This window comes from Monodelphis domestica, chromosome 5, assembly GCF_027887165.1.
Source record: "Monodelphis domestica isolate mMonDom1 chromosome 5, mMonDom1.pri, whole genome shotgun sequence".
NCBI classification, from domain to species: Eukaryota; Metazoa; Chordata; class Mammalia; order Didelphimorphia; family Didelphidae; genus Monodelphis; species Monodelphis domestica.
Window position 1 is genome coordinate 235,412,672 of NC_077231.1, and position 129,108 is coordinate 235,541,779.

Below are 129,108 nucleotides of genomic sequence, written 5' to 3' on the forward strand. Positions count from 1 at the left end.
GGATTGAAAGCCAGTCCTAGAGACTTAGAAGTACTGGATTCCTCAGACAATTCCTAGCTGTGTGACCCTGGGCAAGTCGCTTAACCCCCATTGCCTAGCCTTTACCATGGGAAAGAAGAAAGAAAGAAAGCTGTTGACAGGTCATCATTGATGACTATAAAATTTGACCCAGAACCTAGAGAGGAAGAAGTGCTTATTGGTTAGTTTCAAAGTATATGTTCTTCTGACCCATGCATAAGCAGTTTCTCAAATAATGAAATAGGATCACAGATTTAGCATTAGATAAAACCTTGGAGGCCATCCAGTCCAATGCTCTAAGGACCAGAAAAATTATATGACTTGCCCAAGATTATACAGGTAATAATTGATGGAAGCCAGATCTGAACCCAAGTCTTCTGCTTTCAAAACCAATGCTTTTCCTACTGTAATATAGAAATGTCACCAAAGAAAATAGATATGGGAATAACAGCAAAATTTGACCTAACATTACATAGAAGAAATTTGTACTGGAGAATACACAATGTTCAGGACATCGAGGAATAGTCAAGGTATCTGAAAGAAGGAAAGATACAAAAAAGCACAGAAAAAATCTCTGACCCTATTATTACCTCTGTGAATCTTAAAACTGTTCAGACTATACCTTAGAAGATTTGGTTAAGTTTTTCCCCTATTTTTAACAATAGAAGAATTTTTACAATAGAACAATAGAGAATATTTTTAACAATAGATCAATACTTGATCAGGAATGTATTGGGAACTTTTAAAATTATTCCACCCTACTCAGAAAGTGCCTTAGGGGAAGATAAAGTTGAAAACTCCTGATTGAACAATGAAAAGTCCCTAATTCATAGTTATAGTGAAGCTAAAACCTTAAGCTAGGTCTATTTTTAGATCTAATACAAAAAAGGTGCTCAGTACCTATAAAGGTGAAATTAATCACTAAAAAGTCAAGCAACTTACAAAAAGGGAGCTTAACAAAAGAGGTGTGAATTACTCAGTAGATTTTATCTAACCAGAGAAGGTGAGAACAAAAGAAGATGTGAACTAAGAATGGGCAGTCCTGGGAAAAAGCATCTACTGTGATTGGTAGACGGGAACATTTAGAGGAGGTGACATAAGAGAAAATTTCTTTAAAAGGAAGGGACTTATTGAGTTGGAGTTAGTTTTTGGATTAGAAGTTAGTTGGAGTTCCAAGGTTTGGAGCTTGCTTGAAGACGATCTTGTGGTGAATAATAAAGACTGACTTGCTCTCCCTTAGGCGGGCCTAGGCCCTTTCTACTATTTTCTCTTTCTCTCTCTCTCTCTCCTTCCCTTAATTCCCTCATTTATATTAATTAAAATCTCCATAAATCCCAGCTTACTTGGGTATATTTTCATATTTGGGAATTTCCCATGGCAACCACTTATTTAGATTTTAAGTCAAAACACTAAAAATTATCTTTACAGTTTAGCAGAAACCTTTACAGTTTTGGCAATTCACAGTTTTGGCAAACTACATTTTCATGGTTACACCTCCTCCCTTAAAAAAAGCTGACCAAGAAAATATTAATAACTATCAACCTGCCTTTCTATCTTTAAAAAATGTAAATTGTAAAATTAGAAATCTGTTACCCTAAAAACTGCATTTCCCGGGAGTCCACTGACTTCCTGTTTTTACATACTTCCTGTAGATAGAGGGATAAATTCAGTGGGGGTTCCTGGTCCAGCTCTTTGCTTCCTGTCATAACCAGGGTGGTGGTAAGTGGGGATTTTGAACAGGCTAATTAGCCATGGGCACATGTTTTTTTATTTTGTTACCTTTTTATTCCTTTATTTCTAATGATCATTTAATAAATCTCTTAAAATATAACATATCTTATTATTTGAGATTAATTTTAATTTTTACAATGATGGAAACCACAAAGGGATGTGGGAAAATTGGGACACATACATTATTGGTGGGGCTATGAACTGATATAACCATTCTGGAGAGCAATCCAGAACCACACTCAAAGGGCCATGAAATTATGCATACCTTTTGACCTAGCAATATCACTCCCAATCACTCCTAGGTCTGTATCCCAAAGAGATCAAAGAAAAATAAAAAGGACATTATATACAAAAATATTTGTAGCAGCTTTTTTTGTAATGGCAAAGAAGTAGAAACTGACGGAATATTCATCATTTGGCAAATGGCTAAACAAGTTGTGGTATATGATGGTGATGAAATACTATTGTACCATAAGAAAGGATAAACAGGATGATTTCAGAAAAACCTGGACTTATATGAAGAAATAAAAAATGAAGGGTGTAAGAATTAAAATTAATCTCAAATAATAAAAATATAATATTTTAAGAGATTTATTAATGATCATTAGAAATAAAGGAATGAAAAGGTAAAAAAATAAAAAACCAAGTGCCCATAGCAAAGAGGTCAGACCAGGAATGCCTACCAAACTTATCCCTCTATCTACAGGAAGTATGTAATGGCAAAAAATCAGTGGGCTTCTTGGAAATGCAGTTTTTAAGGTTACAGAGATAATTCATACATATATTGATGGTATCTTTAATAAAGAAAAAAGCTACTTTTCTCAAGGATTATTTTGTAGCAGACAATTTACTGAAAGACGTAGAAAGTATAATGTTTCATAGTTCTTATTGTTTATCAACCATAAAAAGCATTGATTAAATAGTTAAAATATCATCTCAAAAGCCCTCTTCTAACAAGGTGTCTCCCATGTATGTGTCAAGATTATATATGATTCATTGAAAGATATAATGACAGAGACAATTTTGATAACTTTCAAATTGCTAATATTAAACAAGGTAATAAAGAATTCATTTGCCAAAGATGTGTGCCATTGATATGTAAGATATCCAGGAAAAAGAACAAATGGAAGAGAAATTCCCTACATCTGATAAAGTCCTCCAGTTTTTCATGTTTGTGGATGACATTGTATTGTTTGTTTCAAACCCCAGAATATTGCAGAGCCTCGTATGTGGGATCCATCATTCAAAAAAGTTTAGCCCAACAGAACAAACACAAAAAACAAAAACAAGTAGATGAAGGGAGCCAGGTCTGGAGATAGGAGGTCTAGGTTCAAATATGGCCTCAGACACGTCCTAGCTATGTATCTCTGGCTAAGTCACTTACCCCCAAATGCCTAGCCCTTACCAGTCTGGAACTTAGTATAAGTTCTAAGATGAAAAAATTAAGGGTTTTTATTTTTTTTTGTTTTGGGTTTTTTTTTTTAAGTTTATCTATGAGTCCAGTAGGTGGCATAACCCTGTAATCCAAGTTCCCAGGAAGAGTAAGGATAGATGGATCTCTTGAGGTCAAGAGTTCCAACTGCAATGGACTAAGCCAATCATGTCACAAAGTTTGACATTAATTATGTGTGCCCTTGGAATGGAACAGGAGAAATTTCAGGTTGTCTAAGAAAGAGAAACCTGGCCCAGGTTAGAAATGAAGCAAGTGGCCAGGCCTAGAGATAGGAAGTCCTAGGTTGAAAGCTGGTTCCAGACACTTCCCAGTTGTGTGACCCTGGGCAAGTTACTTAACCCACATTGCCTCTCTCTTTTTTTTTATTTTATTTTTAAACCCTTACCTTCTGTCTTGGAGTCAATACTGTGTATTGGCTCCAAGGCAGAAGAGTGGCAAGGGTAGGCAATGGGGGTCAAGTGACTTGCCCAGGGTCACACAGCTGGGAAGTGTCTGAGGCCAGATTTGAACCTAGGACCTCCCGTCTCTAGGGCTAGCTCTCAATTCACTGAGCTACCCAGCTGCCCCCCACATTGCCTCTCTCTTACCACTCTTCTGCTTTAGCACCAATGCACAGTATTGATTCTAAGACCAAAGGTAAGGGTTTAAAAAAAAAGAGAGCAAGAAAGAAATGAAGCAAGCCTAAACTCTAATTATAAACAGAGTGAATCTAACATGTGAGTAACCCCTGTACTTCCAACCTAGGCAAGTCAGAGAAACCCATTCTTTAAAAACAACATTTTTTAAAAGATAGACAAATGGATAGACAGACAGACAGATAGAGAGATAGAGAGATAGATACATACATACATACATACATAGATACATAGATAGATAGTCTATCTGCTCATGACATTCAAATAAGTCCTATTCAAAATTACCTAAGCAAAATATCTAGTTTGGTTAGGTTTTTTTTTTCCTCCCTCCCCTCTTCTTTCCCTCCTCAAGAAGTTGACAAACAATTGCACTGGTTTATACATTATCACTTGATACTCATTTCCAATATTATTCTTTTTTGTAATAGAGTAATCTTTTAAAAAACAAAATCCCAAATCCTATACCCATGGAACCACATGATAAATCATATATTTTTCATCTACATTTCTATTCCCACAATTTTTTCTCTTGGTGTGGATAGCATTCTTTCTCATAAGGCCCACAGAATTGTCCTGGATAATTGCATTGCTATTAGCAGCAAAGTCGATTACATCTGATCATTCCACAATGTTTCAGTTTCTATGTACAATGTCCTCCTGGTTCTGATCATTTCACTCTGCATCAGTTTGTGGAGATCTTTCCAGTTCATATAGAAATCAAGCCATTCATCATTCCTAATAGCACAATAGTATTCCATCATCAGCATATAACACAATTTGTTCAGCCATTCCCCAATCAAGACATCCCCTTGTTTTCCAATTTTTTGCCACCACAAAGAGTATAGCTATGAATCAAAATATCTGTTTTTTAAAAACTTATATCTGAAACAGAAAACATGGCATGCATATGACAAAATATTAATATCTAGTTGATTCATTATGAAAATATATTCAACTATATGTGTTAAAGTTCTTAAATCATAGCAAATAATCAGAAGCAGATTGAAAATATACTTAATAGACTTCTTCCTTTCCTGCCTAGGACCATCCTGAGTGATTTCTATGAGAATATGTGTTTGAAGAGGAACCAAAACAGTTTGAACAGGAACCAAAACAAAATAAACAAATATTTTTTGAGAGTGCCTTGATATGGAGGTCTCTCTTCAGGAAGCTTGCCTTAGCTTTGGGAAGATAATATGCCCACATTTAAGTCACTCACAATCCAGGGCACTTTGTGATGATCCCTAAATTTATTTCAACAAATATGTAGTAAGTGTATAGCTTGTTCCAGGTATTCCATGGCAAGGTGAGTAGTAATGATAGCTCATATTCATACTATTTTTTGTTTTTAAAATTGCTTTCCTTTCCCAAATCCCTGAGGTAAGTAGTAAAAGTAGCATTATCCCTATTTTATAGGTAACTAAGCAAGGCTCAAAGAATGCAAATTATTTACCCACACTCACAGAGCTGATACTTGTCATGGCCAAGACTCAAATCAACCAAGATCTTCTGATTACAAGACTAGTTTTGTTTCTATTACCATGCTCTAATTATCTGAGACAGAACAGACAACAAGAAGTATGACAATTGTAAGGAAGAAAAACTTCCTGTGTGCTAATAAGGAAAAATGCCAAAGAAGAGGTGGGACTTTGGAGGATTTAGATAGGTTTAAAGGAGATGGGTTGGTGAGGGCATTCCTGGAGGCAGAAGTATTATGAGCAAAAGCAGGGAGACAGTCTATGTTTGGGAGACAATGACTGGAATGCTGGAAAGTTGTAAGAGATAAGGTTAGAAAGATAGGTCAGGGCCAAATGGTAAAGAACCTTGAATACTCAAGAGACCTAAGGAATTTGGACTTTACCCTACAAGTAATTAGGAGTCATTTAAAGTTTTGATCAAGGGAGGTTAGAAGACAAAAATGGTGTCAATAAGTTTCACCTGGTTGTGATGTGTAGGACAACCTTTATGGTGAAAAGAGTGAAGATAGAGATGTTAGTGGGTGACCACAATAATTCCAGTGTGGAATAGTAAGGGCCTATACTAGATTTTTAATAGGAAATAAGAGGAAGGAACAGATGAGAAAGACATCACAGGTGTTTGCTGCTGACTGATATTTGTGTTTGACTAAATGAGAGTTACTAGAATAGTAGGAGATTAGAGAGTGGGGAAAGAGAATCATTAGTGATAGGATGAGAGCAAATGCTACAGGTCAGTTCTTAGAGACCTAATAACTTTCAAGAACTATCTTTGAGGCTGAATCCATTCTTATTTCTTTTCTGTCTTTGAGACTTTACTCCAGTGGCATAGCAGTTTTTCTTTGATTCTTTATTCCCCACTACCTGATTTTGTCACCTATTTCAACTCTTATTTCAATGTAAAAGTTAGCTCATTACCAAAGACTATGCCAAACCTGTAAGCCAATTTATAGATTTTATATATAACTTGATCAATACATGGCATTTTAATTGCTATAAAATCTATAGCCTTTTCATTATTATGAAAATACAACAGGCCAATACATACCAATTCTAAAGCCAGATCACAAAACTCTATTCAATCCTTAATAGCTACACATATTGCAAGAGATAATATATACTGCCCATAATTGTTCCTATATCGTCTTTCACTGTATTGTTACCTCCTCTATAATTGAAATTGTTAAAAAGTTAAACACAATAGACTTAGCATGTGATAGAGACAATTCAATGCATCTGGTAGGGGATTGAACCAGACAACTTCTGAAATTTATTCCAATTATTAAATTTTGTGAATCTATGATTCTAAGTATGTATGTCTTATTTCCTCAATTAGATAATAAACTCTGAAGTCAGGAGTCATGCCTAGCACAGTGCAACATGCATACTGAGCACTCAATAAAAATTAATTGAATGAATGAATCTGTATGTGTTGAAGGCATGACTATCCCTAAGGGATACAGGGCAGTAAGTTCATTCTTAGGGAAGTGTAAATTAATGTCAAACCAATACAACATGTGAAAATCAACAGGTAAAAACAAGTTAAGATGAACATAAAAGTAAACATAAAGGAGAAAAAAAATCCAAAAAAGCAACAGTCAGCCAGACAAGAAGCTAGTTATTATGTGTCAAGCCAGCAGGATACATAGAAAGGCAAAAATAGTCCCTACCCTCAAGAAGCTTATATTCTAAAAGAAGAGGTAATATATAAATAACTGGTACATGCAAGATATACACACAGTAGAAAGAAGATAATCTCAGAAGGAAAGCACTAGCTGGGGTAAGTACTGGAGTAATGGGGAGAGGGACCAGAAAAGATCTCCCAGATGACAGGATTCTTACTGATTCTTAAAGGAATTCGGAGAAACAACAAGGTAGAATAAATGAGGAAAACATTCCAGGCATGGGAGACAACCAATACAACGGTATAAAGACCAAAGACAGAATGTCACAAAGAGCATGGAGAGATATAATATGTTAGAAGACAGATAAGCTAGAAAGGAGATAGGTTTTTTTTAATGCTTTAAATGCTAAACAGAAGACTATATTTGGGCCTGGAAGGATAGGGAAGGATAGGAAGTGATAGGGAGCTCACTCCAATTTGTCTTCACATTGGCAACTTTGAGGTTCTCATAAACGGATCACCATCACAGAGTTACGCTCAAACTCTCTTAAAGTTCTAGAGACAACCCTATTGTAGAGGAGAAACTCTTCATCTACTTGCCATTTTACTTCTTAAACTCTCACTGAGATGTTTCCCATTTATACAATCAGTCACCATGACATGATTAACTCTTAAACACAATACATTAACTTCATGATAAGACAAATACTATTACCACATTTAACTATATATGGTTATATATAACTGTATTAAATATAACATTATTTCTATAATGTAATATGTTACATTATTATAATAATTATAATTACGTAATAATTATATTATTATATGTAAATTATAATGATCACAATATAACAGTACACACAGAAATCTGGGTCATGTTATCCCATGAATGCACATAGGGTATAGGGGAATAGTGGGCACACTCTTAGAGAACCTTAAAAGTGAGGAAAAATTGAGGGAAAACCTTTGCTTGAATCATCTCCTAAATGCAGGCTTTGATATTCTTGGTCCATTCAAAAACAATTTATATCACACAAAACTGTCTCTCTCCTAGCTGCTCCAATTTTGCTTCTCATCATTTTCTTGTGAGATAAATCCAATCTTGTTCTGCCCTTGAAGTTATGAAATAGTAACACATTCTTTTATCATCCTTAGAAAGGCACTGAAAAAAGGTAGGTATTATGTTATAGTAATAATCAGGCCTTTTGTACTTATAGATCATGGGATCTATAAGAACATTAAGTCCAACTCACATTTTACAAATGAGAAAACTACAGAAGAAAGTATTTAAATGACGTGCCCAGTGTTACTTAGCTAGTAAGTGTCTAAGGCAGAAATAGAACTCAAGTCTCTATGAGTCTAAACTTAACACTCAATACACTTGGTCCACCTAGGTGGCTTTAAGTCAGAGACATGAAAAGCTCCTCCAATTAACTCCTATAAAACCTCTTTTTCCTCTGTTTTCCCCTCTAAAACCAGAAGTGGAAGTTGAGAACAACTAGAGATATCTGAAAGGATCCACTTCTTTCAAACTATAAATGGTGCCAGAAAGCAATAGCTCAAATAGCAGCAGAGTTCAAGTCTCTTCCAGTGAATTTCCAGCCAATCAGCAAAACTCATATTTCCTATCTGCTGACTCTCCTTGTGGGGTTCTTAACTGCCTCCAATGGCTCAGATCAGAGCCTCCTAGTGGTCACTAACTAATCTTTCCCTTATGAGGCAAAACTCACATCAACTTTTGCCATTTCTGAAACTGTCAGTCCTTATTTAATCTTCTCTCTGTCTTCAAAGAGCTGATTTATCACCTTGTAAGTTTCAGCTTTTCAGATTCTTAAAACAATCACATATAAATGAACCAAGGGACAACACAATGCCCTGCAACCTCAGTCATTTCTTTGCCTTCAAACAGGTCTTCTCATTGCTTTGAAGAGCAATGAATTATGTAATTCTCCTAAAGTTCTCAGTCTCTCCTCACATTTTAAGAGGAAAACTGTGTTTCTTCATATATGAATTATATCCATTTTCCTTCACAAAGGTTTTTTTGCCCCTTTTCAATAAGCAAACTTATCCTAAAAAGAAAGGAGCAATACACAACATTGCATCCTTCACTTCTTAATTTGATCCTTTAAACAAAAGTTCTTTTAATGGCCTTCCAGAAACCAAACTACTCATATAATAAAGGAACAATTCCTTAGAAAACTGTGATCTTTCCCAGACAATTAGAGGGGTATTTGACATTCATAAATGAGCTAAACAAATATATTAAAAAGATAATAATGCTACTAAAATTGGTCTACAGATTTAATACTAGAATAGTATTTACACTAAAAGGATGCTTTTTAGAATTAAACAAAATAATAATACAAATTAATATAAAATTTCTTTTTCTATTGTTATAGTCTTATAATTTCATCAGTGAGGGTAACAGACTTCCACTGTGGAAACTCCTTCCAATACTGCAGATCAGCAACTTGTATCCTTGAAAATCATTCTTGCTTTTAAAGTGTTTGTTTGAATTATTTGGAATAGGCTAGTTTTTTTTCTTTAAAAACATAGGGCTACCTCACAATAAACTTTCTCCCTCCATATTAAATTAATTTGCCCATATAAAGTTTTCCACTTTCAAGAGACAGATTATTAGGTAAAATGGAAAGAATAACCACAGATATCTATTGAAGTTTAATAAAATCCTATCTAATAGAAGCTCTTTATCGTAGCATATGACTATAGCAAGGCAATTTTATGCTATCAAATATGCTATGTAATACCTATCAAATATGTTACATAGAAGGTAGGAAGAAATATAGCAAACTGTCAAAAAAATTAAGATATTTAACAAGATATTTGTTATAATACTAATTTAATGTTTTATTGTGATCATCCTTACAAATAGGATTAGACAGCTAGGTGGTACAGTGGATAGAATGCCAGGTATGAAATCAGGAAGACTTATCTTTCTGAGTTCAAACTCAACCCCAGACACTTATTAGCTATGTGACCCTGGGCAAGGCACTTAACCCTGTTTGCCTCAGCTCCTCATCTGTAGCATGAGCTAGACAAGGAAATAGCAAGCCAATCCAATGTCTTTGCCAAAAAAACAAAAAAAAAAAACAAATGGAGTCACAAAAAGTTGGGCATGACTAAAACAACTAAGCAATATCAGCATTATTTAGTTAGACCTTGAAAGCATCTTAGAGATCATCAAGTCCGGCTTCCTATTTGTCAGTAAAAGAAGCCATGGTCCTGAAAGTTGAAGTGACTTATTCAAAACTACACAAGTAATAAGTAACAGAGATAAGGAGCCATCCATAAGATGGTCACCCTCTCCAGAGCCAATGGTCTTTTATGCTACATCAATTTACAGGATTAAGAGTCACCATTATTTAAAATTATTATAGTTGCTCTGGTAGAAACAAAGAAACAAAATATATCCCTAGAGACATTTCAAAACCAACAGTCAACCTTTAAGGAAGATAGAAAATACCACCTAAAATTAGCCCAGAAACTGTCAAGAAAGCAAATGAATATCTGTGAATCATATGAAACTTCTCTAAGAACTCTTGCTGTTTTTCAATGCTATAAATAGATTGACCAATCTGCACTAAACAGCCAATGTCCTTGCTATTACTCAGAAGAACTACACAAGAAAACAAAACCACACACACACACACACACACACACACACACACACACACACACACTATAATTTTAAAATGTCAGAATAAGGCAAAATTACTAACTTTTATGAATTAGTGGGTATGCCAACAAATGTAATTGACAAATCAAGGCTACTACATCAGACAAATGTTCATTACTGTATAATGAAAATCACACTTGCAGAATAACTAGAGTATAATTTTGTAGCATAGAAAGTGCTTTATACTAGTTTCAGCTTTGGGGAATTTTTTTTGTAATTTGAAAACTTCTGTGTTTTGTGACTGAGTACAAGACATGAATCACAAAACCTAGTAGTTCACATGTAATAACATGCAATGAAAAGACCACTAATAGTGTAATATGAAGAAACATTTACTAAAAATTCTGTCTCACCGACATGGAAAGAGCTACCATATCAGATAGCAAGTTTCCTGTTCCTGAAAGTCTTCAAGATAATCACCAAGGGGGCAGCTGGGTAGCTCAGTGAATTGAAAGTCAGACCTAGAGATGGGAGGTCCTAGGTTCAAATCTGGCTTCAGATACTTCCCAGCTGTGTGACCCTGGGCAAGTCACTTGACCCCCATTGCCCTTACCACTCTTCTGCCTTGGAGCCAATACACAGTATTGACTCCAAGATGGAAGGTAAGGGTTTAAAAAAAAAAAAGATAATCACCAGCCTGGCTTCAGATAGGATTTAGACCAGGTGATCTAGGAGGTCCTTTCCAATTCTTGGATTCTAAGATCAATACTCTAAACCTGTCAGCCCAGATTCATCTCTCTCTTATGAGAATGCCTGTGAATTTATAGTTTGTATCATACCATGTGGTTTAGCATTTGTATGTCCTCTAATTCTTTCATAATCAAGAATCCATTGCTTAAAGTTGCTTTGTCCAATGCCTTTTGCTATAAAGTTGTCAATATGTTATAATTAAAACCCACTGTATTGCCAGAAAACCCCAATGTAACACCATTACATTTACACTATTTATAACATTTACTCAAAGAACAAACACAAATTCTTCCTAATGGCATTTAAAGCCAATTCAAAATCTGGCTTTAACCTATTTTTCCAGCTATTACACATTACTTCCCCAATGGTTTCTTGGCTAAAAACATTCTAAATCCTCTCTAAGGGCCTTTGGACAGACTGTTCTACATGCCTAGAATGTATTCCCTTTACCTTTGCCTCTTAAATTCTCTAGCTCAAGTCTTTCCTGATCTTCTTAACTATTAATACTTCCTCTCCTGCCTTGAAATTACCTTGTATTTGCTTCTTTACATTTTGTATCTCTTTAAAGGAGCATATGTTACATATACTCACATGCCACTTCAGGGAAACCCTCTAAGTACTGGGATTATTAGGGTTTTATAGTATCTCCAGGGTGTAGCACAGGATCTGGCACACAGAAGGCACACATCTCTTTTCTTGGCTAACTTTCCAAAGATCTCATGTGACATGGCACAGGTAGAATATCTTTACCTCTTTGCTTATCAATGTTCCTGCTGAAGGGTGATACCCAGACTAGGCATACTATTTTAGATATAGATGTAATCTAGTTATAATCAGATCAAAGTAGAGAGTTAACTATCACCTCCCTCCTTCTGGACATTATACTTTTTAATATGTAGCCTAAGGTTTCATTAGCTTTTTTGTCCATCATATATTTATAGCTTGTACTGAGCTTGCAGGACATTAAAAGGTTTTTTCTATATGAAATACATCTAGCTTCATGTTTCCATCCCTATTCTTATGTAGTTTGGGGGGTGGGGTGGGGAGCAGGGGTAGGGTTTTATATTTGTCTTTACGAAATTTTATCTTACATGATTTGGTTCTTTGTTTAAGCTTTTGGAAGTACTTTTTTATCATGATAATAGCATCTAGGATATTAGTTCTTCCTCCTAGTTTTGTGTCATCTGTAAATTGGATGATCATGCCATCTATGCTGTCATGTCATTGGCATAAATATTAACAAAAAAAAAGCAAAAGCAAAGATGACTGGGGTCCTGTGGACCTGCAGATCTTTCAAGATAATATTTATCTAATAACTGCTTCTTTTAGGTCAGGTTATCCAACCAATTTCAAATCTATCCATTTATGCTATCATCCAGCTAACATCAGTAATTAACTAGGTAGTACCATTTGTAGAACTCTGGCCCTGGAATCTAGAATACCTAAGTTCAAACCTGGCCTTAAACTCTAGCTGTGTGACCCCAGACAAGTCACTTAATCCTGTTTGCATCAGTGTCTTTGCCTGTAAAATTGGAATAATAATAGCACTTACCTCCCAGAGTTATTGTGAGGATCAAATAAGCTAATTGGAAAGTGCTTAGCATAGTATCTGGCGCATAGTGAGTACCATAGAAATGTTAGCTATTATTTTTATCAACCCATTTATCATCCCAACCTTCCCTGCACTTGAGTAAAATTCCACCTAAGCATGTTCCAAGTGGGTGAAAGATTGAAGCACTATATAAATAAAAGTACTAAACTTTCTAGTCTACTAGCCTACCATCTCCTGAGATGCCCCCATATAATTTCATTTAGTTTCTTAAGGAGAAAGGAAGACATCAGGATTTTTATCACTCAGCTGACAAAAAAACATTATTCATATTAGCTTAGTAATCAAGCCTCCAATTTGTAAGGCTTTTCTAAAATTCCCAATAGAATACTAACCACTATTTAAGGCCAAATTCTGGGCTAAAAGGTCTTAGGGAAAATACTAATACTGTGTTACTATGTCAGCATAACTCAAAATGGGGTGTGTGTGTGCATGCGTGTGTGTGTGTGTGTGTGTGTGTGTGTGTGTTTCTTTAGCCACTAATAAAAAAAAACACAAATACATTATGTTTGGCAAATGTTGCTTATGGTTAAATATTAGATAAACAGAGTTTCATGAAATAAATTTTCTTTGGCATAAATAATCCAAAGATTTTTCCTACTAGATTTGACTTAGAAGTGGACCCAACAATTTGGAACTATGCCCAAAGGGTGATAAAAGAATGTCTACCCTTTGATCCAGCCATAGCACTGCTGGGTCTGTACCCCAAAGAGATAATGGGGAAAAAGACTTGTACAAGAATATTCATAGCTGCGCTCTTTGTGGTGGCCAAAAATTGGAAAACGAGGGGATGCCCTTCAATTGGGGAATGGCTGAGCAAATTGTGGTATATGTTGGTGATGGAATACTATTGTGCTAAAAGGAATAATAAAGTGGAGGAATTCCATGGAAACTGGAACGACCTCCAGGAAGTGATGCAGAGCGAGAGAAGCAGAACCAGGAGAACATTGGTACACAGAGACTAATACATTGGTGTCATCGAACGTAATGGACTTCTCCATTAGGGGCAGTGTAATGTCCCTGAACAATCTGCAGGGATCTAGGAGAAAAAACACCATCCATAAGCAGAGGACAAACTGTGGGAGTAGAAATACCAAGGAAAAGCAACTGCCTGACTACAGCAGTTGAGGGGACATGACAGAGGAGAGACTCTAAACGAACACTCTAATGCAAATACTAACAACATGGCAATGGGTTCGAATCAAGAACACATGTGATACCCAGTGGAATCATGCGTCGGCTATGGGGGGTGGGGGGAGGAAAAGAAAATGATCTTTGTCTTTAATGAGCAATGCTTGGAAATGATCAAATAAAATATTATTTAAAAAAAAAAAGTAGACCCAAATCAACCAAAAGATGTACCCTTAATTTTATTAATTAATAAATGCATAAAAATAAATTCAGAAAATGTTCCAATGGTATCAGTAAAGTGATTGAGTTAGTTTTGATGATATCCCCAATTTTTGAACCTTGAATATATCATGTTTTCAAAATTATAAAGCACTTTATATATAACTATCATAAGAGTGAAAGGAAATAATGTGTTTAAAACATAAAAGACCTTATATCTATGACATATAAAAGAGATATTAAATAGCATTGTCATTGTGTTAAAAGAGAGAATAAAGTTCTATCAATTTCCTCATTACTTTACCTGACTAAAAAATGGTAGCTAAATTATATAACCTGATCCCCAAACTGATATACTTGAGTTAGAAGAGAAATGAGGAACAAGCCTACCCCCAAATCTTTTGGAGGTTTCCCAATTATAAAAGGAACTAAGTCCTTATGGCTGCTCCCCAATCTTTTCAAATCTGGAAGCTCCAGTATTCCAGAGTGTCTTACATACACAGGTTGAACCTAAGTTCTTTTGAAGTTTCAAAGAACCATAGAATTTGTTCTTTCTTTTTCTGAAAGGTCTTCAAGAACTTCAGTTTTCAAATTCAGAATGATGTGCACATCACAAAAATATAATTTTTGATGCCAATAGTGAATGAGAAATAAGGCAAGGAAAGGGTTTTTTTTCTCTTTTCCTTTTTTTTTTGTTGACTAAGGAGTGAAAAACCTAGAAAAAGTGGTATACTGCTGTAAAGAAGAGACAAATTGTAAAGCTGTTTTTAAACTTGTCTGAGTAGGGAAAACTATAGAATGGATTTCAATCCTCCTCATTTTAACATTGTGTCATTTATTTTGTTCACTTCTTTCTTCTCACTCTCATCCATCAGTTTCTCTCCTATCTGACAATCTCTTGGTAGGTCCTGCTGAAACAGAGCAGATCTGGACCTTCACTGCCAACCACCAGCAGTCCTTTGCTTTATCCAAATAATAAGTTGATAAAACACAATCTTGGACTCAACACTGCTTCCTGAAGAACATAAAATGAATTGTGCCGCACCTCTGAATTAGAGAGGCCTATTCTAGGAGACTTGGAGACTGTGCAGCTGGCAATTTGCCAGGTACACAAGTATAGACAGCTTCCCAACTTTTTCTGTAGGGAAATAAGAAGAACGATGCCAGAACAGGTGATTAAGAAATTAGAACACTTGACAACTAAATAGACCGCAGGGCCTAATATACTCACTCTTACACTGTCTCCACTGACAACCCAGGGCAGAGGGAGCCAAAATTGAATAGTGAAGGAGTCTACAAATAGGGGAATCATTCTTCTGGCATTTCTCTGAAGAGTCTGGAATCTATGATCTCCATCCAGACAGACCTTTACAGAATATCAGCTATGGAGAGCAATAGACATGTTGACTTCAGAGGTTCCAGGATATTTGAAGTCCTAGGTCATGCTGCCATGACCTCAACTACCTGTTCAAAGCTATGTCTGACCCCCTTCCTTAGGGATGAAAGTTGGGGGGTATCTACATACTATAAGGGGAGAACATAAAGAGTATTTTTGATATTTTTTTTCATATTTTGATGATCATTCTTCCAGATGTTATGGTGTCCCAGAGAGAAAAAATATGACAAATCTGAAAGTAATAGCACCAAATGGCCACTGCCTGATTATCTCCATTTCAACTATTGTGCTCTGGCTAAGTGAGAAATCTTACTCATATATTCATTAATTTAGCAATAAGACTTTTTTTTTGCTACTGACATGTATTTATTCTTTTTTCAAATTATAGCATTTTGTCTCATTGAATGTTTTTTAACCTTTACTTCCAGCTAACATTTATACTAAGGGATTTTTTTTTTTACTCCAACAGAGTTGGAAGTTGAAAGTTGAAAGTTTTCCAAAGGCCCCCAAAATTTCCTTCAATGAGTAATTATCAGTCTCCAAGAACCTAGATAACTATAACTAATGTGTAAAGAGTTTGGGTATTATAATTGATTAAAAGTAATTGAAAACTCCCTGTTAACAAAATACTTTTGAGTCATAGAGACAATAGACTTTTATAAAGAATCTACCTCATCATGCAAATAGAGAAATAACCTCAAAAAATAGAATAGTGTTAGTCACTACTGGAGAAACATTTAATAATAATATGTGAAAATTCTAAGATATTCAGGAAATAGTATAAATGTGACAAATTCAGGCAGGAAAATAAAGCCATTATAAAATTGATATTAAATGTCAGTAGAGGAAATGATTGCTAGAAAAAATCCATTGGAAAAAGACATATAACTAGAAAAAAACTGAAAAAGGAAGTACTGCCTGAAAAACTAATTTTTAAAATGTTCATAAGATGCCTTAAATGTGAAGAAGAAAGAATTTGAGATGATATCCCAAAGATAAAACCAATAACACATGGGACCCTCTTCTTGTTTGGATGACTTCAGTGTCAAAGATTTGAAAAGCCCTTATTCATAGAGGTGAGTTTTGATAGAATAAAGTAACTAATGGAGTGCTTCTAGGTCAAATTCACAGAACAATTTGCCTGACTTTAAGTGTAACTTAAATTGAAGTACAAGCACAAATAATGAAACAAAATGAAAGAGAAAAAGAAACATGATGAAGGGAAAGTATCATTTATTAGAGCTATCTTCCCAAAAGGGAAGGGAAGAGAAACTCCAGTGAATTTCATTATTTTCATCAATAATATGAAACTACTTGAAAATGTTTCAACTGGTCTTCATTTTAAAGATGCTAAATTTTGCAAAAGAAAAATACAAAGTAATTTATACCATAGAAGAGCAATATATCCTCTTCCTTACCCCTTAGTATTCTAGGGCAAGATATTACCAGCTTTTTAAAGATATAAGAACAAATCACTAAAATCTCATTTCTTTGAATCAAATGTTTAGTTCTCCTAGTAATCTTTGCAATACAGAAAGACCTTTTTCCTGCCTCACCTTCAACAAGAGTTGATAGTTAATATAATTCCATATTTTGCTTTGAAATTTGTCTACATTCTTATTCCTTGGATCTGAATGTTTGAATTTTTGAATCGTTTTAAGTTCAGAACAATGATCTCTTCTTTACATCTCATATAATACTGCTAGAAGTTGACATATTATCTAATAATAACTAAAGTATAAAATGCCAGTGTTTAATTCTAATAAAATTGTCATATATGGTAACAAGGAGAGACCTCATCAGAAGAAATTAGAACCAAGAGCCTAACAAGGAAGGAGTGGTCTTAATGGTACCAAAGATCAGACAGTGTCCAAAAGAGAAAGCAAAAAAAAAAAAAGGAATGGTCATGAAGATAGCATAAGTATAAGAAGACAGGCATGATCCAATTGAGGAAGTTAAATAAATAAGCTGTGGGCAACAGGTGTCCATGTTATCTCCTATTTTATAATATTTGTTGGATTAAATTGAACCTATATGTCCCACAGGCATTATAGTCAAGAGAAGGTAAGAGGACTACGAATGAAAGCTGTCTCCAAGTGGAATAGAAGAACAGGAAATGTATCACCAGGAGTTCCCTCTCAAACCAAAAGAGCAGTAATGTTAAATGTTTAAGTGTTCCATAATAAGAACATACCACTTGAACTGCATTTTACTTCTTATATCCCTCTGACTATCAATAAGCCTTCACATTCTGAAATAATACTCTCAAAATGATACTACAAATCCATCCCAAGCTTTTCACATCTCAACAATAATGAGAAATAGTCATCATCCCCATTGTATTAGGTATCCTCTGATTTGTTTTTCTGGAGACAGTATGCTACCTTTCTATGTATTCCCTGTAAATACATGACTGGAAATTTTCATTGATAAGGGGGAAACAGGAGATAGAAAATTGTGAGATGCTCTAGAAAAAAGAAACCAAGTATTTTCTACATACTAGAAATACATTTATGACATGAAAGCATATGCCAATTAAAATGAGTATCTATACAATATATATGCTTCAGCTGAATCCAGAAAGTCAGTAATTGCAATAATTATTTTGAATGTGGTTACAGTAAAAAGCAATATAATCAAGAGACAGAAAAACTACGACATACTTAAAGGCATCATGGATAATTAATTTATGCACACACATGAACACATGAAGGATCTGTGATTTCATCCATGTGAAGAACTACCCAAGTCAACCTGTCTATGACAGGTCCTAGAGAGTCCCATGAGATATACAGAGTTATCCAAAATGACTTGCCTGGGTATACAATAAGGAAATGTCATAGATAGGATATGAAACAAGATATTCCAGATTCCAAGCCCAATACTCTATGGTATGTTGCCTCAATGGAATATATATATATATATATATACATAATATATATCAACATTAGATGTTTTCTAAATAGCATAGAATTTAGTACTTGAAAAAACTTATAAATTGCAAATAAATCTAAATGAAAAATTAATTTAGGTGACTTCAGTATACATCTTTCAGACTTTGATAATTTTAAGAAAGATAAACAAGAAGAACACCATGGTTCTGAAGAGAATGTTAGATAAAGTTATAACCTAGCCCCTACCTATATTTCTTGCCTCATTTTATATTCATTCCCTCCCCATAAACAATAATCCAGACAAACTGGATTTCTCGCTGTTTCTCACATACAGTACTACAATCTCCCATCTCTGTGCCTTTGCATTAGCCAGCTCAGATGCCTGAAATGGATTCTTTCCTCATCTCTATCTTATAGACTTCTCTTATTTCAAGATACAACTCAAGCTCCACTACCACTGGCCTAATCCTTTCCCACTTCCACATTGTTGCCTTCTCAAAGTAGTTCCAAAGCTTTACTTCTCAACTGTTGGAAAACCTTCTCTGATATACATAAGCCCTAAAGTTTGTTCAATTCTTTCAACAAGTCCTAATAAATTTCCTATATAGTATTATCTGATTTCATTCAATCACTCAAAGAATTTCCTTTCTCCAATTATTAAGGACTGGTTCAAACCTAATTTATACCTTTGCCTGATTCTATAACTCAAACAAAGGTGCATTCTCACTTCATAAAGGTGTCAGATCATTGCACATATTTAGTTTAAAAGAGAGACTGGGACATGCTTCTTATGAGAGAGAGAGAGAGAGAGAGAGAGAGAGAGAGAGAGAGAGAGAGAGAGAGAGAGAGAGAGAGAGAGAGAGAGAATAAGTAAAGCAAGAAGGCAAAATTATTTCTATTTGCAAACAAAATTATGACTACTTAGAGAAACCTAGAGAATCAGCAACAAAAATAATTGAGATAATTAATAGCTTCAGAGAATTAGTTCAACACTTCTGCCAAATAGTTTGGAATTTTGCAAGGAAAGTTACTAAATTGTGCTAACACCTTTACCTAAAGGTCCCACTACTGGGATTATATCCCCAAGTAGGTTAATAACAATGTGAAAAAGAGCTATATTCACCTGGGTCATTGAAATATTCCGTCTCCATTCTCATCCTTTCACAAAACTACCAGGTTAATTTTCCTAATGCATAGATCTTATCCCATACTGTTCTGCTTAAAAACTTCCCTTGAAGGTACCACCTTATCACAATCAATTCCAAACCTTGGTCTTCAGGGTTATCTCATACTCTTCCCCTTCACATGTTCCAACAAGACTAGGCTACTAACCTACCATTCCCCAAACACACACTGTTTTCCAATTATTTTGCCCTGACTCATACAGTTACCCATGCCTAAATATTTTTATCATAAAATATGGGTACAAATATAGGCCATATTTCTATGCCCCTTTATCCCAATCCCATTAAATCTGACTCCTATAAAACCTAAATAAAGTTTATAATCAATGGCATTTCATTTTTCAGAATATGCCTATATTTTTTCCAGAGGGCTATAGCCTATAATAGGGGCTGCCTATATTTGAACCAATGAACTGTTGTTATTTCTATGGAGTTTATGTTGGGGTTATTTTTTTAATATTCCCTGATAGATAAATATTCTGAATGTAGATCTTATGTTTTTATTCATTTTATCTTTTTCATCCTTAACAAAGTGTTTTGTGCAAATCGTGGGTGTATAAAGCTTGATGAATTTTAATTGGTAATAAAATCCACTAGAAAAAAATGTTTTGAGCAGCATAATTCTATTGGTTGTGACTATACACTGGACCTTTGGTTTAAATGGCATAACTAGAATTCATAAGTAGCATATAAAGGCAAGCTGAATTTAAGTGATTACCAAAAGAGCTTCTATAATATTATTGAAATATACTGATATGTAATTTTTATCAATGTTGAATGATTGCAAAATAATAGAAAATATATTGTAAATAGACCTACTTGACTTATTGAAATCTGAGGGGGAAAAAAGGTTCTCTATTGTTCTCACAACACTGTGTTTGAACTATGTAATATAGGTACTGTTGCATTCATTTTACAGATGAAAAAACAGGCTTGAGATACTAAATAAGTTGCTATTGATCACAAAATTGGCATCAGAAACAGAGTTTGAAACCAGGTCTTCCCTCCTGACTCTGCTTTTCCTTTGATAACCACCCAAAGAGTCATAACTATATGTGAAGTCAGGAATGTATTAGTTCAAATCCTTCCTCAGGCACTTACTAACTATAAGATCCTGGACAAGTTATCTGATTTCTCTTAGCTTTAGTTTTCATATCTGTAAAATGGGGATAATAATGGCACTTGACTTACAGGGTTGTGTGAAGTGTTCTACAAACATTAAATGTCATATAAATCCTAGTTACTATTATTATATGCAGTTTGGAAAGACTACCACTCATAGGTAATTACATACTAGGCAGCTAGGTAGCATAATGGATAGAGTGTTGGACTTAGAGTCAGGAATACCTGTCACAGACACCAGTTGTGAGAATGTGGGCAAGTCATTTAATCTCTCTGTCTCAGTTTCTTCATCTGTAAAATGGGGATAACAATAGTACTTTACAACTAGTTTAAGAGTCAAATGAGATTACATAAAATACTTTACAAATCTTAAGGTGTTATTATTTATTTACTTTTTATTATGTTGGCTTTTTGGATAAGAGTAGTCAGCATCATTTTGAATATAACTTTCTCATGTTTTTTTTTTCTATTTACAAATTTTCTTTTTCTAAACTTAACATTTCCTAAAGGGGAAATGATAATTTGGTCTCTTCTCTTCCATTGATACCACCACAGAAAATAAGGGAATAAATAATAATGAGTAATGAACTATTTAGTGTGCTAATGAAATGCAAATATTTGTCAAACCAGAAAAAATACTCTCTCTTATTGAATTAGAAGGGGAGTCTAGCCATTGCCTGGGAAAGATTACCTGTGCCTGGATGACCCTTAAAAATGATGGAGCAGCAAGTAGAGAGTTTGAGGCCTTTGAGTTACTGCTCAAATGTTGGAATTGCTCCCTGCTGGTTATGATGTTTCCAACTGGGACAAAAACTCTGCTTCTAGAGGTTTTGGCCAATGACCCTTACTTTCTGTCATTATATCAAATGTGGGGAAAACCAAATACTGCTCCCCTTACAGACATACTTACTATACCATGAAACATAATTACTTTGAGAATAAATTCCCTTCAAACCAAAGTCAACTTAAAATTCAATGCAATAACAAAATTGCAATTTTTAATAGAAGAAAAATGCCAAAAGAATACATTCATCATCCATTAACATGATTAGTAATTTGAAAGTACCTACTATTGATATTTCCTTATCTCTTTTTTAAAGATGCTAATCAACTAAGGAAAAGATTTTCCATTAAATGTGGCTCTTTACACATCTTTTAAAGATGCAACTGACCTCTTTTGAAATTATTTGTCTTAATGAAAATCATTTGAACTGTACTAATAAACTAAATCTCCTCTCAAAGATACAAGAGAGGGGATTCCTGCCTTAAGACAGATGTCTATATAATAATAACATTCTTTCCCCCTTTTAGATTCTTGATTCTGTGAAAAGGCCTTGATAGAGCATGAAATTCTAATAGCACCTAAACATAGAATGGAATTAACAGCCAACTCTCCTCTTTCCATCCTCTTCAAACAGTCTATAAAGACTCCATCTCCAACTCTTTCACACAGACCAATAAGACAAGGATTTAAAAGAAAGAGAGTTTGCCTCAGATCTCATAAAAAGCTGCAGTAATGTGTGTCAAGATATATAGCCCCTAGATTTTCAACTTGTGTGGATTTAGAACCACAACATTAAAGTCAATGAAAATCTTATAAATATTTTACAATATAACCCTTCTAAAAGTATGCCTGCTGGGCTTCAAATAAGCCCTACAATACTTTTAGAGATATGTATACATATATACTTGTGAATGGGTCTTTATTATGGCTAAGTTGTATTAGCAGCAGTAGCACACTCTGTTAATATTTTGAGAGCACATTATAAAGATTGCACTATTTTATGCACAGCTGTTAGAGCATAGTGCTAATGTGGACAAGGGCATGGGTTTAAACCCTTTGCATGCCAGTTGATTTTGCTCTAATCTATATCCAAATATTCAGCATTTAATCAGAACCAGTTAAGAGATTTGGGATAGATCAGAACAAATCCGTGATCTTTCTTCACTTTTTTTAATCTTAAAGTGTATACTCTAATCTTGATGAGATCAGAATCTAGTTTGACTTAAATGCTTTTGGAGCAAATATCCAGATCACAGACTTTAAAAGGTGTAAATTATTGGAAGGGAGATGAGAAATGAACAATCATTACAAATCCCATTTCCTGGACAGGAAAATTGGATCATAGATAGGTGACATTATCAAGATTGCATAGCAAAGATAATGACAGAACTTAAAAGAACTCAGATTTCCCAGAGCTCCACTTTGCCTCTTACACAGGTGATAGACTGAACCCATTCCTAAGTAATCTGTCTTTAAAAGACTATTATGTGATGTCTACACATATTTTATAGAACAGGTTTGAATCAGTTCCGTTGTTAATAAGACAACAAGCATTTACTAAGTACTTACTTTGTTCCAGACACTGTGCCAACCAATGGGAATTCAAAGAAAGGCAAAAATGAAATTTGTCTTTGAGGAGCTCACATTCCATGTAGGAAAACAAAATGTAAATACCTAGATACCCACAAGACTAGATGGAATGTGATCTCTGAGGGGATGGGGATAGACAAGGAGATCAGGAAAGGTATCCAAAAGAAGATGGGATTTAATCTGAGACTTGAAGGAAGCCAGGGAAACTGAGAGACAAGGGTAAAGAGAAGCATTACAGCCACAGTGGACAGCTACTACAAAGGCAAGAATGGAAAATAGTGGCATGTGCAAGGAACACATTGACCATGCCAAGAGTCTAGAGAGAATTAAAGAATACAATATAAAACTACAAAATGGAGGAAACCTGGTAAAGAAGAGCTTTAAATTCCCTTCAAGACCCAATTCAACATTTCCCCTATGATTCTTTCCCTGACCTTCCTGAGATAAAACCACTATCTCCCTCCTCAGATTTATCATAGCCCTTTGCTTAAATAATTCCTTTATATCTATTTCAGTCTTCCTAGAATCCAAATTAATTGTGAATGCCTTTTGATATTGCATTGTAACTTCCTTGAGAGTAGGCTCTGTTGTATCTATTCTTGTATCTGAGGTATAAAACTTAATAAATGTTTGAAGGACTTAACTGAATACAACCCTTCAGCTTGTCCCTCCCATTCACCCAACCACTGACCCGGCTATATACAATTTTAGAACACCTCAAATAGATGGGAGGAAGCATGGTTAACTGTAGGACTGATTTAATAATTACTTGCATGTCACTAGGAATTATAGCCATTTCTCTGGTAATGCTTTTTCCCCTTGAGTTGTTAATAAATACAGTTGAGCAGGAGCAGCAGTCATTATAGTAATCTCTTGGGTAACCCTCTATTAACCTCTTCCTAGTCATAGTGTTATCTATATTTTTCATTGTATTCAATCCAGGTCAAGACAGAACTTTACCTCTCACCTCTAGTTTCTTTAATAACCTCAACTGGGAGGAGTTTATTGAGGGACATTTAAAAGTTCAAATATGTTATAAACACCCATAATTCTTTAAAGTATCCAAGAATTTTGTTAAAAGTTTCTATTAGAGATTTATCCTTACTAGTCACACTAAAAAGAATCATAGCACTGAAAGGAAATTCAGTAGGTCCATTCTCCTTTTTAGGCAAGCCCACACTTGAATTATCACAAACAGATGAGAATTTATACTATTTTTAATAGTTCTCAGGAAGAGAATTGCCATGTCCTTCATTAGTGTGTGCCCCTATAAACAGTTATGGCAGCATGTTATAATAAGCATTCCTTAGGCCTCAATTATCCTAATGGTATACAGCTTTAATTTTACTAGATTCAATTAATTTCTAATCATTTCACTTCAAACCAATAAATATTTATTGAGGGCTTATTATGTGACTAGCATTGTACAAGGTAGACCCATATGAGATTTCCAAAGTCGTATAAGGTAGAGCCTTTGCCCTCTAGGACCTTATAATGTTGAGAAATTTACAGTGTATTTGAGGAGTAATTTGTAGAAAGGGCAGAGATTTAGTTGTTGGGAACGGAATAGATGGAGCTGGAAACGTTTGCCCTACTTTCTCCCAGCAACCCAATCACTACATTCCCTACATATTTTTAGAGGCTTTTATCCCTGTCCCAGTTGGAAGGCACATTCTAGATTATTTAGTCTAACCTTACCTGAAGCATGACTCACATCAACATCCCTGATTATTTCCCAAGGCAGGCCTTTTGAGAGAGCTCCATTGAAAAGTTTCTCCTTTTATTGAATGAAATCTGTCTTCCTACAACTTCAAATCAGCCAACCAAATGGTATTTATTAAGTGCTTACTATGTTCTAGACAATGTCCTAAATGCTGAGGTACAAAAAAAAAATACAATAACAAGAGCAATCCCTGCCCTCAAGGAGCTAACATACTAACAGGGGAGACAACGTGAATCTAAGGATATACAAGCCATAAAGCAATCCATAATCAATAAACATTTATCCATCAATACCCATGAATTAAACAACTACTACATGCCAGGCCTTGCTAAGTACAGGAAATACAAAAAGATATGAAAAATGGTCCTGGCCCTCAAAGAGCTTACAATCTAAGAAGATCCTAAGTAGAGGGAAGGTAACGTAGGAGGGGAAGGCATTAGCAGCTGAAGGGCTGGGAAAGCACTCCTGCAAAAGGAGGGATATGAGCTGAGTAGTGAAGGAAGCCAGGGATTCTAAGAGACAGAGGTGAGGAGGAAGAGCACTGGGCATAAGGGATAATAGCTAATTCAAAGGCACAGATATGAGAAATGGAACCTAGTACAAGAACAGCAATTAGGCCAATATGACTGAACTGTAGAATACACCAAGAGAAAGGGAAGCGTGAGAGTGTGAATAGCTTCAAAGATGCTAAAAAAGGAGTTTATATTTCATTCTAAACTTTTTTTTAAGTATTTTGGTTTAGTGGATAGAGGGCTGAAAGTCAGCCCTAGCTGACCTTACCCTAGCTGAAAGAGCTAGGGGAAGATTCCACCTCTGACACTAGCTTGTAACTACAAGACCTGGGTTCAAATTTTGCCCCTGCCATTTATTATCTAACTGACATTTTCTTTAAGAAAAGCAAGGAACCAAATACAATGCAAAAAGAGAAGATCTTATTAGTGCCTAAGCTCTGAATATAACTAAAATAATTATTTCTAAATTGAATGCATAAAACCTTTACCTGGTTAGCATTTACATAGAACACTAGCCTTAAATTTATTTCTTTACAAGGAAATATGACTATATCCTTGGGAGTAAAGATACTTTCTGATCCTTTCCCTTCCTTAAAATAACCTATTTTAAACCCACATAAGTCATCAGCTTTTCTATATATCTCCAACACAGCTCAGCAGCAAAAACTAGAAAGAGAAATCCCATTCAAAATCACCTTAGACAAAATAAAACACCTAGGAATCTATCTCCCGAGACAAACACAGGAACTATATGAACACAACTACAAAACTCTCTCCACACAACTAAAACTAGACTTGAGCAATTGGAAAAGCATTAACTGCTCATGGATAGGATGAGCCAATATAATAAAAATGACCATCCTACCCAAACTTATTTATCTATTTAGTGCCATACCCATTGAACTCCCAAAATATTTCTTTACTGATTTAGAAAAAACCATAACAAAATTCATCTGGAATAACAAAAGATCAAGGATATCCAGGGAAATAATGAAAAAAAAAAACACATATGATGGGGGCCTTGCAGTCCCAGACCTTAAACTATATTACAAAGCAGCAGTCATCAAAACAATTTGGTACTGGCTAAGAGACAGAAAGGAAGATCAGTGGAATAGACTTGGGGAAAGCGACCTCAGCAAGACAGTATATGATAAACCCAAAGATCCTAGCTTTTGAGACAAAAATCCACTATTCGATAAAAACTGCTGGGAAAATTGGAAGACAGTGTGGGAGAGATTAGGTTTGGATCAACACCTCACACCCTACCCAAAGATAAATTCAAAATGGGTGAGTGACTTAAACATAAAGAAGGAAACCATAAGTAAATTGGGTAAACACAGAATAGTATATATGTCAGACCTTTGGGAGGGCAAAGACTTTAAAACCAAGCAAGACATAGAAAGAATCACAAAATGTAAAATAAATAATTTTGACTACATCAAATTAAAAAGCTTTAGTACAAAAAAAACCAATGTAACTAAAATCAGAAGGGAAACAACAAATTGGGAAAAAATCTTCATAGAAACCTCTGACAAAGGTTTAATTACTCATATTTATAAAGAGCTAAATCAATTGTACAAAAAATCAAGCCATTCTCCAATTGATAAATGGGCAAGGGACATGGATAGGCAGTTCTCAAATAAAGAAATCAAAACTATTAATAAGCACATGAAGAAGTGCTCTACATCTCTTATAATCAGAGAGATGCAAATCAAAACAACTCTGAGGTATCACCTCACACCAAGCAGATTGGCTAACATGACAGCAAAGGAAAGTAATGAATGCTGGAGGGGATGTGGCAAAGTAGGGACATTAATTCATTGCTGGTGGAGTTGTGAACTGATCCAACCATTCTGGAGGGCAATTTGGAACTATGCCCAAAGGGCAACAAAAGAATATCTGCCCTTTGATCCAGCCATAGCACTGCTGGGTCTATACCCCAAAGAGATAATGGACAAAAAGACTTGTATAAGAATATTCATAGCTGCGCTCTTTGTGGTGGCCAAAAACTGGAAAACGAGGGGATGCCCTTCAATTGGGGAATGGCTGAGCAAATTGTGGTATATGTTGGTGATGGAATACTATTGTGCTAAAAGGAATAATAAAGTGGAGGAATTCCATGGAGACTGGAACAACCTCCAGGAAGTGATGCAGAGCGAGAGGAGCAGAACCAGGAGAACATTGTACACAGAGACTAATACACTGTGGTATAATCGAACATAATGGACTTCTCCATTAGTGGTGGTGTAATGTCCCTGAACAATCTGTAGGGATCCAGCAGAAAAAAACACCATTCATAAGCAGAGGATAAACTGTGGGAGTAGAAACACCGAGGAAAAGCAACTGCCTGACTACAGCGGTTGAGGGGACATGACAGAGGAGAGACTCTAAAGGAAACCTTAATGCAAATATTAACAACATAGCAATGGGTTCAAATCAAGAACACATGTAATACCCAGTGGAATCACGCGTTGGCTATGGGGGGTGGGGGGGAGGAAAAGAAAATGATCTTTGTCTTTAATGAATAATACTTGGAAATGATCAAATAAAATATTATAAAATTTTTTAAAATAACCTATTTTATCTAGAATGGTCATAAAAATATTTTTGGCTTTGTCATACTTTACCATATTTCAAAAGTTCAACTTTTGGTACACTGCTCAGTAATCCTTTCAAAATAGCTTTGAATTCATGGCTAAAGGATAGCTTTCTGGTTTATAGATAGGAAGGCTAGAACAAATTATTAAGGAGTTTATAAACACTACACATATTGAAGCAAATTTTTAACAAACGCACATATTTTATATGCTATAGATTTGAATGAATTAATATTTCCATTAGCAGTGAAATCTTGAGATATTTTCTACTTTAAAACTTTAGTACTTAGTTTAGGCAGAACAGAATTTTTAATGACTTAACCTTCTATCTTAGCAATGTGAAATTAATAACATTTGTCTATATTAACTAAGCTAATAAGAATAAATCTCAATTTATTATTTAGGGGCCATTTATAATTCTCTTTTATTTCTACATTGGAATTACAGAGCCTATGTATAGTGGAACAAGTACTCATTTTGAAGTCATAAAACCTAGGTTCAAATCTGTTGTATATTATATGTGCATAAGTTTGGACAGGTTACTGCAATAGTCTTAGTTTCCTCATCTATAAAATGAAGGGTTCAGATAATGTTCATCTTAAAGTGTTCTTAAAGCTCTGAATCTATTATCTTATTAGTACTGAATAAGAACTATATTTTGATACAAAATAATTATGCCAGAATTTTAAATAACAATGGCAAAAAACTCCATATTAAAGTGTATACCTATTAAATAAAATATCTCTTCTTTACCTTATAGGAATTTTTTAAAAATCCTAGTCAGCTTGGAAAAATTTTAAAAATGTATCCCTTTAGAAACTAGTTGGGAAAAATTTAAACAAGCACTTGACACAGTATTTTATTATTATGCCTGATTTCTGCTAAAGTTCACAGGAAGTAATCAGCCAAAAGAGTGATCTTTATTTCCAAAGAAATACAAAAAGAAAAAAGCTCTTATAATCTCTCAAGAAGTAGTAATGTTAGTTCTCTTCAAATCTTTCAATATTTGGGTGCTCACATATTTTCTCACAGCCTCTTTTGATGTCCTCTTTTTTAGTGCAGTTAACAAGAACATGGTGTTAAAGAAGTAAAAATTATGTGTTCAGTCCTGTATGGACTAGTCAGCTTACTCTGAACCATGGTGTTGCAAATACATGTCATTGTTCAGAAGGAAGGCCAGGCAAAAGAAAGTGAATGGATCAGTGCAAATCCATCACCACTATAAAGAAAACAGCTACACTGATCATTGTATCATGATCTTCATGTGTTATTTTTAACTTTTAAAGTGAGATATGAACCCACATTGCAGATCCTAATTAATATATTAAATGTTTAATCCAAAACAATAAGCTTGTTTTCCTTAAAATATATATATATATATATTTATGTTTGTTTTTGCAGAACAAGAAGGTAGATTGTTGAGAAATGATTTATGAATTTGTCACATTTGACACTTGTGCCTCTTTTTCAATTGTTTTTTATTTCTTCCTTAATACCTTTCCTTCAGAATATTCATAATTTCTTAGTTATGAGACTTTGGTAGTAAAAGCCTTTTTCATATGTTATGCTTTCTATTAATATTAAATCCTATTATAATTGTTATCACTGTCTCTTTGTTCTTAAAATGAATCATAAAGAGTTTGAGTTAGAACAGATTTAAACACTAAGACATGACAGGTGTTTGCATTCTGTAAGCTATCGTCACATTTTGTGTATACTATGATGGAGGAAGATGAATGCTGAATGCTGCCTGCTGTCCCAAGTGATAGCCTCCTATTGTAAATGCCCTCACATGCCTTCTTACTCTTTAAAGTATTTCTTTAACTAAGAGAAAAACATCAAAACAAAACAAGTATAGTTCTTAAGAACTTTTATTAAGTTAATGATTCTGTTATAGTTTAAAATGCAGTATGAGATCAAAGAAATATGATCATTTGAAAAGCTACATAGTATTCATCCATTTATATAGGATGGGCCACTATAAACCCCCAATAAATTCTTACTCATCTTTAATGAAATTTCAATTTATTCCGACAAGCCTTTGCCAAGTGCTTATTCTATATGAAGAATTCTGCTAGACATTAGAGGTCACATAAAATTTAAATTATACATGATCCCTGGTCTCAAGGAATTTATAGTCTAGTAAGGAAATAAGCACAAATATATAAGTATAGCATAGTATACATAATAAAGTCTTAATAATACTTTTTTCATTCATTCATTTTTAAAACCAATTTGAATCATCAATGAAGCTTTCCAAGTTCCTCCATCAGATTTTATTTAACGTTTTTCTGTGCTTATTTTGTATACTTAGTATATATTTTGTTCCATATTTAATTGTGTCATAGTTCCTAATTAAAAGATAAATTCTTTAAGAGCAGGGATCATGGCTTTTCCAAATTGAATTTCTCTCAGATATCTCTAAGATAACTAAAACCAGCATTTTTTAATTTATGGTTGATAAGCTAAACTAAAGTTTAAAACTAGGATTTTAAACTTTCAGAACTTTCCCATGAAGAAATACTACATATTTATTGGTCTGATATTCTTCAGGTGAAATAAGAATAATTTTCCCTTTAAATCTGAAAGCATCCTATATTAAGAAGTTTGCCTGAATATTAACTTGTGTCATAATGACACATGTCGAATTAATTCCATTGTTTTGGGTAGAGAAATAGAAATCTGGAAGAAATTAATGTTCCTGCTGAAAACTTCTGCTGTTAAATAACATGACACTTTAATTGCCATTGCTTATTAAAAGTGGCACCTTGTAGTAAAAGCTTACACAGGAAATACAATAGGTAGCTATAGCTACTTTGAACAGTTTAACAAAATTAACATGTGCCCTGTTTAAGATGCAGCTAAGTGATTGTGATACCTAATTTTTATACTGTGGGGTGATTTTTCCATTTATGTGGAATTGTGATTTTTTCCATTTAATTTTCAGTGTTAATTCTAAGTTTTAAAGTTGCTGAATACAAGAATCAGTCTAGGATGGAAAAGTTTGATTCCATTTTTTAAGTGACTAATCAAAATCTTATTATAATTAATCACAAACTAGATACTGAAAGAGAAATAGTAAGTCACTTGATAATTGGTAGGCTATTTAACCAGGAGATGCAACTTGATTAACTCAAGAAAGCAATGTAAATTTACCTTTTCATTTCTTATATGGCCATTGCTAACATTTAACAAAAATAATACCTTTCATTTTAATAGGCTCTTATATGCTGTTTTGGAATTAAAAAGAAAATTCAAGTGTTCTAATTAAAATAAGAATCTCTGCATTGTCAAGCATAAATATTAAAATGATAATATCCAGAGCACTTGGGGGAAGGCAATTCTGTTAACTTTTAGTAGATAATGTATTTTAACATAATATAAATAGATGCTCAATTTGAAACAAATTAAAAGAAACTAAATAAAAATGTAAAACAGTATAATTAGTCAGACCTATCATTTATCTATATTCCAAGATTGCTATATCCTATTTTCATAGTCTTTAGTAAGCACAACAGCAGATATTTACTTTGGTTTACCACAGTAATGTTTTTCAGTTTAGATTATATTGTTTTAAGAACCAAGTCCAAAAAATTGCATTTCAATTCATTTATTTTTAAAAGTGGCATGCAATGTCTCAGGGTGGTATGAAAGTAACTGACTTTGGGTTCTCCAAGGCCATACAAGCAGAGTGCAAGCTTTGGCAGGTCTTTGCCATGTTGGAAAGGTTTAGAATATGGGTTCTGTGACAGACTGTGTGCCCATTGCATGGCTAACGTAGCTATGTATGTCTAAGTAGCTTAGCTAAGTTCAGAGAGGTTCATCACCCACCAGATGACAAGTGTTTTCTACCCACTCTAAATATCAAGGATCCTCCACTAATGCATAAAGCAGCTATAATTTGCTGCTAGGTTTGAAAGGAGGTCCCATACTAGATGAAATCATGCATCTCTGAAACACTAAAATAAGTAAAAATTGAATTTCTCAGTTTCTATCTGACACTGAATTTCTTTATGAAGTTAACCCTGGTTTGGAAAACCACTGGCTCTGACCCAGGTTAAAAAAAAAAACAAATTATTTTTCAACAGATATGTAAAGATATGCTTTATGATAAGTCATTTTGTTGAAGCTTTCAAATTCTTTTAGACAAGGGCAAAGGGAAACAACAATTCTGGAACCAATAAAATTCTTAATAACTTTAATGCACAGGTTTTGTTTATTCCTTTTCCTTGTTATTGAAAGCTACTCATTCTTTGAGAATGAAGTAAAGTTCTATCATTTCAGACCTCAGAATTAAGCATTGAAAACATGGGATTCCTTACCTGGGTTGATGAAAGTAATTTCTTGTTTGCTGTGTCAAACAAAGCATGCTATTTGTCACATTGTGGTTTGTGTATCTTTTTAGAAGCTTTCAACTTTGATCTGAGTCAAGGTATACTCAGTAGCACAGATGACAGAAGTAAAAAAAAAAAACAGTGATGCACATTGTCACTCACAGAAACTCTTTAAGTCAACAAATACAGAGACTTAGAAAAGAAAAAATCATATTACTTTGGAGGAGGCTTGTACATTCTTGTGAGAAAACACAGACCTTTGCCTTCCTTAGTTCAGACAAAGGTGTGGAACAATTTATTAGTTAAAGATTGAGTTCAATGTATGCAATCAAAAGGTGCCTCTTCAAGTCCAGATTCTGGCCCTTGCTTGTATTTTTAGGTACACAACTGCATTTAAAAGACATTGCAGAGCTGGGCTCAGGAGCACATAAAAGCTGCTTTCTTTAAACTGTCATCAGAGTAGATTTCAGAACATGCTTTTAATACTTCCAGGGTTGATGTTTGTCTTAAAAAAAAAAAAGAAGAAGAAGAAGAATGCTATTTGAAATGGCTTTTTTAAAAAAAATTAACTTTCACCTCTGCATGCCTTTCACCTGATTTGTAGTACTATTAGGAAAAAATCACCTTGTTGTGAGACCAGACAAAGGTTTAGAAAAATGTTTCACAATATGACCTTTTAAAAGTCAAGGCTTTAATAAAATCCTTGTTTAAACTCAATAAAATCTGAATGTAAAACAAAGACATACAATCCTAACCTGAACGTTTGGTTTCAGATTCTTTTTATTGCTCCTCCTTTGATTATTTTGCGAGATAAATTAATTGTTTGCTTGGATTGCTTTTGTTCCTTCCATTCCTTTCTGGTTTTAACAAACAATGGCTCAGAACAGTAAAAAGTTAGCGCTAAAAGGTTTGGGAACTAGCATCTTTATGCCTTTATGGGTAGACTCTTCTAGATTCATCAGCATAAAGAAACAGGACTTTAAAAATAATCCGTCTTGGAAATGTCAGGTTAGTTTTTTAGTGTCACAGACTAGACTGGGTAGGAAACAAGAGAAGGGCCTCCTTTCTGTTTATGTAGGAGGAAACCTTGGAAGAAGAATCAAGAGACCCACATCCCTCCACTTTCCACGTCTGTAAAATAGGGTTAATAAATTCTGCCCCTGCCTACTTTGTATCTGTTATAAGGACCAAAGGTGTATATGAAAGTTTTTGTTGGAAAAAAAAGATTTTAAGTGATAAGGCACTATAAAATGTATGGTGTTTATATGTGAATATCCTATTATTATAAGGTCATGACTTGTATAAAGTAGAAGGAAGGTTGCCTTGACATGGAGTAAAATCATACTTATGAAAACACTAGAACTGATATCATATCTATCTCCTGGTTTCTCCGGCTAATAGGCAGCCTTATGTTGTTATTATTGATCAGGTCTCTTATAAATCTCAAAATACATAAAAATATTTTTATTTTCTACAAACTGATTGGCTAAAATAATGTCTGTATTCAGAAATTTTTACCCTAAATTATTTCATTTTTGATAGCAACATGTCTATTTTATTGATGTCATTTATCATCAGTTATGTAGGTATACAAATAATTATTCATTCAAGGAAAGAAAGTGCACAATTATAGCAGCTAACAGTGCCTGTTATGTTGTAAATGAATTCACTAAAAACCTAGGAAGAGAGCTAAATGGTACCTAATTCACTCAGACTTGTCCCCAAAATATGATAGGACTTGTAATATCATAATTAAAAAAAAGCCTCCCTCTATTAATTCACCATGGGGGACCTTCTTGGCAACTTTTTGTGTTACAGAATAACCTAATGAAGTGATGTCACACAATTAGAAATGAAGACCACTAAATTATACATAAAGATACTTGCTTAGAAAAACCACATAGTAGCATTATTTATCTTTATTGTATTTTTACTTATTTTGCTAAATATTTCCCAATTATATTTTAATCTGATCATTGTAGGATTAGGTGTTCCCAGCCACAATGCAGATGTTTGACATCTCTGGCCTGCTTCTCTTAGAGAGAAGTTAAATGATTTGCCCAGCAACAAAGGATCAGTATGTATAAGGCTGAACTTAAACCCAGGTCTTCATGATTTTAAAGCTAGATCTCTGTCCTCGTGCCACTGTCTCTATATCTAAAAAAACGGTGTCCTTAAATTGACATGTTACACTGATTACTTAACAAAAAGGAGAGGAAACAGGTAACACTAAAAGGTCTTTTAAAAAGTCATGTATAATTAGAAACTCCCTTTTTTGTCTATGATTCCTCCTGTCACTAATCAACTAATTATAGCAGAATTGTATTTAAAGAGTAGAAAGTAAAATATGATTAATTTAGGAATGATTAGATATAGACATATAGGAAGGAACAAGCATAGAATTTGTACACAGGTTAATTTATTCCCATAAGAAACTTTTTTAACAGAAAAATAATTTGGAAATATATTTTTAAATTAAATCAGAATCTCCCTAATCTGAGTTCTATTTTTATGGAGCTTGATGATGTCCACTTACTTATCTGTGGTTCCTTTTCAATGTCGCATAAAGTGATCTGTAAATTATATCAAGAAAATATAATATAAAACATTTTATTATCCTTTTTTTAATATCATCTTCATGTCTCAGTACATCCTCATTCTTCACCAAGTGACCATCCCTTATAAGAAAAAAAGAAATGCAGAAAAATGAACCAACCCATCAACCAATACCAGAGTAATTGGAATATTCCATTCCCATAAAGCCCTAGCTCTATAAAAAAAGGGAGAGAGAGACATTAGGAGAATATAATTATCAGGCTATTCCTTCTAAGTACTGAATTTGACCATAAGCCCATAAAATAGAACCTAGTACTCTTATTTGTTGAAATTTGGATTAGATGGTCTCTATGGTCTCTTCCAGTTCTAAAATGTTGATCATCTAGGGGAGCCCAAGTAATTGGGGAGCAAGTACCATGATCAGACCCACATAAATGTAAATTCTTGTTAATGCTGCCTTGGGTCATTCTAAAAAGTAGTTCATGTTTGCAAACAGTTTAGAAACCCCTGAAGTTGAGGAGTCAGGAGGCCACTGTTCTTAAACAGAACTTTATGCAAGAGTTAAATTGACTCATAAACTACTTTTCATATATGCCACTGTTTTTCTAAATTCTGCATTTTTGGTTACACTATTCTCCATTCTTCTCTGCCAATCAAATTCTATGTAATCTTCAAATAATGCAAATGCCACATCATCTGGATGTAAAGAAACACAGAATTAAATATTGGAGGGGACCACAGTGACCATCTGATCAATAAACACAGAAAAGAAATCGTTTTTACCACAATACCTGTCATCTGGGCTCTGCTTCAAGACCTTTAAAGAAAAGGAACCTAGCACTTCTCAAGGCAAAACAATCCACTAATAGAAAGTGCTCATTGTTAAAAAGTTTTCCTCACCTCAAGCCTAAATATGACTCTTTCTGACTTGTACCCATTGCTGTTAGTTCGGTCCTTTCAGGCTAAATAGAAAAAGTCTAATACTTCTCTGTGACAGCCTTTCAAATATCTGAAGGCAGTTATTATATCCTAGCCCAAGCCTGCTTTAGCTTTTTTCACTAACACATCACATTGCTGGTCCATATTGAGCTTAAAGACCACCAAAACCCCCAGATCTTTTTCATAAAAACTGCAATGCCTCCCCATTTTATACTTGTGAAACTGATTTCTCATGCTTGAGTGCAAAACGTTAAATCTATCTCCTTTGAATTTCACCTTATTAGATTTAGTCCAATGCTTTAGTCTGGCAAAATCCTTTTGAATTCTGACTCTAATATCCAGATAGCCCTCCTAGTTTTGTGCCATCTGCAAATTTGATGAACATAGTGTCTATTCTTTTATCAAAGTCACTGACAAAAATGTTAAATAACATAGTCAAGCATAGATCCTTGAGATAGTCCACTAGAAACCTCTGCCTTATTGGCATCAAAGCCTTTTTGAGTTTGGCCAAAGAGTTCTGAATGTGACTGTATGACCATCTGATCCATATCTCTTTATCATCTCCATAAGAATAGGATATGATATTGTAGGAAATGCTTTTGTTAAACTCTAGGTAAACTATCTCCCAACATTCTCCTTATCTACTAGTTTAGTGATCCTACAAAAAAAGTAAATAAAATTATTCTGGCATGATCTGGTCTTGATGAAACCAAACTAGTTCTTTGTAATCAGCACTTCATTTACCAAGCATATGCCAACAATTTCTTTAATGATCGATTCTAGAAGCCTTCTAGTATTTTCCATCAAGTTCACTTGCCTATGTGAGCTCCTTGATGATAGGATAGTTGGAAAGATACAGTTAAAATCATCTCAGTCCACTTAGTTCAATCACATTTATGAAGTGAGAATGCAGCTTGATTGCTCATTAGATATAAACAAGGCCTGTACCTTTCCTTAGATATAAAAGGAAATCTGTTTGGATTGACTAAGGGACCTAAACCTGCCCTTGAGGGCCTGTATAAAACCATTGAGCTTTTAAAACTTGGAGATTGGAGTCAATTGAGCATCTTTATGGCCAAATCCCCAAAAAGGAGTTGATTGGTGAATAGGAGAACATAGTTTGGCCTCAGCCTGTTTCTCCCCCACCCCTTCACTAATAAAGGATCTCAAAATTTTTCAAGGACTTATGGATTTAGATTTTCCCATTGATATTCTACTCTTAGCAGTAGTCCCTGAAAAAAAAAAAACTAATGAATTCTCTTTACTGGTTTCTGAGGACAAACTAGATACCCTGGAAAAAGGCAGTTTCAAAACTCTGCAAGTCCCCCAGCAGAAAGTAACACCATACCTAAGGGGAACTTTTTTTTTTAACCCCTACCTTCTGTCTTGGAGTCAATACTGTGTATTGGTTCCAAGGCAGAAGAGTGGTAAGGGCTAGGCAATGGGGGTCAAGTGACTTGCCCAGGGTCACACAGCTGGGAAGTGTCTGAGGCCAGATTTGAACCTAGGACTTCCTGTCTCTAGGCTTGGCTCTCAATACACTGAGCTACCCAGCTGCCCCCCTTAAGGAGAACTTCTTAAGGAGTCCAAACAAAGAACTGTGTGCAGCGTGTATGTTCTAAGCTTGAAACCACTTTCCCCTAAACTCTGTAGATAGTGAAAGCAGAATATGCCACAAACATTTGGGGTGATGTTTCATATCAAATATACTACTTGTAATAATTAAAATAGTTGGAGCCATAAACTGTGGCTGTTAAAAGAGTGATTGTTTAAATTGTGACAGCAGAAAATATGGTTTCAAGACAGTGTCTTGTTTTAAATCAAATATAAGGTGGTAGCCAGAGGAAAATTCCCAAATATTAAATATACCCAAGTCAGCTGGGTTTTATAGAGATTTTAATTAATACAAATGAGGAATTAATGAAAGGGAGAGAGAGAGAGAGAAAGGAAATAATGAGAAAAGGGCTATACCAGCCTAGGCCAGCATGAGCCAGCCTAGGCTGAAAACCCTAAAAGAGAGATCAGTCAGTCTTTTATCAACTCACCATAAGATTTGTCCAAACAAGATTCTAATGTTTAGAGAGACACCAGTTCAGCTTTGGCCAGCTCAATCTCCAGAGAGAGTTCTCTGAGACAGGCCTGAGAGAGTCCTTCAAGGCAGCTTTTGCCAGCTGCCTCCTCCAATTCAGCTTTTCCCAGCTGAATCTCCAGAGACCTCTTTTTGACCTCCTTTTAAAGGGAATTTTCTCCTATGTCACCTCCCCTAAATTCTCACATCTACCAATCACAGTAGATGTTTTCCAAAGGACAGGCCATTCTTAATTCACACCTGGGTAGACTAAACTTTTGAGTAATTCACACCTGAGTAGACTAAAATCTCTGAGTAAGTTCTCACTTCTTTGCTCTTTGCAAGTTCACAAGTTGCCTGACCTTTATAGGTACTTAGTACCTTCCTAAAAATAGACTTAGCTTAAGGCTTTTGCTTTACTACAAGTATGAGTTAAGTACTTTTTAATTGTTCAGTAAAGAGTTTACAACTTTATCTTCCCCTAAAGTACGCTTAAGTATGGGTGGAGTAGAGTTCTCACATTCCTGACTAAATCCCTTCATTGTTTAAAATGGGGAATGGTCTTAACCTTATGAAGTAGGGTCTGAGAATTTTTAAGATTCACATACTGAAGTAAACAAACATTTCTAAAAGCTATTTAAATCTTCTGATTGGTTCATATCAGTTCATAATCAGTGGGAAAGCACTCCAATGCTTATGAACTATATTATAGTGGAAAAACACTACCTAAACCCTCAGAGCTACACCTAAGGTACTGAGCGGAGTTGTTAGTACTATAATCTTGAGACCTGTCAATGAAAGTAAGAGTCAAAACAGTAACTCCAGAACATTACTATAGTTATTTCTACCTTTCCTTGTATCACTAATACTTAACACAGTGCCTAAGACATAAAAAATGATTAATAGATGGTTTTTAATTGATTGGTTGACTCTGATCTCTTAAAAAAAAAAAATAAGTGGCATTTGCCCTTGTATGGTTAACTCTCCTGTTTTCCATGATCTTTCAAATACTGCTGACAAGACAGTGACCAAACACAATTCCTAATATCATGTTGTTTAAAAAAAAAAAAAACTCTTTTCTTTATTGGATTTTTGTGCCTCTTTTTCCTATTGACCAAATTTGCTTTTTAAGCTATTAGTTTCTTTTTGCATTACTTTTATTTCTTTTTCCCATTTTTCTTTGAACTGTCTCATTTGATTTTTTTTAATTCCTTTTTCAATTTTTCCAGTGTTTGAGACAAATTTCCATTTTTCTTTGAAGTTTTGATTGGATCTCACCTTCCCCTGTTGATTCAGTGCTTTACTCTTTGTCACCATAGAAGTTTTCCAGGGTTGGGATTTCTTTTGCTATTTGCTCATTTTCCTAGTCTTTTTTTGCCTGTGGACTGGGAATTCTGAAAGCTACTGATTCTGTCTCCTCTGCTGCTGGCTTTTGGGGCTTGGTACTGTGAGCTATTTTGCTCTGGAGGTAGGTCTTCACCACAGCAGTGCAGGCTTGAAGGGCCCAGTGCTATGGACTTCTGGGTCTCACTGTGGGCTGGTGCCAGGGTCTGGGACCTAAAGGGGTAGATCTGAGGTACTCTTTTGGTGGTGTAGTACAGGTCCCAAGATCCCAAAGTTAGCCTATGTCCAGGTTCAGAATCTGGCACAGTAGGGAGTTGGGGCGGGGGGGGGGGGGATAGGCAGCACCCCTCTGTGTGCAGTTTTACTTCCCTTTCCCACTTATCCCATGAAAATCAACTCTTTCTGCCTACCTTTCAAGTTGTACTTAGTGGGAGAGCCCCTTCACTCTGTCTTGTTGTTGGTTTTTAACCCCTATCACTTTGAAGCACATTATAAACATTGGTTTAGAAGGATTATCAGAGTGGTTTCAGCTTTTGCTATTACTAAGCTGACATTTTGGCCCTGCAAACCACCACCACCCCCCCGAAAAGAATCATGTTGAAACATGTTACCTACCTTCAGATGGAAAGGTGATGGACTCTGTAAAAATTAAAGCAGACTGTTTTTGGTTTTCCTTGACTATACATATTTGTTATTGTATAATTCGAATTTTGAACCCCAGGACTCTCTTTCCTGGCTTCCCATGTTCCTTCTCACATTATATGCTAATGTAGGGAGGATATAAGTTTTGTGTAACTCTACCCTCACTCTCTTCTCCTAAAAACATGGCTGTGGAAGTGGGGTGAGGTGAGAGGTAGGAGAATTTTACTTGAGTGTTTTTTTACTCAGGTTTCTACTTTTGTTCTTTTTATTTCTTCTACTTCAAGTGATTATTAAACATTATAAAATATAATACATGGAATTATTGGATATTAATTTAAATTTTATATTGTGGGTTTTGTTTTTCTTGCTTTCTCACTGAGGAAAGGAGAAGGAGGGAGAGAACTAATAACTAAAAATAAAATAAAATTGAATTAAAACAAATATTATAGACAATCACCAAACAAAGATTCTGGTCTTTCTTTAAGCCTAATATAGTTTTAAGAAGAAAAAATGTGTACCATTGTCCTTTCCTAACTAGATGATTCTAAATTTTGGAGTCCCTGACACTATTTCTACAGGACTGTGCCATGCTCCTACATTCATCTTCTAAACCTGGCCTGGCTTCCATTGTCAATACTTTTTTTTCCTAAGTTGGTTTGTGAGTTTTTTATGCATTCACATTGGTCTCTAGACAAGCCCAACTTTCTTACTCAATGGAATTATTTCCCATTGCATCTTCAGAATTTCATTCTTGAGCATTTTCCTGTCCTCTTGGACTGACTTACCTTGAAGCATGTTAGTCCATCAGATCCTAAACCCTTTGAAACCTACTGGTTATACATATTATTTTTTGCCTGTGACTTATTGTTTTGTGTTACTGATAAACTTTTCACAAGTATATGTTGGATCTCCCTCTCAACATAAGCTCCTCCAGGGCTAGGGTTGTGTCTCATAGCTCTTTGTGTTGCTTTCATTGGCTAGCATAAGTGCCTTGCATATGACAGATGATCAATAAATATTTATTCGTTACAAGAGTTGCTGATAATGAACCAAGATTAGATGGAAAGGAGAAGGAAGAGAATTCAAATTACTGCATGCACTTGTAATCGATTAAATAACTGGCCATGGGGTACAAAGGAAGATGAACAAAACCTAGGAGTGTGGAAATTAGAAGGGACAAAACTGGAAGGTGGTGATCCTAATGAGAAATTAACCAAAGCCCAATTAGTTAGAAGAAGGGAAAGAAGGTATCTTGAAGCTAGAGGGCAAAGGAAAACATTAACCATTCTCATAGAACCACATAGGGGGATGTCAGAAAATCAAGAGCCAGTCTCTGTACCCTTACTAATAGTTGCAGAGCAGCATGAGCCAACTTTCAGAGGAATTCAGCTGCAACTGTGTAATAGGTATAGACAGGTCTGAATTTGCCAGGTCATTTGGGGTATGTCATGGTAATCTGGCACTTGTAATTCTTTTACATAGCTGCCAAAACTCTGGATTTGTGGAGGTCATAAATATCTCAATAAGGTTCATGTTACCTAAATCAAATTCAATGGATCGAAAGAACTTTTGGATATTCAGTTTTGGTGACATTTTTAAAGTATATGGTATGAGACTGTGGTGATTTGTAGTACTGAACACCATCATGTCCAATGTGGAATCATCCTGGTGCACAGAATATAGTACATATCATGGTACAGTTTGCCAAAGCCAATTTTACTGCATAGCATCTTGGATTCAAATAACAAAAAGTGGATACTTTCTTTTTCCCCCCTTAAGAGCATACTTTAAAAGTGCTTCTTGTCTTTACATTCAAGATTTCAAAACAGAAGAGAGGTTTTCTGACACCTTTCTTTCTATGATACTCTAGTATCTAGTAGATAAATTTTTCTGAAGGAAACAATTTGTTGATAATATCTTATTTCCACCAGAAAAAAAAAAGTATTCTAGCAGAGGAGTAGAAACATCCCGCCATCATTTACTGAGTCATCTCCTTAAAAAACAGCTACAAGGGAACTTGTGAGAAAGAAAACATTTTAGGAAGCTCCCTCTGGAGTATCCACCCTAGGCTTTTAAAGAGACTGCTGCTACTAGAGCCCTGGAGAGACTGGCAAATTTCCAAGCAGCTGCTGAGCCCCACAGCTGTGACAAGATACAGGTAGGGACACTGAACTCTTTGAAATACAAGGACTTTGCTGGGAGTGGGATTAGGGGTGGAGATTGAGTATGATTCTGTATATAATATGATAGAGTTAGGATAATACCATGGATTCAAGGGAAATAGCAAATTGTGGGAAAGATCTTAATGGACTATAAGTGAGAATTAAGTAAGAGGGAAGATTGCAATACTGATTTTTACTTTTTAGATTTATTCTCAGCATCAAGGTTAGAGGTGAAACAGGAAGGAGAACAAAGAAATGAAATGTGAATTAATAAAACTGGCAATAGTATTTTGTGGGTGAGAAAAGTATAGGAGAAATGAGAGTTTAAATGATTTTTATAATTATATTCCATCAAATTAATGTTTTATTAATCACCTAGACAATTTTTGTTAAATGCTAATAATGAAATTTTTTTATTTGTACACTATGCATGAGATTCATTTTGGTGTATTTTCATTTTCAAAGGTCCCCTTTTAACACTTTCAGATATTCAACTTATTGCCACCTTAAACTTCAGGCTGTTCAAAAATGAGGATATTGATGTTTTTGAAACTATATTCCAGCTGGTTTGACAGTAAAAGAGAGTTCTTGCTATTTATTATTTTTTTAATTGTTCTTATAAACAAAAAGCTAGAATGTCTCCCATACAATCAAAATACTTCAGAATAAATAAGGAACATCACATGAGTTTGAATTTAGTCATTCTGGCTAAAAGAAAAGTCATGGGTTATATTTTTTTTTTAGTTTGGGAGAGATTTCAAATGCATTTTTAAAATTAATATTCATTTTATTTTCATTTTTCCAAGATGATTAGAAAGACAAATAATGAGATTCCAGAAAGATTTGTAGTTATGTTTTATTTCTTATTAACACTGTCTGAAATAAAACTGTTTCTTACCCCTTCTACCAAGGAATAAAATGTTGCATATGGTTTTTATGTTATATATTGTTTATAAATATACTAAAATTAGTTTACTGTTGTTTGACATTTATTTATTTTACCACACTGCCATATTTTTAATGTAGAAAATGTAGGCACAATAGCTTTGCATTTTAAAAGCTGATATTCTAGAATATGATACAAAATTGAGGAACTGGAGAGTGGTAATGGAAGAGAACTGTGATTCTAATAGTATGATCCCAGTGTGGAAACTTCCCTACCAATAATAATATAGATAAGTAGATCCTCGGCAATTTTTGTATTAGAGACTTGCCTGGGGGCTATAAATGATGGCTGTAAAGAGAATCTCTCTATATTTAATTTTGCCATTAAATGCTGCAAAATCAAATATAGATCACTAAGTTTAACATTTATATATATTTTTTTCATTTTCCTGTTGTAAAGCTTTGGTTTTGTTTGAAATTTTAAGATCAAGAGGATGAGCAACTACTAAACAGGAGCTTAAAAGTATTCCTGAGAACAGTGATGTAGTTACATTTTTCTCCATCAATAGAATATAAACCATCAGTTTTGTTAAAAACGAATTCCATTTCTCAGTTGCTTTGGACAAGTTATTCTCCTTAACTTGCCTGTTGGTAAAATGAGGAAAAACTGTCATTTACTTAGCTCTCTGGGACATAATGATATGAAACAATGAAAGTGGATTATTCACATTTTCTTTAATAAATGGTTCCCAACCACAAGGTCCATGACCACCCAAGGGAGATTGGATTGTTAATTCACAAAAAATATAAACTGCCACACTGTCTACTTATTTACTTGTCTCTCCTCCATTAGAATGAGCTCTTTGAAGCTGAGTATTTTTTTTCCCTTTCTTTGTATGCACTTAGCACATACTAAATGTTTAATAAATACTTGTTGACCAACTTGTAGAAAGCAGGTACATTTGACAAATAAGTAAATAAGTAAAGTGAGATTGAGAGAGATTGTGACTTGTTCAGATTCAAACAGCGAATATATGTCATTGTTGATAAGATGCCCCAGCATACTGGCTTCCATTGGGCTTCTTTCCAGCTAAGTGTCCTCACCTATACCAGTCTATTATTATCGCTCTAGTCAATCTAGCCTTCAGTACTTTGCAATTATTTTCCATACATGTTATATTTACCTTTCTGTGTACACATTATTTTCTTTTTCAATGGAATATATAAGAATTTGGAAGGCAAACACTCTCACTGAGCATAGTCTGACTTTTTTTTTTGGTCTGGACATGGGATTTCATTAGTGTAGGGAGCTCTAGGTGAGGAAACTTCCTCTACCATGTGGATGTGCAATTATTTTGCACTTATAGTCATACAGAGATTCCCAGGACATTCAGAGTAGAAGTGATTTGCCCAGAATCACATGAACAGCAAATATCAAGGAAACCTTTTTATCCAATTTGATGGCCAAACAGAAATCAAAGTATGCATAAGAGCATAACACCTGACAATATAATATGAAGGAGCTCTCCTATTGGTAGTGAGATAACTCAGCTCAAACAAGAAAGAGAATGCCCTACATGTCTCCAAAGGAGGTTTCCTAAAGTCTCTAACATAGCAAGTTGGGAATAGGAACATGATGGAGATTGCCAGTTCCTCTCATGTCAGCTTTTTCCTAGAGTCTTTTTCCTTCATTGGTTTTGTATCATCTGTATCTCTTTTAAAGTTAGAAGCCAGAAATGCCCAAAGCCCAAAATGGTTCAAGACGCCTTGGAGCAGGTCCAAAACTTTGAAGAAACTGAAGACCTCTCTGTTCTGATCTTATCAACTCCTCTCCACCTGTCAAGCAGGTATAGAGGCAGTAATCTCCACCAATGAGAGAGCTCTATATCAATAAACTTTTTAAAGATATAGATAGAATACATGGAAGATAATCTAAGATGGGAAGGTACTAGCAATTTAGGGAATCATTAAGGTCATTGTAGATGGTGGAATTTAATCTGAGTTTTGAAGGAGAGCAGAGAAGTTAAGAGACAGAGGTGAAGGGGCAGAGCATTCCAGGCATGTTGGAGAACAAAGTAAAGGGAATGACAGATGAAGTGCCTTCTTTATTCAAGTAAATAGTCCAGAGTGGCTTAAATACAGAATATGTGGAGGGCAGTAAAGGTGCAAGAAGTCAGCAAGGGTAGGAAGGAACCAGGTTATGAGGAGCTTTAAATGTCAGAGGAATTTATAGGTGGTTCTGGGGGAGTGGGGTTTACAAGACTATGCTTTAGAAAAATCACCTTAGCAGCAGTGTTAAAAATGGATTGGAGAAAGACTTGTGACAGGTGGATTAGTGTTTTTGTTTTTTTATTTAGAGTAGACTCTTTAAAAGGCTATTCTAGTAGCCCAATCTAAAGGAACTGAAGTAGGGTGACAGTTGCTGTATGAATGGAGATGTAGGGAAGTGGAGGAGAAAAGTTTTCAAAGTAGAAAGACAAGATATGACAACTGGTTACCTGTACAGCCTGAGAATGAGTAGAGGATAACATCTTTAAGTCAAGAAGTCCCCCTTTCAGGGGACAACTAGGTGATTTAGTGGATTGAGAGCCAGGCCTAGGACAGAAGTTCCTGCATTCAAATGTGACCTCAGACACTTCCTAGCTGTGTGACCCTGGGCAAGTCATCTAACCCCCATTGTCTAGTCCTAAACTCTCTTCTGCCTTCGAACCAGTACTCAATATTGATTCTCAGATGGAAAGTAAAGGTTTAAAACAACAACAAAAGTCCTCTTTTCTGATCCACACTGACTACAAGAATTGTCTAAGATACTGACCTACCGAGGTATGGGGAGTTTTCTCACTGGTGAGATCCTTGTATGAAAACATGAGTCCAGCAAAAGACCAAAAAAAAAAAAAAGCTTGCACTATCTACCCCACAAGATTGTGAGGTTCAAAAGAAAAGGATTTAAACTTTGAAGAGCTTTGAAAACCTTAAAAGCTCTATATAAAGTCAGTCAGGACTGTTATTGATGATGAACATAGATTTCGCCAGGATTTATCCCACCCTTCCCCAACCATCCCCCTTAATTCTGCAGAGTTTATTCTAAGGAAAGAAACGTTCCTGAAAATGTTAGAATGTTAGAATGTCTCCCATAAAATCAAAATGTCTCACCACTGATGACGACCATCACCTGCGTTTGAATGTAGTCATTCCAGCTAAAAAGAAGCTGTCATCTGTTAGAGCTTTTTTTTTTAGTTTGAGAGGAAAGTATTTTAAGATTTCAAATGCATTTTAAAAAGTAACATCATTTTCATTTTTCCAAGATGACTTAAATGGCAAATAGTGAGATTGCTGTTTCTGGGAGGATCTGGACTCGAGGTAGAAGGGAGCCTTGCCCTGTCAACTCTCAGCCTCTCTCTTCCCTCAAGATTCCCCAGCCAAGCTTCTCTAAAGCTGCCACGTGCTCGCGCGCATGCGCGCTCGAGCGTACACGAGCGTCCCGCCCAGCCCTTGTCAGGACCCCGCCCTCCGACCAGGTCTAAACCTGAGTGCGCAAGCAAGGTACGGGAAAAAAAAAAATGGCTCAGTGGCTGAGTGCGCACGCGTCTTGGGTGAGGCAGGACGTCATTGAGCTTTCCGGGCGGGTTGCCACAGTAACGGCGCAGCTTTCCGGGCGGGGCCTGGGAATCGGATATCGGTATGAAACCTGAGGGATTACACGGTATCTAGCCCAGATTCCCAGGGGTTGAGGAGAGGAGGCTAATAGCTGGACGCTGGATAAACAAGAAAGAAAAGAAAGGCCGCGGGGAGAGGAAGCTGCGGAGATGAGTGACTGGGGGGATCGAGGACCCTATTAGGTGCTGATGCTGCGGGTGTTCGGAGAAAGGGAGGGGAGCTTCGATAGAGAGAAAAAGGGATCCAGATTTTGGAATAATTGAGGAGGAGACCTTACTGGAGCTCTGTAGTGTATCTCAAAAATCCTAGGGCCGTTTTTAATTTTTTAAAGCTTAAAACTTCCCTAATGTGTTTTCTCATTTGGCCTCCAATACAACCGGGTAAAATGGGTGCAATTATCCCAGTTTAACAGATGAAGAAACTGAGGCTTAGGGAGGAAAAGTGACTTAGCTAAAGCCAGGACAATAGCTAGCTATTAAGTATATGAATTGGGTGTTAAACACGAGTCTTCTGTATCAGAGACCCGGCACTCTTTCTGTTACGCCAAAGGGCTTCTCAAGTTTATTTTTTTAGATGGGGAAGTGCTTCAAATGGGTCATGTCCCAACAAATTTCAGGTTCAGGATTTTAGATACTTAGTAAATCAAGTCCTTTGCTGCTGAGCCTTGATTTCCTTGAAAGAGCAGTAGATTTAAAATCAAAGGACCTGACTCTATTCTAATTTTTTTAAGACCTAGTCTCTATTAAGAACTTTTGTCCTAAGGAAGAATGCAGGGGAACAACTAGATGGCTCAGTGGATTAAGAACCAGACCTAGAGAAGGAAGGCCCGGGGTTCAAATGTGGTCTCAAACACTTCCTAGCTGTGACTGTGGACAAGTCACTTAACCCCCCATTGTCTAACCCTTAACTATTCTTCTGCCCTAGAACCAATATTGGTTCTAAGATGGAAGGTAAGGATTTTAAAAAGAAGAATGCAGAGTCAAATTCCAAGTTACAAAAAACTGCCAAAACTCTTCTGGTGGGCAGGTCAAATTCCTTTACTATAAACCATCTATATAAAAGATTTTTGGTCCTTCCTTTTAAGTAACATTTTGATACAGTAAGAATGGTTTATTCTTGGAGAAGAAAGACAATTGTATACTGCTACTATTGTTCAATTAGCTCATGAGAAACTATCTTATTTAATGTAATATAACATGCTTACCCGTTGTTTTTTAGCAATATTTAAATATTAATGTTTTTCAATTTAGTGATTTCAAGATTTTTACAAGAGTGTTGAATCTTACTTTTACAAATTAACCTCTAGGAAGAAAAAATTAAGTGGGCTTTTTTATTCCTGAAATCTTTGGATTTTTTGTGTTTTGTTTTGTTTTTTTAAAAAAGTCATTGAGAGAACTTTTTAGTTCATTATGAACCTTCAACTGATGCCCCTTATGGTGGAGTGATGACCTTGAATTCTCAAAAGTTATGATTCCAGAGTGTAAGTGATTCCAAGCTGGTAAAGTTTTTGATAAAGTTCTGAGGACAGTCTCCCTGGTAAAGTTTTTGATAAAGTTCTGAGGACAGTCTCCCTGGTGTCTGAGAACCAGCCTACTTTCTTTCAATGAATGTTATCAACATCAAGTTGGGCACTAATGGTAAATTCAGCTACCATGAAATTTACCTTCTCTTGCTCTAGAAATAGTAATCAAATCAATACTGCCATTACTACTGGAAAGAGCATGATAGTCAAATGTGCTATGTTTCCATTCAGTAATCCCGATAAGTCCCCAAACCAAAATGATCTCCCCTTACCCACCATTCCTCCATAAATATTTTATCTACCTAATAGGACGCGAGTTCCTTGAGGGCAGAGAACTGGGTCACTTCTGTATTTATATTCTCAATGTCCAGCGTCCAATAAGTACTTAAATGCTTTTTATTCATTCATTAAATTAAGAAAAATACAAAATGGCCTTTTCCTTTTGTTTCCACAGGATTGGTAGTGCATAATAGACAGTTTAGACCAACTATAAGTGATAAGATCTTTGCCTAATGACCAGTGAGTATAAATTCACTACTAGAGAACCTGAACCACATTAATATTGACAATTCACTGCAAATGCAACCAAAAAAATTGAAAGTTATGCTTTGTGCATTGAAATTAATTCAAATGTAAATAATTGCAAAATAAATATAGTTGTTCATTTTTTTTTGGTGTTGTTCCTAATAAAACATTTAATTTGTTAAAATGAAACCAAAGACATGAAGAAATAGCAACTAATTAGGACATCTCACAATTCTCAACAGATAAGCAACTAAAGGAGTTGAAGTTGGTCTTATCAAGCCAAGTAAATAAGCATTTATTAAGTGCCACCTGTGTGACATACTCAAAGGAAATAAAAATGCAATTTCTTGGTTGACCATAAGCAAAAAAGTCACTATGGAGATAATTATAGTTCATGGGCTAGTATCTATTTAGAACAGGAAGGAAAAGGAAACTGTAAGTGGTACAAAGGAAAGAGTGCTAGATTTAAACTCAGAAGACCCAAGTTCAAATCCCACCCACTTTGTGTAACAGGTCATTTAACCTGACATATGTTCCCTCATTTGCAAAATGAGGCTAAACTAGATGGCCATCAATTCCAGATCCAACTCTTTTCTTTCTCAGGTCATTTAACCTGACATATGTTCCCTCGTTTGTAAAACGAAGAGGCTAAACTAGATGGCCATCAATTCCAGATCCAACTCTTTTCTTTCTCAGTGAAGACAGAGAAAAAAGAGAAAGAAGGATTTGTTGGAAAACATATTCAAAGTCAAGAAATTAAGAGGTCAAAATTGTAGACTATTCCAAAGTTTCATGAGTGTGCCTCAAGAAGGGCGTTATAGAAGATGCTAGATGAAGAGGTTTGGCAATGTAAAGCAAAGGTGATTTATAGTTAAAACTGATTTCCTAAACAGCAAAGAAGACAATTGGAGATTAGGACCTATACCACCTTAGAAAATGTTGCAAAGCAGTAAATGGAGAAAGAAATGGACTTTCTATAGAAATTTGGTATGAAATTCAACTAAGCCAGATCATGCCAAATAATGTTTATAAATGTTAATCATCTTAGTCCATGAGATAGGGGAATTGCTGAAGAATTCACAGATCAGAGAAGTTTGAACTCTAGCTAGGTGCTGTGTGGTTTTAAACAAGAGACTGTAAAGATGGGATTAACTCTACCCTGCCCATTTTTAGATTTAATCAACCAGAAACATATAGTATACACCCACTTTTGCACACTTAAGTCACAGATTTCTCCCACTCAAGTTTAAGTGGGGTGTATAACTTTTGGTAATTAAATCTAAAAATGGGCAGGGGAGAGTTAATCCCATCTTCAAAGGAGCAAGGTTAAGAGGATAAACAAATGCAAAATGGTCAAACATTTGCTAATTTTGCTATAATAATCTCATCAGCAATAGTACTGGAACCACCAAATTTGGACTCAACACTTCAGTGCTAGATGAGGAATTTGAAATAGTACCTAAAAAGTTGAGTTGACAGAAGAAATCCATATCAAAAGCAAAATCTGGCAAATTGATATTCAATACCAAAAGTGGGGAGGTGGGGGGAATCATGGACAGTGTTAATATCTCTACCCCTCAAAAGAGGTGATTAAGATATAAATTGCTATCAACCTGCATACCTGAATTTTGTGACCCTATCAAAACTTTCAGCAATACACATCTCAAAATGATCTTTAATAGGGAACAATCTTTTGCAGACAACTTTCTGCCAGATCCATCTGTACAGTTTTCTATACATCCACAATCATACTTGGCTGAAAGTTGAAGAAAATACAAGATCTTGCTTTGTTTATTATTCATCAATTATTTTAAAACCTTTTGACATAGAACAAAATAATTTCCTCATCTGCAAAAGAGAAATAATAATATATGCTGTACTCATAACACAGAGCCATTGTGAATCTTGAATTAGATAATGCATGTAAAATTTTATAATCTTTAAAATCATATATAAATGTTAGTTATTATTAGTATTATTAAAGACTTCGATCAAATAAGGAGTTTTCCAGGAATAGATTTAAATAACACATAAGTGCCATCATAGAAGAGATAATTTTGTTCAACAGCCTTCTAATTACAAATATCAAGGCACAAAATGAACAAATAATTCTTACAAAAGATGTTTGCCACTATTAGGAAAAATCTCTTGCTCAGAATTGAAATAAAAGAGAGGTCCTATAAAAATGATCATCTTCCAGGTGCTCATTTTTGTGGATCATTGTGCAAAATACATCAAATTTCCAAAGTAATACAAGGATCCCTCAGAGAGATCTATAGCCACTCAAAGAAGAATGACACTGAAAATATATATATTCTCTGGATTATGGCATATATCCTAGTCTGCAGGAAGATAATAGATGGACCTAGAAATTACTGGAGTGGCTTGGATTTTATTTGTGAAATTATTCAGCATTTTCAATGACTTCTAAGCCACTACATAAAAGAAAAATCATTTTTAGCAGCAATATTTGAATTATTTATTACTAATCATAGCTGACCACAATCTCTAAGGAATCAAAGCTGCAGGTGACCCAAAGGGAGATGAAGAGATAAATGATGAACAGACTTTTATTAAGAATCTAGCTAAAGACCCAAGCACTGTTAGGCATTTGAATACAGAAGTGAGACAGTCCTTGCACACAGAGAGCTTATATTCATTCTAATAGGGGATACAACACAAAAGAGAGATGGCTAAGGTTTGTATGATGGTTATCCTAAAATCCAGAGTTTGAAATCTTTTGGAGGAATTTTAGGACAAAAGACTTGCCAGCTCCTCAAATTAAGAAAGCAAATCTTTGGAAAAAAGTGACATGGAGATGCCTGCAGAAACCACCCACTGCATCAAGAGATCCAGAATGAACTGAACTGAAGGGGGTTGAACATATTTATAACGAATGTAAATTCTTATGTCAGAGGGGAATGCCCCCTAATTGGCTTTTTGTCAGTGTGTCTATTTTGCTTTTGTTTTCTTTCTCTTTTATTTCTCTCTTGTTCCTAGGTTGCTGTAATTTCCCCTTTTAAAAAAGTGCAATGTTTTATACACTTTTACCCAGAGAATTCTTAGAGGTATAGGTTGGTTATTTGAAATGATTCATCGGGGAAACTAGACATGTTAATCTTCCAAGACCCCCAATTGGGGAAATTTCAACATGCTCCCACAACAGCAACCACAAAATTGATCCCACAGGCACTGCCCCCATGAGTGGTGCCAGGATGATTGAGGGGCTGTGATTGATGGGGGTGGGGGGATTTATGTAGGAGAGAGCTTATGGGTGTAGTGAGGACTTGTAGAAGAGACCCAGAAGGAAGCTATTAGGGGGGACATGTTTACAAGTCATAAATGGAGCTGCTGTTTGGAAGTTTTACATACTCTTTCCTGTAGTGATGGTAATATTGACTTGATTTTCATTCTTAGAGCAAGAGTATCAGCAAGGTAGGTAGCAAAATTTAGTATAAATATAGGAAAATTTTAAGTTGAATAATCTTTTAAAAGTCTTACTTTAAATTTTGATGCCCTCCAAATTTCAGTGCTCTGCTTTGAGTCCTTCTATATTCTGCTATTGTCATCTCACTTCTAAATGATTAAGTTCTAGTAGCCACATTTTTGAAAGAACATTGACAAATCTAGAAGAGAGCAAACAGAAATTGGGGATGGGAGGACAATACCTAAAATTATGTTACTCAAGGAGCAGATGAAGAAAAAGAGATTAAATCTAGAAAAGAGAAGTCTTAGGAATAGATGATATGATAGCTGCCTTTCAGGTATTTGAAGACTTATCAGATAGAAAATGAATCTGATTTGTTTTACTTGACAGAATTAGTGACAATAGGTGTTGAAAGATCAATAGAAACTGGCAGGCTTAATATCAGAACAAACTTCCAATAATTGGAAATCTTCAGAAATAGAACGAGCAGATTTGGGAGGTAGTTATTTCTTCTTCACTAGAAAACTTCCAGAAAAAGGCTTTCTAGAACTGGTGAGGCGACATAATATAGGGAAATTCTTAGGCAGGTATATGTTGGACTGGATAACTTATAGCAACTCTTCTCACTAAGGTTCTGTGATTTAGGGCAACTTATTTTTGAAGAACATCTAAAGTTCCATAGGGAAATAATCTTTTTTTTTACTCAAAGTGATATTTAATAGTAATGGTTTCATTTACATTTCACTGTATAATCAAAAATTCTTTAGGTAGTATCTACAATAGAAAAAACTATCATTGAAACTATTAACACGTTTTAGTCATTTTAAAATTTCACCATAAATTTAAAGCTAGAATTTACCTTGGAAGTCATTTGGCCCAACACTATAGCTTTACTAAAAAAAAAAAAGGAAATTAGAGTAAATTTACAGAGAAGTTACTTGACTATACAAAATAATGCTTTACTAAAAAAAAAAGGAAATTAGAGTAAATTTACAGAGAAGTTACTTGACTATACAAAATAACACATAGACAAAAATGAATAGCTGGTCTGTCGACTGGGAATTCTAAAGCTACTGACTCTGTTTCCTCTGCTACTGTCTTGCAGGGCTTGGCATTGTGAGCTATTTTTCCTTGGGCTAGGTCTATGGTGAACATAGTAGCACAGGCTTGAAAGGGCTTAAAGTCATGGATTTCTGAGCCTCACTACAGGCTGACACGAGAGCCTGGGACTTCAAGGGATGGGTCTGAGGTGCTCTTTTGTTGATGTAGCCCAAATCCCAGGATCCTGAAGTTGACCTATGCCTAGTTGTGGAACCTGGCACTGTAGGTGGAGGGAGTGGTTGGCCAGCACTCCTCTGTGTACTGTTTTGCTTCCAGTTCCCCCTTGTCTCATGTAAATCAGCTCTCTCTGCTTATCTTCCAAGGTGTGTTCAGCAGCAAAGTCCCCTCACTCCATCTTGTTGGTTTTTTACTTCTGTCATTTTGAGGTACTTTTTGAAGATTAGTTTTGGAAAGATTGTCAGATCAGTTTCAGCTTTCACTGCTACTAAGCTGCCACCTTAGCCAGATCTGCCCCCTACTTTTCATCTTCTGCAACAGGTATTCATCCATAAACCCAAATTGTTTTAGTAATAATCAGATTGCTTACTTTGTATGAATTTCAAGATGAAATAATCATGTGTTTCATGAGATAGTACAAAGTAGTGGACAAAGAGATGGCATTGGAGTCAAGAAGACCTTGTTTATATTCCACCTCTGACATGTGACATATGGCCCTGGACAAATTACTTAACTTCTCTTTACCTCAGTTTACTCATCTATAAAATTAAAGGAATGGGAATTGATGGCCTCTAAAATCCCTTCCCACTCTAAATTTATGATCCTATGGCATTTCAGATTACCTTTGGGTCCATGATATGACTAACTATACTAACTCTTTAATTTCCTTTCTAGGGAGAATGTCTTCCCATTTGGCAGCAACTACTTTATGTCTTATTTGAAGTTTAATGAGAATGCTAATATAAATAAGGTACAATTCTTCTAGTAGCCTATTTATTCATTGGTTACTAGATAAAACTCACAAATTAAAAGTATCAATTGTTAAATGTTTATAGATGGTTTAAGAATTATGTGATTCTTGGTATCCCCTTGTCATTTTTAAAGAGTAGTCATTCTTCCTTAGGACTGCACTTGAAAACTTTCTGGCTTGGTAGAAAGTATTCTCTTTTGGTATAGCTTTAAATAATCTTGCAGGTACCTCCATAACATAATGAAGCATTGGAGTAGGAATTTTGTGGCAGTTACTATTCTTTGTGAAAAACTATCAGAAATTACTAATTCTCCCTTTAACATTGTTAGTCAGCATGAGCACCTCTATGTAGTAGGGATATGTGCTAAGCACCTTAGACTGCTAAGGAATTATATAAATTGCAGGCCTTACCTTTTAGGAGCTGTAATCTAGGGCAGTGAGACCATTCAAAAGTGAATAACAATGAAGAAACTCTCTAGAAGCTCCAGAAGCTCCCTAAACCCATAAGATCAGAGGTTGTTTAAAAAAAAAGAATCCAGTGCCACCTTCATGCTATTGTGAGTCTTTGGAATAGAACTTTAAAGGAGAAATAACAATTATTGCCAGAATCAATATAATGCTTTATGTGTAATGCTGTAAACTCAGTGGAATTAAAAGAATTTAATAGCCTGTAATAATGCCTTTTTTTCTATATCCCCCATAATGTCCTCATACTTCTCAGCAAATAGTAGTTGTTGAAGAAAATATTTTCTCAATCAAATTAAATTCAGTTTGTGGCCTTATAAGAGAGGCTCTTGAGTAGCTCTATCCATTTATGACTGCCTAAAAACCTTTCGGCAATAAGATATGAACTGAATTCCAATATAGATTGTTTGTGATCAAAAAGAACTTCAAGGCAATTCAATTCATTCAATAAATATTTGTTGTGCACATACTATATGCAAGGAATGTTGCTAGTTTCTAGGGACATGATTAGAATGGTCTATGCCTTGGAGCTTCTATACTACAAATAAGTAAATATAGAGTGATTTTAAGAGCAAGAGATCATGAACAACTGGGGATGAAGATAGATTTAGAAAAAGCAATAGTTTCCTGAGTGCTCTTTTGTTATATTCTCAATGGATCTTTACTTCATGGTGGCACCTGACTGGGATTTTGAAGGAAAATACGGTTTTAAAAGGCAGAGGTGTGAGATAGAGAGCCCTGCAGGAATACGGAATGGCCTGCACAAATGACCAGAAGCAGGATGTATCCTACAAGTTTGGTTGAAGGGATAGGACCAGTTGGAGAGATGTTGTAGAGACAGACTTGACCAGATTTGTAACTGATTGGACATACACCAGGAAGAAGGAGAAAGGGGGAGGAGTCAAAGATTACTGAATTTATTAACCCAAGTGTCTAGAGGATGGTGTTGCATATTCCCCTTCCCCCTCCTCCCCATAGCAATAGGGAAGTTGGAAGAAGGAGTAATAGGATGAGGGGAGAAGATAATCAGTTACAGTTCATTATGAGTTGTGTTTGAGTGTTCATGGAGATAGCTAGTAGAGTAAGAGGGGCAATGGAGCAGGGGCTCCAGCTCTATCTAAACTTGCTGTCTATGACACCTGGTTGTTGTAGTTGTTCACAAATTTCAGTCATGTCCAGCTCTTTGTGACCCCTTTTGGGGTTTTCTTGGCAAAGATACTAAAACAGTTTGCCATTTCTATCTCCAGTTCATCCTACAGATGAGGAAACTAAGGTAAACAGGGCAAAGTGACTTTCCCAGGATCACACAGCTACTACATGTCCAAGGTCAGATTTTACACACAGGAAGAGGTCTCCTGATTGGTGCTCCATCCACTGTATAACTTAGTTGACACCTTAGGACAGTTAAATGTAGCTTTCTTTTCTGTTAGATTAAAAAGAGAATCCTAAGATCACTTTTTAAGTCTAGGATTTTGTAAATTGCTTTCCTCAAAAATTCAAGTTAAGAATATTTTGAATGAACTGAAGTGTACAGCAAAATATCAATGTCCTTTAACTTAAAAACATTTCCATTTTTTGGTGCCTCTCTTTTGCATGCTATTTTAATTAGCATAGGTTTAGTAATTAGAGAATGCAATCCCCTAGACAAATTGGTCACTAATTATGTTAGCATTGAGATTAGGCAAAGAAACTGGTGTTGAAAATGAATAGTACCCTATCATCAGTTGCTCCTCCTACATAGCATCTCAGGTCCCATCGCTGTATTCTTAACAGCAGATCATACCTCCTTCTCCCCGTACTTCTTAGAGTCTCTAGGTTTCCTCAGAGCTTAATTAGCTCAAGTGCCACCTCATGATCCCTCAAGTGCCTCCCTGCTCCTTAAAACTGGTCTGTATTTACTTTACATGTATTTTATACATAACTTTTATGTGTATATATCCCCTCCAATGGACTATAAGCTACTTACACTTCAAGACTAGTTTATTCATCTTTATAACCCCTAGTGCCAGGCAGCATCTGACATATGGCCAGTGTTTTATGAATAAAATGCCCATTGAATGAATGCTAAATGATGTTGCTTCCCTGAATGATACAGCCTCTTTTCTTCATGTTTCCGAAAGAACAAACTGAAGTCATCCTCCATTATCACAAGACTCTTGAAGGTGGGAGCGCCCATCAAATACATCAAAATTTAGCAAAGGCTTGTTGACTGAACTTGGTGAATGTCTGCTTCTCTTTTCTCTCTTTCCCAGTGATCCTGACCTTTGAGCTACCCAAGACAGAACCCCTTTCCCTGTAACTACTTCCTGCCCTCTCAGCCCTATCCCTGTCAGACTGACCCCTCTAAGTTTCTAGTCTGCCCTTCTGTTGTGTCCTTTCCTTCATCCTAGGCCTAATCCTTCCCTACTCTTCTCATTTCCCACTCAGGGAAACCTGGCAACTTCCAGAAGCTACTAAATCCTTGGTGACTCTCCTCAGCCCTGGAACACCTTTTCCTATCACAGTCGGCCAAGAAGAAAAGAAGTCAGTCCCCTCTCTGCTGCCATCCCTTAGGAACTTCTCTTCCTTAGAGATCCACTCCTTCTGTTGCCTGTTATCTGCCAGCCCTCAATGACCTCCTCCCTCAGGTTCAGTGTTTGGTTCATCATCGTCTTCTCCATCCCTGCTCTTGCACTTATATCTTGCACTTATACTAAGCACAGTGCCCTACCAGTTCATCAAGCCTCTCAGGTCCCAGCATCTATATCTCCATTCCATCTCAGCCTACATAGGGAAAGCCATATTCTTGATCTCACCATCATTATAACTATTTTATCTCAGTGACTATGATCAAGAACACTTACATGTTGATGTGGTCTCCCATCCTGTCATCTCTCCCTTTAGCTTCTTTCTTCCTATCCCCATTTTTCATCTTCATAATGACTTCATTCTCATCACAACTTCCGGTCAATCCCATCCCTTACTGCTTTCCCAATTCATCACCCACTCTGGCCTCATATTCCTCTGTTAGCAGTCTTGACCTTATAATAAGTCAATTAAATTGTAACACTCATCCTCTCACCTCAAATCCCTTGTTCCTTCTCATCACCTCTTATTCCTGGCTAAATCCAAACCTCTGCCTGATAGGCATACCACTGAATGCTGTGGAGGTCATCTAATCATGCATATGGGATCTACTACATATTTGTTTTATTTAATCCCTGCTGTATAGTGCCTCCCCACAACTGTTTCACCTTTTTTTTTCTCTTCAGAATTATCTGCTTTATAATACCAAGATCAGCTAATAAAACATCTTCAATTCTGGATATACACTGACCCATGGGCTGATGGCTGACAGAAAGACCTAGCTAAAAGTTCAGTTCCCTCAGTCTTATGCAAGTTTCTTAGGGACAAGAGCTCCTTTTCATTTGTTTTTGTATCCCAAGTGCCTTACTCAAAATACATACTTAATAAAAGTTTGTTAGCTGAACTGAATGAACTACTTCTTCCATACTTTAATAGATCTGTAACCCGTCATGAGGTGTGTGATGAATTGGCAATAGCATTGGCCTGGAAGTCAGAAGAGCCTGGATATGAATCCTGCTTCCAGAAAATAATGGATGTACAGGGGGAAGCTGGGTGGTTCAGTGGATTGAGAACCAGGCCTGGAGATGGGAGGTCCTAAATTCAAATCTGACCTCAGACACCTCCTAGCTGTGTGACCCTGGGCAAGTCTCTTCACCCCCATTGCCTAGCCCTTACTGCTCTTCTACCTGGGAACCAATACATAGTATTGATTCTAAGACGGAAGGTAAGGGTTAAAAAAAAATAATGGATGTACTACCCTTAGCACATCTCTTAATCTCTCTGATGCTGTTTCTTTGTTTATAAATTGGGAATAATAACAGCACCTACCTCACCATTATTTTGAGGGTCAAACGAGATACTGTATATGAAGTCCTTTGCAAACCTGAAAGTACTTTATAAAATTAGCTATCTAAATTATCATCCTCCAGTGATGCATCCTTCTATACCTGCCCAGGTAAGATGGCCTTGGCCATATCTTCCTATCCTCCTCTATGGGGAGTCCACAGATGTGGTGAGGGCCTTAGATTGTTTGACATTTCATAAATATTAATAAGGAATTCAATCTGCCAAAAAGGAAATCACAGATCTGGTGGGGGGAAAAAAGAGACAGTATGAGTAGTGGAAGGAATTGGCCTGGAAGTCAGAAACACCTGGATTGTATCTTCTCCTTCTGACACCTACTAGCTGTGTGACTCAGAGCCAAGCACTCCCCCTCTCAATAAAAAGGAGGCGCCTATCTGCACTGGTAGAGAGAATTTCCTCAATGAGAATTCCCTCTACCAATGAAATAAAAAGTAAAAGAATCCTTCTATCACTGCATGATAGGTCAGTCTTTTTTTTTCTGCTTCTATATCTCTGTGATGAACAGATCTGTGATCCCCTTTTTTGCAGTAGCTTTTCTGTTGGTAAAAATGCTGTAGCTGACTCTCACCAACCTCGCATTTTTCATCATGAATCCTTGGAGATTGTCTTGGATCACTGAATTGCTAAGAATAGCTGTTATTCACAATTGTCCATTATACAATATTGCTGTTACTGTGTACAATGTTTTCCTGGTTCTGCTTACTCCACTTTGCATCAGTTCATGTAAGTCATTTCAGAAAGAACATAGGGAACATTAAGAGAACTGTGCAATTTCCCACAGACAACTCAACTCATTTTCCTCCTCCTTAGAGTCTAGATGATTGTCTATTTAAGTATTTGCATTGCCCTACTATATAGTAAGAGAATCTATTAAGCTTTTTTGAATATATGTGCATATATGTGTATATATACACATAAATATATCTATAATCCACATATATACACACACTCACATAGCCATGACCAAGGTCTTTATCATTGGTATGGAGTTTTGCTCAGGCTTATGTAATTGGTTAGCCCGCTTATGGTACAGGCATAGAGGTGCCAATTAGCATGGTTGTTTGGGACATAGATAAACAGATAATCATACACTCACAGACAAGATCTACAAATGTCCATTTAATTTATCATATCCTGGTATCCTTTTTCCATCTGGTTTTTACTATGTGAATTGATAGTCCAAATTCTTAAGTGGCTATGGATCTTATCCAGGAAGTTCTATAGTGTTCCAGGCATTGGGTCAGGAGTATCTTAAAGACTTCAGTATCCATAGGAAACACCTTTTGAGTCTGTACTCTATCTGGACATCTTTCATGATAGTGGTAAATCATTTTGGCAAGAGTATATAACCCTTTTTATGACTTGCTTGATATTAGTGATCAAAAGATTATTAAATATTAATAAACTGATAGTTATGGAGTACAATGATCCCTCATCTATCAGGAGTTATATTCAGAGACCCCCACAAAAGGTGAAAATCTACAGTGTTACATGTTTTATTATTTATATATATTTTAAGGCTTTATAAACCCTTCCCACTCTCCTATAAACCTTTTCCACACTCTTATTACCCTACAGTCACTGAGCCAATCAGCTCCCAGGATACAGAACATAGCACTGTAGTTGGTTGCCTTTCATTCCATCAATTAATGGTATGCCATGATAAGTGTAATTCTGCAATACAGAACTAGTTTAAAAAAAAAAACCAAACACCACAATACAGTAAAGCCACAATACGTGATATAGTGAGGGACGACTGTACTTTAAAACTTACCAAGCATTTTACATATATTATTTTACTTGAGTCTCGTGATAGCCCTCTGAGTCAGGCACTTTTTAGTTATTATTGTCCCTTACAGATAAGGAAACAGTCTCATGGAAGATAAATGACCATTCCTGATGATTCCCTCCCCTAGCAGCTAGTTCTATTTCCTTCTACCCTCAAAAAACTTTTGTTTGATCATTTTTCAGTTGTGCCTAACCCTTAATGACTCTTTTTAGGGGTTTTCTTGCCAAAAATACTTCTATTGTTTGCCTTTCCCTTCTCTAGCTCACTTTACAGATGAGGAATCTGAGCAAATAGGGTTAGGTGACTTCTCCAGAGTGACACAACTAGTAAATTGTCTGAGATCAGATTTGAATTCAAGTCTTTCTGACACTAGGTCTGAGACACTAACCATTGTGGTACCTAGGTGCTCCAAGCACACAAAAAATGTATTTGTGTTTATTTTATACAAATTTTATATGCACACATTTCCAAGCCCCTCCCCAGTAGAATGTAAACGTCTTGAGAGCCAAAACTGTTCCATTTTTGTCTTTATATCCTTGAGATAATGGCACATAGTTGGTACTTCATAAATGCTTGCTTTAATTTCTGCTTGTTTGATTTTGATTAATTGATCAATTGTTTATAGAGCTAATAAATGTCAAAGGCAGAATTTGAGTCTAGGTCTTTCAGATTCCAAATACTTCTCTTTGTCCAAATATTCCACTTTGTCCACCTCAGTACAATGCCCCTATACAAAAATATCTTTGTTGTTATCTCTCTCAAAGAATGTTGAAAATAATTGTTACTTCTTTTGAATATTTAAGGGCTTGTGGAGAAATTACTTGTTTCTGATTATTAAGGTTCTTAGTGCAATAATTAAAATTGTAGACTTTCTGGCATATCTCACTTTGAGAAAGCCCAGGACTTTAGTCCATTTGGAGGACTTGGGAGGCATTTGTAAGAGTCTGACTAGCTAATACAACAAAAGTAAGATGTGTTTTACCTTTCACAGAAGAAGACTGGTGGTTTAGGGGGACAACCAAGAGTGGGAACACAATAGGAAAGAGGACACCAGAATGATCACTGGGTCTCTTCAGGTCATGAAAGGGAGGGTGAGTGATGGTTCTCTGGAGAAAATATACTATTGGCCTTAATATTCCCAGATTTTACTCTGATCATTCCTGTGTCCTCTGGACCCCCTAGTCCCCTATGCTAGTACCAAGAGTTGACATCACCACAATCAGGTATGTAGCCTGACGCCTTCTTTTCCCTTGCCTCTCCCCCAACCATGAGAAAGCTACTTCTGCTTCGTGGAACAACTCATCTACTGGTGCTGCCTAGGGCAACTCATTGCCTAGAGAAGCAATGAAACAGGCCAGAACCAGAGTCTTTATAGGTTGAAGTAGGGTCTTGTTCAGGCTTATCTAATTGGTTTCCCTGCTCAGATATTAGAGGCATTGAGATGCCAATTAGCCAGGTTACATGGGACATGGAAGTTTCTAGCCTAGAAAATTCCAGGTATAAAAGACTACAGAAAAGAGGGTGCCATCCAGGAGGAGGGAGCTGTTAAATATCCCTTCTATTCTTTGTATGTAGAGAGCTAAGTATAGCTATTAAACAGTTTCAAATATGAAAATTGCTAAAGTATTGTCACTCTAATTAATTAGGGACGTAGGTCATTGCATGGAGGTAATCATGCATTGGAAATTAATATTGCATATTAATATCCCACAGGGATCTAAAACAGATAAAGGTACTGGCCCCTTACTTGGGAGATTGGGAAAGGAACCTTTCCTCTACCTGACACACCTCACCTCCACCTCCCTCATAACACAATTAATTCTGCTAGTGTCAGGGCAATGAAGGAGTTCCTGTAATAAAAGGGTAGCCTTTATTGTGAATATCCACCAAATCTGTTCTCAACCCCCTGCTAAGAGGAGCCTGCCTATATTTATTTCCTTGGTGCATTTAATAGCTTTAATTATTGACCCTTATAAATGACATTGACATATATGTGTGTGTTTTCCCATATTTCTAACTGCCTAAGGTCATCTCTGCTTGATATTAAGGGGGGACATCTTCCACCCTCACCTCAAACTTAACACAATTCAGTACATCTCTGTCTCCTCAAAACTCTTACCTTCTTCTGACTCCTCCATTTTTGTTAACTGTATTACCATTCTTCAGTCTTCTATACCTCTAAGTGACCGTGGATTTAATTTTGATTCATCTGTTTCCACTACCTCCGTGTCTACCCTTTCACTAAACCTTATATAGGAAGATTATTTGTTTGTTTGACAAATGACAGCCAGGAAATCATTGTATCCTTTTTATAACACTGAAAATAGATTACTAATTTAGAATTATCTCTCAGATGAGATTTACTATTTCTATTTATGAAGAAATTTTTACATCAAACTGCTGCTATAGTTCAGGCTTCATTATCTGATTCTTAGATCATTACAACTGGTCTGGTCTCTCTGCTGCCTCTGGTCCCTTCTCACAGAAGCCATGATGAATTCCATTGCAGATTAATCTTTCTAAACTTTCACTGTCATCAGAGTACATCATAGTCCCCTGTTCAAGAACCCATAGTATATTTTTCCTACTGCATCAATTTAATAATAACAATAGCTAACATTTATAGAGTACTTAATATGGACCAGACATTGGGCTAAGTAATTTTTTTTACCTCATTTGATTCTCCCAACAATGCTATGATTATCTATGTTTCACAGAGTAAGAAATTGTGGCAAAAAGGTTAAGTGACTTGCCCAGGATTATATAACTATTAAATGTTTAAGGTCAAATCTGAACTGAAGTTTTCCTGCCTCCAGGCTCAGCATTTGATTCACTGTGACCTAGCTGCTTCCAGTTCTTTCAAACTCTTCTGTATATCTTTAGGGGACCCAGGTGGCTCAGTGAATTGAATGCTGGTTCTGGAGTCAGGAAACCCAGCCTCAGACACTTACTATGTGACCCTGGGCAAGTCACTTACTCTTTGCCTCAGTTTCTCATCTGTAAAATGAACTGAAGAAAGAAATGGCAAGCCATGCCAAGAAAACCTCAAATGGGGTCAGAAAGGATCTGATATGTAGAACAATGGTCTAACTCTTATCTACCTACAGATTCTCCTGATAAGTACCTTCCATTCTAGTCTTTTCACTACCTCTGAGTCCTAGCCCTCTCCACACTGTCTTCTTTCCTCTCTTTATTCAAGTCCTACCTAATTAGGTAGAACAATTAGGAGAATTGTTCCTGGCCCAGCCATTTCATTGATTTGGGGAATATAGTGAACTCCTGGATGAAGAAACTCCTGCCATCATTTCAAGTTAACACTTCTCCATAGCTTATGATTTTAGAGAATTACCTAGAGCACTAAGTGGTTGGTTTAGTTTTAATTCCACATTCTCCATGAAGCTTTCTTTGAACACTTCAATCAATCCACACTGGTTTTTTCCTTTTACAAAATCCTACTAAACTTAAAGATAGTTTCCCACATAGCTTATTTTCCAAGTGTTACTTCTAACCAACTAGATTGTAAATTCCTTAAAGGCAAAGATCATAATTTATATTTCCCTTGTATTTTAAGAGTATTTAGTAAAGTATTCAACAGGTATTTTCTGATTCATTTGAAACACCGGTTTGAAACTTAATGCCATTTTCTCCAGAAATATAAACTTGGGATAAAATTTTCCTGCTCTTCAAGACTTTATTTTGGTCAGTTTGATATAGTAATATAATTCTGCTTTTCATTATAGGAATTTAAGGAATATAAATGAAGACTCCTGTTATAAAGAAGCAGCATTATTCTGTTTGAGAAAAAAAGATCATTTCTGATTCAACATGATAAGAAATTATCCTAAGGTGCATCTCTTGATCTTTTTTAAAAATAAAACAATAAGATGGCCCATAATTCTTTATTTTATTCAAAAATGAAAAAAAGCAACTTGCTTCCCTGGAAGCATCCAAGAGATGTTGGCAGTCATGGAAAGGGACAGAATAATCCAAGGGTGTGACATAGGGGCTGGGGGGCAATTTATACTCTAGAATTTCCTTCAAATGCCTCTTAAGTACATGGGAGTTTTATCTTGTGTAGGAAACCTAGTTAATTTATCAAAAATTCATACTTACATGTACATTTCTTTTTGGTATACTAGAAGGCAAGATTACCCTGAGGTATAATTTAATTATAGTACAGCAACATGTGTTTAGGCATGTAAAAGTTTTATAATTCATAATGACTTTATTGCATATTATAATTATGGCTTTAGCAATTAAGTGAAAAATTACTACTATGTAGTTAAAATAAATGATGAAGCTAAGTTCTGACTTTAAAAGTTAAGGTAACAATGGGTCAAACATTCTTCAGTGTAGTACACTAAACATAAAGTACTGTCAAAAGTGACAGTACAAAAGCCTTAGTTTTCTGTTAATTGATCATTTATGTGCAGCAAGTATATGAATTTTTGTTCCTGTTTTTCCAAACCCTTCAGGGCCGAGCTAAAAATCTAGCTGTTACTGCAGTTGCTTTACAAGACCACATTTTACATGATCTTCAACTGGAACCACGTTCAATAGATCTTTATAAAACAAAGAAACAGAAAAAGGATAATAAATACAAATCTCCAAAAAAAGATATAAAAGCAGTGGTAGATACTGGACTGAAAAAGCGAGCTCCACCAACCCATAAAGAAGAAGAGTCAGAAAAAGAATATGTTCTCGATCCAGCTCCTCCGCCACTCACTCTAGGTAAGATGAGTTGGGTGGGCTTCTCCATACTGCTTAATCAAATCTTTTGTCTTCTATAACTGTATAATCCTCATTTAGGAACATGTAGACATCAACATTGTAAATGACTTTCAACAGAACTTTCTGCCAGAGCTACTAGCACATGTTGTTGTTGCCCAAGTCCCAGTTAGACTTGGAATACTTTCATATAATATTTGAGGGAAAGTTTGCTCTGTATTGTGGCTGCTCACTCTGCTTATAGAGGCAGGAAGCATTTGGATTAGAAGTCAGGATAATCGAGTTTTGAGAGTTTTATGTGTGAAGTAAAAGAAAACTAGTGTGTGCATAGAGCCCACCATGATGCTCAGCTTATACAATTCACCATGTAGAAGAGGCCGAGGAGCCTGCCTCTAGAAGAACCTTAGACAACATGTTTCCCAACTGGTTTGGGAGAGAGAGTCCAGAGTCAGCCAGCTGGGCCAGCTGTGTCTCTCCCTCGGGTTCTCTGGATAACCTTGAGGCAGTAGCGATACTCTTTTCTAGCATTATTACCAGTTGTATTCCACACTCTTAGATTCCAGTGACCACCACCTCTGCTCCATTACACATCTATTAGCTATTACAAAGGCACTTAAACTTTGAAGATATAATGAGAACAAAAGTACAAACATCTTTTCCCAGCATCTCCGAGGTACTCTTTAAACTTTATCACTTTAGTCTCTGGGGACAGTGTGTTCTAACTTAACACAGTTTCTACAAAATCTTGGTCCCTCAGATTCACATTCAAATACATGGGTCCTTCCTCTTTCCTCAGACACTGATGCTGGGCTGCCTCCAAAGTTCAGCGATCTCAGATGGCTCTCTCCCCTAACCTTCTGAAATTCAGAAAGTCATAACTTCCAACTTCTTCTACCTAAAATGAAAAAAAAAAACACCAAGGCAGCAGAGAACTGAAGCCCATAATCATGGACCAAATGCTGATCTTGGGTGTTCCCCTCCTCCCTCTTCTAGCACTGCCTCTCACTAGCGAAAGAATCAAACCAGGAACAAAGAGCCACCAAGAGAATAGCCTGATGCTGATGAAGACTTCTGGAAGATGCCTCCAGCTCTTATACAGACACTAGTTTAGCTGATCAGAAACGGTGCCATGGTTGACCACATGGTAAACAGACTGGGACTAGCTACAGAACATCTCTGGGTACTCCCAAACCCCTCCATGACACTTCAGTTAGAGGCCATCCCAGCTCCCCTGCCCTTCTATACAGGGAATTGCACCAGCAGAGCATGCTAGCATATTCTGCACATGTGCCAGGCTCTCATGACACCAAGTATAGAAAGTATATATAAAGTACTTCCTGTAAAGTAAAGTAAACATATTTCTGGGAAAACTTATCAAACAGGATATATGCCATTATAAGGCTAAACATATATATATATATATATATACATACATGTATATATATATATATATATATATATATATAATATAAAGCTAAAGCTAAAGCTCCAAGGAAGACTTTAGAGCTATCTTCTACAGATCTTTACCAGCTCTAATGTTCCATTAAAAAATGCTTGGGATTTTAGCAAAAAATACCTTTTAAACCATGTAAATACTATCTAAAAAGGCACTATTTGGCATAAAGGAAAACTATATGCCAAGGTCTGACTGTGGGTTGTACTATAATGATGTGAAATAACACTATGAAATTTTATAAAGAAAATTCTTGCTATGTTTTCAATTCTGTACAGTGGAAATAGTTTAATGGATTATATAATTTTTTCAGTTTATTTAGCAAAAAATAACTGATACCTTGGGCATAAAAAAAAAAACTATACTTCAATAACATTTACCCACACTTAAACTTAAAAGGTTTGTTCTCAAATTGATCCTGGGGCAAAAGACATCAGGAATTAACACCTGTACTTGGACACCTAATTGAACAGAAGAAAGAAACATACAACAATAAGATAAAAGTCAGAGATGTGGAAACAGAGAGATATTTCTGGCAAGCAAACTTTCAGAAAATATATTTTTATTAATTATAATATTAATAGTAGCAACTTAAAATTACAGTGGCTTTTCTTAAATTTTCTTTGGGGAAAGATGAAAATATCCTGTTTTACTACAAATGAGATAAATTTATAGGAAATTTTTAACTTAAATTCTTTTTAAAAATTTTTCACTTATCTGGAAGAAAAATCCATCTTTATCTTTACAAATAATAAAAAAAAACATATCCTTCATTAAATTCTAATTCTAAAAGCGTTGACGTGGATTAGATAGGATCCTGGTATACCAAGAGGAATACAAGCTTTAGAAGGAACCACCAAGCTGTTGAGGTCTGTGTCTGTCAAGATATGAACTATCCAGGGAAGCTTATAACCACAAGGCTGCCCAACAAATGGTAACTTATTGTTGACTGTAGCAAGTCATAAAGGCTGTTTATTAAGCATGGAAAGTTTTAATCTATGAATGGATATACAGAGAATGCACACTGAGAAAATCACTGATCTTTTCAATTATAAAGCACAAAATATCCAAGTATCCTTGACTTTTATGAACTATATAAACTAATTTTAAAAATCAAAATATGCTTGAAATTCAATAAAAGCTTTTAAGTTAAAGAAGAGCTATCACATCCCTTTTCTGAAAAGAAAAAAATTGTTTTACTCATGGAACTAATCCTAATCAGAAGGACAGCATGGCACAGTGTAAAGAACATTACTTTGGAATCAGAGGACCTAGATTAAAATTCTGTAACCATCACTCATTTACCTGTATGATCATGGAGTAGGATCTCTCAGATTCAGTTTTCTTAGTGATAAATAAAAGAGGTTGTACTAGAAATCTGTGATCCAATTTTTCAGGTTTTTGAAAGTGAGTCTTTCTTTAAAAGATTTAGCTCAACTTAAAACTACCAAACAACAAAAAGATATCATTTTAAAACCATGTTTATATCAAAGTTAAGTTTAAAATCTATAAGTATTACCGCAACTTTTTTGTTGTCCTTGCCTGTCTGTGTCTCACTCTTAGTTTCTATGACTTTTGCTCTCTCCCATCTAATCCCCCACCAAGTCTCTTTGTACATTTCCAAAATGGAACTCATGGTTTCTGTAAATCTGTCCCTCCTACAAGCTACCCCATTTCTATTGAGGGCAACCTTATCCTTTCTGTCACCCAGGTTCACAAATTATAAGTCATGTTCCTAGTTAACTGTGTTTCCAGGTTAACAGTTAACCCAATTATTCAGTGAAATGTCCCTGCATATAAAATGAGGAATTTACCTCTAGTACTCCTATCCCAATGTGAAGTTATATTCTTTGAACTTTCAATTAAGGATCTATATATACATATTTGTAGAGAGGGAGAAATATAACATGTGTGCTATATTTATTATATATGTGTGTGTGTTGTGTATCTACATATATTTCAAAATATAACACTTTTCTAAGTATAAATCTTTATTAGATTAACCAGAGCATCAGTGTCAACATACTTTTTTCTTTTCTTTTTATCTTCTAAGAGTCCCTCTCTTATCCTCTTCCCTTGCCCTCCTAGTTCTAAATCAACCAGCCCTTAAAAACAAAAAAACAAAAAAAAACCCTTATCTTCAGTCTTAGTATGAATTCTAATTCTCCTCCCCTCCTTCCTATTTCTTGATATGAATTCCCTTCCCTTATCCCCTTGCCCTCCTTTCTCTTAACCTAGTCACCCTTCTCTTAGTCCTCTCTCTTATCTTATCCCCTCACCCTCTTGTTTCTCTGTAAGTTAAGAAGACGTTTTACCCTTTTAGTTGTAGATATTGTTTCCTTTTTAACTCAGAGCTGATAAGAATAGGGTTCTAGCTCTACCAACACTCTACCCTTCCTCCCCTTCACTTTGACAGGTCTTCTACTCCTACCTCTTTCATATGAGATAATTGTTCCATTTTACATCTTCCTACCCTATTTTATTATTTTTTGCTCATTCCCATATCCAATTCAATATCAACCCATATGTGTGTGTGTGTGTGTGTGTGTGTGTGTGTGTGTGTGTTTTAAACAAGTAGTGATATCCTTGTTAAGGGTTAGGCAATGGAAGTTAAGGGACTTGCCCAAGATCCCACAATTAGAAAGTATCTGAGGTCAGGTTTGAACCCAGGACCTCCTATCTGTAGGCCTGGCTATCAATCCACTCACCTTGCTTCCACCTAGCAATATCATTCTTAAGGATTGCAGATAACATTTTCCCATTAAAGAAGTAAACAGTTGGACTTTATTAAATCCTTTATAATTGGTCTTTCATGTTTCCTTTCTTGTGATTCTTGTAGATCAAATTTTCTATTCGGTTCTGGTCTTTCCCCCAAGAACAGTTGATGGTCCTTTAGTTTGTTAAATATCCATTTTTTACTTTGTATAATTATACCCAGTGTTACTGAGTATCTTACTCTTGGTTGCAAATCCAGCTCTCTTTAAAAGATTGTATTGTATGCGCTTTGATCTTTTAATACTGAAATTGATTAGACTTGTGTTATCCTGACTGTAGCTCCACAGTAATTGGCTTTTTTCTGGTTGCTTATGGTATTTTCTTCTTTAACTGGGAGCTATGAAACTTAGCAATTATGTTCTTGTGAGTTTTCATCTTGGGGTGTCTTTCTGGTGGTGATCAGTGGATTCTTCCAGTTTCTTTTTTATCCTGTACTTCTAAAACTTCCAGGTAATTTTCCTTAATAATTTGGGGTGGGGGCATTGTGTCTAAACTCTTTTTTTGCTCTTAACTTTCCAATAGTCTGACAATCCTTATATCACCTCTCCTGAGTCTTTTTTCCAGGTCAGTTGTTTTTGTGCTAAAGTGTTTCATATTCTCTTCTATTTTTTTCATCCTTTTAATGTTACTTTGTTATTTCTTATTGATTCAAGCAGTCGTTAGCTTCCCTTTGCCCAATTCTAATTCTTAATGAAATATTTTCTTCATTGAGTTTTTAGATCTTTCCAAATGAGTGAATTTTCATAATTTTCTTGCTTTTCTTGCATTACTCTTACTTTTTTCCTAAATTTTCCTCAATATCTCTCATTTTGTTTTAAAAAAAATTTTTTAACTCTTCTAAAAACTCTTTTTTGGAGTTGTGGCTATTTGAAGTTTTCCATTGATGCTTTTAGAAGTAGGTTTTTTAACTTCACTGTCCTCTGAATTTTAATCCTGGCCATTACTACCCCCATAGTAACCATCTGCAGTTAGATAATTTCTCTTTTGTTTACTCGTTATTTAAAAAAAATTAGCAGCCAATAGCCTTAATTATTAGCTTTATGCTAGAATTGGGCTCTTTTTCCAGGTTGTGTGAAATGATATCTTGGGTTTTTTGTTCTATTATTTCCTAAGCCCTACTTATTTCTTCTAATTTCTACAATCCAGGGTCAGATGTGGTCCCTACTTCCTCAGGTTCACACCACAATTTGTGATTGACCTGAGGTGGTCCAACCTGAGCCTCCTGGCAGTTCTGACACTGCAAGCAGACACTTTTTCTCCCTGCATTCCACACTTATCTAAGCACCAGTTCATCTCCCTGCCCTGGAACCTGAAACCTGGAATCTAGGTTCTTCACTCTCCTCGGAATGATCATAGCCATCTGGGCCCTTGCTCCTTAACAAAGCATTCACAAGGCATAATCTCTCACTCTTCTTCTCCTGAAGCCACCTGGGGCAGAGTGGTGTCAAGTCAGCATGCATGGGCCCCTAAATCTTCTCCCATCCAACCCCTAAACTGTAAGTGGGTAGGAATCACTAGAGCTGAGGTAAGCTCATTCTCCATAGCTACTCCTAAGATTTGTTCTTTGTTATTTGTTGACTCCACTGATTTGCTCAGCTGCTCCTAGTGCTTGCTGCTTGTTGATTCTGTAGTATTTTCTTCATTCAGGTAAGACCACTGCCTAGGAAGTCAGAGATCTTCTTCCCAAGTTGCTCTGCTTCACTCCCAGCTCTCATCTATTTCTGCCACTTTAGAGTTGACTCTAGGTTTTGGGGTTTTTTTTTGGGGGGGGGGGATTTGGAGAGTAATGTAATCTCATGTTCCATTCTCCCATCCTCAACATATTTTCAAAGAAACTCCTAATAAAAGCATAAACTCAAAATTTCATCTTATTTTAGCTAAGTAGAATAGCTTGATAGAAAATTTTAATCTTTCCCTAGAGTTCACAAGAATTAACAGTAAGAAGCTTTAGAATTCCATAACTATTTCAAAAGTAAAGTTTAATAAGATATATATATGGATCAAAGAATGAGTTTGAAAACACTGGATTAGTAGAAAAATACTTGTGGATCAGTAGTAAAATTAAAAATCTTAAATTGCTTCTAGATGTTTCACATAGTAAAGTAAACTCAGATTAAATCTAGGTTAAATCATTCTTTCTCCTTCAGATACAAATTACAGGTTTAGAAATATTAAGCAAATGGACCAAGTATAATTTTGTACAATATACAATTTATGAGTAAGATATAAAATTTTCATTGATATTTCTCAGCAAATTTCTAGAATTAATTGAATATAACATTCATAATAGCTTCTCAGAAGTGATTATTATGTTTATTAACAATGTATTATACTTAATAGATTGAGAACTAATGCATTTATTTAAGTATATATTTCATTAATTTAAAAAAGATCAGTGAGACACTTCCCTAAAAGTTGTCATTTGAAAGACAATATAGCCATACTTAAAAAGTTAAATAATAGCATGTACAACAATCCTAGGAATAACAATCACTATATGATTAAATGTCCAAGGAATGACATAAATAAGAGGTGACTGTTGCTTGAAGTCATTAGGGAAGGCTTTATAGAAGATTTTGAATTTAAACCAGCCCTAGAAACCTAAATAGAGTTTGAAGAGAAGGGAGAAGTGCAAGGTAGAGGAAAGATCTAAGGAGAGAAAGATAAGTGATTTTGAAGGACGTTAAATAGGCTAAATTGTCTTTCAATGAAAGGTTCTTGTGAGAATATAGTAAGAATAAAGTTGTAATATAAGTTTCAATTCAATAGGCCCATATCAAGCAACCATTTTTTTCTATGCCAAGGACTATTATTAGACATTAAAAATCCAAAGACAGAAATGAAAATCGTTCTTCAGGGAGCTTTTATGTTGTCCAGGACTACATGTGGTGGTGATTGTTGTCCTTTCTACTTGAAAAGGACCAAAATGTCATCACTGGTGATACCTTTTGACTTGAGCATAAATTGGATTTAAGTGAGACAGAGTTGCTCAAAGTCCTCAGCTTCACTCTCTCTTCCTGAGTCATCCAAGTCCAGTGGCACCAAAAGTCAGGACAGTCAGTGATGAGTCTAGCTTCTCTGATGCTTAACCAAACTTTAAGTGCTCCCCAGTGCCTCTTCACTACCTTTATGGCCATTAGAACAAAGTGTTCCTATTGCCCCTTCCACCAGGGGGGTCTTGGGACAGACACCAATGGGTTTGAGGCCCATCAATTATTCTCTGCCTGGTTTAGTCTCTTGCCAAATTGGTTTACTGGAGTATGAGTACTGAGCAGGGAAACAGGTAGGTAAATATAATATATAAGAGGGAGGGAGCATTATTAACCACTAGGGAGATAGGGAAATGTTTCCCATAGGAGATGGTGCAGAAGTTAAAGTCTTGAAAGGAGTTAAGGATTCTAAGATAAAGAGTAAGCCTATTCCAGGCGAGAGGAATGGACAACCCATGCCAAAGCAGTAAGAGGTAAGAGTCAAAGCTGAGTTGAAGGAGCAATGAGCAGACCAGATACCTGGAACAGAGTGTATTAACTTGGGGTGTAATATGAGATGTAATACGAAATAAGGCTACAGACCAAATTGTGAAGGATTTGAAACATCAAGCTGAGAAGTTTGTTTTTACCTTAGAGGCACCAGGGAGCTACTGAAGATTGTTGAGCAGAGAATAATATCATCAGGCCTGTGATTTAGGAAAGATTATTTTGGCATCTTTGTTGAGAATGTAGGGAGAAATGACTGAAAACAAGGAAACCAATTATGAGGTAATTACAGTGTTCTAGAAAATAAATGATTAGGGTGAGAATTAGGGTGTTACCCATGTAATTGGAGAGAAAGGATCCTTTGGAAGAGATGTTATAGGAATAGAATAGATAAAACATGGTAACCTAGCAAATCTGGGAGGGGTTCGGGTGGTGAGTAAAGGAAACTGAACAGTCACAGATGACTCATAGTTTTGCAAATCTGGATGACTGGAACAAGAGGGGTGCCCTCAATAGAAAAAAAACAGTAGTTTGGAGGACAGGTTTATAGGACCATGAGTTATACTTTGGAACTTTATAGAGGGACTTAAGAGCCAAGCAAAAGTGCTGAGATTTTATCCCATTTGTCATGGGAAGTAGTTGAATTATTTTGATGAGGGCACAATACAATAGTAGATGATTGTCACAATTGTCACAGGATTGTCACAAGCAGAGGAAACAGAAAGGAAGGGATAAATTTGAGTGTCAAAAAAATTATAAAGTGGGAAAATGGAGAAGCAAAGATGACTTGGTAGACTGATAGCAACTTTAACAGAAATAATCCAGTGTCTGCAGGGAGAATTGATTTGGGGGACAATGGAAAATTTTTGTTTTAATCATGTTGATTTTGAGGTAATTATGTATCTTCCAAGTGGCAGTTCATTCTAAGGAAGAGAAATAGGGAAGATAACTCAGAAGAGACAGAGAAGAAGTTTAGAGAAGCAGGAAGAGAACCAAGATATTATAGTTTCACAAAGGCTATAAGGAGGAGGAACTTTAAGGGAAAAGCTGAGATCAGATGCTACAAAAACTAAGGAAAGACTATTAAATTTATCAATGAGGAGATCATTTGTGATAGTTAAGAATTTAGTTTCAATACAGTTGTGCAAGGTATAAAGGGACTATTTTCCCTTTATAAAAGGGAAACTTTTACTTGGCTAAAACTTGGCAATTATAAAGGAAGAAATAGAACTATAATTTTATTAGGGTCACAGAGCCAAGTAAAAGTATTTTTTTTTGGATGGAGAGATTTATTTATCCAGAGGAAAGAATCAGGAGAAAGAAAAGATATCAGAAAAAGGAGAATAACTAACTCACATATCATAGTTCTAGAAGTGGGAGAAGATGGAATCAAGAACACAGTTATAAATGTTAGCTTTTAAATAATAGAGGGCTAAATAAGGAGGTAGATACTGGAATGATTTCCTTGGGAGAGGTGGTAAAAGGAAGCAGTTCATCAGTAGCTTTTGTTTTTAAAGTAAATTTCAAGGTGACCTGATATGTCAATGGTATGCAGAGTAGAGGGCATTATTTGAGGACTTAAAAAAAATTGAAGAAGATATAAAATAGTCACTGTGGGAGGCACCCTGGAAAATGTTATAAAGAAGAGGATCAAGGACTAAATTGAAGTTAGATTACACTTATTTGTAGCTCACCAAGTCTACTAAAAATGAGCTATGACTCTGGAACTGAACTGGAGAGAGTAGGCAGTATAAATGATCTAGAATTGAAGGTTAATCATGATAGAAATTCAAAGGGACAAGAAGTATTCATGTGAGTGAAAGCAACTATGAATGACTGACTATAAAATCTTTTTTGTCATGTTTAATTTTTCTCCAATTACTTATAAAAACAATTTTTAACATTAACTTTTTAAAACTTTTGAGATCCAAATTCCCTCCCTCCTTCCCACCCTCCTTTCTTCCTTCCCACTCACTAAAAGACTGCTCTACACATGGGTCTCACCAGATGGTGATTATTAAAATCAAATTATTTGCTTTGCAGCAAAAGGTGGAGAAACTCTAGTCAGTTAAAGCAAAACCTGGAGTTGACCATAGCTCATGATATGAGAATTATTTATTACAAAATTCAGACTTAAAGAAAATAGGGGAAACCATCAGACCATATAAGTATGATTTCAATTATATCCCTTATGGATAGGAAGTAGAAGTGACAAGTAGATTTAAGTGATTAGGTCTGGTAGACACAGTGCCTGAAGAACTATGACCAGAGGTTCATAATATTGTACAGTAGGCAGCAGCAAAAAAAATTTCCAAAGAAGGAAAAAAGCAAGAAAGCAAAATGGCTGTCTGGTGAGGCTTTACAAATAGCTGAGAAAAGAAGGAAAGCAAAAGGGAAAGGCTTCAACATTGTGTGAATTGAGAATTACAAGCAGTGCAGGCTGGTTTGTTAAGAAACAGAGGAACTAGAGACCAAATTGCCAACATTTGCTTGATTATGGAGAAAGCTAGGGAGTTCACAGAAAAAAAAATCCACTTCTACTTCATTGACTACACTAAAGCCTTTTGACCCTGTGGATCACAACAAAATGTGTCCAGTCTTCAAAAGAGATGGAATTACTATCTACTAAATGGGGGTACTAGTCTCTTCAGAAACCTATACGTAAGCTAAGAGGCAATAGTTGAAACTGAACAAGGAACAACTGATTAGTTTTAAATCAGAAAAGGAGTACAAGGCTGTATAGTATCACCTTTTTTATTTTATATAGGGTACATCATCTGAAATGCCAGGTCAAATAAATCAAAAGTCAGAATTAAAGTATCCAGGAGAAATATCAACAGTTTCAGATATGCAGATGAAATCAACCTGATGGCAGAAAAGGAAGAATTAAGAAACCTCTTGATTAAGGCAAAAGAGGAAAATGTAAAAGCTAGCCTAAACTTTAACATAAACAAACAAACAAAAAAACCTTAAGATTTTGACAGCTGGTCCCATCCCTTCCTGAGGAGGAAAGAGAAATGGAAGCAATGTCAGATTTTACATTCTTGGGCTCAAGGATCACTACAGACAGCCACAAAATTAAAAAGATGTTTGTTTTTTTTTTGGAAGAAAAACTATGGCAAATCAGAACAACATACTAAGAACCAGAAACATCTTCTTTCTGACAAAGGTCTCTATAGTTAAAGCTATGGTTTGTCCAATAGAAATGCATGGATATGAGTTGAACTATAAGGAAAGCAGAGGGTTGCAGAATCAACAGTTTCAAATTGTAGTGCTGGAGGCAACTTTTGAGAGTCCCTCAGAAGCAAAGAGATCAAATCAGCCAATACCTAAAGAAATTAATTCAGACTATTCATGGAATAGTCAAATACTGAAGCTAAAGTTTAAATACTTTGCCCACATAGTGAGAAGACAGGATTCATTGGAAAAGACCCTGATGTTGGGAAAGATTGAAGGCAAAAGGAAAAAGCAGAAGGCATGGAGTGTCATGGAAGCAACAAACATGAACTTGGCCAGACTTTGAAAGATAGTGGATGACAGAAGGACCTGGCATGCTATAGACCAAGGGGTCATAAAGAGTTAGACACAACTGAACAACAGCACAATAAATGTGCCAGGCACTGTGTTAAGCACTGGGGATAGAAAATAAGGAAGAAGGGTTAGTGTTCCTGTTTGCTGGTACCTTCAGAAGACTGAACAAAAAGAAAAAGTATTCAATTAAAGCTGTAGAATTAACAGTTTCAAAAAAAGAAAAAGAAAGTTAAAAGCAAAAAAGTAATCCCTTTCCTCAAAGAGACTACACAGGATGGGAGAGATAACATGTCATAAATGGGAATATATAAGATACAGAATCAAAAGGAGACATTTAAGTTGATGAGCTCATTAGAAAAGGTCTTCTTTTCTTAAGGATACATTGTACTGAATCTTAAAGGCAGCCAGGAATATCAAAAGCTGGAGTGGAGGAGGGGTGAGCATTTTAGGCTTGAGGGGAAGTCTGGGCAAAAGCTTAGAGATATGTAATGGAGGGTTGTATATGAAGAACAAGAAGTAATCTGGTATCCCTACATTATAGAGTTAGTTACATAGAAGGAATTAATAATGGGTAAGAAGACTGAAAAGGTTGGGAAGTGCCATGTTTTGAATAAACCTAGACGTTGAATGAAGAACTTTATCTTTGATCTTGTAAATAATAGGGAACACTGGAGTTTATTGAGAAGGTATTGACATGGTCATATCTATACTTTAGGAAAATCTTAGCAGTTGTGTGAAGAATGAGTTAGAGCTGCAAGAGGCTTAAAGCAGAGAGACCCAACTAGAAGGCAACAGGAAGAGCCCTACTGACAGGTAGCAAGAACTTGGACTAATGTGATGATTGTATGAGTAAAGAGAATTGGTTAGATCCAAGAGATATTTTAGAGGTAGAAACAGAAAGATTTATTTAGCAACTCATTGGATATGTAGTATAAGTGAGAGTAAGGAGTTAAGGATGACACTGAGATTGCAAAACTGAATGACTGGAAAGATAATGATACCCTCTGACAGCAATAGGGAAGTTCAAAAGAAAAGAAAGTTTGGAGAAAAAATAATGAGATCTGTTGTGGGCATCCAGATGGAGAAGTTCAAGAAGCAGCCCCAGAGCAAGGAATAATGATGAAAACACTGACAACCACCTAATATCCAGAGATGACAAAGAGGCACACTGTAATCAACTGGTTCACCAACCTGACGGAAAAGAACAGTCTCATGGGCTGGCAATGGTTATGAAAACTAAACTGCTTGCAAAAAGGTAAAAATGTAAAAATGACAAGGAAAGATCATAGAAGAAAGGGGAAAGTTATAGTTACCAGAAAGCTTCAAACAAAATATAGATAAGAATCAGACAAGAGTTAGAAAGAGTTATAACAACAAGCTTTACAATCTTAGGAGACAAAAATACATTTAAATCAATGATCCTTGTTGAGGGAATTGCATAATATTTGGTGGATAACTATACTATTGAACCCTATTTTATTTCTTATATGCATTTCCATGATAAACTCTGGAAGCTAATTCATTTCATATTGAATAGTGAATACAGTGGCCAAAGGTTGGGAAGCCTTGATTTAGAACTCAATATCCCCTAAAGGTATACCAGCATCACATTACAGACTCGGGACAACTCCTCAGTTGGGAAGATAACCCACCAATTGGTTCTGAGGAGCCCATTCTATTTTTATTGTGACCCAGCTAAAGGTACATTAGCTTTAAGAGGATGTTGTGTGTGTCTTTGGAAGGAAGGAAATGAGTAAAGGTGAGGCAGTGGTACACATTTGGACTGGTGTCAAGAGCACCAACTTCTTGATCCAAATCTGCAGCTCATTCACTATGGTCTTTTCAGCTGATTCATGAAGATAAGATTATTTAAATAAAAAGGACTTGCTTTCAAGTCTCAAATATTTAAGCTTCAAAGTGCCGTAGAGATGATATATGGAGAACCCAGTATTTGGAATCAAGGACTTGAACTGGAATCTTGGTTTTCCCAATTACTATCTGCATTGTAAAAGGAAATGTTACATTCTACTCCCTTCAATAATGTCTGAGACCATCACTTTATGCTAATGTTAAACCATGACAAGCTAACCTAGTGATGATGAGCCTATGACATGGGTGCCCAAGATGGCACACAGAGTGCTCTCTGTGGACAAGGCAGAGGGACTTGGGCAGAGCTACTCCCCTCCCCCTCTCCACCTGCCTAATTACATTGTTTCACATCCCCCACCCCTCTGCCCAGCAGCCCAATGAGAGCACCCAGGGGGTAAGGTGGGGGACTCATAAGCAATAGAGCTGGGAGTAGAGCTTTCAGGGAACTCCCCTCCCCCTTTCTACACTAGCTAAGGACATTCCTCACTTCACTCATCCAGCAGCCCAATGGGAGCACTTTCTGCCTCACTTGTGTGGAGTAAGGAGGGAGGGGCAAGGCACGTGGTCTGGGGGTGGGAGGTGGGGACAGGGTGCAGCACTCCATCTCTAAAAGGTCATCATCACTGGTGAACCAGGCTATACGATAATGAATGCACAAGCAGCAAGATGGAAGCTGGGCAAATGTCAGAATGTATTTTCATTTCTGGCCTAATTTGATTGAAAAAAAAAATTACAATGAACAACTGTAGTTGAATGAGCTCTGTTTATTCCTGGTGGAGGTGCCTGTTGAAGTTCTAATTGAGATAGAATTAGGGAAAAAAGAACTAGTAAGCATAATTCTACAGAACATTTTTGTAGCTTTTCAAGCCACAGACATTATACAGGGCTTAAAATCTTTTATAAATTTAATGATGTAATTCTTCATGTTGTACCTAGAATGCAAGTCAGACAATGGGGAGGAAATTGTGGACTACCGTGTCATCTTTTTAGTCTGGTCATGAAAAATGTTTAGTGTTTGGAATAAGGGCCATCCAAAGTATTCTAGCACAATTCCTGAAATGTTAAAAAAAAACTATGCCATCATACCCTTAAAACAAACATCATGTAGAGGCAGCTAGGTGGCTCAGTGGATTGAAAGCTAGGCCTAGAACCTGGAGGTCCTGGGTTCAAAAGTGGTCTCAGACACTTTCTAAATGTATGACCCTGGGCAAGTCACTTAACTCTATTTGCCTAGCCCTTACTGATCTTCTGCCTTGAAACAATAAACTTGAAAAGGTAAGGGTTTAAAAAAAAAAGAAAAGAAAAAACATCATGCAAGTGAATTAGAAGCACTTTGCCTATAGCAGTAGTTCAATAAATATTCACTTAGTAATTGAATAAAATGATTAATTTAAAGTTGACTCATGGCTCACTGTGTTATTTAGAAGTTTTAAATGCTGTTGACAAGTCAAAGGACATTGATAGAAATTGTGAATATTTAATATTTCCTAAAAGACAAAAAAATTATGTGGAAGATGGCGTCTTTGGCCTTTAATTCAATAGGAATAAAGCAGCTAGTCTTCTCATACACAATTTCCCCAAAGTCCTAGAGCAGTTCTAAGTCATTGAAACTTATAACTGCCACAGGACTTTGGGGACACCCTATATATTACCCTGGATGTCATATGACTATATATATCCTTCACTTTGTCTTTATAAGAAAGATGCAAATGAGTTTTCAAAATATGGAAGTTTCTAGGATCAGACTATTTAGACCTATGTATTTGAATGAACTACATAAAATAATAACTAATATTTGATACGATGATCCAGAGTCATCAAGAAGGTAGAAAAAGCATGTACCACATTGGTCTGAATATAAGACCATGCTTCCCTCTCACCCACTCCCATACCAAATGTAACATATAATTACATTCTTAATATAGACCTCTTCCCCTTGTCAAGTCTGAGCATAACTGCCCATATCCCTTAGAAATAGAGATCAACTCTCTCCTTTCTCCAACATCCTCAAGCTGGAGAAGATGCTGAGAGAGGCTGGTGGGAGATGAGCCACAGTCTGTTCCTGGTCCCTTGAAGCTTTCCTCTCCACCACTCCTCCCCACCCCACCCCCCAGGCTGATTATAGATGCAGAGGAGTCAGTGGAGCTCAAAGGCATGGCAGAAGAGTGCGGAAGGGGCAGTCAGGAAGAGTGAACTCCCAATCTTTTTACTTTAGGGAAGAATAAAGTGAGAGAGATGAGGGATGGGGAAGAATAGCCAAGTGAGAGGTGAGAGGATTAGTCCTCTTCTCAAAAAGCTCCTTATTTACCTGATTTTTCTAAATGTTCCAATTTACCTATGTTCCATACCAAGCTGCCTGATATTTTTGTGTGGCAAAAAAAATTACTTTTAGGAAAAAAATATTTCTTCTCTGAAATATTTCTTCTCGTGATCAATGTTTTTTTAATTCAATATTTTGGGCAATTATTTTTCACTGCAGGTGAATATATTTCCTTTCAAAGATCTAATTTTAGGATATATGGCTTCTTTTTGGATCAACATGGTGATCCTATTAAAGGGATGACCAATTAATTTTTCAATATTTATAGAGTTAAATATAAATGTTAATTGTTTTGAGATTGGGTCTCATTATCTCATCTAGACTGGAAATGCACTTTTGGTCTATATCCCTAATAATGACAGGCAGAGTAGTTTGAATCTTCTCCATTTTTCTTACTTACCTGAACTGGTTCACCCTTCCTTAGGAAAGCTGATAGCCCTTCATTCCCAGCAATATTGGTGCCAAACTGCGAACTTACTTACTGCGAACATCCAATAAGTTTCAGCCTTACTGCCGTTCAGTAAGGCTGGACTCAAGCAGTCCACCAGATTTAGAGTCTACACATGTGCACTTCCAGGCTTAGTTTTAAATCATTTTAAATCTTCATCTATAGGGCATTATAAAATGTAACTTTACAGTAAAATGGACTATCCAAAACTCTCAGGAAATGTCATCTTAGAAAGCCACATTTTCTAAACAACCAAGAGTTTACGTAGTAGCTATACCTATTATTTTTTTTAATTTTTTGAATAGAAATCTTATTATATACTTCCTTGCCTTCTTAAACATAACATCAACTTTCTCTAACATCATAGAGATAACATAACATAAATATAATAAACATTATATTTAGTATAAACACCAATTAACTGTATTGTGCTTAAAGGCATGGTTGTATCCTCAAAGCCAATTGAAGTAATGACCCAAGGCTAATTAATGTGTTTTTTTTTAATTCATGTTTTCTTTTTATAATTTCTCTATCTCCAACTTCTTATTATTACCTATGGCTGTCAGAGTACCCATACCTATATTGTCTACTTTACCTAATTTGCTATTCCAATCTCTGTAAACTAGATAATCTTACTTGTTAGGATTGTGTTCCAACTAAGAGTAAATTATCTTTGGGTAAAGGCCTGAGTGTCTCTTTTGTGCATAACATGCATATTTTTCAGTCTGTTTGTTCCTAGAATTTATAACATCTGTTTCGTTTTTTAAAACCCTTACTTTCTGTCTTAAAGTCAATACTAAGTATTGGTTCCAAGGCAGAAGAACAGCAAAGGCTGGGCATTTGAGGTTAAGCAAATTGCCCAGGGTCACACAGCAAGGAAGTTTCCTAGGCCACATTTGAATCCAGGACTTCCTATGTCCAGGCCTGGCTCTTCGTCTACTGAGCCACCTTCCTTTAGTAGTAGAATTCTTTTTTTGCTTGCTGCTTGGTCTTTGCTTATCTAACCAAAGTTGCTGAATAAAAAGCTGAATTGAAGATAGGTAAGTTATGCTCACAACACTTTTCCTGTGCAAAGCAAATTTATCTGTCTCCTAAATTTTAACTAGTTGCCAGAGACAGAGTTAAGAATTGATAACTGAATGAAAAAGTTATTCTTGAATCTAATTCATAAGCCAGAGATTTCACATTTTTAACAGTCAAATTTCTTAGTGAATCTATTTAGACAAGTATTGTTCCACTTCAAGCAAGCTGGATAGAGGAGAATTCAAGTGACAAAAAAAAAATTTTAGGGAAAAGCTTCTTTTTAACAAAAGGAGTCTGCAAGGGATTGGCTTCACTGTTTGACTGGGGTCAGTAGCAAGCTTTTTAAATTATGTTGAATATATTTTGATATTTCAAAGATCTGTCATTTCTTCAGTGTAATTACTCCTACAGGAGATGGTCTTCATGAGTTGCTAGTGCCAAAACAATGCAAAATCTAATGAATCATTACAGTTACAAAGAAGTTTCTATTAAGGATGAGACAAAAAGGGAAGGAGGGAGCATCTCTGCTCTCAGAGAGGCAGACACAATCCATTGTGACTCCTGTTATGGGGAGGGTTCAAGGAAGGGTTCAAACTATATATAAATATAAAATAAAAGTTTATTTAACTAAAGGGAGAAAGGAAGGGAAAGGGAATCAGGGAATAACTTACTTCTAACCCCACCCAGATATTAAAACTTTAAACTTTCTAAATTATCTTAACCTAACCAATTAAAGGAGTAATTAAAGATAAAGAGGGATTTGTAAAGTCAATAGGGCGCAAGATTCTTATACCAGAGTCCTCCTTTGGGTCAAACCACCTCAGGATGAAGAGTCCTTCACAGGATTCAAGGCGGAATGAGGATTAACACACATACACTATCCACCAATGTGGGGTAATCACTCACTCAACCCATCCTTGAAGATGGTCCAATTCCCTGGCAGCTCCAAAGTTGTTTTTCTTCAGAGAGAGATACCTCCACACCTTCTCTGTCTTCTTCCAGAGAGACACTCCCAGTTCTCAACTGTCAGTCCCCAACTGTCTCTCAGCTACCCAGTGCTTAGAATGTTGATCCAGTCCTTGCTCTCTGGAATCTTGTTTTGCAGCATCCCATGCTGTCAGCCTGTCTTGTTATGCCCTGCTAGAAATCCCTTACTGTGGTCCCCCCTTTGAACAAAGCCAAAATCATATTAAAAACATTATTTTGGCCTTTGTGCACTTAACAAACTTACATATTCCTTAAACTAAAATTTCTATCCAAAATAATAAACAACCTACATTCAATTATCTTATCCTATCTAATACTATCCTATTCTAGGGATTTAATCAAGGAAAGGAAAAAGGAAGTTATACAAGGAACAATTACAAAGTTAAAAATACAGATCAAACATGCAAAAGCAAAACGAGCAAATAACATCAAAATCAAAATATAAACACAAATTCATGCAAAACATTAAAATCATAAAATACTATTATCAACTAATACAGAAAATTCTACTATTGCAATGCATAAACAGCAAATAAACAGCAAACTTACACAATTTTTTTGAAAAATACAATAAACACAACATTGTATAAGTTTTACCAAAAAAAAATTAAACCAAACCATCAAACTTACTTATGCAAAATACATTTAACAATAGGTAAAATTAAACATAAATGATCTATATAAAATTTACATATATAAATATAATACATCCAATATATACGTGTATGCTGTACACATACACATGTATACTGTCACATATAAATATACTGTAATACAGTTAATTTCATAATCCTAACTATAATACACACTATTTATATATATTTACATTTTTGTGTGATATGTGATGTTATATGTCATGTGCTATGTAATGTATGTTGCTATGTATATTGCAAGTATTTTGTAGTGTAATTCAGTATCTTACCTTATCTTATCAATCTTAAACTCTAATCTATCTAACTAAAGCCCTTTCTTAATAAAATCTCCTATCTACCTATATTCCTATACTAAACTAAGTGGCTAACTATTTTTTGTTAGTAACTAACTTCTTTATAACTAACTATAACATCGTTAGTATCTAGCTATGCATTGTTTCACTCATTCACCTAGTGAATCAATGTACCCTAACTATGTGTATGTTTTTGTGTGTTTTTGTTATGCTGTTATTCATGATGCTATGTTATGTTGCTTTGTTAGTGTTATGTTATTGTTACTGTTGTGTTATTGTTGTGTTACTGTTACATGCAATAATCTTACCAACACTTCTGATTATTCCTTCTCTTCTCAACTTGTTTGAAGAATTCTTCCTCTCCAGAATCCATGGTAGTAAAATGTATTTATGAATGCCTGTGAATATATGTTATATTATGTTATATTACATTCCCCAAATTCCTTAAAACCATTAGTCCATTAATCACTTTATTCTCTTCATTGAAAATTCCCTTCAAAGTCTTTATCTTCTTAATATTTATATTAATATATCCAATTATATTAATATATTTAATATTTATAAATTTCTAAATCTTTCAGTCTTTTTACAATGTCCATCAATTTTCTGAATCTTCTTCATCCACAATGTCCTCTTCCAACTGAATGTCCTCTTCCACTGGAATGGTCCTCTCTTTACTGATCTTTCTGACTGTAGACTCTATTTGACTGATGAATCTTGGCTCCTCGTGATTTTTTCTTCTTCATTCTTCATTTTCTTCTACAATTGCTACATTTTCATTATAGGAATTATATTCATTTCATTATAGGAACTAATTTAATATGTAAGCAATGATGCCATGAATCTCTTTCTAATACTTTCACTGAAGAAGGTGAAACTAATACAACTTTTTAAGGATCTACCCAACTCTTTTGGTTGCTGATGTTTTTGCAAAAATTTTCACATATACCATATCATCTGGTTGAAAATTATGAAAAGAATAATCCAATGAACCAGATTGGATCAATTACTCCCATATCATGCAGTTCTGTAAGCTGTTGTTGTAATGCACTTAAATATGAAGCAAGTTGACCATCTCCTCCTAAGAGAAATGTATAAACAGTCTTACAAGTTTTTGCCTGCAATGGAACATGTGCGAAGAACATTTCATAAGATGATATATGTAAGTCTACTCTTGGTCTTGTACATAGGTAAAACAAAGCTATGGGAAGAATATCTGGCCATTTTAGATGAGTTTCAACACAAATTTTCCCTACCGTAGTCTTGAGTTCCCTATTCACACGCTCCAGTTGACCTGAACTTTGTGGATAATAAGGAATGTGATATTTAGGTGTTATTCTAGCACTAAGGGATATTTTGTGTGAAATGAGATCCTTTATCAGAATCTATGGTAAGTGGTACACCAAACCTAGGAACAATTTCCTTAAGCAACATTTTCACCACAAAGCTAGCTGTATTAGTATTAGATGGGAAAGCTTCAGGTCTTTTTGTTAATCTATCAACAATTACAAGATAAAACTTGTATCTTCCAGATCTAGCTTCCCCTCTAAGCCATGATGAAACTTCGGAATAAGGCATTGTTGGAGGCTATCTATATAGGATGGTATTTGCAAAATTTGATTTGCACAGAATTTTTAACCACCTTGGGAAAGAAGACTTAACAATCCATAATAACATAATGAAACTAGGGGAAGCTAGATGATTCAGTAGATTGAGAGTCAGGCCTGGAGACCGGGAGGTTCTGGGTTCAAAAATGTCCTCAGACATTGCCTAGCTGTCTAAGCAAATCACTTAACCCCAATTGCCTAGCACTTGTTCTTCTCTGCCTTGGAAGTCAGATACATTATAGTTTCTAAGACAGAAGGAAAGGTTTTTAAAAAATAAAATAACATAATATGACATAAGGGAACCTAGCTATTTAACAAAGGGTATTTTTAAAAATTTGGGATGTCCTCCATGTTGCCATCATTTGGGTGCAACAATGCCTAAAAATAGCATTTTGATATATCTAAAGATCTAGAAGTCAACTTTGTTGGTAAATTCATAGCCATGATTTTTTTTCACATTGGTGCCTCTTTGGCTTTTATTTTCTCCAACCCTTCCACCTATTAAGTCTTAACAATGAAAAGATTAATTCATTTTTCTAATTGCTTCTCCTTTAAATCTTAATTTTCCAAACAGATTTGATAGCCCCTGCCTGTCAGCAATTGTCTTACACTTAATCTGTTTTTCCTCTGATGCCTAGTCTAGTTCTGGGCAAACAGTACATTTTCATTAAATTGGTTAGTTGGCTGACTATCATATAAGAAAAAATATAAGAGTTAATATGCTTTTTTTCATGATATTACTTTCTCCTACCTTAGAGAAAAAGGTAAGCTATATAACTGTGTATAAACATAAGGGTAATACTAAGATATATTAAAATTGATTTTAATGTGCTTAGAAAAATACTTCTTACAATTATCTTATGTAAGTTCAATATTGTAAAATATATTTTAAATTGAGATTTTTTTCTTTTTTTTTTAACTTTAGCACAAAAGTTGGGCTTGACTGAATGTCCTCCATTGCCACTATCAACAGAAGAATGGGAAAAAGTGAAGGAGAGGTCCATAAAACAAGGGGATTCTATGCATCCATGTTCAATATGTAGAGAAGAATTTGAACTCCAGGCACAAGTAATATGCAGAAAGGCCATTTGACGTTAGTGACACAGGGTCTAGGAATAATATGTCTATATCAAAATTAGTATAGATTGCTCTGTAACTTTAAGCTATTTAATTTACCTGTTTTTAATATCTTCCATAACCCCCTTCACTATCTTATATATCAGAGTAAATGTAATACAATGGTGGATTTCCCTTCTACCTAACTTCCTTTGGTATAGTTTCATATTTGATATTAACTTCTTTTAATTCCCTTGCTATGGATTTCTCTTTGGGGAATTGTTTTCCAGTCCTCTGGAATCTGCTTAAGAATAACATGAGGAGATATTTCACCCTGACCCCTGACTGTAGCCAAAAAGTGTTCCTTGCCCTTCCCCTCCCAGGATTTACTAAAAGAGAGGAGGACTCTTTCCTGTCTGGGCTCCAAAGCTACCTCTCCCAATGTTGGGGCCTTGGTCTCTCCTTGGTCTGTTATCTGGAAATCTCTGGTCTTGAAAAACTGTTCTCTCTTGTTTTTTCCTATCTTTCTCTTGGCTAGTTCTGACATAAATTCTACTAGCCATTTCACTTAGGCCTTCATGATAGTCACCTCTTCTAACTATATTGTACAAACTACTAGCCTAAATCTGAATCTTTATACCTTTATTGCCTGATTCTTTCACCTAGAGCAATTTTCTAGCTAATTTTAAACTCCAGATCCCAGCTGGGCCTGTCCTTTGATCACTATTATTGGCCAAGCCAAACTGAAAGACATTCTAAAGAATAATGGAAATTTAATAGAGGTTCACTTTCCCATCTCAGAGTGACAAGTCCCTGGCCTTGCTCAGGCTCTTCCCTCTGAATAGATCTTGGGGGATTCTGTGGTGGTTCAACAATAACAATAACCAAATGGACATAGTAGAGTGTTAACAATATATTGTCAAGCCAGTGTTAAGTTCAATTCAACAAACACTTATTGACTGTGCAAGGCACTTTTAAGAGATTTGAGGATGAGTGAGACAGATGCCCTCTAGAAGTCTAATGGGGTTTTCTCATAAGGGATTTCAATGTTTAAAGAAATAAACAACCTTATGAATCATGACCAAATAAGAAGAAATTATATTTAGAGTGACTACCTCCATAGTACATGGAGAAAATCTCTCTGGATTATAGAAACTAAATATTCTTAATAATCATTCATTAAGCTTCCAACACCACAGAGAGATATATGATTTAGTACTGTGTTTATAAATATTATATGATACCTTTTACTGCATTTTTTCATGTCTTATTCCTGCCACATCTCCCTCCCACCACCACCATTTAGATTATAAACTCCTGGGGGACACAGGAGTGATGTTGGTCTTCTCTGTATCCTCCCATGTGCACTAAAACCTTAGACTACATGCTTATTTAATGAACAAATTGACTAACTGAACTGAGTTCACTTCTTGTGTGTCACACTTTAAGAACCTATACGGTTTCCTCAGGCATAGTCAATGGCCTTAAGATCATGGGGTCTAGTTGTTCACTTCTCTTCATTCTTTACATTTTCAGTCAGTCAATCAGCAAATATTTGTTAAGGTCCTACTACATGCCAAGAACTGTACTAGGTCTTGGGGATACAAGTACAAAGAACAAATCTCTACTTATAAGTTAACATTCTAAGAGAGACAAATATATATAAAAACACATACAGTAGAAATATAAAGTTAATAAACACAAATATATTCAAAGTAAATACAAGGTAGCTGGGGAAAGAGGGCCACTAGTATATGAGAGAATCAGAAAAGGCTGCATGTAGAAGAAGGTGCTTGAGCTGTATTTTGGAGGAAGAGAGAGAGAGTCTGTGATGCAGAGGTAAGGAAAGAGTATGCTATTCTAGTATGCTAATAGGCCAGGGCTAGGGTGCTAAAATGGGTTATCAAGTACACTAGGTAAGGAACAGAGAAAAAGCCAGTTTGGCCCATCTTCAGAGTCCAAGAGGAAATTATTTACAAGGATACTGGAAAGGTAGGTTGGGGCCAGTTTGTGAGTGGTTTTAAAAGCTAAACAGAGGGGTTTAAATGTGGTTCTAAGAGGCGATAGGAAGCCACTGGAGTTGGTCAATGATCAGATTTGTGCTTACAGAAAATGACTTTGATAGCAATGGGAGATGGACCAAAGTGGGGATAGGCTTGAGACAAGGAAACCAATTAGGAGGAGGGTGTAGCAATTATCTAATTGAGAGATGGTGAGTGCCTGAATTAAATTGGTAGCTGTGTAAATGAAGAGAAGGAATACATGAGAGAGATGTTAAAAAAAAAAAGAAACAATAAGATTTGGCCACTGATTGGGTATGTCTGATATGGGAGAGTGAAAAATTCAGAATGATGCTGAAGTTAACAAAACTGGGACTCTGGAAGGATATTGGTGTCTTCCTCAGAAATGAGGAAGTTGGAAAGAAGGAAGGATTTAGGGGAAAGGATAAAAAGTTCAATATCAGACTTGTTGAGTTTGAGATGTCTCTAAGGCTTCCAGTCTGAAATCCAAAAGGCAGCTAGTAATACAGAAACTTAGGAGAGACTGATGCTGGATCTGTAATCTGGGAGCCACCTGAATAGAGATGAAAACTGAGAGTTGATGAAGTTATCAAGAAAGAAAGGAGAACAGGAGATCCTAGATGGTCACAAAAACTCTGAGGAAGGAAGGGCAGGAAAGTGTCTGTCTAATGCAGGATATGAGTAGAGAAGCTATTTGCATATTTGTCTATTTCTGCATATTCTATTTATGTAGTTATCTATAAATTCATTATTAACTTCATTTGTCTAGTTACTTTTTAAATTTTTCTTACATTTTGTATCCACCCAAACATTAAAGTAGCAGATTCTCTCTTCATGAGAGATTATGAAATAAGAGATTAAATCAACCCCACATAGCTCTCTGTGAGACAGGCACATTATTCCCATTTTACAGGTGAGGAAACAGATTAAATAGTTCAAGGAATGCATTTGAGGCCACCCAAGAAGTTATAGCACAACCAGATTAGAATTTAGTTCTCATTAGCATCTCTGTTGCTACAACCTTTTTGGGAGCACATTAACTGCCATTACTGATTTATTTTAGTTATCTAAGAGAATATTTGCCCTGTAGCAAATATTTACAAAGATTTTACTTTGTTTTATCATGTTCTTATATATACAGAATTCTGACTGTATTAAAATATATCTTCAAGCATCTGTTGATGAAATACTTTAAAAGATCCTTTTAATAAAGGATGAGTAATTGTCTACATATATGATAGTTATTGGACAGATTAAATGGTAATTATTCAGAAAGGACCTAGATTGCTGGGTTCATGCATTTTTAACTTTTGTGGGGGAGGGAAGACTGAAGGGAAACACTGTATTTTTTCCCATATTTTCCTCCTTTAAGGGAAAAGTATAGATTGCTCAAAGGCAGGTAGGATAATTCTTGTGAAAACAGGACAGTACTTCTAAATTCAGGCTGTCTGGCTATGCTGAGGTTTAAGTCTTAACCAGGGAGTGTTAAAGAATGTGCTCATTAAAGGTTACTTCAGATTCTGCACAAAAAAAGGGAAATGCCTTTGGCTTTTTTCTTTCTTTCTTTTTTTTTTTGTCCTACATGTTTCCTTAACTTTCTTCCCTGAAGGGGGGAAAAAAGCCACTGAATCTGAAAGCTTTCCCTTCAGCTGGCTGTTAGCCACTAATCCTTTTGTGTTTGCCAGCTCAATAGTGCATACTCGTTGTTCTAGTTTCACCCCTTTGCCAGTTCTTCCTTCCACATAATAACCAACTGCCTTTTTTTATTCTTTTTTTTTTGGGGGGGGGGGGCTTAATGCTCTATCTTTTGTCATGGCACAGATGACCACCATTTGGTGGGAATTTGGGTCAGAGAAAGGTGAAGTTTTCATGAAGCTTGTGAGCATACTTTCTCAGCATTTTTTTTTTGAAAAATAGAGTCATTCATATGTCTTCATGATATATTGCTTCTTAAATTTGAGTGTCATTTGGTGGAACAAAGCACCCAAAAAAAGTATTTACTTAACATTTCTCTGCTTCCTTCCCTCACCATCCCCCACACCTCTATTCCTATCTCTACCACTACCCTTTACCCACATACAATCACTCTTATTATCTGCCTGAGAAATATACCTTCTCCTTAATTGCTTTACTTTTGCTATCTGAATAACTCCGTTTAAAATGAGTGGAGAATGGTAAATGCAGCTTATTCAGTCTGACTTCATATTTATGCCTTCAAACTAAACTGTTACAGATTATTTTTTCTTCTCTTTTGTGTTCTAGATTAAACTTTAACATTATAATTTTCAAACTTAAAAAGCAGAGGTCAGATGTGTTTTGGGGTTTTTTCCCTAAAAGCAGCAACAACATGGTTAACCTTTACTGCATTCAGAAGTTTTCTTTTAATTAATATGTTTGTGGTGTATCTCTTTTAAACTAATTTAAACTTCAAACATTTTTTTGTTTTCCTGTGAACAACAGGTGCTGCTTTCATGTTCCCATGTATTTCACAAAGTAAGTAAATCCTGTTTTAACTCTTACAATAAAGTATGCAATACATCATTCTTGTAACTTAAAGAATCTAGCCTAACCTTACTCAATTTAAAGCCTTCCCAAAAGAGCCATTTATTTTATCCTTAATCACCATTTATAGTTGGAAACATGACTTAAGGCTACAATACAATTCATCCTGTTTTTTAAATGGTGAATTTTATGTGACAAAAGAACCACAAATGTTTGTATAACAGATTGTTATTAATAATGTACATCAAAGTGAATGATAGCTTAATTCACATGATTTAACTTCATGTTAGTTAGCTTTACACACAACAATATACCTTTACAGCAGTTGATTTCCAGAAGTTTTTGATGTCTTCATGTTTATTCCTGTAAAATACGATTTTTGGAACAGGATTCGTGAGGGTGTTAATAGCTGATGAAACTTTTTCACATCATAATCTAAATTAGACATTCTCATAATTATGGGAGAAAGAACACTGTAATTACATTAGAAGTAAATGTGTTGTTTATAAGTAATTACTCACAAAATCTTAAGCGAACTTTTTCCTCAGGCATGTCTCCAGGCTTTTGAGAAGTTCACAGGTAAAAAAACTTGCCCTCTGTGTAGAAAGCAGCAGTATCAGACTAGAGTGATACATGATGGAGCTCGACTTTTTAAAATAAAATGTGCAACAAGGTAAGAACTATTTCAGATCAATCAGAACATGAATCATTCCAATACCCAATTAAAAATAAAACCATTGAGAACTATGTAATTAGAAATAATGTAATAGGGGCAGCTGGGTGGCTCAGTGGATTGAGAGCCAGTTCCTGAGATCCTAGGTTCAAATCTGCCTTCAGACACTTCCTAGCTATGTGACCCTGGGTAAGTCATTTAGCTCCCATTGCCTAGCCTTTACTTCTCTTCTGCCTTGGAACCAATACATAGTATTGACTCTAAGATGGAAGGTAAGGGTATAAATACATATACATATATATATATGTATATATATATATGCATTGTCTCACAAAATGGAGTGTGATTAGGTGAAAGAGTGATTGTATATTTTCCAAGGACCAGCTTAATTAAATTCAGAGAACCGTATCACTAGCTGGGCCTCTGAGGGATGAATTTTTTCTTCATATCTACTCTAAAAGATCATATAGCATGATACAGAAAGGTCTGCAGTATGTATCAGCAGCTGTGTCTGCAGTAAAAAGATTTCCTGATGTATAACTTAAGTATATGCTCTGACAGTACTTATTTGGTAATAATTTTCTTCAATCAAATATGTATCCTTAGAATACAGGCCTATTGGAGAGGATATATTGTTCGAAAGTGGTACAGAAAGCTGAGGCGAACTAAACCTCCCAGAAATCCCAAATTAAGAAGAAAATTCTATGAAGAAAAGGTACGTATGATTTTTTAAAATATAGTTTCTACATTTTCTTAAGGATTTGTCCTTAGACAAAAGCAGGATTTGAAATGAACTGCTTAAATCATCCATAAATTTTCCTTTCTTTAAAGTTTTCTTAACCGTTAAAATGAGATTAAATGTAGCCCAATTTAAACAAACTACAGTTGATTCAGTAAATTGAAATTCATTGTTTGAATTGATTGACCAATTCATCTGAATTAGTTGAACCAATAATCTTGTATTTAAAGAACTTAAATTTATACTATTACTCCAAGCTGTCTATAGCAGTTGACATTTTTTATCACTGTCTCCCTCTTCCCTTGGCTTTTTTGATACTAAACTATCCTGATGATCCCCCTTATACATTTCTAACTAATCATTGCTTCTCTATTTATACCTTTTCTTACTCTACCCCCTAAATGGGAACATCGGCTAAGGTTCTGTCCTCTTCCCCTTCTATACTTTATCTTGCATAGCAGTCTCATTCTCAGTGTGTAGCATGATTATCATGTCCTATTTTGTGCTGTAGTTATCACACTGTACATATTTTATCTCCCTTACTAAAACAGAAGTTCCTTGCAGCAGAAACTATGTTTTATTTAGTTTTGGGCAGCAACAAATATTTGTGTAAAACGCTGTGGAGGGACTTAAGGGAGATACATGGGTTAGCTTTGTCTGGAACAGTGTTTTCTACAAATGCCTTTTGAATTTAATTTACCCTGAAATTGTTCAGATATCTCACAATGATTTCTTTAGGCAAGTAATGTTCTTTGGGGGGGGGGGGAAGGGTAGTATTCTAGTTTTTGTACATCATATAGTAAAAAGAGAAAGAGAAAGCAGAGAATCACAACTCTAAGCTTCATCCCAATACTCCTCCTTAACAGTAAATACTGAAGGTCTAAAATGTATACAGCACAATACTAGAAATTCCTGGCCTCACTTGTATGCAATTGATTTAACAGTAATAAAGGAAGGAAGGAAGGAAGGAAGGAAGGAAGGAAGGAAGGAAGGAAGGAAGGAAGGAAGGAAGGAAGGAAGGAAGGAAGGAAGGAAGGAAGGAAGGAAGGAAGGAAGGAAGGAAGGAAGGAAGGAGGGAAGGAGGGAAGGAGGGAGAGAAGAAGGGAAATAGGGAAGGAAGGATGGATGGATTTATTCAGTGCCAACTGTATGCCAGCCACTACACTAAGCACTTTACAAATATCTTATTTGATCCTCACTGTAAACCAGAGAGCCAAGTATTGCTATTAACTTCATTTTATAAATGAGGAAACTGAGGCAAACAAGTTAAGTGTTACTGCTGTTGTTCAGGATCTGAGGTCAAGTTTAAACTCCAGTCTACATGATTCCTATCCAGCTCTCCAATTACTGTGCCACCTAGCTGCCTCAAGGAAATAATTGAAATTCTTTCCTTTTGAAAACTAGCGCTTACTCTCTATTTTGAATTATTGTTATATTTTAGACTACTTTAACTAATGACATTAAATGTCTCCTTTTTCATGATAAATTAATGAACTCTTCATTTAAGTATATAATAATCATTAACAGTATTTGCTGTCAGATTCATGATTCACCTAGCCCAGTATTAGTTCTCTTAAAATAGCACTAAGGACATGAATGGTTGTCCTTCATGATACCAATTTCAAAAATTGTGGGTGCTCCTAAAATTTTTTCTGAATCTATTAATTCTTATTCTTAGAATAAATTGTTCCATAAGTTTACTTCCCATTGTGTAAAGTCATCTATTTTATTTCTCTTAAATTTATCTTTTTGGCTTCATAAAAAGAACTGAAGTCCATGATTTAGTGAACAATTCATTTTCGTCATTTTATAGACATTGACTTCAGTTTTCATTAAGTCACATTTATAGTTTGTCTATAGTAGTTTCCTTTAACTTTGGCAACTTAATTTTTTTAAAACAAATTTTATTGATGTCTTTTGTTTTAAATCATTTGTTTTCCTTTGCATCTCTTTCAAAACCATCTCAGAGATGGCCCCTGATACAAAAAATTTTCAAAGATAAAAGAGCAAAAGAAAAAAAAAATGAAACCAAAAATACAATGAGAAAATCTAACAGTATGTTTAATTAAACATTCCATGCCAGTAGACCACCCTCACCTTTGGACAGGAATAAAGAAAAGCATCTTTTTATATTTTTCAAGAGACCACATTTACTCTTTGTAGTTTTGCAGCCATTGTTTTAAATGGTCTAGAGTATTTGTTATTCCTTCCATTTGTATTGTTGTAGTTAATTTTGCAAATTGTTTCTTTCCTTGGCTCTGCTTACTTTACTCTCTGTAAAAGTCCAGGCCTTTCAGTATTCATCAAACTTGTTTTCTTATAGCACAGTAATATTCTTTTACATTCATGTACTACAATTCATTTAGGCATTCTCTGATCAATGGGCATATGTTTTGTTTAGAGTGCTCTGTTACCACAAAATGCTCCAAGTATTTTAATTTCTACTGGTCCTTTCTTTTTATCAATGACCTTCTTGGAGTATATTCTTAACAGGAACATTTCAAGATTAAAAAGAATGAACATTTTTGATATCTTATTTGCATAATTTCACATTCTTTCCTAGAATGATTATATAATAATTTTGTTTTCTGTACTACCTATATCATCCACAATCATATATATAATTCAAGGTAGGCAAAAATGAATCATGACTTGTATAAGCCATATACAGTTTTAAATATTCATGTCATTTTTGCAGAAAAAGAATTTTACCTACATAAAGAAAATACAGTGTCAGATTTTAATGATCTTAAGGTGAATTCATTTTGGCAAACATTTGGGTAAAACACTAGGCACTGAGGTAGTCACATAAACACATGTCTTCTACTCTCATAAACTTACCTTTTTCTAGAGGAAATAAGATGTGTATGCAAATAACTAAAATACATGATAAATGTGATCTTATTTTCTTTTTTTCTACCTAATGCTTGTTTTAATCATTTAATCAGTAATTTTTCCCAAGTGTTATAATCATTTATTAGATACAGAACATAATCAAAATCTTGGGTTACTGTGATCATGTTAACAGTACAATTATAATCAAGAATTTATATCCTAAAAATGTGTAATAGTGAAATTAGCATATAGGGAAGTAGCAAAAATACTTTTGAATCCTTGAGATAAATAAGTTGGTTTGGGTTTAATTTAGCTTTACAGACACAATTAGCACAAGTGATGATCAATAGTCTGATTTCTATACCACTGAGATGCAAACATAAGGCCAGGAGTAAAAAAGCCAGGAATATTGGGCCATGCCCATCAAGCAGTGGGACACTGAATGAGCTCAAAATAATCAGTCCTGGAGCACTAATTCCTCAGACAGAATAGCTGATGAACCCTTTTCTATATAAGGTAATCTGATCTTCAGCCCCTTGATCTTGTTGACACAATTTAATTCACTGTAAGCAGCTTTATGATTTTGCAGGGAGAAAGCTTTGGCAGGGCGAAATGATAGAGGGAATTTTCTGTCTCTGTGTTTTGACATAATGCCTCATATTGTCATGTTTTATACATTTTTATGCCTCCCCCAGAACCAATTCAACCAATTTTGGCTCAAGGTAAGTGTGTTGTGTGTGTTCCCAGGAGAATGAAGACCCTTGTCTAGGGCTTTTGCCAGGCCTTAGGTAGTAGGACCCAACTGGTCTTGCCATAAGGACTAGAACCTCTGATAAGAAGAGACCTAGATTAGGATAACAGAGCTCCTGTCAAAGAGTAAATTCTACAGTTTTGGGCCACAAAAAGCTATTAAGAACTCAAGAACCCCTTAAGGGCACCATAGGGCCACCTTGCAGGGATAGGTTATCTCCTCACACTGGGAACATAAAGAACCATTTGGTTTTTAATAGCCCCCAAAAGTGTTCCTGGGACTTGCTTAAAAGGCCCCTCGGCTCTAAGAAAGCTCCATGCCTGGGAAAGGAGGAGGAAACTGCCAAAGGAAGTCAGCAGGGCAACAGATCTGAGAATGGAACCCTAGATTTAGAGCTGGAAGATCTTTTGAAGCCCACTCCTCATTTTACAAGGAAAGCCCTGAGAAGCTGAGTAACTTGCCTGACATTTCACAGGGAAAGAGCAGGATCTGAACCCAGTTCCTTGGATTTCAAATGCAGCTGCTCCCAGTGTTGTATTATTTCTATATAGCTGTGTAACCTTGAACCAGTTACCTTTCTGAACCCATTTGCTAGTTTATGAAATTAATATGTTGGACGAGGTCACAGGCTCATGAGACTCAGAGCCAGAAGCTGTCTAATAGGTTATTTGACCAAAAGCCTATCTTTTAGAGGCAGCAAATTGGCTCCATAGATAGAGAGCCAGACTTAGTGATGGGGAGGTCCTGAGTTCAAATCTCAGACACTTCCTAGCTGTGTGACCCAGGGCAAGTCATTCAATTCTGATTGCCTAGCCCTTTCCTCTCTTCTGCCTTGGAACTGATACTTAATATTGATTCTAAGACAAGAAAGTAAGAATTTAAAAGAAAATGCCCATCATTTTACAGTTTAGGAAACTGAGACCTCAGAGGTTGTGACTTACCCATGATCACACAAGTATTATCATTAACTCTCTTAGTATTTATGCACTGTGCCAGGCACAGTTCTTAACCATTGAGATATAAAACCAAAGCCAGAAGAGCCCCTGCCCTCACAAGAGCTTGCATTCTAAAGGAGAGATTACACATATATGAATAGGTACCTAAAAGAGGCATACAGAGTACTCAGAAGGTGACTAAACTTCTTGTGGACAATGTTCATTCCTAGTCCCATAGCCTGATCATTCAGAATCAGGAGTTTACATTTTGGGGAACAGCCTGTAGCTAAAAGCAGATCGTTCCAAATCAGTTTCCAAACACATACATTAATTTTCCTAAACAAAAAGTAATTGGGTTTTTTCTCATTCTCCTAATGCCTATAAATCTTCCCTGATTGGAAAGAAAATAATATATTATTTCTCAAAGGCCACTTTTAATTCTCAAATCTTTTCGATTTATTTTTCCAGTAAAAAGAAACTCTATTGACCCTCTACCAGCCTGACTCTTACTCTCTAAAGCTCTATACTCTCTCCTCATTACATTCATAATACTCTTGGCTAATTTATCACTTTTTTAATAATATCTTTCACCTTTCCCTGGAAGTAATTAATCTCTATCCATCTTAGTTTATTCGGTTTTCAAGAAATGACTGTCTACTAAAGAGACAATGTTTTTCATACTTTTGTTTCTTGATAAATTCTCTCATTTAGTCTTGTCCTCTGAACCACTCTCACTAACTTCTAATTATGCTTCCTCTCACATTAAAAATATACCGTATTATTATTCCTTTTAAATAATGTTATTACCTTTTTCAAAATAGCTTTACTTTCTGAGTCTCAGAGTATATTTTTTATCTATACTATAGCAAACTTCTGAAAATAAGATACTTAAATTAGAACTTATATATAGTACTATAAAAACTAGATATCAGAATTCTGGTCTTAGCTCGATCACTAACTAGCTATGTGATTTCAAAGCACAGACTGGGTAAGGGACTTGCTCAGTTCTCTCATCTATAAATGGAAATAATGTAGGTTACTCTACTTAATCCTGAGTTCATAATTTTTGTTTTACCTACTTCTCTGTCTCTAATCTGACTCCTCCCACTCCTAAATATGGGCATTCTCCTAAGATAAAGTTCTCATTTTTCTCTATGCTTTTTAACATTGGAAGCCTCATCCAATATTTTCAGCTGTTTACTAAATATTGTCAATTAGATATTTTGCCACCATCTCAGACCCAAATTGTCTAAATTAAGCTAAATTAAAATTAAATTAAAAACTAAAGCCTATCAGAAAGGCAGTGATGCTTGGGGGAAAGAGCACCAAGTCAGAAATCTCTAAGTTTAAGTCCTGGATCTTTACAAAGTGTGTGCTCCTTGCAAGTAATGTCTTTTTATGTTTCCATTTTATCTTCAGTAAAGGAATATGACGATGAGAATATTTTCACTACCCATCTCAGAAGGTTTCATGAATAAAGCACTTTTTAACCTTAATGCATGTAAAGGTAAATTGTTATTACTTTTTCTCAGTCCCCCTCCCTTAAAAAAAAAAATTAGCTCCCCTTCTGCCTTCACTGTTTTAATGTTACCATCATCCTACCAGCCACTAATATTTGAAACCTCTAGGTCATCTTTGATTTGTGCTACTCCTTCACCTATTATATCCACTCATAAAGTCCTATAGATTTTTATTCTTTGTTTCTCTTTCTTCCTTTCCATTCTCACTACAACCACCACAGCTCAGACTCTATTCCCATAAGTTACCATTAATGGCTCCCCATTAATGACAGAATAAAGTTCAAAACCCTTCATGTTAGAATAAAAATCCTTCAGTTCTGTCTTCAATTCATCTTTGCAGCCTGATCTTCTACTCTCATACACAAAATCTCTGCCTCTGCCAAACTGGTCTACATCCTGTTCCCTGTATGCCTAATACTTTCTCACATCCATGTTATTTTATGCTATTCATGCTATTTCCTCACCCTGAAATGCCTTCTCTGCTTCTCTGTGGTTACCCAGACCCAACAAGCCTTCAAAGACCTTCTCAAGTCCCTCTACAGGGAAGCCTCAGAACTTTAAGTACTTTATTGTCTTTACATTCATTTGTCAATTCATTATGTACAGTCTTTTTTAAATTTTAATTTATACCTTTTGTTTTTTATATCCCAATCATTCCCAAATATATTCCCTTCCCAACAAGCCATCTATTGTAAAGAAAAAAAATTAGAGGAAAAAGTTCAATAAAACCAATACATCCACCATGTCTGACAGTATATTTATTATTCTGACACCATATGGCCTCTGATCTTCATTGAAGAGAAGATGTATTTTCTCAGCTTTTCTGTGACCACACTTAGGCATGATTATACAGTTTAGCTTGTTGTTCTTTCATTTTATATTGCTATAGTTTTTCTCATGAAGTCAGTTATGAAAAAATAGCAAAGTCTGTCCCTTTCTTCCTCCTTCTTATGCTAGTGTACAGTATTCCATTTACCCTCTCTCTCAGAAGAGAACCAATCCACCTCCAAGACCTTTGTTTTTCTTATTTACTCCCCTAATTCTTTCTGAAGAGATACCTGTTTCTATTCTATTAGAATCTTATCACTATAGCATCATATAGCTTCTTCCATTTGCTCAAATACATTTACCTGTCCTGGTTCCTCTAGATTTTCATATTTGAATTTCAAGGTTCCTATTCAGTTCTAGTCTAGAGATGGGAGGGCCTGGATTCAAATGTGACCTTAGCCATTTACTACCTGTGTGATCCTGGGCAAGTCACTTCTCCATATTTGCCTTAATCTCCCAGAAGAGGAAATGGCAAATCACTCGAGTATCTTTGCCAAGAAAACTTCATGGACACTATAGTCCAAGGGATCATCCAGAGTTGGACACAACTGAATGATTGAATGATACCCTTGCCAACATCGTTATAATTGTACATTTAAATAAGATTTTGAAGACCTGGATTTCATGTCTTTGTATTACTTCACTCTGCTGCTACAGTTGGATGAAATCTTTTCTTCCCATTCTAATAAAGTTCATGTGCTAAGTATGACAAGCTCATAAACAAATGGCTTTCAGTTCTGACCCATTCACATGCATCTCCAGTCTTGATCAAAAGTCTTATAATTAAAAAGGCCACAGAACAGTCTTAGTACAGTGAGATTCTTGAAATGGTCTTAAGTTTTATAAATCTGTCACATTTTCAAATATATATAAAGAAAAAATAAGAATAAAGCTCTAAAAATGTTCTCTTGGCTACAGTTTCAGAAGAAAGCATGCCAGTAAACTATTGCTCACACTTTCATTTGTATCCATGTATAGCCCATTCTTCAAATGACTTCCCAGGAACTCCAGGCAGACCAACAAAGATTAGCATGCCTGTAGCAACTTATTGAAAAGAAATGCAGAAAAAAAGAAATTAAGAAATTTTAATATTAAAATCAAGGAATCCAAAGACATTAAATCTTGTTACTCCCAAATGTCTTTTATCTACGCTCCCTCTTTGTTTTCTCCCAGAACATTTCACAATATCAATATCCTAAATAATTCAAAGATGAGCAACTGACCAGCCCTTCTATCTTTGGGCCTGGCTCTCTATCCACTGAGCCACCTAATTATCCCCATAAATCTTATTTTTAACTATATTCATTTAGATCTAATATATAGGCAATATACTAACCAAACTCATGGTAAAAGTAACCTGAAGCCTTTTTTAAAAAATAGGATTTACTGTCCTGTATGATTTTTCAAACTTAATAAGCATCAGAGCATAGATTTAGAACCAAAAGGGACCTCAGTCGTCATCTAGTTGAATCCTTCTACTTACAAAGCTCAAGCCTGAAGAGGCTAAGTGATCTGCCCAAGATGGTGTCACCTTAGTGACCACACCATTAAGGAGAAATATAATTTGAAAACTTTATAGGTGGTAGAAAGGTGACCTATGTTAATGAGTTCTCCTTAAAACTACATTACTCTGCACAGGCCATTCTGAATCTTATATTATTATATAATTTAGAATTTAAAATTCTTTTAGCAAATAATACATGCTAAAATATAATTCAGTGAATCCCAAAGTTCCTTTAAGACAAAAAAATAATAAAAAAAAACAACCCTTTCTCCTCTAGCTAAAAGTAAATTGCAAGACCCTTCAAGCCCAGTAGGTGTCAATAGAGCCATTATTTAAGTAAAGATTGTGTGCCTGTGTTTATGTGTTTATGGACTATGGAATAAATGACAATCAGAAGAGGGAAGATGGTTTTGTACCTTCATCATGAGAATCCCAAGAAGTGGCATTAAACTTAGAAAGTACATAGCCAACTGTCAGCTCCAATTCAGTGTGGTGAAAATGAAACTCCTTTTGCAATGACTTCCTTTGCTTAGTACTTTACAATTACTGTGGGCAAGTCATCAATTCTACCTGCTCCTTTTATAGACAGGCACCTGATCTGCTCTAGGTCACCCAAGGAGGAAGTGTGTCCTAGCCGAACATTCTTGCCTCCAAAGTCATTACTCTTCCCAGGACCCCACTCCAGGCAATAAAACCTCATGGTAAAGAGAAGTGCTAGCTGCTACATTATTCTTGTTATCTCCCCTTTCATTTTTGTCTTCTCTGTTATCTCATAAGTTAACTCTTATTATCTTCCTGTAGATTTCCCACTCACTCACTCCTCTAGACCACTGTCACCAAAAGATAGCCACTGTGGACACGTCACTCCCCTTGCTCCCTCAAAACATGTAACCTCATCTATCTGTATACATGCCACTTTCCAGTTGTTAACAGCCTTTATCTCTAAAAATGGCTTTGGTTATCTTTGTATATATTTATTTGTCTGAGTTTTCTAACCAATAGGAAAGCATCATTAGCTTCTTGAGTATAGAGATGGTTTTATATTTTTTGTCTTTTTGTCATTATTCCTTGTACACAGGAGGCATTTAATAAATATTTCTTGAATTATCCAGTTTCCACTGAAACTTGCCATCTTGCTGACTCCTCTCCTTGGAAACTTCTCTATCTCGGGGCCTTTGCTGAAACCATAGTCTTAGAAATAAGTTCTTTCTCCCATCCATCAAATAAGCCTTCACATCTTTAAAATTGAGGTTTAGGGCGACTGCTTCCATAACTTCTAACCACACTATTTCCAAACTCAGGATATCATTTCTGACTTACTCTTGAATTCCTATCACATGCTTGACATTTATTAGTGATAGTTTTCATCCCCCATTAATTAGTTAATCTTCTTAAGGGCAGAGAGCCAGTTCAGTCTTTACTTTGTACCTCTTTAGTGCCTACAGTAGTACTATTCACCTTATGTGTACTAAATAACCCATGTTTGATATTATACAAAATATAGCATAGGAAATAGGTTGTTATATGGAAGGTGGTGAAAGCTACCATTGGCTTAAACCACCCCATATGTTAGACCTTGTAAATACAACTAAGTCCTGATTGGTGCGAATAATCAATGTCCTGAAGTGGTTGCATTATTCTAATGGCATTCATATTTCCATGGAATATTTCCAATTGCAATATTTTATATAATTATAACTTCAAATCTCAGGAATTCTAACGCATACAACCACTTCAGGAGATTTTTTATTCACACAACTCAGGACCTAGCTATATTGGGTAGGATTCAATTAATGGCTTTGATTGTAGTGTAATTTATAGGGTTTGTTTTTTAGAGAAAAGAAAGTAAATGTTATATTATCTTTGTTGATAAGGCAAAGAGGTATTCTAAATTTCTGTTCATAATAGCCAATGGCAAGTATGTTTGCTAATATATATATACATATATATATATTGAAATTTTCAGGTAATGATGATACATTTTCTTGCATTCAATTTAAAGAAAGGGCAAAATTATTTCAGTTTAGTCAACAGATATTTAAAAATTAGATCAGCCTACAAAAACCATTAAATTAATAATAGTAATAATAATAATAATAGCTAATATTTATGAAGCACTTACCATGTGATACCAGGCTTTACAATTTTTAATCTTATTTGATTGTCACAACAACCTCGAGATATAGCTGCTATTACTATTTCCATTTTACAGATGGGGAAACTAAGATAAAAAGTAGTTAAGTGACTTGCACAGGATCACAGAGCACATGTTCAAGGTCACATTGCCACCTGTCTGCCTTATAACAAAGATGACCAAGTACTATGGCTTGTTCTACAAAATAAAGGAATTGAACAGCATCCACAAATGGAATCATCTATAAAAGTCTTAACTTTTTACTTTAGCTTAAAATTATAAATTTATAAAACACTTATAGGATAATTATTCTAAGGATATCTATAGTGCTTTAATTAACATTATTACCAAACTAAGGCATATTTGAATTAAATGTTTACCTTTAATTGTCAATAGAGATCTATTTTTTTTTATTTTTAGAGTTAGCAATTTTTTAATCAAATAATGTCTAATTGGCACCTTAAGTTCAATATGCCCAAAGTGGAACTTAGCTTATTTCTGTCCTGAAAATCTGCCCTTCTCTCCTCATTTCCCTATATCTATTCATAAAGGTCTGCTTTGGGGGGCCCAAAACTTTAGAATCATTTTCAACTTCTCTTACTCTCTTCAGTCACATCCATTAAATCCCTTCATTATTTTTCTAACTTGTCTTCCCACAATATTCCTCAAATCTTTTCTCTTCCTTCCTACTGTCACTAGCACCACCCAAATCTATCCTTTGGCTATAATGGCATTTTTCTCACTGGTTTTTTACCTGTCCTATACATTTCTCACAAAGGATTTCAAGTACATTTATTCCCATCTTGCTTGGAGCCAGGAAGATAAAGCATCTATTAAACATTTGACTTTGTGTCAGGCACTAAGATAAGAGCTCAGAATGCAAATATAAGGAAGCAAAAAGTCCCTGCCCTGCAGAGCTTACATTTAAGGAGGGGAAGGTGATTCATAAAGAGGAGCTAGAAAGGGTTAAGCAAAATGAACCATACAGTGAACTCCTATGAAAGTGCATGCAACATTCCACCTCTAGAGCACTCTATACCTCTTTTTTTTTTAATGTTTAATAGAAATCTATTTTCTCTTCCTACCACTCTCCACTCAAATTCAAATTCCTTTATTGGCTGTATACAAAAATGTATGATACAATACAAAAATGTATGATACATTCTGCATCCTAAATCTATCAGCTCTTTGTCAGGAGGCAGACAGTATATTTCATCATCCTCTATTATTATGGATGGTCATTATATTGATCATAATTCTTATAGCCTTTCAAAGTTATTTGTCTTTACAGGTTCTTGTTATCAAATAAATTGTTCTCTTGGCTCTGTTCATTTCATTCTTCATCAGTTTTTATAAGTTTTCAAAATTGTTCCTTTTTTCAATATGGATGTTCTGGTATTAATTCCTTTGGTTCTGTTTATGTTAACCTGTATCATTTCATATAAATCTCATCATGTCTCTTTGAAATCATCTATTTGCTCATTTTTATAGTATAATAATATTCCATCACATTCATGTACCACAACTTATTCAGCCATTCCTCAGTTGATGGGTATCTCTTTAGTTCCCAGTTATTTGTTTGGTTTTTTGCTACCATGAAAACAGTTGCTATAAATATTATTATATATCTAGTACCTTTCCCTACTTTTATTTTTTGGGGGGTATAGGTCTAGTAGTAGTATAGATGCGTATGTTCTGTATATATGACTCTAAGTTGCTTTTCCAGAATGGTTGTATCCACCAATAAACATGTAAAGGAAAATGGTAAGGGAGAGGAAAGATACAGTAGGAAAGAATGGAAGGAAAGATGGAGAAACTTCTTAACACATCATAGAACTATATACAAAAATAGAAAGGAGTAGAAGAAGCAGGCATCATTGGAATTTCACCTCCAAAAGAAGGCAGAACATACATACATGCATACATACATACATACATACATACATACACACACAAGTTTAGTATAAGAATACATTTCACCTCATGAGGGGTCTAGATAGGAATAGAAAGAGAGGGAAAGTGGGGGCATTAAAAAGAAGGGGTAGGTTCAGGATGTGATCAGTCATAAGCAAAACACACTCAGCTTAGAGAAGGGAATAGTGAAGGGAAGGTTAAAAGGAAAGGGGAACAACTTGAAACAAACAGGTAGTGAACAGTATAGAAAAGAAAATGGGATAATGAGAGAAAATAATTATGTATTATTACATCCTAGTGAAAGTAAACTATTATAATTATAATATTAATATATATATATATATATAAAATTATGAATGTAAATTGTATTAGTTCACCCACACAAAAGAGAAGAGGTTTGGAGAAGAATTGGAAAACAAAATCCAAAAAAATTATGTTCATAAGAAACAGACTTGAAATAACTTCTGTATACTTAAAAGAAAAACTTAATAAATTATGAGGGAAAATAAATAGTAAAACTATAATCATGGGGGAACTTCACTTTACCTCTGATAGGCAGGCCTAGAAAAACCTAACCAAAATACAAGCAAAATGGAAGTTATAGGAACCTGAATAGAACTTCAGGAAAATTATATATGCTACAGCTCTGGCAATTATTTAATAGAAATGAAGAATATCCATATTTCTCAGCTTTCAATAGCACCTTTATAAAAATTGATCATTTCTTAAGACATAAAAACTTCACAAATAAATGCAGGGAAAATTGTATATTCCCTTTGCTGATCACAATGCAATGAAAATTATATTAAATAAAAGGCCAATGAAAAAGTATTGAAAATCAACTAAATAACTTAATCCTAAAAAATGTATGGGTCAAAGAATAGATCATAAGAATGATAAGTAATTCCAGTAAAGATAATAACAACAAAAGAAAACAAAAAAAAATTGGGGGGATACAGCCAAATCAATCTTTAGAGGAAGTTTATATCTCAACACCTTTATTACCAAAAAAGAGAAAGAGCATCAGTGAACTGGGAATATCACTAAAAATACTAGAAAATCTTTTTAAAAGCCAATTTAAATACCAAACATTTATACTATGTAATTATAGGATTAAAGGTTTCTGTCTACCTGAAAGTCAAAGAAATGATTAACAAATTGAAAACAAAAAAAAAAATCATTCAATTAGGAAGTAACTTAAAAAATATAAGATAGGTTAACTATTAACTAATTTGGTTAAAAAGAAGAAAAAGGAAAACCAAGTTACCAATATGAAAAATGAAAACTAATTCACCACAAATGAAGAAATAAGGATATTATTATAAACTATTTTGCCCAACTATTTGCCAAAAAACCTGGCAACTTAAATGAAATAAATCAGTATTTCTAAAAATACCTACATCAATATAACAATAGAAAATTTGAACAATATTATTCCAAAGAAAGCAAGTAAAATAAGCCATAAATGAACTTTTGAAAAGGAAGAACTCCAGGACCAGATTGATTGAAAAGAGAATTTTATCAAACACTAAAATAACAATAATTCCAATAAACTGTTTGCAAAAATGGCACATAAGGATTCCTACCAAATTCCTCCTATTATTCAGATACTATCTAGATATAAAACTATAGACCAATGTCCCTAATGGAACATTGATACAAACCTTTAAATAAAATATTCACGAAGAAGTAAAGTAACATTGCAAAGATTATACACTATGACCAAGTTGAATTTATAAAAGAAATGCCAGGTTTGTTTAATATTAGGAATACTATAAACTTAATTACATTAATAACAAAATAAGCAAAAAAAATGTCAGTAGGTACAGAAAAGATCTTTAACAAAACAATATCTATTTTTGTTTTAAAACATTAGAAAACATAAATGGTCCTTTCCTTAAAATGATAAATACCATTTATCTAAAACTAAGAGATACTATTATATGTCATGAAAATAAACTAGAATCCTTTCAAATAAAATCAGAAATGAAATAAATATGACTCCTATCATTTCTTTTTGACAAATTTCTAGAAAGGCTGGCTTTTCTTTTATTCTAAAGAATAAGAGAAGAAAAAGAAATTAAGGGGAATAAGCATAAACAATGAAGAGTTAAAATTATGACTTTTTACAGAAGATATGATGATATAACATAAAGAATCTTAAAGAGTCAACTAAATATTAAAATAAAAACTTTAGCAAACTTGCAGAATATAAAAACTTACACAAATAATCATTTCTACATATTAGATATAAAATGTGTTAAGAGATGTGCAAGTTCCCTAACTTTGTGTGCTTCAGTTTCCTCAACTATAAAAAAGGGATAATCCCAGGGTTGTGGTAAGGATCAAATAAGATTATATTTGTGAAATACTTTGGACAGTACCTGACACATATTAGGCACTAAATGAATGGCAATGATAATGATAATAATTTTGCATCATAGTTTTAAGTGTACCTGTCTCATCTCCTCAACTACATTGTAAGCTCCTAAAGGGAAGGGACCCTTATGCTCTCTTAATTCCCTATCCCCTACTCCCACTTCTTAGCAGTGTCTTGCCTATGATAAACCTTAATAAATTTTTGTTGAATGGATATAAAAAGTAAATTCCAACTCAGAATTTATGGCTCATTTTATTTTAATTTATATATTTCCAAAAAGTTTCTTTGAATTGAAAATTTGCACTAAATAAAAGTATAAAATTAGAGCATAAAGCACCGCACATAGCCCCTGAGACTCAAACTAGGCTTAGTAGGTGGAGAGGAAATTACTTTCCCAGTGGTCCATTCATTTTCAAAACTAGGTTGAAAGCTAGAAGGAAAATAACTTCATCATGCCACAAGTCCCTTTAAATTTCACCTGTGGTTGTTATCAGCATTCTGGAAATGACTTTTTCCCCTCTTCTGGTCCCTTTCAGCTTCGCCTTTTTACAGCATGTATTCACCACCACCATTCTCCAGTTAAAATATGCCTAATGCTTCATAGACTTTTCTAGAGATTTTCATACTTGATTTAATGTTTATCAAAGTAAAATAACATAACAGGAGTTTATATCAAATATGCTCCATCTGATACGGAAGGATAAAAAGTAAAATATTAGGGTGACAAGAACATAGTAACTGGAGATGGAGAAGATGGGTTCAGATCCTAACTCGACTACCTACTTATCACTGTGACCTTAGACAGTATTGTCACCTTTGGACTTCAGTGGACTCATAGGTAAACTGATGCAATTAGACTACTAGATCAATCAATCACTTTTACTAAGAACCTGCTATTTGCCAGGCACTGTGCTAGGTCCTAGGATACAACGATAAAAATGAAACAGTGCCTGTCCTCCAAGAGCTTATCACAGAATCTAAGAACTAAAACAAAATTTACGGGCTATCCAATCTGAATATGCCTGCTGAAGAATCCCTTCTCTTCAGAAGCATCCCTCAACAAGGAACATTCTGAAATTCTGTGGTTCCCAAAGAAAGGCAACGAATGATACATAGAGGTTGGTATATTAAATCTTTCAGGGAATACTCCTTGCTATTCAACATTTCAGGTTCTGACCAAAATATGTTTATGTCCTTTGGACTAGATTAAGATCTTCTGTCTTTATAAATGAATTGAACTTCCTGCAGCCTTAAATTTTTATCCCTTATCTGCCTTTGAAATTTTTTCTCACTTTTAATTTTCTTTTAAGTGTTGTACTTCTACAAATAGACATGTGCTGGACAGTGAGAGTTGCTTTAGGTTTGGAGATTTTTTTCCTGGCATTTTGAGTTTTACAACCTCACTTTCCTGATATGCCTTTCCTTGATTAAGTCCATCCTTATACCCAAGAAAAACAGGTAAGGAAACATAACAAAATGACCATTTCCTGAGGGAGGAGAGGTCTATTGGATCATCTAGATCCTGGGACCAAGATTAGTAATTTCAATTAATCTGACTTCAGATGCCTTCTTAAATTATTTTTATTTACATTGTTAGAGTCATTGTTCTTGTTTTCCTGATTCTGCTTGCTTCACTCTGCACCAGGCCACTCAAGGGTTCCCAATGTTTCTTCTAATTCCTCATATTTATCTTTTGTCACAATATCTTTTTATCACAATAATATTCCATTCCATTAATGAACTACAGTTTTTCCGTCATTCTCACCCACTTCGTTTTATTAATAGTCACCTACTTTGTTTTCAGTCTTCTGATACACTTAAAGAACCATGAATATTCTGGCATATATAAAGGATCTTTCTCTTCCCTCCTTAAAATATATGCACAATAGTGAGAAAATATTATTATTCATAACTAATGGTACAAAATTTGCTACACTGTCAAATGTAGTCACTGCTCCAGCCCTAACAAAACGGACTCACAAAAAGAAACAGTGTTATAGTATTGATTCCTTCAGAACATATCAAAATTTTGTGGCAGCAAAAAAAAAAAAGTGTAGCAATACAACAGAGGTCAAATATCGAATTGAATATGCTTAAGTGTAACAGAATTACAATTTCAGCCAGAAATATCCTTGGCTAAATAGTAAGCTGTCTGATACAGTAGTCTCTACTACACTAATTCATTCAAGTTCTTACTAATTTAGATCAAAGCTGCTTGGAAAGGTCACTGAAGCCATGTTATGCTAATATCTCTCACCAGTGTGTACAGAAAGCCCCAAGTGTTGCCTAGAATGTAGTGTGTTTGGTCCTTGAATTTCTTTGATCCTTATCTGGAAACCTTGCTTGCATATGTCATTTGATTGAGGTATGGTCTTTTATTGCTGCAATTAAATCTTTTCAAACGCATTACATTATCTCCACCTTAGCTAAAAGTCCTGCCCATTGTTTAAGAAGTTGGGTAAGTAATTTGTAGGATGATGTGGTTGACTTTAGGTTGCCTCTCTCTTCCCCACACCCTCCTACATGTGATTTCTTGGACAATTTTCATTTAAATCTCACCAAACAGTATAATGGTCTTGAAGTTTGCTTAGTCCTTTGACTTCCTTTATCACCCGGAGATGGCAAACATTCTGTTGCTAACTTGAAGTGGCTCCAAGCAGCAAGACTAGAAGGATATTAAACCAGTAAAAGCTTATCAACTGATTCATTGATATGCTGTAAATTCCAGCCTTTTCATTTTGCTTTAGAGAGTTTCCATAAGTCAACACATTAGTAAGCAATTTGCTGACATCAAGATGGATCACTTTAAAAGGTCTCCTTGCTAGACAAAGTTCACCTGGGTGCTTTTGTTAGGATAATTTTTTCAATGTGTATCTGGCATGTTACTTGTAAATGACTGTTAATTGCCTTATATATTAATAGTCCAATGTCTCAGTTGCTTAGCTAAATCATACATTTCAAATGTGTAGGATATTTTTATGTGCACAAAGAAAAGCTCATACTTAAACAGGCCCTCTCCTTTTGTCAAACCTTTATTTCCCGGTTATTTTAAAGCGTTACTCTTGATTAAAATCAATTGGAATTTTTTTTACCAACTTTTGCTCCTCAAATTACCAGAGATCATCTAAATACAATATTTAGCAAGAGAATCGAATAAAGAAGGAAATAATTAAACACTGAGATTTGACAGCTAATGTAAAATTGATTCCTCTTGGTGCTACTCCCTCCCCATGCCACTCCCACCTACCTAGTAATGCCTAATATGCCACATACCACTGGCATGAAATAAGCATATGCCAGGAATAACAGTTGGATGGGGCAAGAAACAAAAATACTGACCCTGAAGTCAAGAAAACCTTAATTCTAATCATGCCTCTGAGACTAAACGGGCAAGTGATCTTGCCTCTGTTAGCCTTAGTTTTCTCAACTATAATATGGGCATGAAAAAGCACTTAATTCCCAAGGTCCTTTTGAGGATCCAATAAAATAACACATATAGAATGCTTTGTAAATCTTAAGCACTATAAAAAATGGGCTAGTATTATTTGATCCATTAATACTTTAAAATAGCCATTATTAAATCACTTTTCAAATGGAAACATCATTGTGCACAATATGTGTGATAAAAATTTGCGGTAGCAGTAGCAGTAATATATCATAAAATATTAGTTAGCCACTTAATTCTGTTATCATTTAATCATAGTTCTAGAGGTGATCTTGTGAATCGTGCAAATAAAGTTCTATACCCTGTTCTTTAAATATTCCAATGAATCCATCAGCTCATCTATAAAGATTATTTTCCGCAAATGTTGCAATTTGCAATTTCATTCATATCTTCTTATCCTATGTAATTATTATCCATTGTTACCCATAAATTCTCCTTAAAGGACTTATTTAATGTGTTAATCACATTTTTTTAATCAGTCCATTTAGAATCAGTAGCATTTAAGCATCCACTGTGTGCCAGGTATAGGAAGATAAAATTGATCCCTGCCCTCAGGAAAGGCATTCTATAGATACCAACATTCCATGGATACCAAGGAAGTATTCCAGCTACTCATGTATTACCTCTTATTTTCACTAAATGACTGGCCCACATTTTTTCTGATATCTGATTAATATATTTATGCCATTTTGTTACATGTAAGTCATCATCAATAATATGCTATGCCTTTAGAGTTATTTGAAATCTTGAAATTTTGGACTTTGTGGTCTATTTATTCAGAACCTGAAAAGATAGAAAATTTAGAACTCATCACTTCCAAAATCTTACAATCCAAGAAGTCATCTGCAACCTAAATCAGTAACTTCTTCAAATAAAATCAACAGCTCTTCTTGGGCAGTTACAGTGTATGAAGCATAAGTGGACAGAGTAGGGCAGAAGACTTTAAAAACAACCAATAAAATCCACTTACCTTCTGTTGCAGAATCAATACTAAGTATCAGTTCTAAGACAGAAGAGCCATAAGTGCTAGGCAATGGGGGGGGGGGGGGGGCGGGGTTAAGTGACTTGCCCAGGGTAATACAACTAGGCTGAGGTCGTATTTGAACCCAGGGGCTTTCAATCCATTGCTCCACAAAGCAATACTCTTCTAACTATTCACTGCCTCAAGTCTCTCCCCACTATCTTTCACTCAAATGCCAAGGTGAATTTTGTAAAGTAAATATATAGAAAAATTTAAACACTACTTTAAATAATTTCTGAGCAAAATTTAAAAAAGCAATTCTATGTCTTTTCTCACTATCCATGTTACTATTAACATTACTATTCCTGTTGAAAACTTCTAAGAAGGACTATTCCTTTTTCTTTTTTTAACTTTGATATTAAAAAACAAGACATGCATAAGGTTTCCGTCTCCCAGAGATATCATTTGGCACCAAAACCCAAATAGTTAATTTCACACTTGGTTCTAATAATATCATAGCACTTTAGAGTACAAAGTGTTTTACATTTGTAATCGCAATGGATAATCACAAATGCAGGTACATCCCCATTTAGCAGATAAGTAAAGTGACAAGTAGTGAAGCTGACCAAGATCTGGTAAATGAGAGCCCAATTTGAACCCTAGTTTTCTGACTCTCAGTCCACGTTCATCCTTCTACAACATACTGCCTCTCAAATTTCCTCTTTCTTAGTCTTCTCCTGCCAGCATTGTGCCCACTAGAATGATGAGGTTTTTAAAGCCTTTTGGATAATTGCCATATTGGAATTAGAGACCAAAGGAACACAAGAAGACAGCATCATAATGGATGCCTGGATTGGAATAAAATTGATTATGCTTATCTGAATTTCTCCCATCCATCTCGTAGAACTTTTGAAAAATAAATCATTTATTATGCACTTATTTTTAAACAAGAAAACATATTAGACATACATTTACAACTTTTTATACTTAAAAGTGAATTTTATATACAGTAAAACCATAGTGTCTTATGAGTTATTCCTCCTGTATTCCTTTTACCGTTCTTTGTCCACTCAGCTCAATATATATACATTTTCCCTTTTATGTAGTCAGTGCATGTACTGTTCTGTACATTTCATTTTCTTTGTTGTACATCATTTCATATACATCTTTCTAAATAGCTTTATATTCCTGTTACTCTCAATTTGGCTACGTCAACTCCCAAAACAGAGGAACATTCAAAATGGTCTTCAGTCCCATGCACTATTCCATCATCATAGTGCTGACACAGAGAGGCCACCAAAAAAAGTGACAGAGGGTAATGAAGAAGAACAAAAACATTACATAAACTGTGGAAACTCCAAGTATAATATCTGCTCAACAACCAGTCAGCTGACATTCCACAGGAGAAACTGAACCACAAAGCAGTGTTGCCTGTGAAACAGTAAAACAACGAGGCTTCAGCAAATTGGATGCATCCTCTCTGGAGGATTTTTGGACATGGACATAAATTATAGAAATTATATAGAATGAGAAGGGACAGGCATACTCTTTGATCTTGCTATCTTTCACCCACAAGGATTCTATCCCTATGTTCAACAACTCCCAACTTCGTTTATCTAACCATAACCTTTTATTATTACATCTTTCTTTTTGCCTTATTCCCCCCACTGTCTACTTTGACCCCATCCCTCCATCTCTCAGGACTTTCCCAGGCCATCATGCTTGTTCTGGCTACCCTGTTCTTCTCTGTTCTGACCTCTTGGTATATCAGTGCAATTCTATTCTGCTCCCAGAGTTCCCACACACTTGTCATATTGTGGATCAAGCCCTGCCAAACCACAGCCCTGTTTTCTCCATTCTTCCATTCATATAATGCTGATCATATCTGGAAGAGGTCACAAGGCCATGCCCATTTGAGGCATTTCAGATTTATAATCTCAGTGGGGCCCTCTCTGAAGCAAAGCAGTCCTATGTCCTCATCAGTGTGCTGTCCCATTCATCAGTGTATTTGTGCCAAATATTTCCTTCTCTCCAGATTCCCCAGGCACTCTTTTTCTCCCCAGTCTCTCTCCTCAGGACCCGAGCTCATCCTTAAAGGCAGCTGATGGCACAATGGCTACAGTGAAGTCCTGGACTCTGAAGTCAGAAGTCCTGAGTTCAAATACAGTCCCAGACACTTCCTGGCTGTGCGACACTGGGCAAGTCACTTCACCTCTCCTTGCTTTAACTTCTTCAGCTGCAAAATGAGGATAATAAGAGTACATATATCCCTGGAGTGTTGGAAGGATCAACTGAGATATATTTATAAAAAAGCACTTCTTACCATACCTGGCCTATAGCAAGCACCATTTAAATGTTTATTCCCTTCCCTTCCCGCTACTTGAGAGAGACAGAGATTCACCCTGAGCTCCTTCTTTACTTTTCCTCTTCTCACATCCATGACATCATCTCCACAATGTCCTCTTTCCTTCCACAATCTCTGATGATGAGGAGGCCCATCTCTTTGCAAAGGCCTTCCCCTTTTTATGTTCCTTAAAGTCACTTCCTCATTTTTTTTCAAGAAACAAGCACTTTTACATTCACTTATCCCTTCTACTACCCTTCCCCATTGAACAAATAAAAAAAATTAAAAAAACAAAACAAAAAAACTTGCTTTACCCCTGATCTTATTGGGAAGGTCTCTAACTTTTCTACATTATATATAATCTTTTTTCTTGGATTTAAATAAAATATTCTGTACTATCTTAAAGAAAGCTATTCCTATGATTTCTAGAAGTTTTGGGGTTTTTTTATAAAAATAATTGTTGATTTTGCCAAAAGTCTTTTAAGTATCTGTTGATATTACCATATTTTAAATTATTAATATTACTAATGACATTATATTTCTGGTCTTTATTTTGAACCTGCAAACCTGGTATAAACCCAAGCTATTTATACTGTATGATCTTTCTAGTATGTTGCTACCTATTGGTAATATTTCATTTAAAATGTTTACATCAATATTCCTTAGCCATCTGCAATTTCCTTTCTCTGCTTTCTCCTCCTAGATTACATATCAAAACCATGTTTCTATCAGAGTAAGAGGTTGAATGAGTGCCTTCTCTTATTATTGCGGACAGTTTACCATTATTAGAATTAGCTGTTCTTCAAGTGTTTTATTTATTTCACTGTGGAATTTTTTCTAACCGAATTTATTCATGGCTTGTTCTTTGATATTGTATTATTTAAATAGTACATTTCTTCCTTTGCATATCTGGTTATTTCATGGTTTTTTGTGTATTATTCTATTTCTTCTAAGTTCAGTTTTAATATATAAATGAGCAAACTAATTTCTAATAATTTCCTTTAGTTCATCTCCAATTGTTCTCCGTTTTCCTTTTTCATACATACAATCTGGTTTTCTCCCATTTTTTAATCAGGTTATCTAACTAGCAATTATATTCGCTTCCTCCTTACAAAACTTTTGTTTATCAGTCAATTCAGTCGGGTTTTTTGCTTTCGTTTTTATTATGCTCTTTAACTTTCAGAATTTTTACTTTATTATCTAGTTGTGTTGTGTTTTATTTGTTGTTCAAGTTTGTTTCTTTTTTTAATTGCATGACCAGTTCATGGATTTGTCATTTCCCCTTTTGTTGATGGAAGTATTAAGAGATATAAACTTTCCCTTCAGAACTGCTTTAGCTGCATTCCAAAAGTTTCAGTATATTGTCTTATAATTGTCTTTTCTTTGATGATATTTTCAATTGTTTGGATTGCATTTGCATCCCCAGCGCTTAGCACATTTAATAAATACTTTCTCTTACCTATCTAAAATACCCCATAGTGACTGAGGTAACCGAGCTCACAAAATGGCGTGATTTCTTACCTACTCCAAATTCAGCACTTTGTTTGCTTTCAACTAATCATCAGAAACTTCCAAATTAATTCCTGTTTCCCTCTTTTCTTAGTTCACTGAAATCAGCGACAGGATAGTGGCTTCATTTCAGACGAACATCGACGAGCTCTTTTCCGAAATCGATTACTGCATAGCTTCCAATAGAAGCATCCTTCAACAGTTCGAAGAACGGTGCAGCCGGAAAATTACTGAAGAGGAATGGGAGAAAATACAAGGGCAGGTCGGTGTAGCCACAGCCGGTGTCTGCACGAGAGCAGGGGAGAAGGCGGCCTCTTCCAGCAGAGCGGGGAGCCCGGGTCTTCCCCCCAACCCCCTCCTCCGGCCCGACATTCTCTGGCTCTCCTCAGGCCCAAGCCCTTGGCGCCTGCTCTCTCCTTTCTTTCCCCTCAGCCAGGGCTGCCCGATCACTTTAACCTTACCACAGAGAAAGAGAACGAGCCAGTCCTGGGCCAGCCGGAGAGTCCCAGGACAAAGTGAGGGGAACGGCGTTAGTGGCTAGGATTTGCCGCGCCCCTTCTCTGTCCTTCTCCCCCTTCGGCACTGGGCCGGATCCCGAACCTTCCCAGCCTTCCTCTCACTTGGGAGTTGCCGCCTCTTTCCCGAGTCACATCCGGGGCTTCTTCGGCACAATGTCCTCGTCTTCCTCCCTGAGCCGGACAGCCCGGAGTGAGGGCGGTGGGTACCTATTCCTTTTGCTCCTCCCTGCGAAGGATGGCACAGGGAGACGCGGCAGAAACGCTGACCCCTGGGTGCGAGGCTGCTTTTCCGGGAAAGGGTCCTTGGAGCCGCCGGGCTCAGACTTTCCCGGCAGAGGATGTTTCCCCAGGTGACCTTTGGAAGCACCTGGAGGAGGAGAATGCCATGGACTGGACACTCGTCCTCCTATGGTGTTTGCAAGCCGCCCAGCCTCAGTTTCTTCAGCTGTAAAATGGGGACAGTTATGGCCCTGAGGCTTGTTAGTCCTGAGCGAGGTGTCAAAGCATCATAGAAAAGCTTACTGCAGCCACTCCTGTCTCCCTCACTCTCTTCCTACCTGCAGTCTGGCTTCTGATCTCATTGTTCAACCGGAATTTCCCCATCCAGAATGTCTCTCTGCCCTCCTTTCTCTTGGCACTCGGGCACTGCTGAACCCCCATTTCTCTCCAGGCTTCTGTAACGGTTCTCCCGGGTCTTCTCCCGACCGGGCTTTCCTCGGCTTCACAGCTGCTCAGAGTCCAAGTTCAGGCCTGTGCCTGAGGTCCGGTCCTTTCTCTCTGCCCCACACCAGGAGATTCCCTCTGCTCTCTGGGGGTTCCCAGTGAAGCTAATGATTCTCACATGGACTTACTTGGCACCAACTCCTCTGCGGGCCTCAGCTTGCCTCTTGGGCCTCTCCTCTTCTTCGTCCTAACTGGGCCCTGTCTTTCCCCCAGAGCCTCCCCTCCTCCATACTCCCCAGTACCGTGGGGGCACCCAGGCTCGCTCATGTGTGCTCCTCTAGACCTCCTATCTCTAGTAGATCGAGAGCCAGGCTTAGAGATAGAAGGTCCTGAGTTCAAATTCTGCCTCAGACACTTCCCATCTGTGGGCAAGTCACTTAACTCCCATTGTTTAGCCCTTCCCACTCTTCTGTTTTGGAACTGACTGTATCAATAGCAAGACAGAAGGTAAAGGTTTAAGAAAGAATTTCAAACCATATTTCAAAAATGATAAAATCTGTCAGCAAATTTTAGTCTCAATTCTCTTAAAAGGTATATTCAAATTTAGGACTGGGTCACTAATACAGAAAAAGGAGTAGTTGTTTTTTTCAATATTTAATTTTTTCCAATTATATGTAAAAACAATGGTTAGCCTTTAAAATTTTTTTTTAGTTCCAAATTCTCTCTTCCTTCCTTCCAACTCATTAAAAAAGTTAGCAATTTGGTATAGGTTATAAATGTTCTGTCATGCAAAATATATTTCCATATTAGTCATATAGTAAAAGAAAACATAGACCAAAAACACGAAAAACAAAGTAAAAAAAGTTTGCTTCAGTCTGCATTCATCCTTCACCAGTTCTTTCTTTGAAGGTAGGCAGCATTTTTTCATCATGTGTCCTTTGGAAAGTTTTCAGTTGCTATACTGCTGAGAATAACAAAGTTGTTCATGCTGTTTCTATGTACTGTGTTCTGATTCTGCTGCTCACTTCACTTTGCATCAAATCATAGAAGTCTTTCAAGGTTTTTGCACAGTAATATTTGTAAAGGGGAAAAGGGGTTTAATTTTAAAAGGGTTGGACTTTGTATTTTACAAGTGTGGTTGCCAGAAATTTAATTAATTCCAAAGAGATTTTTTTTACAATTTCATTTACAAAATGTAGAAAGAGTGAAGCAAGAAACCAGAGAGAGGATAAGGTAATATATCTCGCTTGAGCACTAAGTAATTAATCTCCAGCCCTTTTCTCAGTCTAGGCAGGGAGAGGTAGTTCTTAGCTTGAGGGGCCTCTCGATCCTTGAGAGAAGATAAGTCTTTCCTGAGGCTGGTCTCTTCAGAGAAAAACCAGCAGTTGAATCAGCTTTTCACTCACCATGTGTCAGTCCAGTCAGGAACAGGATCTCAGATCTGGTCAGCAGATGAAAGAATGAAGAATTTTTTTTCACAGGAAGCAACAGCTCCTTTTAAAGATGCTTATTTTGTGTCACTTCCTGTGTCTTCCTCTATCTACCAATCTACATCTACCAATCACAGTTGAAGTCCTGCTCTAGTACTACCCAGGAGGCAGTCAGTCAATTCTGATTTATCACCCACTATTGCACACATGGGTCACAGACCTCCCACTTCATGATTAAGTGGGATGTTTACATTTTTGGTGATTAGATCTAAAAATGGGTAGATCTCCATACTTAACTTCAAGTAGGGTGTTTTTACACTTATGGGCATTAAATCTAAAAATAGTCAGGGGTTATCATTTAGTCTTCACAATCAGGGGAGAGTTACGTTTTTTCATTGTTATAATCAGGAAAGTTAAAATTAATCTTCACATATTCCATCACAGTCACATGCCCCATCTTGCTCAGCCATTCCCCAATGGATGGGGCATCCCCATAGTTTCCAATTCTTTGCCACCACAAGAAGAGCTACTATAAATATTTTTATAGAAGCAGGTCCTTTTCCTCTTTTTTTTTCTTTTTAACTCTTTGGGATACAGACCTATTAGTGGTATTGCTGGGTCAAAAGGTGCGCATGATTTTATAGCCATTTGGGCATAGTTCCAAATTGCTCTCCAAAATGGTTAGTTCAATTCACAACATCCCCTACAACATCTGTCACTTACATTTTCTGTCATATTAGCCAATTGAATACATAGGAGGTGGTACATCAGAGTTGTTTAAATGTTCATTTCTCTAATCCATAGTGATTTAGAGTATTTTTCATGATTATAGATAGCTTTGATTTCTTCATCTGAAAACTGCCTATTCATATCTTTTAACCATTTATCAATTGAGAAGTGACTTGTATTCTTATAAATTGACTCAGTTCTCTATATGTTTGAGAAATGGGGCCTGTATCAGAGAATTTGCTCTAAATTTTTTTTCAGTTATGATTATTTTCCTTCATCCTATTTTTTCCCATCTCTTTCTCTGTCTCTCTGACTCTCTCTCACATACAACACACATACCCTGTTCCTCCTCAAAAAGTGTTTTGCTTGTGACCATCATCTCCAATCTGCCTTCCCCTCTATCAGCTCCCATTCCTCTTATTCCCTTTATCTTCTACATCCCTGGAAGGTGACAAATCCCTATACCCACTCTGACCCAAGTATTCTCAAAGATTGAGCCAATTCAGATGAAAGTAAAATTCATGTGTTGTACATATCATGCCACCCCCCTATTTCCCTCCACTAAAGAGTCATTTTCACAAACCTCTTTTATGTGAGATAATTTACTCCTTTCTTCCTCTCCCTCTCCACTTTTCCCAATACATACTTCTTTCTTACCCTTCAATCTTATTTTTTTAGATATCATCCTATCCTCATCAATCCCTACCCATACCCTATGCCTATGCATGCTCCTTCTAACTGCCCTAATGATAAAGTTCTTAGGCATTATAAGTATCATCTTCCCACATAGGAATTTTAATTTAACCTAATTAAATCCCTTAAAATTTCTCTTTCTTCTTTACCTTTTTTGTGCTTCCCTTGAATCTGAAAAAGGAATAGTTAGACAATGGCAATATCCAGTCACTTAAATTGTCTAACTTCACTAAATACTGGCCTTACAGGTTTGTTGTAAACAAAGTTCTTGGTAAACTATTAAGTCCATAATTTTGTGTAATGAATAAAAATGCTATATGGGTCTTACCAGGTGGGCTATTTCTTTATATATTTGACTATTGTTTAAATTTTTACCCAAGTAACAATCCTTTAAAAATTTCTTGTGTTGCAGGCATTTCACCAAGAGATATCTGATTGTTCCATCTGCCTTACACCACTCTCTTTTAGCAATCATATTCAATCTACATTCCCAGAAAAAACTGATAATCACCATTTCCGGGAGACTGTTCTCTTGTCTTGTTCACACATGTTTCATCATACTTGTCTTCTGGCTTTAGAGGAGTTTTCCTTAGGAGAAATATATACTTGTCCTTTATGCCGCTCCAGCTATCAAAAGAGAATACTTGAATATTAAATTTACATTAAATTATATAGTTCTACTCAAGAAAAGTTATATAATGTTGAGAAGTTTGTCTTAATTTTAAAAGATTGGCCAGAGATTTTGCTTATGTGTATACTGTACCTACAACTCATTGGCAGTGAAATAAATATTAGGCAGCCTTCATTTTTTAGAAATTCTAGTAATGAACATATTTCAAAAGTGATAGAATATTCCAGCAAATTTTAATCTCAATTCTCTTAAAATTGAAATTTGAATTTATGACTTGGTCACTTAATACAGAAAAAAGATAGACAATGGAAATTTCCAGACACTAAATTGTTAACAGAAATTAGATTTCAGATAGCTGTTTCCCTGCATAGTTCTGATTGGCTCTCAAGGAAGAAGTAGAGGAAGGAAAATAGTAGTAGTCTCTCGGTGACCTTGGAGTGAAGGTTTCTTAAACCTTGTCCAAAACAACTCTCTGGACCAAAGAGAATTCAGTAAAGAAGACAATGGCAACTAGAAGTCAAGGGCATTTTGGTGATTATCTGCAAAGACACAATAACGCTGAGCGACTACTGCTCTTGGTAACTCCAGTGTACCTTTAGAGGAACCTGGCTGCTAGGCTCAGAGCCTTCATCAAACCCTTAGGACAGACAATCACTTTCCTTTTAGTAATAATAACATGACTGAGCAGCAACAGATGGCATCTGGACACAACCTCTACCCAGACTGGATAGTGTCCAGACATACCTCTATTTCCACAAATTTCATATTTGGCTGTTATCATTTATATGGTAAGAAATTTATCACATATATGTGTATATATATATGCATATATTATAGTTCCAAATTTTCTTTATTAACTGTATCTTTAAAAAAATGTTCAAGTGTACATTATAAATATATGTGTGCATTTCTCTTTGTTTTTGGAAGGAGCATTACTATTTGATGTAAAAACTTTGTATATCTGAGCTACAAAATGAAAAATAAAGTTGTTTCCCATAAAAGTTATGCCTATAAAATAATGGTGTTTTCATCCTTTACAACAACAGTAACTATGCTTCCCTATAGAGATTATGACAAAAATAGAGTTTTCATTTGTAAAATATCTTTTTGTTAAAGCGAAATATACTTTCAAACATTAGTAAAAATATATATATTTCCTAAGAAACTGGGTCTTGGTAGATGAAAACATGTTACCTTATTCAAAATTTACATCTTGGAACAATTTTAGCTATTCAGAGGTGAAATGGGAAGTCTTGAAAGGTTCCAATAGATGCCTCCTCTTTAGAGTTGTCCAAGGAAAATCTGGTCACCTATTGGAGACTCTGTCAAGGGAGATATGTATTCTTATCTAATCCAATAAGTCAAGCATTTATTAATCATCTAGAACAGTGATGGTGAACCTTTTAGGAAGTGCTATGCTCCTCCTGCCCCCACCCCACCCAGGGGAGGGAGAAAGTGCTCCCATTGGACTGTTGGGCAGAGGGTGGGGGATGTGAAAAAAAAAAGGTCATCAGACCCAGTGGAGAGGAAGAGAGGAGCAGCTCCAACTGAGTCCCAACTGAGTCCCTCTGCCTTTCTAGTAATGAACTCTAGCAGTGGGGGTAGGGGCCTAGCTTCACCATCATTGATCTTGGCACTACAAGGTGCTAGGGATATCAAGATAAAAGTGGGCCCTACCCTCAAGAACCTTATGTTTGACTTGGGAATCCAATATAAAAAACATAGTAGATCATTTAAGGAAGCAGAAAATGAAAAGGACACAGGGAATAGGAGGTATGGCCGATGAACTAGGCTACAACTGAAGTTAGGGTTTGCAGGCACTTGGAAACAAAGGAGCAGGAAACAAGCTTGAGAAACAGATCAGTTTGCCTGAATCAGAAGTGTATTAAGGAAAGTGGTAGGAAATGAACCTGGAAAAATTGTCTGAAGGCAGCTAGTGAGTTTTTAAATGTTAAACTGAATTTGTATTTTATCAAAGAGGGAGAAAGGCATCACTGAACCTTCTGAAGCAGGGAAGTAAAACAATTATTCATGCTTTCAGAAGCTGGTTTTGGCAGGCAGATAGACAGAAAACTGGGAAATCAATTAGAAGTCTTTCACAATGTTCTTGGTGATAGGGGAAGAGAGTCCATTCAGAAGGGTGAGGAATGTGAGGTATGTTGTGGAGGTAGAATTGATAAGATGTGGAAACTGGTCAGATATTGGGAACTGAAAGAGCTGAAGATTCTTCTAAGGTTATAAACTTGGGTGATTGGCAAGACAGTAATATCCTCAACAGAAATAGTGTTTGGAGGAGGAACCAATAGAGAGAAAGGAAATAGTTTGGGGGATTAGGAGGGATATATAATTTCTGCTATAGACAAGTTGAGTTTGGGATCATTATGGAGCAATCCAGTTAGAGTTGCTTTATCAACTGCATGGCACACAGATTTGGAGGCTTATTTGCATAGACATAATAGAGTCCACAGAAAAAGATAAGATTACACAGAGAGAGAGGAAGAGGACCTGGGACAAAGATTCAGGGTCCCAGGAACAGACTCTTCTTCCCTCCCAACTCTGGCTCACAGGAGAAAAATCAGCATTTTAGCTGGGATTGGGAGTAACAGCAAAAAAAATAAAGGTGTGATAATCTACTCTTCCAAGACTAACAAACTCCATTCCTCCTCCTCTAGCCCTACAAGAGGCAACTAGGTGGTACAGTGGATTGAGTGCCCAGTCTGGAGTCAAGAAGACTCCTCTTCAGTTCAAATCTGGTCTCCAATACATCCTAGCTGTGTGGCTCTGGGCAAGTCATTCAACCTTGTTTGCCTCCATTTCCTCTTTTATAAAATGAGCTGGAGAAGGAAATGGCAAACCACTGAAGTATGTCTGCCAAGAAAATCCCAAATAGGACCATGAACTGAGCAACAACTCCTCCTCTCAACCCCTGTGAGAACCAGTTTGGATCAGCTGAGATTTCATACTCTAGATATATCAATGTCATTTCTTATTCTTACTAGTTTAGTTATAGCTTTCTAGTGGTTTAGGTTAAAAAAAAAAAGACTTGGATTTTAGTGGTTTGCAACAGTGATGTTACTAATTCCTCTTCCAAAAGATCCAATCAGCTTGCATAAATAAAATTATACTGGTTGAGGGGTAGGAGAATCTCTGATGAGGTCACAGACCTCAGACCTATGTTGGAAAGGGGCACTTCCTATGGAGCTAGACAAAAGCAGGAGCCCCTTCCTGAGATGGAACAAGAAAGTTCAGGTTGTCTCCTGGTGATGGCAGCTGCCTCGAGATGACTGACATCAGTTAAGGGAAATGGACTCATGTCTCCCTTGGACTTTGAGGCTGGGCTATGGCAAGGAACTGGGTCTTCTCTCAACAGCAGCAATAGGGTCTTGAAGTAAAACATGGCAGTGAGAGGCAACATGGGTCTCCTATGAGCACAGGTTGGTGATTAGTGATCCTGAGAAATGAATGCTTCCATCCTTGGGAATTACTGCATGAGAAATCCTGGAATTCAAGAGCCCCAAGTTCTACGGTTGAGTTTTGTCCATCTAGAGGGAGATTTTTCATTAATGTGCTCTTTGGAGAAAAGGACCACAGCCAAAAAGCCTGGAGCTAAAAAAAAAAAGCTATTCTGAGGGAGGGCAGGAAGGGGAGAACTTTGCTGACCTTCCAGGATGGTGACTTAGTGCTGGTCAGACAGTGAAGGTCTACAGATGGGCTTCACCTTCTGGGGGAACGTCATGAGGCTAAAGGACTTTTGGCATTTAGGATTCCTGAGTTTTGTCCATGTATACTTGTTGACCTGTTTTGTCATGAACAGCTTTAGGAGAAGGAAATGAGCTGTTCCACGAGGGATCACCATTTGAAACATTGTTCTTTTGTGGAGATACTCTATCACTCCCATTTGGGTTAACCCAAAATAAGCTTTGTTCTTCTGTATCCTGTTAGGTAATATTTAGAAGAGTATGCTCAGCGTTCAGTATCAAAGATAATCTGGACTGTGTGTGTAAAATCTATATCAGACTGCTTACCATCTCAGGAAGAGGGGAAAGGGAAAATGGGAGACAACATTGACTATATATATATATATATATATATATATATATATATATATATATATATATATATAGAGAGAGAGAGAGAGAGAGAGAGAGAGAGAGAGAGAAAGAGAGAGAGAGAGAGAGAGAGAGAGAGAGAGAGAGAGAGAGAGAGAGAGAGAGAGAGAGAGAGAGAGAGAGCGGGGGAGAGAGAGAGAGAGAGAGAGAAAGAGAGAGAGAGAGAGAGAGAGAGAGAGAGAGAGAGAGAGAGAGAAAGAGAGAGAGAGAGAGAGAGAGAGAGAGAGAGAGAGAGAGAGAGAGAGAGAGAGAGAGAGAGAGAGAGAGAGAGAATTATGTTGTTGTAAGAACTTGGAGGAGAAAAAACTCAAAGGGACAGAAGCCATGACAGACCACCTTCAAGTATTTAAAGAATTATTATGTGAAAGATGAGTTAAACATATTGTATGTAGCTTGAAAAGGAAAAATCAGGGCCAACAGGTAGAAGTAGGTTTGGACTTGATAAAAGGAAGAACTTTCCAATAGAGCTAGCAGTGAAAAAGTGATGGTGAGCCAGCATCGTGGCATATCCCTGCAGGCTCCGTTGCTGGCAAAGCTAAGGCTAGAAACTCAATGAACTTCTGAGCTGTAATGGGACCAAAGGCAATGAAGGATCCTCGCATGTAGCCATGGTCACTGGAAAGATCTGAGTAAAGACTGAGGGACCAAATGTTTACCAAGAATGTCCACTATTTGGGCATTAGGGAGGCTGGATGAGAGTCTCATCTCTAAGGTCTCTTCTAGTTCCTAGTTTCCTGTTGTAGGATAGCTAAACATGTTCAAAGAACCTGCTTTATAAGAAGTCAAATCTAAATTATCAAAGGAGCCTCAGAGATCTACCTGTACCTGTAAAGACTAATTTTTTTCTTTAAGGCATTAGAATAAACCTAACAATGTTTTCTTCAAGGAAATACATTCCTGAAAATCTGGGTGTAAATGGAATAATTTTTTTAGCAACTCAGAAGGAGCAAAGCCTTCATCATAATGGGACTATGCAAATAAAGCAAGGATTAATCAGTGTAGGGTACTCCCTGGTGGGAACTCCCTCCCACCACTCTAGATCACAATCTGTTTCTGCCTTAACATGTAAGACTATAGAGATCAAGTGACTTGACCAGGATGATACAGTTAGCCACAGAGGCAGGCTTTGAACCAAGGGCTTTGTGATTTGGATCACAGCATTTCATTTGTGGTGACATTATGCTACCTTTTTTAATGAACATATCTGTGGGAAGTATTTTAAATAAATATTAATATGCTAATCTTTAACTTTTAGGATAGCGGGATAAAAATTGGAGAGGGGGCTCTGTTTTCTGGTCTACCTCACTTTTCCAGATTAATTTTTTTTTACTCTCACAGACTCTAATGTGGGCAGTCCACACTATTTGCTGCAGTATATTTCTGGAGGTATCTTGGAAAGTAGAACCAAGAAAAATGAGTATTTTATCCTATACTGTATACCCTGCAATTACCCTCTTTTGCCACCAGAGGGAACACATACATATAGCAAAAAGAGGCTGACCAAACTAGAGAATGGAAGCCACTGGGGGCATCTTTAGACAATTTGCAAAACAATCCCCCCAAACAACTTAGCAACTAAAGCTTACAAATATGTACTTTAAGTTGGCAAAAAATAGTGAAATTTGGGTACTTTTTAGAGTAAACCCCCAAAATCAAGAGAACAAATTCTTGTACTACAAATAATGGTTTGGTGGGTGTTTCCCCCCATTATTAATAATAGGTATTGTGTTTAAGAACAGAGCTGGATAAAAGTAATCCTAATTGGAATGAAAAAATAAAAATAATACCTGAGCTGCATAGCATATATATTCCTTTTAAATTATCCCCATTTTGCTGATGAGGAAAATAAGACTTAAAAGGGAAGGCTGACTTGCCCACAGTTACACAGCTATTAAGAGGAAGAGTGGCAACTGGAATCCAGGATTTTTGATTCACAAGTACCCAGCATACTTTGCCTTGACACATGAATTCAGTGTCTTCAGAATCCACCCCATTCCCCAATTCTTTACCTCCTTTCTCCCTTTGGGGATTCCCCTCTCCCCTGAGCTTCTGGTGTTCTCCAGTTACTCAAATTTCCTCTAAGTTTGTCCTTTGGGGAATTCTTCAGACCTTTCTCCTCCACATTCCACCCCCCCCCCAAGTAAAAGTTTTCTCATTCTAGGTTTCCTCCATTGCCAACTCTAATATCCCATATACTAATTTGCACCAAAGCATTAATCATTTATACTGGCTCAATGCCTTACTTCTATATTGAACACGTGTACTTTGATCATCTTAATTGAAAGGCATTAATAGTTAGACTTCTCTCCCTCCTGGGTGTAAGGAGAAATATTTTCCCTGTATTCATCAAATACATGGGTGAAGTACACAAGAAGGAACAGCATGATTAGAGATCATTTAACTGGACCTCTGGGAAAAAGTGCCTTCTTTTATAGCTTTATCTGAATGTGTATTCATATGTTAGCACAACAATTCATAGAAATGTATAGGTGATGATGAACCTTTTTTTTCCCTTTATATCATGCAATTTTTACTTCAGTGCCTCATCATGGTGCCAAGATGAACCTTATGGACTCTTTGAAAATGATAACAAAACAAATAAACAAGTTCAGGGAAGCACCACCAGGTTGAAAAAGTCTACAGACAATACTTACCAGCCAAGGACAGTCTACCATTTTTCAATAAACTCATTACCAATTGGTTATGCGACTCAAAAGACCACCAGTATAGATAGGTTCTTACAAAGTTACAAAGGAATTATGAAGAGTGCATGGGGGTAATGAGGTGCTATGCACATCAAAGAAATGATAGAGCCTTGAAATATGATGCCAAATACAGGTGGTGGGGATAGGGGTCCAATAACCCCTCAGTCTGGAAAATCTGCCTAAAACTTTGGGGCTTTGGGGTTCTTTTCACAAATTTTAACTTATTATTTCTTTTAACTTTTAAAAAATTGTGTATATGGAATTAAAAGATAAAATTTATTATGTAATACTATACATATATTTTATGCATTTCCAAGTTTCTAAACTTCTGTCATCTGCTGGTCTTCAAACATCCTCTGCGACTTCTGCAAAACTCCCCCCAAATTCCTATTTGATTTTCTATGCTGACTCACTATATATCAAAACCATAATGAAGGGAAAGTCCCAATGTGGAAGGGATACCTATAATGCAGCCTTTTAAAAAAAAAACTAAATTGATTTTGAACCATAAAATTGACTGGTTCTTTTGGCTTCTTCTGAAGTCTAACATTGCTATAGTTTTAAGATTGAGTAGCTATTACATTTCATTGATTCTAGAGATTTGTAAACAAATCATGATTATACTTCTAACTGTCAAATGCTGTTTGTCGACTCTTTGCCTTTATTTAAGCTGTTGAGAAAATTAGAAGAAGACGTGCAGTGAACATTTAAATGGCATGGTAGTGAGTATAGGATTGAATCTTTTAGCAAGGTGACTCACCCCCTGGACTATGTTTGTTCTATTGCATTGTCTTTAAGCACGTCTCAAATTAGGCATGAGCCACATCTTAATAAAAATTTACCTTTCAGAAGTTCATTACAAACTCCGTAACCTTCTGGTCTCAACACTGAATTTGAGATGGTTTTTCCTAGAAAAACTCCAGTGCACAGAAGATCTTGCTTTTTTTTCTTTTAATCTCAGTGGCTGCTGACTTTCATTCTAGCTACATGACTGATCTACCATCCTCTAATTAAGCAAAGAAGAGCCTTGGGAGTCCAGACCCCAAGGAGTAAAGCTCAGATGGGGAACATTCCACCCATCTGCTATCTTCAGCCACAACAGCAGAGACCCACTCCACTGCTGCCTGGCATTCCCTGGGGTGGCTAGAATCTCCATCTCCTACACTCATAATACCTGGAATACTGAAATTCCCCCCAAGCCTCTGGCACCCACATCTTCAAACACTCACCTTATCTCCCCCCTCAAACCTCTTCCTCCCATGTTTGATCCCTGCTCCATCCACTGTCCCCATGGTGGCGGTAGAATCTTCCACCATTTCCCTTCATTTTAGACCTCTTTCTCTCATGCTCCTACTATTTTCTGGCAATCAGAGACCTAGTTTCCCCCAAATGGCAATGCTTCCCTCTATGGTCCTGGTGGATCTTGTCTAATACTCTGCAACCTAGCAGTCCTGGAAGGAGAGAGAGAATGCTGCTTGTTCTCCATTGCCACTAATGGACTCTCACCATTACTTGTTCTCCATTGCTACTAACAGATTGCTGCTCTTGTCATTACTCTCTTGAACTTAAAGTTCATTCCACCAAAATTTATCATTCAGTCCAGAATCTGGTGCCAGTTATGTACTGGCAATTTCCCTGCTTTCTAAAGGAGTTCAGTATCTGATTCAGCCTTTCTCTCAAGCCTGACATCTGCCATTTTACTAAGGGGCATTGATGTGCTTGAGGAAGTTTCCTAAACATCCTCTCCAGTTCCCAACTCGACTCCCAAGATCTCTGTTTACTCCACTTGAATCACAGCCTTGATCCTATCATCCACAAATGTTCCACTTCCATGATGGAAAATTCTTTAATTTCTGAACATAATCATAACTTCCTATCATTTTTAAGGGCTAACTTCCTGCATTCTTCTTCTTCCTCATCCACCTGCTCCCCATCTCCTTTCCATTCTTCTTTTAAGACTCTTCAAATATGTCACTCTGCAGTCCTCTAATTATTTAGGGTTTAAACGTACATGCTTTATGTGCCTCTCTTAAGAGTATAACATTTATCCTTACT

General features: G+C 35.8%; 1 protein-coding gene and 1 long non-coding RNA gene across 9 annotated transcripts; one reads left to right on the plus strand and one right to left on the minus strand.

The window, feature by feature from the left end:
* The first annotated feature begins 46,591 nt into the window (after positions 1-46,591).
* On the plus strand, positions 46,592-121,240 carry RNF32 (ring finger protein 32). 8 transcript variants are annotated; one of them, XM_056799964.1, is made up of 11 exons: positions 46,592-46,696; positions 48,651-48,715; positions 54,102-54,177; positions 64,102-64,207; positions 64,837-65,092; positions 86,450-86,592; positions 91,062-91,094; positions 91,652-91,776; positions 92,383-92,491; positions 115,670-115,837; positions 120,021-121,240. In XM_056799964.1, the coding sequence occupies exons 4-11, from the start codon at positions 64,187-64,189 to the stop codon at positions 120,261-120,263; spliced, it is 1,098 nt and encodes a 365-aa protein (XP_056655942.1). In that variant the 5' UTR covers positions 46,592-46,696; positions 48,651-48,715; positions 54,102-54,177; positions 64,102-64,186; the 3' UTR covers positions 120,264-121,240. The 8 variants fall into 8 exon arrangements, with proteins under 8 accessions (XP_056655942.1, XP_056655941.1, XP_056655944.1 ...); XM_056799962.1 differs by having other exon boundaries at positions 46,653-46,856; XM_056799963.1 differs by lacking the exon at positions 54,102-54,177.
* LOC130454621 (uncharacterized) lies at positions 82,592-92,395 on the minus strand. The gene is made up of 4 exons (XR_008912366.1): positions 91,625-92,395; positions 91,418-91,466; positions 84,226-84,315; positions 82,592-83,150 (listed from the first exon to the last, which is right to left on the minus strand). It is a non-coding gene; the product is annotated as an uncharacterized LOC130454621 (long non-coding RNA).
* Positions 121,241-129,108: the final 7,868 nt, after the last annotated feature.

What these genes read in the sequence shown, in the direction of transcription:
- RNF32 (XM_056799964.1), top strand. Translation starts at nt 64,187, where the DNA reads ATGATAAGAAATTATCCTAAG. An exon ending in AATTTGAACTCCAGGCACAA is followed by an intron (nt 86,593 to 91,061) that starts GTAATATGCAGA and finishes TGTGAACAACAG; the next exon opens with GTGCTGCTTTCATGTTCCCA. An exon ending in GAAAATTCTATGAAGAAAAG is followed by an intron (nt 92,492 to 115,669) that starts GTACGTATGATT and finishes CTCTTTTCTTAG; the next exon opens with TTCACTGAAATCAGCGACAG.